Below are 138861 nucleotides of genomic sequence, written 5' to 3' on the forward strand. Positions count from 1 at the left end.
CCCAGAACCCCTGGAAGACCCCGAGACTCTTTATGGGGTGGGGGTGGGGACCAACAGACCAAAACTATTTTCAGAGCAATAGTGAGACATTATTAACCTTTATTGCTCTGCAGTGTTTTCCAGAGACTATATGATGTCTGACATCACAACAGACTGAATACAGAAAATGTATGACTCCATCTGCCTTTGATTAAACTAGACATTAAAGGGAGTTGCAAAAATATAAAAAAGCAAGGTCACTTTTCTCAATAAAGATTTTTCTTATTTGGGAAAATCCAGTTTTTTCACAAAGAATATTATTTTTATTTGCATGTAATGGGTTTGTTATTCTTATTTTTAGTGAATTGCATATTTCAAAATTTCCTCAGTTTTCATTTCTAACACCTTAAGTAGTGATAAATGTTCTAGTCAACTAGAGTCAGTTATTCTGACTTGAGAGTTACTGTGCACATGTCTTCGCATTTCATGTCCCGTGATGTTAGGCTGGAATCTCAAAATGGCCTCAGCGGAAGTCTTTACACCATGGGAATTGGCAAGTGCTACCAATCAGGGGTTTTTCCCCCAGAGAACCAGTTGTTCAACATCACACCACCAGCTATAATCCATAGAAACAAAAGCTCATTGGGGGTCCTCAAAAAATTTTAAGAGTGAGACAAAAAGTTTGGGAACCGCTGAGTTAGCACTTAGAAAATGTTTCAGTTAGGAGTCATCTCCTCTGTGGTGGGTCCTCAGTAATCAATTCTTAGTAGTCAAGCTCCACCAGCTTCCAAATCTCAAGGATTTAACCATTAACAGATGGTCTTTTCATTGTTTCTTATTTTCCAAGGTCCCAGGTGCCCCTTCCCTCCTCCCCACCCATTTACCCTCCATTAACCCTGGCCCTTCTTATCTCCCACTACACGGATTCCCGGCCACAGGACCTTGAGGTACCACCCACCCTCCGAACACAGCTGACCACCGGGGTAGAGACTCACTGCAACCTACTTGGCATAAAGTGTACATTTATGAAATTACCTTCACAACCACCAAGCTAATTGCATCTTGAGCTAACAAGCTAGTGGGTAATGACAGACCCAGTCGTGGCTGGGGACTTGTTCAGAAGTTTCTGGCTTTGAAATCTCCTCAACGGCCTACTTTGGGTTGGGTTATTTCATCGCAGTGTATTTTAAGAGACTGAGCAAGTCTCAGCCAGATTAGGAATATCTGAGTAAGTGTAGGGCATGAGCATCCCCAGCAGGGGCGTCTCCAAATATCTCCAGAGCCAGCAAGGAAAAGAGGCCCCAGGCATCTGGGGAATCCAAATGGAAGAGATTTTCTAAAAGGAAGGCAAATTGCTCACAGTTCATTAAACCACGCGCGCATACACAAACACACAGAGAACTTTGTGACTGGAAACTCAGTGAAATCGAAGCAAATGATAAATGACAAATAAATAAACTGCCTGGGAAGAAAGAGACAGAGGCAAGACCCTTTCAACACCAAAAATGAGTGAGGACACAAACATAAACATCTAATACAGCCTGAAGAGCCTCACCTTCTCTCTGTGTTCTGTTTCCATCAGTGATGTCCTCACGCCTGTCATTTGAATATCACCTTCATGGGGTTACCCCTGAATTCCACCTGTGTTATTATTTACTTAACACTCTTCTCAAAGTTGACTCCTCTTTTTTTTTTTTTTTTTCCTTAACTTAGATTCTTTCGAAAGGTACTGGACTACTTTGAAAGGAACCTTCGTCTTTTGACTGTAGACTGAAAACCAGTATCCTTTGCAATGAAAAATAAATCCAATGAAAACCAAACATGGTTATTAAACTCTAGCTAGGCTCTGTGGTCTGCCAAAAACTCTAATCCTTGGACCAGTACTCTGTCTAAAAAGACTAGCAAGTGTTAGAAAAAGGTGTTAAAGATATATTGGCACCAAAGTGAGACTTTCTTCCTGACTTAATTAGAAGGATTGACAGGAAGTATGACCTGCTCCTGGGGATTTCATCCTATGTCTATTCTCCGATATGGAATGGCAGCTCCCTGAGGCAAGCACAAGGGTCTTTGTGTTCTCTGCTTTAAACCCAGTGTCTAGAGCTGGCCTGGTATAAAGTATGTGGTCAGTAAACATTCATTGAATGCATGGATTAATTAATACGTAAAATGAAATACGTATAAGGCAACAATTCTTATCATAGGCGATGGTTGGAAACAGGTAAGTCCACCACTAGGGGACCAAGTAAATTACATGCTACACAATGGTATAGGATGTAGTCTTTAAAAAAGAATAGGCGACTCTTTATGTCCTTCATGGAACTCACTGATATGTACAGTGAAATAAGCAAGGAACAGAGCAGTCATGTATTCCATTAATTTTTTTAAAAGAGGCTATACGGGGGTGGCTGGGTGGCTCAGTTGGTCAAGGGTCCACCACTTGATTTTAACTTGGGTTGTGATCTTGGGGTCATGGGATCGAGCCCTGAGTCAGGCTCTGAGCTCAGTGAGGAGTCTGCTAGTCCCTCTTCCTCTGTTCCTCTCTCTGCTTCCTCTCGTGGTCTCTCTCAAATAAATAAATAAAATCTTTGAAAAATAAAAGAGGCTTTATGTGTTTGTAGATGCGTAAAACAGGTCCAGAAAAATACCCCAGACACTGGTAAGAATGGCTGTTTCAAAAGAGGATAATCCGTGGCCAGAGATGGGAGAAACATCGTCTTCTGAAATTTGTACGAAGTGCCCACATCACACATCAACTCTTCAAGGAATAGACAAATCAAACAAAGAATTGAAGGGCTGCTTGGGTGGCTCAGCTGGTCAAGTGTCTGTCTTTGACCCAGGTCATGATCCCAGGGTCCTGGGATTGAGTGCCGCATTGGGCTCCTTGCTCAGCAGGGAGCCTGCTTCTCCCTCTGCTTGTGCCCTCCTCTCTCTGACAAATAAATAAATAATTAAAATCTTAAAAAATGAATTGGAAAGAGAACAACTTTCTCAGCATGACATCAATGTTACTTAGGGCTCCAAGCCGCTACACAGGGTCCCGTGCACCACTGCGGGACCGGGTACCCCGCTTTGGAAAGCTGTGGTTTATAGGAAAGCTCCATCTGGATGGCAGAGATCTGAGAAAATGGTCTCATCTCCACAGGCTGACATCTGCTCTAATCTCTGAATCTCAACGTCTGGGTTTTCCCTCCAACTTATCTGAGCATCTTTGATCTTAATTAAGTAAAACACATCTTGGTCCCGACTGGCCCATTAGCAGCAGAATCACATAGTCCTCGACTGAAATTTCTGGCATTCTCTCCCTCTTAGCCCATCAAGTTACTTATCTCCTTGCACAGCTTTTGCCAGGAGAGGTTCCCTTTCTTAGAAAATGGGAGTGGCCCTCTCAACTGACCTGGGTTACAGACCCGTCTTCTGTACCACGTCCACGTGGTACATGATCCCTCGTGAGCACAAGCTTATCACATAGGAGGGTTTTTGACACTGTGATCTTATTCTCGGACCATCTTTCATGGTTGGGAATTCTCAAGACGGCTGCATTTTATGAATCTCAGCCTGCAAGTCAGTATTGCATGTAACAGAACCTCCACCGCAGGGGCTTTACCAGGGAGCAGGAGCTGAGCGACAGCAGTTCGGAGGAGGTGGGCAGTCCTGGGTTGCACCGTGGTTCCTGGAGGCCATCGGAGGCTCAATCCGTCCCCCTCTTTGCTCTGCCATCTGAGAATGAGGTTTTCGTTCTTATGGGCAAACACCGGTTGCTCCAACTCCTGGCAGAGGGACCACATTCCACACTGAAGAAGGATAATGAGCCAAAAGACAAAAAACAGCATGTGCCCACTGGATTGGACATTTTTAGCAGGTTTCCCCAGAAGCCCCACCCAGAGACTCGAAGGTACATCTTGCCCGCCAGAGTTGTGTCACAAGAACCCCTAGCTGCAAGGGAGCCTTTAAAAACAGGTTACCCCATGAACAAAATTAGAATTCCAATCTTTTTTTTTTTTTTAATGATTTTATTTATTTATTTATTTATTTAGAGAGAGCACACAAGCAAGGGGAGGGACAGGGGGAGAGGGAGAGAGAGCATCCTCAAGCTGACTGCCGAGCTGAGCACACAGCTGGACATGGGGCTCGATCCCACAACCCCAAGATCATGACCTGAGCTGAAATCAAGAGTCTGAGGTTTAACAGAGCCACCCAGGTGCCCCAGAATTCCAATCTTTAAAAAAAGGAGAGGCAAGAGAACCCGCAAGCAAAAGATACCATTTAAAACTACTATTATAGTAACAAAGTATGCACAGCTTAGCCACCCTGGTAGATTAGGGAAGGCAGAGAGGATGTCTTTTCGTCATTTTTGTGTTTTAATTTTTCACACTTTGAGCAGAGAATGGAAATTAAATGTGGGACATATTTTTGGGGAGCGGGGGTGGTGGAGCGAGGTTAGATCCCTAAAATGGAACCTGGGAAGTCACTAGGAGAAACAGGCTTCTGAAGGTGTTGGCAATAAGGAGCCACAGAAGGTTCTAGATCTGAGGAAAGGTTGTGAGCCAATTCAGTTCAAAATACATTTACTTATGGATATTGGGGAGGGTATGTGATATGGAGAGTGCTGTGAAATGTGTAAGCCTGATGATTCACAGACCTGTACCCCTGGGGCAAATAATACATTCTATGTTAATTTAAAAATTAATTTAAAAAAGAAATAAACTGAACAGATGTAATCATGAGGGAAAAAAAACACATTTACTGAATACCAACTCACCAGGTGGTGATAACAATGACGTGATGCCTCAAGGCACTTGCTGTCTGTGAAGAAGGTGAGGCAGGCAATCAGCTGGGAAATGCCGTACTTAGAGAGGAAGCATTTCAAGGGGGCCTTGAGAGATGGGTGTGATTGGACAGACAGAAGCAGACAGGTACAGGTACGCCTGCACCACCCATGGGGTGGTTTGGGACAACAGTAAGCAGTACAGAAGGGGCTACGGAGGCTCCTGGGGTGCAAGGCGAAGTCATTAACAGAGAGCGATGGGCAGAGAGCAGGTTTGGGGCACGTCTGGATGGAGCTGGAGTTGCCAGGTGGCTAGAAGTTGAAATACTTCACAGGCCCCTGGAAATTCCAGTTGGGAGCTCAAGATCAAGGTCAGAGATGAAGGTGTTAATTGGGAAGTCTGATATATTATGTCCAAAGCTGGCACACCTCTTCTTCCCAGAACCTCTCTCCTATGGCTCCTGAGCAACAGTGGCATCCCAGACTTGGCCCTCCCAGCCTCCAGGCACGCCCAATCATCTGATTTATTTTCTCGGTTCTGAGTCTCTCTCTATTTTGCTAATCTCTCCTGGTTCTCCATCCCCTTGCATTGCCCTAGTCCCCCCCCACCATCTCTCACCTGGTCGACCACAAGGCCCTCCAACTGGCCTTGAATCTAGAGCCTATCCCCCACCCCACCCCCAAACCTTTCACACTGCAGACAGAAATGTCTCTACAGTTTTGTCCTGGAAATGTTCTTTGTCTCTCCTCTGGCCCAGACTACGAAATCTGGCCTACAAGGCCCTCTGCAATCGAGATCGCAGCCAGAAGGACCAGCCTGAGAAGCTTGCTCTCCTCTTACTTGTACCCCACACCCAACCCCTCATTGTGTCTTGACATGTTCCTTGTCTCCATGCCTTATCCCTTTGCCAGAATGCTCTTTCCACCTCCATCACCTGGCTTACTGCTTCTATACTTGGCAGCAATAGGTTCAAGCATCACCTCCTCCAGGAAGCCTTCTTTGATCTCTTCTATGTGTTCTTGTCTTACCAGGGCTTCCTTCCACCCTCTACATTGTATGGCAACCTTCTCTCTCCTCTAGTGTAGGCTTCATGACTTATTCAACTCTCTCTGTCACCAGGGCTTAATCAAGGGTCTGGCACATAACAGGTACTCAATTAATGTTTGTTGAATGATTAAATGAAGTCAGGAGTGGAAGAGAACTCCCAGGGAGAAAGTTTAGAGAACTGGGGTGCTTAGGCCTAAAACCTGGGAGTGCTTCAGTCTTTAAGAGTAGAAGGAGGAGGGGTGCCTGGGTGGCTCGGTCGGTTAAGCGTCTGCCTTCAGCTCAGGTCATGATCCTGGAGGCCCGGAATGGAGCCCTGAGCCCCACATCTGGCTCTGTGCTCGCTCAGCAGGGAGCTTGCTTCTCCTTCTCCCCCTCCCCATTCGTGCTTTCTCTCTTTCTCACTCTCTCTCAAATAAATAAATAAAATCTTTTTAAAAAAAAAAAAGAAGAAGAAGAAACGTGGGAGAAAGAGGGATGCCTGGGTGGCTCGGTCAGTCGAGTGTCCAACTCTTGATTTCAGCTCAGGTGATGATCTCAGGGTCATGAGATCCCCCCGCTCCGTGGAGCCTGCTTGGGGTTCTCTCTCTCCTTCTCCCTCTGCCCCTCCCCACCCTCTGTCTCTCCCTGTCTTAAAAAAAAAAAAAAAGAAAAAAATTGGGGAGGGAGGAGTGGGGGAAGGAAAAGGAGCACGTACAGCATCTCCAAAGCCCAGCAAGAGAATTGGCCCCAAATGCCCGTTATCTCTTCACGGTTGCCATCATCTTGCCTTTTCCAGAACAATATGCACTTGAAATCACAAAGTCTGTCGCCTTTTCAGATTGGCTTTTCTCACTTAGTAAGAAGCATTTAAGTTCCCTGCATGTCTTTTCATGGCTTCATAGCTCATTTCTTTTTAGTGCTGAATAATATTTCATTGTCTGGATAGATCACGATTTATTTATTTATTGCTATGGAGACGGTACAAAGATCAGTGGTTGCCAGGGGCTGAGGCAGAAGGAAGGAATGAATAGACAGAACACAGAGGATTTTTAGGGCAGTGAAAATACTCGGTATGATACCATAGTGATAGATACTTGTCAATGCACATTTTTCAAATCCATAGATTATACAGCTGCTGGAGTGAACTCTAATGTAAACTACTTACTTTGGGTGATTACAGGTCAATGTTGGTTCATTGGTTGTTTAAAAAATTCCCCTCGGGTGGGGGTTGTTGATACTGTGGGCGACTGTACATGGGGGACATCTCAGCACCTTCTGCTTAATCTTGCTGTGAATCTAAAACAGCTCTTAAAAATGTTAAGTCTTGGGGGCACCCGGGTGGCTCCATGGGTTAAGTGTCTGCCTTTGGCTCAGGTCTCAGGGTCCCGGTCTCGGGAGGCCGCTTCTCCCTCTCTCTCTGACACTTTCTTGCTCTATGTCAAATAAATAAATCAAATCTTTCAAAAAAAAAAAAAAAGTTAAGTCTTTTTGGGGTACCTTGGGGACTTAGTGGGTTAAGTGTCTGCCTTCAGCTCATGTCATGGTTTCAGGGTTCTGGGATCGAGTCCCACATCGGGCTCCCTGCTCAGCAGAGTCTGCTTTTCCTTCTCCTTCTGCCCTGAACACCACCCTTCCACCCCCATTCATATGCATGCATCCTCTCTCTCTCTCTCTCTCTCTCAGATAAATAAATAAAATCTTTTTTAAAAAATGTTGTCTTTTAAAAAAAAATTCCAGTGATATCTGGAAATAGTTTCTCCTCTCCACATTTCAGGTCCTAGCTTGGTTCCTCAAGGAAGTCTTCTCTGACCCTCTCCTCTCTGTCGGTCCCCCCTCCACACACACCGATTATCCTCTCCCATCCCATACCTGTTCTGGTCCTGGGCTATGTGCCCTCCTATCTGGTGCTCACCTTCTCTTCTCTGCACTGATGACTGATCCCTGCAACCTCCCAGGTTAATGAGAGGCCCTGGTAGAAGGCCATTGGGTATAATGTGGAAGGAAAGGAGATTCTTCGTCCCTCTTGGTTTTGAGTAATGTCTACGGAAGGAGCTGTGTCTCCTTGCTGGTTCCAGCTTCTTCCAAGAGACCCTGGTCCCCAGGCACTGATTATGCTGCTTCCCCCTCAAGAACCTCCAGCCCAGGAATAGCAGTGGATTCCTGATTACCTTGTCATCTCCTCTGGGCTTCTCAGCAATTCCATCCCTTTTGTAACCAACTCCTTGCATTAATTCCTCGCATGTTTAAAAGCTCAGAGTGACTTCTGCCTCTTAGTTGGGCCCTGCCAGGTACACTACATTCTGTCCTCCCTCTAGTTGCCTTCATCACCTAGAATGACTCAAGTCCTCATTTGGAGTCACTTGGTCAAGGTTAGTCCACCCACTAGACTGGGAAGCTCCTGAAGGGCAGGGACAGGTCTGGAGGTTTTGCACTCCCCAGGACCTGAAACAGCAGGTACACAGAGCACCACATCTGTGGTGTCTGCAGATGGGATCTGGGACGAGGTCATCTGACAGGGGGCAACTCGTGGGGGTCCATGGAGATAAGGGATGATGGGCCAGAAACCAGACAGCAAGGGGTATATGCAAGTGGGAGCGGAAGCAGACACCCAGCGTGCCAAGAAGTTTGGGAGTTGGGAGGGGAGAGAAGACTGGGCCAACAGTGTAGGGGAAAGCCAGGACAGAAAGGTTTTTCGGTTATAATTTGTCTGGCTTTTGGCTGGGGTGACTTGATCGCATTAGGAGTTTGAGAGGAAGAAGCTAAAGGCAGGGAGGTCAAGGGCAGGAGAAGCTGGGACACAGTGGGGTGGAACCCATGACCACAGTGGTGTCTTAGGAGGATTAAAGCCACCAGAAGGGTTGGGGGAGACTGGAGGGGAGACTGGAGGCAGGAACGGGGGTTAAGAGGGGTAACCAGTTAGGAAGTAAGAAGAATTTGTGTCAAGCCTTAACCCAGGGCTCCCTAAAAGGGCTCCCAAGTTGGGAGGGGTATCAGAAGGGATGTCTGGGACCTACTCTTGGCAAGGTCATTTTTGCCCAGCGCCCCACAGAGAGCCCCCCAACCTTCCTTCCATCCTTTGCGGAGATGGGCACCTCTTCTTACCCACATCACCATGGCTCCTCCTCTTCCCCAATAATTCCATGGTTCGCCATGCCCCTTTCCAGCTCCTATGTGTGGCAGAATTGGGTGGAGGCAGCCAGGGTCCAGCACTTGCATGCAGTGGTGTGCGGATAAGTATTTAATAACCGGCTTGGGGGTGGGTAACACTGCTTAAACCATTTGCCAATCCCCACAATGTAAATACTCTCTTCTCATCCAGTGTTCAGCTACCAACATGAGGTCACTGGAGGCAGAGTAGGAACAGAGCTCTAGCACACCACTGCCTGCATCCATTCCCTCTCCTGTTTCCCTAGCCCCCCATACACCTCTAGACTGGGTGTCCACCATGGTATGTCCAAGCAAGGGAGGGCTGTGATGGCACCACGCTTGTGGCCCTGGGCACGCTCCGATCAGGAAGATACAACTGCCCCTCCTCCGGGAACATCCACCCCTGGCCCCCAATCATCTCTGATCTCAGCCTCACATCTGAGTTCTTCTCAAGTATAGCTCCAGGATCTCACAGGAATTTGGGGCCTGAGACCCACAGATACTCAGATGATTCATTAGCCACTTTCTCACCAGACATGGCTGGACACCATGAACCATGCTGACTAAGGCAATAAAACCCATAATATAATTTCCTTTTTTTCCAAAGCAAACAGAAGAGGAGAAATGATCAAAGGAATTCCAAGCATTGTCTCTTTGAGGCACGAAAGGCAGTCTTCTACAGAACTCGTGGGCAAACGGCTACTTGAAACCCAAAGGCTCCTTGCAGAGTCCTGCACACAGAGGGGAAGGGCTCTGGGGCTGCACAGGTTTGAATCCCAGCTCTCTCTCTCTCTCTCTCTCTCTCTTTTTTTTAAAGATGTATTTATTTATTTTAGGGAGAGAGAGAGAGCATACACATGCACAGGGAGGATGGGAGAGGAGCAGAGGGGAAAAAAAATCTCAAGCAGACTCCCTGCTGAGCACAGAGCCCCCAAACAGGGCTCCATCTCCTAACCCCGAGATCACAAACTGAGCCAAAAACCAAGAGTCGGATCCTTAACCAACTGAGGCACCCAGGTGCCCCCCAGCTCATCTGTTATGGCAAAGTGACCTTATGAAAGTCACAACTTTCTGAGCCTCAGTTTGCTCATCTATGAAATGGGGGTGATAATAGTACTTACTCTGTGGGATTTGACTGTAAGTGTTCTCAACTGGGAAGGGGGCAATTTTGCTTCCTTGGTGACATTTGGCAATGTCTGGAGACATCTTTTGTTGTCTCAACTGGGTGTAGAGGGTGGTGTTACTGGAGATTAGTGAGCAGAGGTGTTCTTTAACATCCTACAATGCGGATGACAGCCCTCCACAACAAACAATTACCCAGCCCCAAACATCCACAGTGCCAGGCTGAGGAGGCCCATACTAGAGTGAATATTCAGGGAGGTCGCACACACATGAAGCACTCAGAAGGGTCTGCTAACACTTTTGCAAGGTCTCAAAAAACAGACGCTGCTGTTCGTTTGAGGAAGAGCACAGGTTACCCCTTTTCTAAACCTGAATGATTGGGGCAGGATGTGGAAATCCTTAAACGCTGAGAACCTGGCTCACTTCTCCAGGTGTGAGTCACTCCGCAAATGTCAATTTCTTTTATTTAAAGCAGAGCCAGGGCTGCGCAAGTGACTCAAGGCTAGAAGCCTTTCCAGGTTATCGTGACTTAACTAGCTAGACCGGGAGGAAGTAATTTTGCCCTGGAGCTCTCCTTCCAGGAGTGCAGCCATCTCAAGGCTCAAAGATTCCGCAGTGCTCACCGGGGAGTGGGAATTGTGTTATTACCTCACCCCACACACATCGGGGCTTGGAAAGGCCTGAGAAAGGTAGCCGAAACCACGAAGCACCCCCTTGTCCCAAATGCCTTCCTCACCCGTAGGGATTTGTCCCTTTGCTGCAACCGGATTCGAAATTCCTTCTTGGGAGTTGCAGCTCTGGGCCAACAAGTAACTCTCTCCCACTAATACACATGAGTGTATTTAAAGATTTAAAGTCAGATCACCTACCTGTACCCTTGGGGCTAATAATACATTACATGTTAATTTAAAAAAATTTTAAAATATAAGGTCAGATCATCTGGATGGGGTACTGGATGCATGCAGGGAACCGGGACCCAAAGAAGTGTCAGGGGAATCTGGGTAAAGTATGTGGGCGTGGGGTGTCTTAAATGAATGATGGCAAGCCAGGGAGCGTCTGCAGACTCTGGCTTGTGCCCACGTCTTTCCTGAGAAGTGTTGTGCCCAGAGGCGAACAGGTGGTGGGAGAGGCGAGCTGAGGATCGAGGCTTACTGATACCGACCTGTAAACCACCATCTGCCCAAGCTCCACCTCTCCCGGAGTGACTGATGTCAACAACCCTGGGGCTGGAAGGAGTTTTAGGGACCCCCCAGCTTCCTTCTTGCCCACCCGCTCCAGGTCAGAGATAGAGCCGGTCAGGCACCAGACACTATCCAGCTCCAAAGCCTGGGCATTTTGAGGACCACAACCTCAAATGCTTCAGGGGCCAGAAGGATGACATAAGCTAAGTGGTTGGGTATAAGATAACACAGGCAGAGGCTGGGAGGAACTGCAGGCTGTGCTCTAAGGCATTCAAATTAAACACACACACACACACACACGCACACACAGAAAAAACACAAAAACCAGCGTTCAGCCAGCCAAACAAAACATATCTGTGGCCTGAGTGTGTGGGTGAGGCCCTTAGGTTGTAAGTTTTCGACCCCTGACTAAATAAATGGTCTTCCCTACCCGCCAATAACTTAGATCTCCAAAAATAAGCTTTGAGCTACCACCGACTGTCTGAAAATGAGAACTCCTAAACAGGTCTTCGCTCTAAAACTTCCAGGAATGGGATGATCCTTACTTCCCAAGACCACCTGGGAATGGGACCTGCCTACCCCTACCCCTGGAGCCAGTTACCAGACCTACCTGCCATGGACCACTGAAGGGGATGGGGTGCCCAGGTCCCTACAAACTGTTTCTTAAAAGTTTGTAATTGTTTATTACAAATAAAACAGAAGCTCACCGTGGTACAGAGACGCAAAAGTTAGAAAAGAAAAACTACCCACAGCTCCCTAACACTACCCACCCACCCACCCTGCCCCCGTCAGAAGGAACCCCTGGTGACACCCTGGAGCATAGTCATAGTCCAAGCCCCTTTTCTTGCATAGATTAAGTCCCAGTCTACTCTCTGGCCCTGTGACAAGTAAACCCAGCTGGCAGATGCTTCGTGCTGCGCTCCCACCACGTTGCTCCTCCAGCTGTAGAAAGAGGTTGCACCAAGCCATCCGCAAGCTCTCTCATCAGACCTGGGTTTCAACATACAAGTCTGACCCATCAGACTTGGGGCTCCCCAAGCTTCTCAAGGAAAGGCACTTGAACCTGTCTTACTCGTCCTCGGGAATTCTACAGAGCCAGGCATACAGTAAGTGCTCAATAAAAGTGTTTCTAACCTTCTCTCCGCTACCCACCACCCCCCCGCAACGCCACACCTTCCTCAGCAGCCCAGGCTAAGTAGAGAGTGGAAGCAGAACCAGACCCAGGAGAGAGCGCCTCGCCGTCTCCAAGGTAACCTGAGTCCCTAGCTTGGGGAGCCCACGCATGCGCACACTCGCCCTTCCTCCAGAAGCACGCAACCCGTAAAAAGACTGCCAGAAGCCCAATGCGCATGTGTGGTTCCACCAACACCCCGGCCGCCTCCGCCTCTGTCAGTCCGTCCGCCTAGCAATCTCTGCTCTATAAACACTGTCCGGAAATAATGCCCATTTCTGGAAACGAGGCCTTCCTAGCCAATCTTTGCTAGGGGCCGTACGACGGGACCAGCCGGGACGCGCCGACTCATTGGTCAGACTGGAGGAGTGGGCGGGGCCAAGGGTCGAGGTGCGGCCAGAGCAAGGAGGCGCGAAGAGTGGCAAATCTGCAGCCGCCGGGGGAGGCGTGGCCCCGAGGGCGGCCGGGAAGGCGGTGAGGGGGCGGGGCTCGAGGCCGGGGCGGGGCGACCGTAGTCCGGGAGCCCAGCGGTCGGCGGCCGGCGGCGGGAGAAGGCGCGAGGGGAGCGCGAGACACTCGCTGGTTGGGGAGATCGGCGCTCAGCCGGTAGGTGACTGGGCGGGACCCCGGGGTCCGGAGCGGAGCGTCGAGGGAGCGGCTGGGATGAGTCGCCCCTCCGCTTGGGGCCAGGCCGCGGCCTGGCCCGCCGCCCGGAGTGGTGGGGGTCGGCGGCGCGGCCGGTCAGATCCGCTGGCGCGGGGGCCCTCGGCGGCAGGCCGCGAGCGCTCGCTTGACACCACGCTGCCAGGGCCAAGGTCGCACGCCTTGCTCGCCTCGCACCCCCGCAGGCCGCACACGCGCCCAGAGTGTGCCAAGGGGCGCCCTGCTTCCCCTTCCCCAGCACCCCCTTTAGCCCCGCGCTCTCCTGCCCCGTCGCGAAGCCCGCCCCTCCTGCTCCTCTCCCTTGGTGCCTCCAGGGTGGGAACTCGCCTCCGTCGGGGACGGAAGGTGGCCAATGCACAAGCGCTCCTGTCCTGCGCCGTCCCACCTGCCCTGGCAGTGAAACCCTCGGCCTTCCCTTGGGAAGTTCTCTGGTCACACCCCGAGGCGGGGAGAAGGAGCAGAGCCTGCCCTTGACACCAGAGGGCCGGTGCTGGCCACTCTCAGCATCCTCTTTCTTACCCTGACCCTTTGTAATCCTCTCCGCTCCACTCGGGACTTCATCCGTGGGCTCCGGTATAATATTCCCATCTTGGAAGCCCGTGGGGCACCAGGCAGAAAGAGGCCCCTTGTCCAGTGCAGAGTCCCACCTGCTCAGAAGCCTCCCTGGTACTGGGTAACTTGGAAAAAAGCGCTTCCTTCCTAATTGGAGTTTTAAATGTTGCGTCAGGTCTTAAATGGATGGGGGAAGTACTGTGGGGAGAAGAGAATGAATGGAGAAAATGTGCAGAAATCTGTGGTGTAAATGGCAGAATTATTTTTGTCCACTGGAGACAGTGAGCACCAGTGACTTGATTAAGGAATCTAAAAGCAAGTCAAATTAAATGTTGAGAAGTGGGGCCCAGTACAGAATAGCAGTCTGAAGTTCATTCCAGGAAAAATGTTGAAAACCCCTTGACTAGAAACATGGTCTGTCTGAAAGATTAGAGGGAGATAATATCTTAACATTAGTGATGTGTTAGTGATGTGTTTTTTTTTTTTTTTACTCTGTATCTTCCTACCTGTAACCTCCTTTTTCCTTGAGATGTCTGGGTGAAAACATAGACCGTATTGTCCTGTTTTATAGGTGAGGTACCTGAGGCAGGGTGGGGGGGTGCTTGGTATACATCATAGCTGGGACTCAGGGTGAAGAGCCTGGGCCACTGGAGTCTTACCCAGATTCCTTCCCCTGGACCAGGACCACGTGATGGGACTTAGTTGCAAGAAGAAGGGAGACGTTTGGTGTGGTGTTTTTGCCCTCACCATGAGAGGACAGCTGCTTGTCATGCCGCGATGTGTTTGAATTTACTCTTGGTGTTTTTTAAGTGATGTCAAAATCGGTTCCTGGGGTGCAGTGATGCCAGACCTCTGACACCTTGAAGACATCCTCATTTATTTTGAAGGGTGTGGTGAACTTCTCAGAAGGTCTCAAAATAAAAGTTAGAGTCTCAGACTTTAATTTTAGAGATATGTACCCAGGTGTGTGTTCCAACACCTTTGTAAAATCAGACAGCAATCAGCTACTAAGCTTTAGATCACCTTCTGTCTGTTTCCAGATTATAAGCTTTAGGTCACCTTCTGCCTGTTTCCAGATTATAAGGAGCAGTTCTGAAGGGGGTTTTTTTTGGCCCCTGGTATTGTCTGTTAGGGTTTGTGGGAGTGGCACCACAGACGGAGACCCTGCCAAATGAGCCTTTATCTATTAAACAAAAATGTCTGGTTGGCCGTTTCGCCTCAACAGATGGAGGTTTGGTTCCTCATTTTGGTTCTCCTGTTGAACACTGACTCCTTTGTGATCTGCTTGGAGTGTTTGTATATCATTTAATGTTGAGAAGCAGGCTTGCCCTGATTGGTTGCCCAACTCCAGGCAACTGTTGTGATTTTTTTTTTTTTTTTTTTTTTTGGTTTATGGTAACAGTTCATTGCAGCCAAGGCCTGGTGAGAGATCTGTAGAGATGGGAAAGGCAAAGCCTCATCCAGGGCTGTTTTCTTCGTTGTTGGCACCCTCTTAAGAGCCCTCTATCACTTTGGCCCGTGAAATCACTTTGAATTTCCTATTTTTTTTCCTGTCTCAGTGGACAGTACATGAGCTTTTCTAGCAGGTCTGCCTGCCTTGATGAAGAGCTGACAGATTCATATTGGTTGGCCTGACAGATGCTCTTTCTGGGACAATAGTTAAGAAAATGATAGAGCCAAACTCAGTCCTAAATTAAAGTATAAGTCAGCCTGATACTCGTCTAGGCAGCGTATTTGTACCGATGGCTTCCATCACCTCAAAGCTGTTTTTTTTTTTTTCCTGGCAAAAGGTTAAAATGCAACTAAAATTCTGCTTTCGTGATTAATAAGTCACTACCGCAGTTGTGTCTGATGCTTCCTGTTTGCCCCATTTTAGTATTTCAGTTAAACTGGAAACATCTGAGCCTTATGGGCACTTTTGATGGCACCGGTGTAAAATTGGCGGGAAGGGAGACCATTCCATGTCGGTGGATTTGGGAAACCGTCCGGATAAGCCAGGCCCTCTGGCCTCTGTGCACGATGGGAGGAAGGGAAGGGAGTGGGGGCTGAGCATTTGAAGTGAGCCTTTGAAGTGATGCACGTGTGAAGGCTTTGCATGCTCTTGGTGATGCTGACTGAAATGCTGAAACAGTAGATTAGAAATAGAAGGCTAAACTTAGGGCAGTTTGGTTAGTAGAGCATTTCAGTTGAGCTGAGTGAGATGTTCCAGTATGTTGGGTATGGAGCCTTTAGTTCTGGGCTTGTCTTATTTACCTGAGTGACACTACAGAGAAAAGTCATTTTTCCTCAGTGGCCGGTGTGCCCTTCTTAGTCTTAAAAGATCCTCTTCCTGGCTTGCTGGTTTCCGTCCTTTAACCCCTTATCATCCTGATAGAAATCCCTTAAGATTACATGGCATCAAGAGTCATGGTACTCTGTAACCATTTTGGGGAGGTACTGGTGTAAAGGAAGGCAGGACCAAAGATCAGGAGAGGGAATCCTCATTAGGAGGAATAAAGTAGATGAGATTATTCAGGACATCACTATCATACCCAGAATCTAAGCCCACATTTCTGGACCTCTAGTTCATTGCTTTGTCTACTAACCCACTCATGAAAGGATAAATTGTTTTGTTTTGTTTTGTTTCCCCCAAAACATGTCAATTGTGAATGTAACTAAACCAGGGTGGCTGCCTTATTTATCTATTTATGCTAACAAGTATTAATATTCATAAGTATTGCTGATGATTATTAAGGGCCATCGGTTACTCATAATTACTTATGAATAAAAGGCTGAAAGGTGAAGAACACCCCCACACACACAAGTCTGCTTCTTTTTGTTTGACAGATGCAGAAATTAACGTGGAGGGGTCAGGTGATCGGGCGGAATTGATAGGGCAAGTCCACAGTGTCTCCAATTTCAGATGCTGGGGTTTTCGGCTGTCAAGTCAGACAGACCTGGGTCAGGTCCAGGTCTGCCACTATCTACCTGTGTGACTCAGGCAAATCACTTCACTTCCCTCGGCACTGGGTGCCGCATCTGTAAATGGGATCAGAAATACTTCATGGGATTGTTTTGAGTAGAAAATGAGAGAATAGATGTCAAGTGCTGAGCTCAGTGCCTGGCACCTAATAAGCCCCAGGACATGACACCTACAAATGGTGGTGGTGGTCGTGGTGGTAATAGCAGTAGTCCTGGTTGCCTTTGCTCTGTAAGGGGCAGACCACCTGACAGGGGAGAGTCATTCTCTCAGGAGGACCTCCGGAGGACATTTCTTCGGGGCTGGGGTTTCGCTGTCACGTTCTCCCTGTCGTGTACTAAACACTGCTCTCACCACCCTCCAGAGGAGCCAACAGAGGCCCGGGCTGTGCCCGATCAGAGCTGGTGAACCTACACCCAGGGCACCCTAGGTGTTCCCAGGACTCTGAGCCAGGAGCTGGGCCGAGCCTTCCTAGGACTCCCTTCTGCCCACCTCCCACCCTCATACGGGGAAGCAGATCCCAGAGCTAAAGCTCTGGAGATGAAAAATGGGAAAATACTGTATAGAATATAAGTCAGCAAGGACTTGTTCTTTGAGGGACTCAGAGGAAGATTTTGGTTCCGTGGGGTGAGGTTCTTGCCACTGCGTGGCACCCCCCAGCTTACTGCCCTTTCCCCCTTACATATACAGCTTTGTCAGCTTATTACTACTCCTGGATCTGGGGGTCCTAGATCTATAGTCAGGGGCTTGCAGATCTTCCTTTAAATCACCCAAAGAATTGGTAACTTTGTTTTTCCCAAAGGGAAAAAAAAGTCTCACACTACATTTTAAATTCCTTTTTCCTCTTCTTAATACAAAACAAAAATACCGGCTCCCATCAGGCTGACGTTCCCTTTAAATAACATTTTGTTTTCTCTTGGGGAAGCTGTCTTCATGGCCAGAGAGTCATTTCTAAAGTGAACCTAGTTTTTAGAAAAAATAGATCACCGGATGTCAAGCCTCATGTGGAGCTCGGTTCAGATGAAAATGAAACCAGCAGGCCTGGAGTGGCAGCCTCACACTTGACTTCAGGATGGAGGTGAGAGGCAGAGCGTCTGAGCCCGGCTCACTAACTGCTTGGCCTCACGGAGTGCATTTGATAGCTGCCTTAGTCATTTTCCAGGCAGCTTTGCTTAGGTGAGCAGAGCACTTTCTCTAGAAGGTGAGTCACCCATGCAGGGGTGTAGGTGACAGGCGACTTATTCCCCAGCACAACTGCAGAGGAAGTCTTAACCAGACCTTGTCCAGAAGCCCTCTGCCGCGGGGCGCCTGGCTGGCTCAGTTGGAAGAGCATGCAACTCTAGAGCTGGGGGGCATGAGTTCGAGCCCCATGGTAGGGTTAGAAATTACTGACAAAATAATAAATAAACTTTAAAAAAAAAAAAAAGCCCTCTACCAAAGATCACTTTCATTTCAGTGGAAGGGCTTTGGAGGCAGGGATAAAGAAACAAATGGGAGGCTCCCAAGGCTTGCCAGCCAACAGAGAGATGGATCCCCTGGCTGGGGGAGGGGGTCATGTGGACGAGGCACAGAGCCCAGATCAGCGGTGTCACTGCGCTCCTGAGCCCAGCCACCTTGAGGGTGGGAAATGGCCCCATTCCAGTGACAGTCAGCAAAGAAGCAGGAGGGGAGCTTTGGCTCCGGGGAGCTGGGAAACCCCTTGGCAAAGAGCAGAGAGTGCAAACCATGCTTTGGTGTGAAAGACCTTTTAGGGAGCCCTTTTCTACCTGCTGCCTTGCTTTTTGCCACTTGAGTTGGAAGGCTCTGAAGCGCTCCAATGATTGAAAAGGCTAGATGAAACCCTGGACTTCGAGAAACTGTCATTTTACTGTCATTCCAAGCCTGTCACCATTTCAGTTGTCTACGCATCCAGTGCTGGTGTTTGGACTCAGAAAGAAGCAGCAGAGGAAAGTCCTGAGCCATCCCTGCCCCCCTAGTTTCTGGTTGCTATGGCTTCTGGCCACCCTCTTCCCACTAAGGCCATGACCAGGCATCCACCAAGACAAAGATCTGTTCAAAACTCTCTGTTCTGGACCCATGTAATTGGTGTTGAACTTGACAGCTAATGGTCAGGGACATCTATAGGCAATGTCCAGGGTTACCCACAAAGTGGGCTTGACTTTATTGAAGCCTCAGGGAAAGAACTACTAGAACGAGAACTACTAGAACTAGAACTACTACTAATAGAAAGTATTACTAGACCCCCCCCCACCCCGCCCAGCCCCAGAGCCACAGCCTGTCAATCCAAACTAGCCAGCCATCATTTCCAGGCAAGCATGGCTAAGCAACCTTTAGGCCCTAACCACTCTGTCAAGAAAAAGCTGTTAGAATTACAGCCTTGAAATGACCATTACCATTCACATTCTCTACTACTTTACAGAAGAGAAAATGATGGCCCAAGAAGCTGAATGGGTTGCCCAAGGTTACATGGCTAGCTCATGGCAGAATCTGAACTAAAGTCCAGATCTCTTCACCATGCTATGCTGCCACTGAGCAGAGGAACTACTCTTGGAGTAGGAATTGGATTTTTTAACTAGTTCCTCCTTTATTCCCCTCCCTTGACCCCATCACTGTCAGTCTTGCTGCAAGCTCTGCCAGATCTGGGAAGGGTGGAACCAGAGCAGCTGCTCTAAGCCTAAGAAAAAGTCAACAGAAAGCTATTCACTTGACACTCTCTTATACCATGAGTTTGTGTAACCAAAAGGAGGTCAAGGTTGATAAGAAAAAACAATTCTGGGCAGGGTTACCCGGAAGTCTCAAAGGTTGCCTGCACCTTTAGGGCACCATCCTACCTCCCTAAGCAATGTCTTACCCAGAGTGGGCATTCAGATCCTATTTATGATTGACCGTGATGGTGCAAACCCACTGGGCACCAAGAAGCTCCTCTGCATCTTTCCACTGTGAAGAAAGGACATGTTGCCCATGGGATGTAGGTGACCAGAAAAGCCAGAGTCAGGGGTCATTCCAACTGGATTCAGCCAGCAATTCTCAGTGAAGAAGCTCTTCCCTGTGGGCAAAGCATGATGTCCCATCTGAATGATGGCCCCTATACATGCAAAGAACTGTTGTATCTGAGACTCACCACCCACTGTCTGCTGATATTGACATTTCCTTTCACTGGGCCAGAATTAGTCAATACTGGTCTCCTGGTCAATACTAAGGATGACTGGGAGATTTAGGAGGAAAGGGGGCCTTAGCCAAACTCAGATGAAGATGCTCTTAAAAGTTAAGATTAGAAATACTTTGGCCCAAGAAGTTAGTTGGATGAACCAGGCTCCTTGACTACTTGTGCCCAGTAGTCCCAGCCTACTGTTGGGACTGTAGTGTTGGCAGATGTACTTTGGGAGGCAGGAATAGCTTTCTAGAGATAAATAGATAAATGTAAAAGCTGGAGATTTGCGTACCACCTCCTGTCGAGGATATTTGTGCACATTGGAGCCCAGATGGATGCTATCTGGCACAGGAAGGTCTTCTTCTCAAAGAATTGGAAGTAATTGGGTCTCAAGGTCAGCATTTAGGAAAGGGGATGAGGGCGGCTCGGTTGCCAGCTTGAGTGACACCTTCTTGCTGGGGTGCAGTCAGAGTACAGCCACCCCTGGTCACCAGGCTCTGCCTGCTTCTGCTCGCCAGGTGAACGGGACAGTCTGGACACTCAGATGCCAGACCAGACAGGCTCTTAGAGCCGGGACCCTAGTGTGTTCTTTAGGAGTGTATCAGTCATCCTTTCAGTGAGCCTTTGCCAGGAATGTCACATATGGCAGGCTCTGGCAGGTGCTAGAATATGAAAGAATAACGGAGATGCTTCTCTCAGGGAGCTTGCTGTGGCCGCAGGGCGGGGGGGAGGGGATAGACATTGAAGGTGCTAAATCGTGAACCACGACTCTGGGAGCTGGAGAGGAGCCAGTAAGGCATCGCGGCCTGGTGGTCCTCCTGGTCCAGCTTGACCCAGCACTGTCACACACATAGTTCCTTGGAGGGCAGGAGCCCCAACTCCCATTCTACGGGGACCTGGGTGGGATCTATCAGCTTGGAAAAGGAGCTTGAGAACAATCAGGAAACTTCGGCAGTCTGGGAGGAAGGCAATGTATTTGCAGAGGTGAAGCCGCTGTCGGGAGAAATGTGTGCTCACATAGTTCAGAGCAGAAGCAGACAACAGGTTGCCAGCTGTTGAAGATAGGGCTGACTTAGCCCACCCTTCCCGGCTGCAGTAGAGAAGGCGGTGACACGATCCCATGTGCTTGGCGCCGCTCTGACACAGGTCCGCAGGCAAATGATTCAAAGCCTGACCCATGACTGTGCTTCTTCGTAACTAAGTTCAGCGTTCCAAAAAAGCCTTTCCAGGGTTATGATGGTGACAGCCTCATGAAGGCAAGGACCTTGTCTGTCTTGGTTACCGTGGCATCTGGCATCTGCTGCCAGAGCACAGCACCTGGAGCGTGGGATCCACTGGCCAAGGATTTGTGGTCCAGGGAAAGTACAAGACTGGCATCCACATTCCTCCTGCTGGGCCCTCCTGGCCCAAAAGAGGCTGAAGGAGCCACAGGCTGTTCATGGTTTCCCCTCCTTGACCAGGGAATACTCTGAGAGCCTCTGAATTCTCCCTGTTATAGCACAGGCCCCAGGCCTTTCTTCCCTTCTTAAAGGAGGACAAGAGTGTGACCCTGTATTATAAAGGGACATGTCAAAGTCACCTTTGTTGCTCATGTCCTCCAGTTGTCGGCCAATCTGTCAAAGGTTGTGTAGGGCAGCGTCTGAAATGAGGCCATGGTCAGGGTTCCACTGCCAAAAAGCAGAGCTGGACCGTGTGCTTCCTTCCAATTACCCCTATGCGTTGGAAGTCTTCTGTGGAAAACCGAGTTGTTTGGGTTTCTTGTTTATTCTGAAGTTCCTCAAACTAGTTCCTCAATTTCAAAACCAGTCACCAGTGACTACAATGAACTTGAAGCCTCCTCCCTCACAGGGAGGCTGAACCTGTCTTTCTCCGTCTGCTCTGAGTACAGGTAGACCCTGCTTGAAGCCAGTTCCACCTGGGAAAACAGAGTTCCTTACCAAGCGAGAGAGGAAGGCAGTGGTTGTATTTCCGTGAGATTCACCTTAGCCCAGGGAACTGCTCCTTGCTCAGAATCCAGTTCAGAAGGGGACGCCTGGGTGGCTCGGTTGGTTAAGCAGCTGCCTTCGGCTCAGGTCATGATCCCAGCGTCCTGGGATCGAGTCCCATATCGGGCTCCTTGCTCTGCAGGGAGCCTGCTTCTCCCTCTGACTCTGCTTTCCACTCTGTCTGCCTGTGCTCGCTCTCACTCTCTCTCTCACAAATAAATAAATAAAATCTTTATAAAAAAAAAAAAAAAAAAAAAAAAAAGAATCCAGTTCAGAAGGTTAAATAAGAAGAACTGTTTTTCACAACCAAATGATGCTTGTAATGATGACCTCAAGGCTTGACAAGATCCAGAAGTACATTTTGACTCATCAAAAGAAAGCTGATTGGGTTTGGTGTGATTTTTGTGTCTGGGGCAGTTCATGGCGCTGTAATCTTTGGAAATTGATCATTACCAAATGGTATATACTGCAGCCCCGCTTAATCAAGATGTGTAATGACACAAAATACCCCACAGAACACACTTGCAATTTTTTTTGACTTAACATACATTAAAAATTCCCTGCTGCTTATTGTATAAAATGAGACACGCATATGATTGTTTTGGTTTTTTGTTTTGTTTTCTTTTCCTCACTACTACTCCTCCACACCCCTCTCCATTCTCCTGCCTACCAATTCCATAATCGCCTGTGTGGATCAGTGATGCCCCGTGGCATGTTCTGTATACTGTTGGATTCAAAAGTTAAATTGCAAAGGATTTAAAAGTTGAATTGAAAATGCTTTTGTAACACTTTTCTTTTAGAGCTTATGCCATGCCCTTTATCAGGGCCCTGGAGACAAAGTACCGACCATATTTGAGGAGATACTAGCTGATGCTCAAGGCTTTGCTATTAGACAAACAAACAGCAACAAAAACCACAGAAGGCCTGGAGTCAGGCCTTCTAAAATGCAGGGCACATTTGAACTTTGTTGTAGAGTTCATCCTTGCAACAGACCTGCGTGTGCCTGACCTGATACCCACGCCGGGCATGGGGAGACTAAGGAATATGGGGCTGCCCCGTGTCCAGCTTGAAGTCTTTGCTTCCCATTGCCATTTTAAAGTTGCTTTGCTGCAGAACATAGGCTGGCTGCGTTTATACTGCCTAATGGAGATGCTCCCTCCTGGGTCAGTCCCTAGGTTTCTCACTAACAAACCTTTGACTTGTGGCAGCTTCTGTGTTTGGGTCTCAATTTTTTAAAGTTTTAGATCATGTGAAAACAGAATGTTAATGTTAAGAGTCCGTACTTTGACAAAAGAGCCCCTGGGCACAAATCTGGCGTCTGCCAATTCCTTGCAGAGTAGCATCAGACTTTTTTTTAGCGTCAGACTAATTTACTTGAGCTCCTGAGCCTCAGTTTCTTCCTCTGTATAAAGGGAACAACATTAGTGCCCTGCTCACGGAATTCTTGAGAGGGTTCAAGAGACAGTGCATGCATTACCTAATATGTAGCAAACCGTAATAGCTACCGTTATTTCTATTATTATTGACACTGGCACGTAATTAGCATGTATACACATAGTAGCAGACTCTTGCTGTCCACAGGACAAAGATGTCCACGGGACAGCTAATTTCAACTTGAGCTGTCAAGGAGTTCTGGGTCCTGGTTCCTCATGCACCGGCAGCTCGTTCCTCAGTCCCTTAGGAGCTGGGCACTGCCAACAGAGGGAGAAGGTAGACGGCACACGCAGAATGCACTTCAAAGAACATCTCCCTCGTAGGCTAACCTTGCCTTGCTTAATGCTTCTACCCTTCTGATTTGGGGACTCTCCCTTCCTCCTCTGACGGCATCTATTCCAGACCTTCCTCCTGATGCTAGGGCTGCTGGCTAGAGGCTTTGCAAGGCAGATTTCAGCTCTACAGAAGCAAGGACTTTCAAACAAATGGTACTTCCAGTCCCGGAAAGGACTGCTCATCTTGTATCAGCTTCCTTCTCGTTGGAGGTTTTGCTAATGTTTACCAGAGCACCCACTATGTTCCAGGTACAGTACTTGGCATTTAAAGATTGCTTCTTGCATTCAGCTGTCCTGTAAAATCCTGTTGTTTCCGTTTGAGCATCCCTGTTTTACAAATGAGACAGCTGTGTCTCCAGAGTAAGTGATCTTCACCTATCACCCCCCAGAGTGTGAGAGACTCCACAGCTCCAGCTCAGACCTTTGGACTCCAAGGCCATCCTGCTATGTAGCTGGGTGGCCATCCTTGGGATTATTAAGTGATATGTTGGAATAAATGACTTCCAAAGGCCCTTCTGATCCCAAGATCATTTTGTGATTCCTTTATTCATCCAGCCAGCCACTCTCCCCTACTAGATTATGGGCATCTGGAAGGCAAGGATCGCATCTTTCTAGCAAATGACATATAATGTTTGGGAACCACCTGTCATGGACTAATCAATGCTTCCCACTTTCCTAACTCCTAGAAATGAGAAAAGAGTGACTATGCGAAGGGTCACCCAGAAATTCCGGTTCTAGGTGTTTACCATCTAGAATTTACCTATAGAAGTACACAAAAAAGTGAATAAAGAGTTTTTGGGTTTTGTTTTGTTTTGTTTTTGCAGTAATACTTGTAAGACTGAAAAATTGGGAATAATTTGCAAGAAAATCCATAGGAGAGGGGCGCCTGGGTGGCTCAGTGGATTAAGCCGCTGCCTTCGGCTCAGGTCATGATCTCAGGGTCCTGGGATCGAGTCCCGCATCGGGCTCTCTGCTCGGTGGGGAGCCTGCTTCCTCCTCTCTCTGTCTGCCTCTCTGCCTGCTTGTGATCTCTCTCTGTCAAATAAATAAATAAAATCTTTAAAAAAAAAAAAAAAAAAAAAAAAAAAAAAGAAAATCCATAGGAGAATAGGAGGAGAAATGATTGGACAGGGGCACCTAGCTGGCTCAGTGGGTTAAGCCTCTGCCTTTGGCTCAGGTCATGATCTCAGGGTCCTGAGATCAGGTCCCGCATCGGGCTTTCTACTCAGTGGAGAGCCTGCTTCCCTTCCTCTCTCTCTGCCTGCCTCTCTGTCTACTTCTGATCTCTGTCTGTCAAATAAATAAATAAAATCTTTAAAAAAAAAAAAAAAGAAATGATTGGACATTTATACCATGGAAGACTTTTCTTTTCTTTTTTTTTTTTTTAAGATTTATTTATTTATTTGAGAGAGAGAGAAAGAGCAAGTCTGGGGATGGGTAGAGAAGGACAGGCAGACTCCACAGGCAGACTCCACATAGAGCACAAAGCCCACATAGGGCTTGATCCCAGGATCCTGAGGTCATGACCTGAGCCAAAGGCAGATGCTTAACTGACTGAGCCACCTAGGCGCCCCTCTACCATGGAATCTTACAGAGCCATGAGAAAAAAATGAAAGAGATCTCCATACAATTGAAGTAGGACAGTGTCCATAATCCACTGTGGGTTTTTTGTTGTATTTTAGGGTTTTTAAATTTTGTTTCTAGAGAGGGAATGGAGGGGTGGGGCAGAAGGAGAAGGAAAGAGAGAATCCTTAGCAGACTCCAACGCCCAGCATGGAGGCCGAGTCGGGGCTCGATCTCACAACCATGAAATGACCACCTGAACTGAAATCAACGGCTGGATGGATGCTTAACTGACTGAGTCACCCAGATGCTCTCCATAATCTATTGTTAAGTCAAAGATATAACTTGTAGAATATTAGCTATCTATAAGCCCATGTTTCTTTTAAAAATAGTCCCAAATATTTTATATTTATATATAAATATATATATATTATATATATAGTCCCAAATATTTTATATTTATATATAAATATATATATATTTATATATAAATATGCTAGTGGAACTAGAAGGATTTACACCAAAATTCATTGTAGGAAGGAGGGAATGAGGCCAAGTTCTCTCTCTTTTTTTTTTTTGTTGGTCCCTCTAAGTACTTTGTATGGTTGACATTTTTACAGTGAACAAATACTACTTTTGTAGTTGAAAACAAAATACAAATCAAAAAAAGAAACAGGGTTCCAGGGTGGCTCAGTCATTAAACATCTGCCTTCAACTCAGGTCATGATCCCAGGTTCCTGGTATGGAGCCCTGCATCAGGCTCCCTGCTCAGCGGGAGGCCTGCTTCTCCCTCTCCCACTCCCCCTGCTTGTATTCCTTCTCTCGCTGTCTCTCTCTCTCTCTCTGTCAAATAAATAAGCAAAATCTTTTTTTTTAATTCTCTAATTTAAAGGAAAAAAGAAACAGGGTCAGATATTATATAAAGAAGGTAGGAGAGATTTCACCAGCACAGCTTGCCGCCTTCGGGTTTTCCAGATTCAAAACCAACCCTCAGGTCCCACCCTCGACGACATCAGCAGGGAAGGAGGGGCTGGTGGCTTTGTCTCGGGGCCAGTTCTGCTGTGTGTCCTGCTCTTTATGGGGCCTCTTGTGCCCACAGGCATTTCTTATATTTAGCCCTAGCGCGGGCCTTCACCGCTGTACACACTTGGCCTCGGTGATTATACATAAAAGCAAGGAAGCCATGGCCTTCAGAGTTGAGGACGGCTGACAGGGCCATCTTTGAGCACCTTCCTACTTCTTGAGTCATAACAGCCCCCAGTGGGAAACAAGAAAGAGACAGAAATAAAAACCAAAACCAGGAGGGATGGGCTTGCCATCTCCAGCGCTCTGTTTCGGTAGCGCTGCCGCCCGAACTCGCTGACCAGCCATAGTGATTTTGACGCCTCCGGGAGGCTGTGGGTTGGGAGTATTTATTATCACGTATTTATTAAGACCCACTCACGCTGTGAACCAGATGCCTCTTCAATTCCCATACCATGAGACCCTTTTTTGAGTGATCGCTTGTTTCCATTATCAAAGTAATACTCCCCCAAAGACATCTCTGGGGGGACACATAAGAAACCGGTAACTGAGATCCCCTCGGAGGGATGGAGCAAGGACGAGAAGGCCATACACTTTTCACTGTATAGCCTTTCTGTATTTTTTTAAACACTCGGAAACATGATCTGTTACAAAATGAAAACTGGGAAAAATAATACCTGCTGTCTGGAAAAAACGTGGAAAAACCAGAAAAGTATAAAAAAATTGAAACACCGTTGCGTGTCTGTGCTAGGTGTCTGCATTTTTATTTATTTTTATTTCTTTAAATATTTTGAGATTTTATTTATTTGAGAGACAGAGAATGAGCAGGGAGAGGGGAGGGACAGAGGGGGAGAGAGACAGACTCCCCACTGAGCGGGGAGCCCAATGTGGGGCTCGATTCCAGAACCCTAAGATCATGACCTGAGCTGAAGGCAGATGCTTAACTAGCTGAGTCATGTTAGTGTCCCTTTTAAAATATTTCATTTATTTATTAATTTTGGATAGAGAGCATGCACACAGGGTGGGGGCAGACAGAGGAGGAAGGAGAGGGACAAGCAGACTCGTGCTAATTGCTGAGCCTGACGTGAGCTCGCTCCCAGGTCCCTGAGATCATGACCCCACCCAAAATCAAGAGTCAGAAGCTCAACAGACTGAGCCATCCACGAGCCCTGGTTACATTTTTATAAAGGTTGATGTAGTATACAGACACAGGCTAGGTGGGATCATACTCTAGATATACTTCTTAATCTTTTCTCTATTAATACTGTGTCCCATCAGCATTTCCATATAATTAAAAATTATTTGTAAACATCATTAATGGATGTACCATGATTTAATTAATAATTATCCTCCCTCTGTAATCAGACATTTTTATTCCAGCTTTTATTATTATAAAATACACTAAGCATCTCTGATGAGGCATCTTTTTCCATAATCCTGTTTGCTACATTATCTAGACACAGTTCTCTGAGCTGTGCACACAAGAAATGACTCTCTCCTCTTGGTGTAATGCGTCTTGTTTCCAGAGTTCTTTCGTCTCCGTTATTTCATTTGAGGAGTAGGGGAGGGTGATGGTGTGGGGGCCTGGGTGAGGCTAAGTTGAGTGAGGAGAGCCAGTGCCACAGGCAGTCAGAAAAGGAGGTGACAGTTCGGTGAAGCTATTGGGAGGGACTTCCTGGAGACCTAAGTCCAGCTTGGGGGTGAAGGACAGACTGGGTGTGTAGGGCGGCCCCCACAAGACATGGGACACACAGAGACCTATAGATTTGAGCAGCAAGCGAGTCTGATGTGGAGAGATCAGACTGGCCACAGCCAGACCCTGTATTTTTAGGGAAATAGTGGTCAGACAGATTATGGACCACAGAGTTGATACTGGGCCCATAAGTAATGCAGAGCTACCAGATGTCTTTGAACTTGAGGTTATCTTAAAGACAGGATATTTTCAGATTAGCTTGGGATGGGAGGGGGTCCAGGAGAAGCTGGAAGTGGGTGAGGCCTGTGCTAATAGAATAGACAGACATGATTGCCTAGAACATTTGAAGGGGCCTGTAGACACCAGGGTCTCTGTATGCGTGTGGGGCTAGCCAGCGTGGACGGGCATGTGGTGGCAGCCGGAGGACAGTCAGAAATTTTGTTCTGTACATTTCATTCACCAAGCAGTTTGACCTGTGGAATTGGCAAGACTGAGTTTCTGTGGGCATGACAGGTCTTTATTTTAAAATTGATCGGCAAGATTTTAATGATTGAGGTGCATTCGCGTTTCCTATCCTCAATGATCCTTAATGGGAAACACTAAACCAGAAATTGCTCTCCTGGGATGCAGGCCTCAAGCTGGCGTGCCAGGCTGGTTTGGAGATGCCTCCAGCCTCACTCGGCCTCTCCACCTGGCGAGAAAAATTCAGCAAGGCTCCCAGAGCGTGGAGTATTGTTAGCGCAGGCTAGAGATACGGGGTGAGAGTTCTGTCCCAAGGGCATAGTTTACAAGTCAGTACCCACGTCCCCATCTGCCCCTACCCTGTAGGTTCCTCCCTCTGGAACTCTGCCTCCGAATTCTACCCCTCTTCCTAAGAATTTGACCCCCGCGTGACCCAAGCTTTGCCCACCAGCAACTTGGAGCTGTTTGATTCTTCCAGACTCACCTCTCTGTGCCTTAACTTTTGCCATTCCCTCCACTTAGAATACCTTCTCCTTTTTCTTGGGTAGTTTTTGCTCACCCCTTGAGACTTAGTCTGAGGACTTTAGGAAGCCTTTTCTGACACCCACCAGGCTGAGCTAGATGTCCCTCCAAGTGTTCCCATTGTGTCTGCTGCATGTCTGTGTCTGTTGCTGTGTGACCATACTGTACTGTAATTTTCTAGCTCTATGTCTCTCCCTTGGTAGACTATGAGCTCCTTAAGGGACTGGGTCTTCTTCCTCGGTATACACCCAGTACTCAGCACAGAGCCCAGTCTCCAGCAGACCCAACCCATGCTCGAAGAAGGCTGTGTTATTAAGATCCTGCAGCTCTGGGCACCTGGGTGGGTCAGTTGGTTAAGCAACTGCCTTCATTCAGCTCAGGTCCCGGGATCAAGTCCCGCATCAGGCTTCCAGCTCCACGGGGAGTCTGCTTCTCCCTCTGACCTTCTCCTCACTCATGCTCTCTTACTGTCTCTCTCTCAAATAAATAAATAAATAAATATCCTGCAGCTCTCTTCGACAGGACACTCAAAGCAGAGGCCTCACTCATCCATAAAGCCTCAACTTGCTTCCGTCCTTAGGATTTTGAGGCTCTTTATTGGTTGCGTATAAGTTATAGCCTTTCATCTTAAATATTTTGTCTGATATGAATATTACATATCTTTGGTTAGTATTGGTCTGGCATATCTCTTTTCATCCTTTATTTTCAGTCTTTCTTTTTTCTTTTTTTTTAAGATTTTATTTATTTATTTATTTGACAGGGCGATCACAAGTAGGTAGAGGGAGAGGCAGAGAGAGAGGAGGAAGCCGGCTCCCCACTGAGCAGAGAGCCCGATGCAGGGCTTGATCCCAGGATCATGACCTGAGGTGAAGGCAGAGGCTTTAACCCACTGAGCCACCCAGGCGCCCCTATTTTCAGTCTTTCTATATAATTTTATTTTGTCTCTTTTAGTAAGCATCTAGCTGGATCTTTTAAAATCTTATCTGATTGTCTGTCTTTTAATAGCTGGGCTTAATCTATTTGTGATTAATCCTGCCTTAATACTTCAACTTACTTTTGCCCCCTTCATTTCTGTTCTCATTTTATACTTAGTATCCTTTTCCTTTGCTCCTTTTTTCCTTCTTTCCTTGCCTTTTGTTAGAGTGATCAAGGTTTCTGGTTTTTTTTGCCCTCTGGTTTAGAAACCCTGCATGAGTGCCTTATATGTGGGCGGGGGGGGGGGGGAGGGCGGTGGTGGTGGTGGTGTTTGTTGTTGTTTTAAGAAAGTGGAATGACCTGTTAAAACTAATCAAGTCAAACATTCTAACATCTCAGGAACATGTGGTGGTAACCCACCTAGAAGTCTGACCAGTTTATCACTGATTCGGCTTTTACAGGAGATCCCTCATTTTTAGTTCTTGTGTTTCCTGCCTATACAGGCCAAGCAGTTAACTACGAAGAGTGAGCAGATCCTGTGGGCAAAATGGGAGCAGTAATAGCCACATGGTAGTAATACTGCTCGGGCCCTTGATGTTCCAGGGGCCTTTGGCAACAAGCTTTTCTTCTAGAATGGAACTGGGAATCTTTGGGTCCCCGAGGAAAGGGCCAGGAAGCTTTAGCTCTAATCCCATGGTTGTTGCTCTAGTTGTATAAATTGGCACTCGTTTTTTCCTGCAGGAAGTTCATCTCCTAGAGCCTTAATTTCTTCATCTGTAAAATGGAAATAATATCACCCACCCTGCAAGGTTTCTGTGAGTTATCGAAATGGATAAAGCATATTACGCATGCCCAACGCACAGATGACATCAAATGAATGATCCCGGTTAGTACAGGCCCTGGCACTTAGGGGACCCTCCCTGAACACTTGTGCAGTGAATGCAGGAGCTTCGTTGAGGGGCTAGGTGATAAAGGATGGATAGTAATAAAGGAAGGAGGCATTCTCTACCAGAGCAAGAAGGTGACCAAAGTAAAAGAATCTGAGGCTTACCCATTGCTGCTGTGCTCAGGCAAGTGAGAGGAGCAGACTGGCCAGAACAGAGGCCGGGGTGGGGGAGTCTGGGGAGAGTAGGCAGGTCAGAAAGGGGAGCCAGCGCTGAGCGTGTACGAGGATCTCTGGGTCTGCTGGGCCGGATGGCTGTGTTTGCCAGGCCAGCTCACTCTGCCTGCAATTGACCTTGGTTCCTCTCCTGCTCAGCCCCTCATTCTTGATAGGCAGAAGCCAGCCCAGTGTGGCCTAGTGGCCAGGCAAGCTCACGGCTTAAAAGAGGAAGCATCAGAATAAGATTGGTTTTCAACTAATATCTTATTAAGGAAGTTGAGTCATTCTACTTCTGCTATTTGTCCCCTCTGGGCATTCAGAGGAGGACAAGTTTTTACTTCCAGATGAAATAGTCATGGTCTGCCCTAGTCTCTCGGTGGACATTTCCAAAATGAGCCTGTAAAACAGAGATTTTTATTTGCCTTTTATATACAGAGACCCGAGGCTCAGTGTGTTGAATGCTTTAGCTATAGCTGAACACCTCGACTCTGTCGCGCCCACACTGCGAAGTCCCATTGTCTCAATGATGGCATTTATGAGGCAGATGAAGGGCAAGAGAATGAACTTTTATTCAACATCTTCTGTGGGCCAGGCAGACCGACTGGCATTTCGCATAATCTGCCTCTTCCAGTCCTCAGAACAAGTCGGAAGCAGCTGAGAGAAGAATTCTCAGCGGCTTGCTCAAGGTTGAGTGTGCGGGCTTGGGGACAGCCACGTAGGTCCAGACCCACCTCTGCAACTAGTAACCGTGTGGCTGGTCTGGCAGGCCCCTGGCCTTTTCCGAGCCTCAGTCTTCACATCTGAAAATGAGGGCAGTAATGGTAGGGGCTTAGTGAATATCAAGAGTGATCGTTCTGAATTGGTCATCCTGCCCTCAAATGATCCTGACAAATCGGTTATATTTGGGGAACTAGAAGAGACCTCAGAAGGTTTCCTAGGCCACTGGTTTTCAAACTCTTCCTCGGAAGAGGACCTAGCGTTCCACAGAAATCCTTGGTGGATGAAGGGAAGCTGAGGATGTGAGGCTCCTGCCCACCTTCTCTGGCAGAGCAGCTGGTTCTCACATGAGTTACATGTCATTTGCGTGCTTCTAGCTCTTTTATATATTGGGCGTTGAGCTATGATTTCATTTGACAGAAACGGTCCCACTGCCTTTTTTTTTTTAAAGTTGCCAAGGCTAGAACCCAGATCTTCTGGTTCCTAGTCTGGTGTTTTTGCTGCACTTACTAAAAAAGGGAACTGAAATATGAAGGTTATCATCACTGAAGATCAAAATAAAACATATTTTTGTAGCTTCCAGTTAATCGGCAATTCATTTAGCCTAAATTCCAGTCCTGTCACAGAATCCTAGGAACAGAAATTTCGCTGTCAGAGAAAACGTTACTGTCATAGCCTTAAACAAGAACTGTCTCATCAAACTTCTTGTAGTGATGGAAACGTTCTCTATCTGCACTAATACAGTAACTAGTATAATGGAGGAACTGATTTTTAAGTATTATTTAATTTTATCAATTTTTTTTGAAGATTTTATTTGTTTATTTGACAGAGATCACAAGTAGGCAGAGAGGCAGGCAGAGAGAGAGGGGGAAGCAGGCTCCCTGCTGAGCAGACAGCCCGATGCGGAACTCGATCTCAGGACCCTGAGATCATGACCTGAGCCGAAGGCAGAGGCTCAACCCACTGAGCCACCCAGGTGCTCCTAATTTTAATCGATTTAAATGTAAATAGTCACATGTGGCTAATGGCTGCCATATTGGACAGCATGGCCTTACAGTATAGACCAGGGATCAGATGGTAGTCTCTGACCCCTTGGCACAGAATCACCCAGAGAACTTGTCGAAAGTACAGATTCTGGGCCTACTGCCTAGCAACTGTTTCAGGAGGTCTAGGGCAAGTGCATTTTAGAATCATCTGGTTATTTTGACTTGCAGTCAGGTGGGAAACTGCTACATTATTCAGCTCTTCTTTGTCATGGTAGAGCAGTGCCAGAATCATGGCCTTGATCTTCTGAAGAGACTGTAGCAACTTTCTGGGGAATGTCAGACCCTTGGAAAATGTGATGGAAGCTGTGGACCTCTTCCCTGTAAAAATACAAACTGTATATAGTTTCTGTGAGTCACAGACCATCCTGAAGCTGTCCTTGAACCCACATGAAGAACTCCCCAACTTGGTGGTGCCCAGATGGCTCAGTTGGTTAAGCATCTGACTCTTGATCTCAGCTCAGGTCTTGATCTCAGGGTTGTAAATTCAAGCCCTACACTGGGCTCCATGCTGGGCATGGAGCCTACTTTAAAAAAAAAAAAAAAAAAAAGTCCCAACACAGACAACAGAGGTTTACTAGCTGGTGAGGGAGCCAAGTTTGTCTCAGGCCCAGGAGCCTTGCCCACAGCAGGCATGTCATACAGATAAGCCCAAAGATCACAGATATGCCCAGACTTCTCCAGGGGATCATCGAGGCCCCAGAGAAAACAGACAAGCAGTGTACATGCCCTAAAAGAATACTGAACCAGTAACACGCCTTTCCTTTCCCATTTGGTTTCCATGGCCTTGTAAGTGAACTCAGCGGGCTTGGCTATTACCAGTGCCCACATCTTCAGCTCTGACAGCGAGCAAAGGAGCAGGATGCATTTGAGGCCAGAGTGGAGCCAGGGCGAGCGTCCAGACTGAGTAATGGATTGGGATTTGAACTCACCTTCAAAGGCAGAGACACAACTGGCTCAGTCTTCACACCCCACAGGCTATAGGAGAATGAAGGGGCAGAGCTGCAGGGAAGTGGTCTGGGGCAACAAGCCCCAGAAAACAAGCCAGGGGCAAAGACCCGGCCTAGGAAGGCCGCCTGGCCAGCAGTCCCAGGCTCAATGCAGAACCCTATTTTTTGTAGGCCAGCCCCCTTGTAGAAGTGGGGAAGGAGGGACGGAGCAGACGTGTGTATGTGTAGGAGAGCTGCTGTCAGGCCAGAGTATCCTTAGAATAGCTTCTTGAACTTGGAGACTATCAGGGAGGGTCTGAGTCATGGTCATGTGGCACTGGAGAAGCTGTACAGCTCCCAGGCTGTGATTTTGTGCCCCTGGGAGGTGAGGATCAGCCTGTTTTCCCGTGCCCTTCACAGGTTCAGCTGCCAGCTGCTGGGTTAGCCTCTCAGCGGCCTGCCTGTTCCTCTGTATGCCTGCCAGCCTCTTGGGTGAGTCATCCGGCCACTGCAGAGGGGGCCCCGGGAGCCCGGCATGCTCTTGGAGACAAGGATCAGGGCCCCTGGCCAGCAGCCCAGCTCACTGCCGAGGCAACATGATGGCTCCTGGGGGGTGAGGGGCAGCCCCGCAGCCTCTCCGGAGGGCCATAGCTCAGGATGAGCCCTGTCCAACCGAGACAGGCCGTGTGAACCGCACAACAGCTGGGTTTCAGACCAGCTTGGTGCCCTCGAAGCAAGCCCTGACGGCTTGGCCTCATTTCTCTCGCTCCTCACTTGGGACTTTCTCTTCATCCCTGGTGCTCAGGGTCATCCTGTCCCTGAAGGTCATCCTGGGATACCCGCATCCAGCCAACATTGATCATCTCATCCGTGCCCTGCTAGGAGGGCACCACCCCCGCCCTCAGGAGCCTTCTGACCAAACAGGGCATGAGCTTCCCCCTGGGGTTTGCCTGGAGCCCAGGAGACTCTGGGAGGGGGCGCCACAGCCTGAAGCTAGGGCTTCTGCGTCCTGGGCCTGCAGTGCCACACAAGACTGGCTGACCTTGAGCAAGTTTCCACTTAATTAGCTTCAGTTTGTTTGAGTGAAAATGAGATTAAAGCACTCCTGAGGTCCTTCTCGGCCCATCTTTAATAGTGTTAGGTTCTGAGGGCTTGGGGTTTTTTCTTAAGACCCATTTTCCCCTGGCAAAGAGGCTGAGACAGGACGCCAGGGTGGCACGGTTGGTTATGCGACCGAGTGTTGATTTCAGTCAGGTCCTGATCTCAGGGTGCTAGGATTGAGCCCCATGTCTGGTTCCACACCCAGCCAGGAGTCTGCTTGAGGGTTCTCTCTCCCTCTGCCTCACTACCTCTCTCTTTCTCTCTCTTAAATAAATAAATTTTTAAAAAGAAAAAAAAATAAGAGGCTGGAGACAGCTGGGCACTTGGAAGCCAGAGCACCCCTTAGACTTCTCAAGGTCATCAGGTGACGTTGAGGCTGCCCATGCCCCTTCCCAGCATCCAGCATTCAGGGCGAAGCCTGGACATCTATGCTGAAAGCTGGTGCTGCTCTGAGTTCCGAATCAGCAGACCCTTGAAGGCAGAGCTGGAAGGATCAAATTAGTAGTGACCAGCCAGCCCTCTCCTACCCCCCTACCCACCGCTCCCCAGTCGGGCTGGTTCAGTGCCTCGTGGCTGTTGCAGGGCCGTGGACTCCGTAGGAAAAGGGCTTCAGCCTAGCGAGGCCCAGCACCCCACCGTCCCAGGTCAGCTCCTAGCCTCCCAGGGCAAAGGGCCAGTGGTGGATGGTTTGCCTTCACGCGGCCTGCCTTTCTGCCCCGAGAGCGAATAGAGCTGTGTTCTGGGCTGAGTGCCCGGCCAGCAGGGGACACTCCATCTGTTAGCCACAGCTTTAGACCAGCCTGCCAGCAGAGAGCACTTATTAAAATCCTCTCCGAATGTGGTGCCTTCTCAGGCTTGGCGGAAAGCAAGCCCCGACCTGGAGGGACCTACACTTCGGGAGCGCGCAGGCCCAGCATTTCAAAAGGTTCCCACATGGTAGCGATCCCAGATTGGTGCAGATCTCTTTCATGACAGCTCAAGTCTGCGTGCTGTTTGCACAAGGTTGTCTCAGCCCTGGGCTTACTCTCCCCCAGGGCTTCCGGGGAACGCATAGGACTGCTGGACATAGAACCCAGGGAGACGAGAAGCCCTGTGCTTTGTCTTCAGAGTCCTAGAGGTGTAGGTTGGCATTGGGCGCGCTAGTTAATTATTAAGCTCCACTACCAATATGATACCTGGGAGGGGTTTTCAGCAAATGAGCGTGGACGTTACAGAAGGAAGCCTGTCAGTTCCTTCTGGAAGGCCACAGACAGATGTGTCCTGGGAGAGGAGCTGAGTGCAGGCACTGCCATTTGCATGATGATTTCTACAAATCTTTCTACAAATATTCTACAAATTTTCTACAAATCCTCTTAATATGTCACATATGTGAAATGTATAAAATGTATATATCCACATGTAAATCTCTATACACACACACATACGTTTATCTACCTCCTGCTACGCAACAAAAACTTGATTTTCCCCATTTGGAGAAAAGCCACCATGGCCGGTGTAGACATGTCCTCTAGGAAGGCAAGGTCTGTGCAGAGTCCCTGAGGTCACTGGCAGTCTTGGAGTATGGATTCTACCACCGCGTTCCAGGGGAGCAAAACGCAGCATTAAAAAACAACAGAAAGAGATTCGGCCGTTATTTATAAAAACAAGAAAGAACAAACCCAGATGTCCGCGCCGTGGCCGTCCTGGAGGAAGTGGGCTGGAACCCGCCTCGCTGGGTGGAGTGGAGGAGTCTGCTTGTGGCAGTGTGGCTAGTAGGAAGAGGAGCCGGGGTGCAGAATCATGCCAAGGGTTGACTCCTTGGCCACTTGGGATGTTTGGAAGATCAGTATATGAGGCAGAAAGAGGCTGAAAGCCTCTACCCTGCTTTTCTCCTCCAACCTAGTCTGTTCTGGTCCCTCAGGGTGAGCGTGAGCCTGGGAGATGGCAGTGATGGAAATGGCCTGCCCGGGCGCCCCTGGTTCGGCTGCCGGACAGCAGAAGGAGCTTGCCAAAGCGAAGGAGAAGACACAGGCAATGGGGAAGAAGCAAGGCCCTGTCACCAAGCTCGAGGTTGTGGAGAAGAGCCCTGTGTTCTGCGGGAAGTGGGACATCCTGAACGACGTGATTACCAAAGGCACCGCCAAGGAAGGCTCTGAGGGAGGACTGGCCGCCATCTCCATCATTGCCCAGGCCGAATGTAAGGGCCGGGGCTGGTGACAGAGGGCAGGCGGGCTTGCGGGGGCATTGGGGGGGGTGGGGTGGAGCAGTCCTTGTGCCAAGGTGGCAGGGCACAGGGGCGGGAGGTCAGGGTGACCGCTATCAGAGATTTTCACAAGACACAGCTGGGGTGGGGGGTATGCTAAGAATGAGTCGAAGTGGGAGCTGTCACCGCGCTGGGGACTGCGTGGAGGCCTTTGTCCATCATGACCATAGCAGGGAAGGAGAGCCGGGAGACTTCACTGGTCCCGGGGCTCTTGGCAGGATCGTCAAGCAGGCCATCGGCCTTGTGCTGTGACCTTGGACAGCCCGAGCATCTCTGGAGAAGCCCCAGACAGGAAAGGCCAGGTCTTCTGGAAAGCCCCTCTGGGGCCTCTAGGCCCTTCACTACCTTCCACGTTGAGGTGGCCCCGCCCCAGAGAATGAACACCTGCTCTTCGGCCTGCAGGGCCCAGCACGGGGACATAGGCCAGTGCAGGGTGGGGCCTGTCGGGTCGTCTCTGCTTCCACTCCCAGTACTTCTGCATGACTTGGCATGGTGGCTGCCACCAGAGCCTGTGACTCCCGGGTGCCTGGCTGAGGCCGGAAGTGCTCCTTGCTACCCCCTGCCCTCCAAGGAGCTTTCTTGGGGTACAGCCTGGGGAGACGGTGGCATTTTCCCACATATCCACGTCCTTCCCCTGTCTTCCACTCCTGTCTGGCCGGCTTTTGAGGAGAAATGAGAGAATACAAATTAAAATCCTGGGGGACGTGATGGTCCTAGTACACATATACACATACGTTGATGGATACGACAGTTGACGTTTATTGAGCCGATATTATGTGCCGGCTGCCGCGTTGGGTGTGTTCCATGGATCTCACTTAAGCAGCACGGATAGTGAAGCAAGGAGGGCACCCCTCAGCACCCCCTCTGCTCCTGTTCATTGGGAAGGTGGGGCGAGGGAAGCTGGCGCTGGCAGGGGGCAGGCCGGCAGGCAGGTGGTCTGAGAAGGTATCCGCGAGACGCGTCTCTCCTCAGCGCCCAGTTCCTGTTCTTCCTCTCCTTCCTGCTCATCTAACCTCTTGTCCTTCACTCGCAAGGTGAGAACAGCCAAGAGTTCAGCCCCACCTTTTCAGAGCGGATCTTCATCGCTGGGTCCAAACAGTACAGGTGAGGAGGCCAGCCCGCGTGGGACCCAGGGAACCGAAACCGCGGCCTCCCTCCCCAGCTGCTCTCCCCAGTGACCCCTGGCTCCCTCCTCCAGCACCTGTGGTTCGGCTCTTGGAACCTGCCCAGGTTTTCCTGGCTGAACTGCTCTGTCAGCCAAAGGAGCTTTTCAAAAGCTTTTCACGGCGTGCGGATGACTGCCTCTGGGTCCTATCAGCTTGACATTTTATTTTTATTTTCCTCAGAGTCCCTGCTGCTCCCCCTTGTTTCCCATCAGCAGGGAGGGTGCTGGGAACAGGAGTGACTTTCCTGCTGGTGCGTGACCGCGAATGCAGGCGCCCGGGGGCCCGCTCCAACTGTGGGAGAAACCTGCTGGGGCCCTTTCTCCTGCGAGACACATCCAAGGAGGGATGAGGGTTTGGAAACAGGAGGGGGGACCGACAGATTCGCAGCTGGGTAGCCCCACGGAAAGGAAGCCAGAGTGAGGCTCAGTCTGTTCCCAGGCTCCCCATCCCCAAAGATGATTTTTTTGGCCAGCTGCAGGTTGAACTCGGAGACAGTTCCTGCCTCTACCAACAGGCAGACTTTTTTATCATTGGGATTTGGAAAGTGCTAGTGATGGAAAAAGGTTGTAGGGAAGGCTGCTGCCCTTGAACCAAGAATTGCTCAGTGTTTGATGGGAAGCCTTGTGCTGTCCCCAATGCCTTTTGGCCCAGGGTCGAGGGTTTCTGAGGGGCCTGAGCCGAAAGACCAGCTGCCTGAGAGCCCCTAGGCCTTTGGCAGCCCCTTAGGACTGGTGTGACTCTGCCTCCTTTGTGGGGGGCAGCAGTGAGGCCACAGGAGGGCAGCTGAGGCTGTGGTCTGCTGCACGGCCGTTCAGCATGGCTTTTTCAGACACTTATCTGTGGCTGGTGGCTTAATACCAAGAGCCTTGTGTCCATGGTGCTAGGCAATCTCTAGGCCATCTGAGGAGGGAAGGCTCCCCGCTACTGGGCATCAGCCCAGACTTGAGTTGTTGGGATTTTTTTTTTTTTTAAGATTTTATTTATTTCAGAGAGAGGGAGAGAGAGGGGGCACAAGCATGATGGGGGCATAAGGGCGGAGAGAGAAGCAGCCTCCCCACGGAGCAGGGACCCTGGGATCCTGACCTGAGCTGAAGGCAGACGCTTAACCGACTGAGCCACCCAGGTGCCCCCATAGTGTCTGTGTTTATGCAGCAACTTACATTCCCAGAAACCAGGTATCTCCAGGAACCAATGGGGGTGGAGGTGCCCAAACTCCCTGTCCCCCACCCAGAGACTATGGAAACAAGCCCTTGTCAGAGCTGAGAATGCCCGGTGTGGAGTGTGGCCCTCCAAGTCCTGTGTGCGCCCCCACAGCCCCCCAGGACCTCTCCAGGGACAGCCCACCCTGGAGAGCAGTGAGGGAACCCTCTACCCACCCATTCCCGCCCAAGAGCGGTGTGTGCCCCATCATGGCCGTGCGCCCCATTACGGTGGTAATAACCATTGTGTGTTGGAAGCTTGCTTGGGGATTAGGCGCTGAGGTAGGCTTTTTAAATGAGCATTTTCCTTTAAACCCCAGCTTTGTCCGCATGGCAGGAAATCCTATGCCCATTTTACAAATGAGAAAACTGAGGTTCCTTGGGCTTTAGGCACCTTCCCACATTCACACAAGCACTCGCCAAGCAGGGATCTGACCTCTGGGTCTTGAGGACTCTGACCGCAGTTACCTGAGCCGTCACACCCCCCTGCCTCCTCACACTGTCAACATGCGTACCTGTCCCTTCTGACAGCCAGTCCGAGAGCCTTGATCAGATCCCCAACAATGTGGCCCATGCGACGGAGGGCAAAATGGCCCGTGTGTGTTGGAAAGGGAAGCGCCGCAGCAAAGCCCAGAAGAAACGCAGGAAGAAGAGCTCCAAGTCCCTGGCTCAGGCCGGAGTGGCCTTGGCCAAACCGCTTCCCAGAACCCCGGAGCAAGAGAGCTGCACAGTCCCCGTACAGGTGAGAGCCATCGCCACAGCCCAGATGTCAGTCTCACAGGGCCTTCAGCTTGGTGCCCGGGCCTCGGCTCTGGCCCTGTGTCCTAACACCTGTGTTTTCCCCACAGGAGGATGAATCCCCCCTAGGCCCTCTGTATGTTAGAAACGCCCTCCAGTTCACCAAGCCTCTGAAGGAGCCAGGCCTCGGCCAACTATGCTTTAAGAAACTCGAGGAGGGCCTACGGCCAGCCCTGCCTCGCTCAGAACTCCACAAACTCATCAGCCCCTTGCAATGTCTGAATCATGTGTGGAAACTCCACCACCCCCAGGATCTCGGCCCCCTGCCCCAGCCCGCTCCCCCCTTCCCCTACAGCAGACTGCCCCATCCCTTCCCATTCCACCCTCTCCAGCCCTGGAAACCTCACCCCTTGGAGTCCTTCCTAGACAAACTGACCTGTGTAGATAACCAGCAGCCCCTGTCTGGCCCTCACCTGGGCAAACTGGCCTGTGCGGACAGTCAGAAGCCGGTGCCTGGCCCCCGCCTGGAGCCCAGCTGCCCAGCCCGCGAGAAGTTTTCCGTGGAGGAGTACCTTGTGCATGCTCTGCAGGGCAGCGTGAGCTCCGGGCGGGCCCACAGCCTGGCCAGCCTGGCCAAGACCTGGTCGGCAGGGGGTTCCAAGCCCCGGAAGCCCAGCCCCGAGACGGAAGACAGCGAGGGGGTCCTGCTGACCGAGGTAAGGGAGCGCCCACGCACCTGCCCCATGGAACACCCACTCTGGGGCCAAGAGCAGCGGCTGGCAGTCAAGTGGGACCCACTGGGGGGGGAAAGGAGCCTCGCTGGAAACCTGCCAGATCCACTCTCCTCGGTGGGGGGAGGGTCTTCACTCTCAATGGAAGTCACTCGTGCGCGTGACAACACATCTGACAGTAGGAAAATGCGAGGCTTTGGCAAGAGGCAGTATCCCCCACCCCACCTCCAGGTCGCGCTCAGGCCTTCTAGATGTTTCTATCTTGAGTTCTTCTGGTTGGTTAGCTCATTGTTGCTGTCGCTCTCATGTATGTGTCCATGCACACACGTGTGCGTGTGTGTGTTGTATCAGTGATGCGTATTCTGAGAAACAGGAATTAGCTCTGTCAACCTCAGACATTCACTCCCCACCCCCGCTATGAAAGACAAGGATTTTGCGCATCTGCGCTAACCCCGAAACCTGCCTTCTCCCCCCACCCCAGTTCTCTGCTGGAGAGCTTTGTTAATCTTAAGTCATTTCAGCAGACTTAAGTTTGGGGGCCTTCTTCCATCCATCTGTGACATGATCATTTGCCCCCTAACCCTCTTCACAGTCCTTCTCCTTCCTTTACCTTATAGCTCCTGAGCTGTATTTTTTCAATGTCAAGGTTGTTGACAGTTCCGTTTCTGTCCCACAACCACAAAGCCTGGGGAGAAGGATCTTTCATCACAAGGATCAGCTAGACTTGGGCCACCCACGAAGCTCTCCTTTGCCTTCACCTTATGCCTGTGACCCCCGCTGGTCCTGCCCCTCCAGAGCCCTGCCTCAGACCTGGTGATGTTTTTGGTTATGAGGGCCCCACCCCTGCAGCCTGGCAAGGACTGCCGCCCAGAGAGCCTTCCTCACTGTAACCCTTCGTCCCTCTGCTGCCCTGGCCACTGACACGGGCCTCTCTCTCCTGCCAACCCCAGAAACTCAAGCCGGTGGATTATGAGTACCGAGAGGAGGTCCACTGGGTCACGCGCCAGCCCTGCCTGGGCAGAGGCTCCTTCGGAGAAGTGCACAGGATGGAAGACAAGCAGACCGGCTTCCAGTGTGCCGTCAAAAAGGTACGCGGAAAAGAAAAAGCTATGGCCAGGCTCTGGGAGCTGCAGAGCAGCCTTTCTTGCAAGGGCAATCCGCGGGCAGCCATAGTTTGACTTGTTAACGGAGGCTGGCTGTTGCTGGGCACCCTGGGGTCAGCTGGCCCTGGAAGGGAGCAGTGTCAGCCACATGTCCCAGCCTGGGAACCGCATTTGGTGTGCGTGTGTGTCGGGAGTCTGCAAATGCACCCACGTCCTGGGCCACTCCTGTTGCCAGGGCCTTCAGGGACAAGTCCAGACCCGGAAGGCAGTTGGCATTGTGGGATTCATGTTGAGCTGAAACCCCTAAACTGCACAGTGGGGGTGCTCGCACCTGGGCCAGAAAGTAATGACCAGAGCAGTAGCCTGTACCTAACAGGTGCCTCTTGCGTGAAGCTGAGCACTGGGGAGTCAGATCTGATTTGGGTCCGGGCTCTGCCTCCCATTGGCAGGAATAAGAGGTCTTGGGAGGTGGACATTATGAGGAAATGCGACCTACATCGAGAGACCCAGGCTTGTCTGTCTCCAGAGTTCAGCTGTGAACCAGTCTTTAGGAAGGGGCTGGGGGAGAAGGCTCGTGGTTCTAGGATTCGATGCAGAGGCATGAATCACCTCTCCAGCTCCCTCATTTCCCCAGTGATAGACCTTGAGACCAGAGAGCATCGTGTGCCTGGCTTCAAGCCACACAGCGAGGCCTGGCACTGAGGCCTCCTTTGGTCAGGGGACCCTGTCCGGGCCCTGCGGCAGAATGCAGACCTTGCTGTCGGGCCTACTCTCCTTCAGATGTCTTTTATCCTACCCTGGCTCTCAGCTCCCTTGACCTTGTCCTCGGCCCAAACTCAGCCTCAGAGCTAGTGCCCAGGGCCACAGGAGGCAGAAATGAGAAACCCTTCCCTGGGACACGTTCTTGGCTCACAATAAAGGGACATAAGCTAGTGTAGTGATGGATCTGGTTTTCAAGTAGGTTTTGTCAGGGACACTCTGCTCTCCAAGAGGAAAGAAGAACCAAGTAGCCAGACCAGGCTGAGCCCGCCCGCCCACTCAGGCCCTGTGCACAGGGGACACCACTGCTGTGGCTCTCGGCGCTGAGGACACACGTGGGGATGTGAATCACCTGCCTTCCTTGGCTTGTGTGTGGGGCCAGGATGTTCAAGTCTGGGGGTTTGGGTCGCTGGGTAACAGGCCGAGAGGGGACTATCCGTAGGTATTACCCCAAACTTCAGACATACCCTGTCAAACAAGCAGGCTCCGCCCTGGGCCAGAGCACAGTCTGGCGGTGCACGGGTCAGCCTCCTCCCCTGGAAGCCAGGGCTCCGTGCCTGACCTCCTCAGCCACAGCCCCACCCCACACACAGGCCATCAGAGAAGGCTCAGCTGTCCCTCCTGAGGGGCGGGTGGCAGGACAGTGAGAGTGTGAAGCGTCCTGGAAACCTAGGCCCAGTGCTGGGGAGAGCTTAGTCACTGGGCTGCTCAGCTGTTGCCCTGCTGAGGTTCTCGGAGTCCAGGCAACGAGGTAAACAACCCTGATATAGTAGAAGAGGAGAGATACTCCGTTTCTCACCTCCTCAAGGCAGGCGGAAAAGCTCCAACCACACCAAGTGGGCTCCCAATGCTGGACTGTCCACCCCCCCTGTCCCCTACCCTGCCCCACGACCTCAAGTGGGATGGCTCTTTGACGGCCCGCACAGCTGCCAACAAGGCGGTCAGCGGGGGCTTGAGGGGAGCAGTGGGGCAGGCACGGGCGTCCTTTAGCATTTTCAGCTGGAAGATTTGAAAAACAGTTTCCGGCTAAGAGGGTAGGGTTGGGGGAGGGGGCAGGGATCGGAGGTCAGGGGGCACAGGGGGTCAGAAAAGTCTGCGCACCCTCCTCCGGTGTTCCTTGAGGAGGACCCAGCACGTGGTACAACAGCACTTCCTTGGTCCTCCTTCTAGAACATTAGTGGCCTCAGGTCAGATGCCAGTTGGCCCTGAGTACAGGGTTTAATGTAGGCGGTTTTATTAAGGTTTTGCTTGATCTTTTAATCGCAAATAAACATAGGCCCATTATAAAATAATCCAGAGGATATCCCAAAAGTCTCCCTGTTCCCCAATCCATTCGCAAAGGTACCTGCCCTTTGACTTTTTAGACTTGATTTTATATATGTATATATATTTATATTTATATGAACATATAATTTATTTTTGAAAGATTTTATTTGAGAGAGAGCAGGGGGAGTGGGAGACACAGATGGAGAGTAGTAGACCTCCTGCTGAGCAGGGAGCGCAGTGCAGGGCTCGATCCCAGGAGCCTGAGACCATGACCTCAGGGGAAGGCAGATACCCAACCGACTGAGCCACCCAGGCACCCCATAAACATGTAGTTTCTTTTATTAAAATGAGATTATACTCTAGAGGCCGTGCCATGTTTTTCATGTAATAGTAGATCATGGTCACATTTCCTTTTTTTGGTACAAAGACAGCTCTCTAGTGCTTTTCCTGAATGCAGAAGTCAGTGGCTGAAGCTACAGAACGCATGAGCTCCTGGAACTCTATTCTGTGGCGTACTTGTATGTGGTGTGTGTGTACACACACATCTGGCTCAAGTGTGGAGTTCTGGCTCCTTTTGGCTCTGCCACTGATCTGGGTTAGTGTGGCCTTGGTCAAATCCAGCCAGCTGTTAACAAAGCCCACCGTGCCAGGGGCTGGACACAGAAGGGCAGAATCCATGCACCTGCCCCAAAGGAGCTGGGGGTGTAATGGGGCAGGGACATTTCCGTGGCCTAAAGATGGTAGAAGCCGCCATCAGCAAGGTACGTGAGTGAGGGCAGCCCGGACACATGTTGAGGAAGCAGAGCCAGGACTAAGGGGAGAATAGCTCCATGGTGAAGAATAAGAGGGGAGCCCTGTGTTCACTGGACTTCTGTTCATTGGGCCCCGTATTGTGTTTTCACCTATTTTATGTTCCTGAGATCTTTAAAAGAATATACAGAATCGTGATTATACAGATACAATATACAGATGAAATAAAATGGATACAAATACTTTTTTTATGGATGAAATAAAATGGATACAGATACTAAAGAGGGGAGACTCTCAAGAAGGAGAAATCAATGCCCAAGGTCAGCATGCAGGCCGCTAAGCCGAGGGAGGTGGCTTGTGGATTTGGCAGCTAGGTAATGGCTGACCACACTTCCCCCCACCCCCGGGGTATGCTCGCTCCTGAATGGATGTGGGGGAGAAAAAAAAACAAAACAGTCTGGATATAAAAGCTTAGACTCCTGGAAAGGGCTTCAGTGGAGCAGGGTAGCTGGCAGGTCTGGAGTCAGGCTTCCATAACCAAAACTCCCACCTCTGAGACTGCCAGTGACCTTGGGCAAGTCACTTGTCTGGACTTCAGTTTCCTTGCCCCACAGGCTGCTGTAAGATGCAAACACTGATGCTTACAAAGCACTTAGAACCGGACCCGGCGTGTGTGAAGTGGGCAGTAAATACTAGTTTGGGGGGGAGGGGTATTTATTGATTTATTTTAGGGAGAGCACATGCACGCACGCGTACAGACGCACGCGCATACACACATACCACACAGGTGTGGGGGGGTGGGGCAGAAGGCGAGGGAGAGAGACTCCCAAGCAGACTTCCCACTGAGTGCAGGCTCCATCCCAGGACCCCAATGAGGGCACTGAAGTCCAGGGATGAGCAGGAAGGCCAGGTACATTCTCCCCACCCCCTCAGGGCTGTCCTTTCTGCTTCCTCTCCCTAATGCACATTATATTTTGAAGTGTCCCCTCTGACCCCCTTGTATCTGGGTTTGTTTGGTAGTTTTTTTTTTTTTTCAGAGATTTCTATTTTTAAGTAATCTCTGCGCCCCACATTGGGACTTGAATTTACAACCCTGAGATTAAGGGTCGCACACTCTATCCACTGAACCAGCCGAGTGCCCCTGGGTGAGAATGCTTTTAACATTGTTTTAACATTACTGGGACACTCCCAAGGACTTAGGGATGTCTTCCTAGTTAAAGCAGAGGTTCTCAAATGTTCTTCACAACTTTTAGTGTCAGTCATCTTTCATGGCATCCCAGGTCAAAACAAGTACCTAAAAGTTCCGTTTACTGAGTAATTAGGTCACACAGAAGTGTTTAGCCTGACGACTTGGTGGTCATTTGAATAACAGTGCAAAAGTGGAAAGAAAATTTTTCTTCTGTTCATAACCTTATTTACTTATGGAATGTATGCCTCAGTGGGCACTGCACAATTCTCAAATTTGAAATCTGATTAGACACCCTCACCTTCCTCTCCTGCTCCACGTTATCCCCCCTGAAGTACTTAGGTCACAGCAGCCTCCAGAAACCCAGCTCCCTAAAGACTGGAGCACAAGCTGATGCCGAAACCGAACCGTCTGGAGCTAGTAGTTTGCATGATGCCCCACGGCCAGCCATCACCACTGTTTCCCTCCAATGCCAAACACTGCAGTGCCCGGCGGAGTCCTCTGGGGTGCCCCAGACTGCCCCTACTCGCGCTGCGGGAGCCAGAGAGTTAAAGACATCACCTAATCCAAGTCCTGTAGGGTGAATTCTTTCTAGCTCAGGTTCAGAGCTGGAAACACTGACAAAGAGTCAAAGTTTATGCGAGTTGATGAACCAAACCAGATACTCTGTAACCAGAAGACTTTTTCCACTGATAGGCGAAAGTCCAAAAGCCCAAAAGCCCCACCTCGGCAGATCTCCTGCCAAGTCAGCAGGTCTCCCAGCCAAGCCCGGCCAGGTCCTGACTGATTTCTTCCAGGCTGGTTTGGTTGCCACGGGCGCCCCCTGGTGGTGCCTCTCAAGGCTAACACGAGAACCAGCACCAGCCAGAAAGGAGGACACGGCACTGTTAGGAATACTAAGTGTTTAATAAGCTGCTCTTATCTGAGCTGGAAGGAAGGGGGTGCCTTACATTTCCTGAGCACCTACGGGTTGTCAGGCCTGGTGCTGAATATCATCCTTCCAAATCCTCACTCTACGCGGGAGCGGATACCACTGTCACCACTGTTTGCCTGTGCAAAGAGAGTTTAGGGGAAGTGATCTACCTTTGGAAACGGCCAAGCCAGAGTCTCTCCCAGGCCTATTTCTTCCTGCCATACTATGCTGGCCCCTACACAGAGGAGTTTGTGGTCCCTGCAGGAGGGGCCTTGGCCAAACCCCTCCCCCTAAGAAGCCTCATCTTAGGCCCAGATCCTGGGGAAACAGCTGCAAACAGAATAAACAAGGATTGCTCCGTCTACATGGACATTTTCGTCCTCAGGGGAAAAGACAAATAATTCGGAGCTGAGAAAAGCGCTGAGAAGGGTGCTGACAAGAGCCAGGATCTTGGCTACATCAGCTCTGGCTGCAGATACGATGGAAACCCGGCCTCTGGGGAAAATAGATGTGGATGTTGATAAACAAAAGGTCCCACGTCCTAGAAATGGCCCAGCCATTTGGGCTGGGTGTGGGGGGGGAAGTTCTGTGTTTGGCAGATTTGAGCGTGGGCAGCATGCCAGGGGCCTGGATAAGGGTTGTGGTTTTTTGTGTGATTCTAAGTGTTTCCACACACATCCGCAGTGCAGAACCTTAACCAACTACTAGAAGTTGAACATGACCCCCAGGGTGCACAGTTTAGCCTCTGAGGGTCCAGTGGGCCCACCAGGGCCCTGCCTGGCCTCAGAATCGACACGGGGGATTGGGAGTCTCCCTGCAGGGAGTCTCCCTGCCAGGATGCTAGGGAAACAGCCTGGGCACGCACCCTGACTCACAGCTACCTCTGGGCCCCGCCAGGTGCGCATTGAAGTGTTTCGGGCAGAGGAGTTGGTGGCATGTGCAGGATTGACTTCCCCCAGAATCGTCCCTTTGTATGGAGCTGTGAAGGAAGGTCCTTGGGTCAACATCTTCATGGAACTGCTGGAAGGTACGGAGCCAGGCGCCACTCTTTCCCCCTCGCAGCTCAGAGCCAAGACTTGGGGTTTTCCCGGGTCTTGGCCAGGTTGACCTTGGTCCCCACTTACTTCATTTTTAACCTCTTGACCCTGTGACGTGGGCAGAAAAGGCCTACTTTCCGACCACCTGCCCTTGGAAGCCCTTTGTCCTTGGCCTGCCTACAGGCCTGGAAATGCCCCATGTAGAGACTGGCCATTGGTCTCCTAGGTGGCTCGCTGGGCCAGCTCATAAAGCAGAAGGGCTGTCTGCCGGAGGACCGGGCCCTTTACTACCTGGGCCAGGCTCTGGAAGGGCTGGAATACCTCCACACCCGAAGAATTCTGCACGGAGATATCAAAGGTGAGGCTCACACCCCAACCACTCTGGTCCCCAGTGGGCTCCTTCCTTACCTTACCCTTCCCGATCCTTCTGGGCCTGCCTCGCCATTCCCCGTGGCAGGGCCTGTGTCAGGCTGGGAAGGGCAAGTATGTTTCCCAAGCCCTCAGCCTGACACCGTAGTCGCCAGTGGGCAGCGCTGCCCACACAGCTCCTCCGTCCTGGTGACCACTGGGGGAGGGTGGGGACACCAGAGCTGAATGGCAGCGTCCCAGGAGTAAACTCTGTCCCTGTACCCCAGACAGCCGCCTGCTGCCTGCCTCTAAGCCGGAACCGATAACACTCTTGCCTTCCTCATGAGTAAGGACACTCAGCAGAAACAGCAGCTGCCACTTGGGGTCAGCCAGCAGTGGCCTCGCTGGAGGTCCTGATTGGGCTGGGGCCGGAAGGGACTCACCTGTTCCTCTTCTTCTCTGGGGTGGCCTGGCAGCTGACAACGTACTCCTGTCTAGCGACGGGAGCCGTGCCGCCCTCTGCGACTTCGGCCATGCTGTGTGCCTTCAACCTGATGGCCTGGGGAAGTCACTGGTCACGGGTAAGCCCCGCCCCCCACCACCCTCCCCACCCTTGACTCCGCATTGGCCCCATATCTTCTCCCGTGCTTTCCCTAAGAGCAGTCAGAGACAGGAGCACATTTTGTCCTCCATTATATTTCAGCCCCTCGACAACAGATCTTCTCCTTAGAGCCCCATGGTTCCAACCCACTTGTACCGCCTATATGGGGAGCTGTGCTCCCAGCCTGTGGCCTCAGCCCTCCTGGGCCTCTGAGCACAGTTTCTGGAAGCACAGCAGGATGGCTGACCGAGGGGCCTAGGCTCTGTAGCTGGAGAAATGCTTGTTTTTAACACACATTTTTCTGATTTTTTTTTAATTTTTATTTATTTATTTGACAGACAGAGATCACAAGTAGGCAGAGAGGCAGGCAGAGAGACAGGAGGAAGCAGGCTCCCCGCTGAGCAGAGAGCCCGATGCTGGGGTCGATCCTGGGACCCTGGGATCATGACCTGGGCTGAAGGCAGAGGCTTTAACCCACTGAGCCACCCAGGCGCCCCCAGTTTTCTGATTATTAAAATAATCCACATCCACTGTAAAATTTTTGGCAATTATAGAGTTACGTGCTATAGAAGAGGAGGAGAAAAGGAGCCTCCACACTCCCCTTGCCCAGAGAGACAATCATGAACATTTTAAGTAATTCCTTCCAGGCCAACTTTTTTCTTTTTTAACCCTGTACGTAGTTAAGGCCGATATAACCCAGTTTTGTGCCCTGCTTTTTTCATTTATAGCATTAAGCATAAAATTATTTCCTCTTGACCAAAAGAAAAAGTCTTTTAGAAGTGATTCGGTTATTAAAGGACTGTCTTGGTAATTCTGAAGAAACAGACTGAAGACGGACCCCCGCCTGTCACTTTAAAATAACTAGTGGAGTTTTTTAATTTTATATTTCTATTTTAGAAATTATTATAAGAATAATTTCTATTCTAAAAATCTTTTGCAGAAAGTAGAACTAAGCAAAAATAAAAAATACAAATCACCAGAGGGGGAAAAAAATCTTCACATCTGGTATTGATCCATCTAGTTTTCTATGCATTTAAGTTTTCTTTTTTTTTTCCTCTTCACTCACTAAAATTTCAGAAACATCAAACCATTAATTAGTCTCCTACAACCTAATTTTCAATGCCCAGGGCCCTCCCCATTTTTTAAAAAAAATATTCTAAGGATGGGGTCCATAGGGTCGAGTCCCTGTTTTGAGTGATACAGCCTTTGCACCAGTTCCCAGTGGGGCCCCTGACTTAGCTTACCCTCTGGCAAGTTTGGTCTAGAAGCTTCCTTTCTATTCAAGGTACTTGAACAGAGACAAATTCCAGGTATTTCAGGAATGGGCTGGGGGCCCGGGGTGGGGGTCACTGCCGAGGCTCTTGCCCACCCGAGTTCACAGTTGGCTTTCTGGTCTCCCACCGCCTTCCCAGGGGACTACATCCCTGGCACGGAGACCCACATGGCCCCGGAGGTGGTGATGGGCCAGCCCTGTGATGCCAAGGTGGACGTCTGGAGCAGCTGTTGCATGATGCTGCACATGCTCAATGGCTACCACCCGTGGACCCAGTACTTCAGGGGGCCGCTCTGCCTCAAGGTCAGTGCCAGCACCTGGGAGGTGAGGACGGACACCCAGCCTCCGGCTTGCGGTGGCCTCGCTCTGGGCTGCTCTTTGGCAGCAGATGGGAACAGGAAGAGGCCTCATCCTAAATGTGGGGTCCTGACTCAAATACTTGCCACCCAAGTCTGCGGGCTCCAGGGGAGAGCCTGAGGGAGGGATCCCCTCAAGTTCATGGCAGGTCGGGCCTTGCCACCTGACCCTGTCCCGGTCTGCCCAGCCCCCTTCTTCCCTTTCCTTGGCAAAGTCCCAGCCCTCTCCAGTCTTTGTGACCAACTCCAGCCCCACAGGGTAGGGGAGAGTGGAGAAGAGCCAGAACTGGAAGCTGGGTGCTGGGAGTGAGGGGAGACAGGCCGCCCATGTCGCCTTCTGACCCACAGATCGCCAGCGAGCCCCCGCCTGTGAGGGAGATCCCGCCCTCCTGCACCCCGCTCACTGCCCAGGTCATCCAGGAGGGGCTGAGGAAAGAGCCTGGCCGCCGGGCCTCTGCGGTGGAGCTGGGGGGAAAGGTCAGCCAGGCGCTGCACCACGGTAAGAGTCCACCCCTGGCTGCAGCGGCGGGGAGAGGCGACAGTGGGGTGTCGTGGTTAGGGGCAAGGTACTTGACCTCTGAGCACCTTGGTGGCCTGGTTGTCTCCATCTAAAGCATGGGAATGACACCCACCGTGGGCTTGTTGGAAGACCAGTGATGGAGAGAAGTGCTCTGTGCTGTGCCTCGATGCTCGGCCGAAGGGGGCCAGAGACTACAACATGGAGAGGGGGGCTTGATCTGATGAGGAATCAGTGACTGTGAGATAAAGCCAGGTGGCACTTCCCAGCCAGTCAGTGAGAAAAGGCAGAAAGTCAGTAGCACCCAGTGGCAGGGAGGGTGTGGGGCAGGGGCCCTTAGCTCTGCTGGCGGACACCTCACAGCACGTTGTCGACATCTGCACACAGGTGACCTGTGAGTCGTTTATGGGAGGGGAGGAGGGTGCAGGGGCACATCCCTTCCTGGGAGCTCGGAGGGGCCAAGGGCAAGGGGTGGCGCACAGGGTGTGTCCCGTGGAACTCCAAAGGGCAGTGAAAGCAAGACAGTGTTCTCGGAGGAGCCTGGCGGGATTTTCAAACTGCGGTGCCAGGAAAATGGACAGAACGAGGCCCTTTTTTGTAAACAGAACAATCCCTTTTTTGTAAACTAAATACTGATAAATAAAAACAACATACACTTTGCAGAAACATAATTAGACCCTAAGGGACACATCAAACATAATAGAATGTCACTGGGAGGCGGGCAAGGGAAAGGCAGTGGTTATGGGGATCACGGGAATAAACAAAACAGGAGAGAGACCTCACACGCCCCCCCCAACACAGACGAGCTGCCGCCCCCACCCGCACTCTAGAGCAACAGTTCCCCCGGAGAGACTGACTGTCGGGGGTGGGGGGTGAGAGAGACGAGGGGGGCAGGAGGAGGTCGAGGAGGCCAGTTTACATGGGAATTTGAAGTTGCTGTGACCTCAGGGCTGTTTTTTTATTTTTTAAAGCTCTTATTTATTTCACAGAGAGAGATCACAAGTAGGCAGAGAGGCAGGCAGAGGCGGGCGGGGGGGGGGGGGGCGGGGAACAGGCTCCCCGCTGAGCAGAGAGCCCTATGCGGGGGCTTGATCCCAGGACTCTGGGATCATGTCCTGAGCCGAAGGCAGAGGCTTTAACCCACTGAGCCATCCAGGTGCCCTAGGGCTGTTTTTTAAATCTTCTCTTTACTAGTGACAGAGTAAAGCCATTTCCTGCAGCCATTGCTGTCATTTTTAAATTTATGATTGTTACCTAGAAGGAAGATGGAATAGGTAGAAATATTGTCGTATTCCCATCGTGGAAGGCCATCCTATGGAAGAGGCCTCCTTCAAGACCACACAGCGCCCTCCTAAATTGTGTCCCTTAGTGGGACCAGAGTTCTCCCTCGCTGCTTGCTCCCAGCCCTCTGCTCAGGAAGGGCCACCCGGTCTGGCCCAGAGTCCGGGTTGGCCTGTTTTCCCCCTCACCAAGCGTGCTCTGTTTTGCAGTGGGAGGTCTGAGGAGCCCTTGGAGGGGAGAGTGCAAAGAGCCGAGAGATCCGCCGCCACTCCCAGCCCAGGCACTGCCCAGCCAAGGCCACTCTCCCCGGACCCCGGAGACCCCGCACGCCCAGCCAAGGGAGCTCTCGCCTGGGACTCCGGGGCCCCAGCCAACTGAGGACACGACAGGCGGGGCCCCTCAGCTCCAACCTCCACTGCCCCCAGAGCCCCCAGAGCGGAACAAGTCTCCGAGCCTGACCTGGGGCAAGGAGGAGTCTGGGGCCTGGGAGCCGATGCCTCTGTCCTCCCTGGACCCGGCCCCTGTGAAAAACCCCAGCTCAGCGGAGCGGAAGGCTACGCTCCCTGAACAGGAGCTGCAGCAGCTGGAAATGGGTACGGGCAAGCCATGGCTACGGCCCCCGGGTCCCTGGGCGCAGGCCCGGACCTCCCCCAGGGCCTGTGCACCTGCCCCCGGAGGTCCACTCCTGCAGTCCAAGCGGCCAGACACCCAGACAGGCCATCCGCTCCCGGTTGACAGCCATCCTCTACGTCTCTCTGCAGAACTATTTCTGAACAGCCTGTCCCAGCCCTTTTCGCTGGAGGAGCAGGAGCAAATTCTCTCGTGCCTCAGCATCGACAGCCTCTCTCTGTCCGACGACAGTGAGAAGGTAAGCTGGCCGCAGACCCTTTGTGTCCCGCTGGGGAGTGGGCTGCGTGCGAGCAGTGGTAAAGGGAGGCTGAAGGGAATCACCCCTTCCTTTCGGAAGGGCTCCCCACCAGGGCAGGGGTTCATGGTGTCTCAGAAGGAGACAATCCATCTTCAGCCCACCTGGGAATTGGGGAATGGTTGGCTAGTAAGGATGGCGGGAAGAAGATTTGGGCTTGGGTTCTTCTAGAAATATTCCTCAGCTCAGCCCCCTGTTTACCCCCAAAAGTACCCAGTAGAGTCACACTCCAGCCCAGGACGTGAGCAGTTCCTCACCCCCAGGAGAGGGCCCATAGCCCCTGCGCCCCCAATCCAACCAAAGGCCGGAGACAGCCCCCTGAGCCCAGGGGCCTGAGTCGTACCCACTGTTGTTTCAGAACCCATCAAAGGCCTCCCAGAGCTCACGGGACACCCTGAGTTCCGGCGTGCACTCATGGAACAGCCAGGCCGAGGCGCGCAGCTCCAGCTGGAACATGGTGCTGGCCCGGGGGCGGCCCACTGACACGCCGAGCTATTTCAATGGTACAGCCCAGCTCTCGCCTGCTCAGCCGCTCCACGAGACCTGAGCCACCTGGGGCTGGCGAGTCCAAGGGAGTTTAGGTCTCCCTTCCCCTGGCGGGCGAGGGGGGGAGGAAGGCTCCTGGTGCCCAGACTGGAGTGGCCATTAGGTCGGTTTAGAGCAAAGGCCCTCTCTGGCCAAGAACCTTTCCTGGTCAGGCAGTGAAGGCCCATTGCCTCCACGGGCTGCTGATGGAGTTCCAGAAGGCCCCTCGCTTGGGGCACAAAGCAGTCTCTCCTGGCCTGGAGTCAAGAAATAATGTCTTCGGAAGGGAAACAAGGAACAAGATAAGAATCAGCAGCAAGCAAGTTTGCTGGGATCCTCCTCTGGAATTTCAAGTCCTAAGACGAAATATTTTCCAGCGTGGCTGCATAAGTTGCGCTGTGATTTGGATAAAATGAGGGTTTCAGCAGCTCCCCGTTCCCCGGCTCTTCCCAGCACCGGTGTGACATGGAGCCTCAGGCCCCCATGGCCTCCCCGATGGCCTCTCCAACTCAGAGAACGTTACAGCCTGAGTTGACCACAAGCTAATTTAAGAGTCTGCGTCTCCACTTCCGTTCTGCTTTGTGTGCAATTTGGAATACTAGTTCCCCAAAAGAGCCAACCTTAGCTCTTTGTGTTGTGCAAGCCTAGTTCTAGAGTTGACAGAAAATTACCAGGAGGAGCCAGCAGGTGTGTGACATTAGGGCCACTCCAGCCTAAATGTTATGTCAGCTTCCTCAAGGCTGGCCTGTGTCCCTCTGCCTGGGGCTTCATAGGGAGCCACCGGCCACTCTGCTGACTGTCACCTTGCCTGCCTTCTAGGTGTGAAAATCCAGATACAGTCTCTCAATGGCGAACACCTGCACATCCGGGAGTTTCACCGGGTCAAGGTGGGGGACATCGCGACTGGCATCAGCAGCCAGGTAAGGGGGCAGGTACACGCTGACTTCGAGCCCGTGTACCTGGCCGAGCCCCCTGGGAGGAAGGCTTTTGAATAAGGAGAACTGGCATGTAGGGAGTGGCTGGCTTCAGATCTCCCCCGAGGTGCCAGGGCAGGCCGGGCAGTGGCAATGGAGGTCCTCAGGACCTACACTTGGGCCGGATGAAGATGAACGTCTCTGAGTCCTCTAGGCCTTCAGGACTGCCTGCTTAACTGGCGGGAGACCTCAGCAGGCACCTCTAGGCACCCTCTGAGCCTGGTGCCACGGTCTCAGACTCACTGGTCTGCTCTGCCCCCAGATCCCGGCCTCAGCCTTCAGCTTGGTGACCAAGGACGGGCAGCCTGTGCGCTATGACATGGAGGTGCCGGATTCGGGCATTGACCTACACTGCACCCTGGCCCCTGACGGCAGCTTTGCCTGGAGCTGGAGGGTCAAGCACGGCCAGCTGGAGAACAGGCCCTGAGCTAGCCTCCCACCTCTGACTCCACTCCGAGGGAGGCAGCCGCCTCATCGGTGCTCGGCTCTGCCCCTGGCACCCGGGCTCAGCCTGCTCCCAGGGACCTGCCACCCCCTGGCTCAGTAGGGGGACAAGGTTGTCCCGTGCCCTGCCTGACCCCGCCAGGAGAGCACCCTGTGCCCACATGGGGAGGAGGAGGGCAGCAGGAGACCACTTCTTGTAAGTGGGGAATGAAAAGGGTCTGCTCTGCCCTGGTCCCATGAGCTGGCCTGACCTATTAGTGGCCCCTTGCTGGCTGTCAGGGGAGCGTAGCTTCCGGCCTGGATCAGGAAGGAGTGGGCAAGTCCCTCAGCCTCCGAGCAGATGGGAGGCTGTCGAGTGTCTGAGGACCCACACCCAGGTCTGGTACAGGAGCGGACCAGCATCTGTACCTACCGTGGGGTGAACGGGGAGCCCTCTGACCCCCTTGTGTGGCCATCGAAGCCCCTTTTTGATCTAGGAACTTTCCCGACAGAGTCAGGGACTCATGACGCTGGGAAGTCTTCCTGGGAAACCACAGCACAGCATCAGGGCATAGCAGCACAGGTCCGAAGCCGGACTCCGCTTCCGCCAGGACCACAGGTGTCTAAGTGAAATGGTTCTCAGTCCCCAAGCACGTGTCCCGTCGCTGCTAGCCACCAGTCTCTCCCAGAGCAGCAGGCCTTGAGCCGTGGCTACAGACCCGGCATGGCCCATGGCTCACTGGCCCTCTGCCCTCTCGGTCTGTCCGAATGAAGGGTGGCAGGAGCCCAGCCCGCTAGGAGCTGGGCCTACAGAATGGGCCTACAAGTGGGCTGTGATCCGTGTGCAAGAAAGTGGCAGGCGCCGGCCCTCCTGTCCCCGCCCGGCAGTGGCTTTAGACATCATGCACCCCAGTTTCCTGAGACACAGACCGGGCCTCACACTCACTCTGGCCCTGCCGTGCCCCTCTCTTTGGGGGGCATTGCCTACCGCACTTTGCACTCTAATGACCTCAAAGCACTTTCACAGCTGCCCTCCAGGAGGGCAGGTCGGTGGCTCTGCACACACATCAGCAGGCTGGGAGATGGGGTGAAGGGATTCGAATCTTGACCTGTCTCTCCATGCACATGACCCCTCAAACCTCCAGATTTCTTTAAGATGAGCCCCACCACACCATACCCCATTACCCCAGCCCAGTCTCTTCGACGATGGCAGGGCTGATCAGGACTCATGTAGCATTAATCAACTGTGAATCCTTGTGTGGGGGCGGCTGGCTAGCCTCTCCTCCTGGAGGTGAGGGGTGTCCCCTGGGAGTTCTCCTCGGGAGAAGCTCATCCCGGTTTCTTGCCAAAGTGGCCTCTGTCCAGCTATCCACATCAAGCCATTTTGCTCCCCAGGGAGAGACCCCCCCCACCAGCCCCCAGCACGTGAAGAGCTGCAGCCTTTCCGTACTGCAGAGTTTGGGTGGTACTCTTTGTAAGCAATAAAGTTTGGGGTGATGACAAATGTGTTAGGCCATGGCTGTTCCCCACTCTCGCCTTCCTGCTTTCAGAACCTCAGATCCTAACAGCTGCCTCCCTTTGCCTTCTGGGTGGCATCTTCTCACTTCTGCCATTTGTTTTGGGCAAGGACTGTTTACAACCCTTGAATGAGGTCACTTTTCCCTCCACCCTTCCCAGTGGGCGCTTCCAATCCCACTTTTGGCCTATCGATTCAGACCAGTTAGGCAAGATAGCCCATCCAGTGGCAGCAGGGAAGTCCCAGGCCAAACACTGCCAGGCTGAGGAGGACAGGGCGCCAAGAGCCGGGCAATGGCCGGCCGTGGAGAGGTGGGGGTGTACCAGGAGCCTGGAATGAATACGGCCCCATCCTCTCCTGTCCCTGAGGCCTGGCTTCCAAGGAGCAGAACTGGGAGCCAGCTGAGACTCAGACCCCTAAGCTAGCAGAGAGGACTTTCCAGGACAGGCGCCCTTCTGAGGATGGAAGCTATTTGGGGGGGAGTGGGGAGCGTGTGTCACGTCTGGCTCCACACCCCCTGAAGCCTTGCTCAGGTAGCTGTGTGCACGTGGGCACATGGAGACCTTGGGGTGCAGGCTGCAGGTTCGAGTTCAGCGGCTTCCTGGAGGGGTCCTGCCCCCCAGGAAGGGGCAGGTGCTAAGGCCATCCAAGCTTACCGGTGGCGGCTCCCGCTCCCTCTGGGCCTGCGGGGGCGGAAGAGCAGAGCAGCCCAACTTCTGGAAAGTGCGCTTCGGGTGGCTCAGCCTGCTCAGGACACCCCACAGCGGCTGCCCCGCCCACACACCCCGAATCCTGAGCGGGTTTTGTTTTTGTTTTTGTTTTTGTTTTTTTTACCTCTCCGTCCTTGGGGTAGGGGGCAGGGACGTCACAGAGGCGGCGACATCACAGGCGCAGGCGCCCACAGCCTCTCCAGCGCCCCCCACAGCCCCCAACCAAAGAGCGCACTGGAGGCGGAGGGGCAGCAGCCACCAGCCCGCTCCCCGCCTCCCCGACAGAGCCTCGATCAGCATGGGGGTGACAGGTGGGAGCGGGCTGGCGCGTGCCCCGAGGGGCGGGGGCGGGCGGGGCGGGGATAGTGAAAGTCGGGGGGCGGGGCGGGGAATCTGCCCGGGGCCCCAACCCCCCCACCCCCCCACCCCCCCACCCCCCCACCCCCGCTCCCGGGTGCGGGGAAGGTAGGTCGACCCCAGACGTCCATGGCCTCGTCCCCAGACTGCCGCGGCCAGCCTCGGCCCTGCGCGGTGCACAGGCTTGTGCCCTGCACACGGAGTATGCTTTGGAGTAAAGGCTGCAGATTCAGCCCACTCTTGTAGGGGTTCTCGGCACACGGAAAGAATCGTGGCCTTATGCCCAGGAAACGACTCACAAATTGTCCCAAACGACTGATAACCCCAAAATCACGTTCAGTTGTTCCTGGTTGATTGGAGCCTTTGCAGAAGGAAGCAGTTGGCTTCCACAAATACTGAGATTCTTCTTCCTCCCTTGCAATCTGATCTGTAACATTGAGCAAAGCTGTTTGCCCCTTAGATTTCCCCTGAAGTGGGGGTTTTCTTCTCGGGACCTTCTCACCCAGGAGGACATGGGCCAGCATTTAAATTGTGCCAAGAACCAACAACCGGAGAGCAGCTTTTCCTTTCCCAAACCCGTTGGGTGACCCACTGATGCAGATGCCTTAAATCACCCCTGTGACATTTGGTGCATCTCTTTCAGCTTTTACTCTTGTGCTGGGCCCTGAGTTTGAGGAGTTAACAAAAAATTAAATATGGCTAGGACAGCTAGCTGTGTTACACAGATGATGACATTGGAGAGGTGGGTTGGCCTGTCAGGGATTAGTGTTTTGCCAGAGGAGAGACTTCCTAAGTAACTGAAGTGTAGGCAGGTGCAAAGGCCCCGAGGCACAAAAGGATCTGCTGTGCTCTGGGGAAGCTTGGGCTTAGAGCAAAGAGGGAGCTGGATGCCAGGAACTGCAATAAGAGGGCAGAGGTCAGACCATACAGGATCTCTGAAGCCACTCTACTGTCTGGATATGACCAAAGGCAGGTCACTCCAGGGTCATTAAGTAACCCAAGTTGGAGGGAAATATGGTTGCAGTGGTCCAGCTAGAAGCCTAACGAAATTTCAAACAACACAGTGGTTAGCATCATGGGGTTCAGAGCCAGTCAGACCTGGGTTCCTGTCATGGCACTGCTCTTAGCCCATGTGAGTCCTGGGCAGTTTCCCCATCCATGAGAGCAGAGTCCTGACTGTTTGGGCATAAAGTGGCGAAGAGGATAGGATGTATGGGAACCACTCAGCATGGAGTGCCGGCAGGTGATCAGTCCTAGGTTTGTGTTGAGTTTGGTGTTAGGAGATGAGTAGGAGTGGGGGTGGGGAAAGAGACCTGCGCAAGGTCAATATCAGAGGTAGGGAGGTCAGAAGCTGGGGAAGTGAGAGGGTTCACAAATAAACAGGTTTCTAATTTGGGTGATAGAATGAAGGATTATCGGGGAGGGGGCGATTACCAGGGGAGAGGGGGTAATCACGATCCTAGTGATTAGGAAGGAAAATGGATCGGGCATACAGGCGAGTTGGCCACACTCGAGTCTAGACACACAGGATATGAACTTGAGGTTAAAAATGGAGAACAAGCCACGTGGCTTGGCAGGGTGAGAGGGATGAAGAGTTCGTTTCTTTGCACAGGCTTTTGCTGAGAATCCACCTTGCAGACTCTTATTTGCAGGGGATCAGAGATTCAAAGTGGCAGCCCATTGGGGACGCCTGGGTGGCTCAGTCAGTTAAGCCGATGCCTTCGGCTCAGGTCATGATCCCAGGGTCCTAGGATCGAGTCCCGAATCGGGCTCCTTGCTCAGCGGGGGAGCCTGCTTCTCTCTCTGACTCTGCCTGCCACTCTGCCTGCTTGTGCACTCGCTCTCTCTGACAAATAAAATCTTTAAAAAAAAAAAAAAAGTGGGCAGCCCATACAGTCTGCCCGCCTCTGATAAGGAATCAACAAGAGTCCTGCACTCAAAGGTCTGCAGGGACCAGGTCTGGGTGGCGGCAACTGGAGGAGATGCCACGGGGTAGAGTCCTGAAGGTCTTTGGGAAGAAGTGAGCACTGAGCATCTTCCCAATAGAAAACAAGGGACATTTCAGGAATAGGAGACATCCAAGTCTCTGACAAGGGAGAGACCCACCCCTTTAGGGAGAAATGTGCTATCAGTGACTGGAGTTCGATCTAGAGCTTTGGAGAAGTGGGAATAAGAAATAGAGATTGGAAGGGGGTGCCTGGGTGGCTCAGTGGGTTAAACCTCTGCTTTGTCTCAGATCATGATCTCTCTCTTTCTCTCTCTCTGTCAAATAAATAAAATCTTTTTTTAAAATCTTAAAAAGAATAAGAAATAGAGATTGGAGGATCTTCTATGGTCCCAGCCACAGGCTTGGAAGTCCCAAGAGGGCACAAACTGTGTGTGTGCCCTAGCACTGTGTCTGGCCCTTAGTCAGGGGTTCAATATTTAATTTTTTTTTAAGATTTTATTTATTTATTTGACAGAGATCACAAGTAGGCAGAGAGGCAGGCAGAGAGAGAGAGGAGGAAGCAGGCTCCCTGCCAAGCAGAGAGCCCAATGTGGGACTCGATCCCATGACCCTGAGATCATGACCTGATCGGAAGGCAGAGGCTTAACACACTGAGCCACCCAGGTGCCCCAATATTTAATTTTTTTAAAGATTTTTATTTATTTATTTTGAGAGAGAGACAGAGTGAGAGAGAGCATGAGAGGGGAGGTCAGAAGGAGAAGCAGACTCCCCATGGAGCTGGGAGCCCGATGTGGGACTCGATCCCAGGACTCTGGGACCATGACCTGAGCCAAAGGCAGTTGCTCAACCAACTGAGCCACTCAGGCGCCCTCAATATTTAATTTTATCAAAGAAATAGATGCATATGATTAAAGAGCCTGAAAAGCTTGATATTCAGTGATGAAAAGCAAGTATCCCCTATAACACACTCCCAATCTCACTCCTCAGAGCAGCCACGATTGTTTCATTAGAACCATTTTCTGCCTGATTACCTTCTTATCTTTCTGCAAGCTCATGGACTCTTTCTTGGTTTATCAGTTTTAGACATTATCACCTTCCTGCTCTAATGGCGCCATCCTCCTCCATTCTCCCAACATCATTTTTAGATCTGCTGGTGCCTTTGTAAGTTTAATATACTTACGTCTTAATTTTTCATCACTTTAGATAATATCTTTTCATACCACACATAGTAAGATGAAGTTTTTAGTGCCCTTGACACTTCCCTTCAGCTCTACTCCCTCCCGCCTCCCAAGGATGCTAACCTGTATTTTTTTTTTTTGTATTTTTATTTTTTAAATTTCAAGGTTGGTAACATTTACATTGTCCTAAAGCCACAAATATATCTTCCAATTGATATTTATCTGTTGATTCTGAACGTTGAAAACTGGACTTAACATTATTGTGACTCCTAACTACTGTTCACAGCAGAACCGGGAAAGGTACCACAGTTACCTTCTCTTTCTCATACAGCTTTTTGTTTTTCCTGGAGTTTCTCGTTGCCTTTTCCTTATGTTCTTTGGTTTTATCATAGTCTTAGTTTTCTCCACCCTCTCCATCTAATCAATTGTTCTGTCAGGTTTTGTTTCAGAAATCTACTGTCCGGAACCCTTCATCATCTTGCCTCTATACAGTTAAAATCCCAGAACTTTGTTGATTTCCTGGGGTGGACCCCTATTTCCTTCCTGGCTCTCTTGTTTTATACCTTTATTTTGTTTTAGCACATCCTCAAATAACTTCCTTTAAAAAAGAGGAAGTAAATTTCCTGAGTCCCTCCATGTCTGAAATGATAGTTTGGCTGGATATAAACCTATAGGTTAAAAAACTTTTTCCTCAGAATTTTAAAGACAGACATTGTTGCTAACATTGCTGCCAGTGTAATTGACCCCCCTCCGCTCGTAGGTGACTGGTTTCCACTTTAGAAACATTTAAGAATTCTTTGTTCCTGGGGCAATGAACTTTGACAGAGGATCTTTTGACATCTATCGTGCAGGGCTTTCGGTGAACCCTCTTAAGCCAATGACATATCATTCAGCTCATGAAAATTTTTCTCTTTCCTTTTCCATGTTCTCTATTCTTTCTAGATCCCCTTTCTATAACTCAGAACTGACTGCCTCTTAATCATTTTCTCTCACATTGTCTTGATATTTTGGTCCTACTTCCTGAGAAAATTTTCTGCTATATTTTCCAAGTCTTTTTGTCAAAAGTTCTTTCTTTTCTTAATTTTTTTAAGAGCATCCTATTCTTGCTTTTTGGATGTAATACCTATTGCTGAATATCTACATCTCAGAATCTCAATATTTTAGAGTATATTTAAAGCTCCTTTTTGTTTCCCAAATAACCTCTGGTATTATAGTCATCTTTTCTCTTGGTCTGTCAATTGCATATGCGCAGTTTCCTCAAATGTGTGGTCATGCTTAGCTGTTCATATTTAAGAGTGAAATCATAAAAAGCTGATTTGGGAGTCGCCAGGGTGGCTCAGTGGGTTAGGCCTTTGCCTTCGGCTCAGGTCATGATCTCAGGGTCGTGGGATCGAACCCCGCATAGGGCTCTCTGCTCAGCAGGGAGCCTGCTTCCCCCTCCCCACTTCTGCCTACTTATCTGCCTACTGTCAAATAAAATCTTTAAAAAAAAAAAACTGATTTGGAACCTGTAACTGCAGGACTCATTCCCTGGCAGATGTCACTTTATGATGATCAGGCGAGAAACAGACATATCTCTGTCTGGTTCAAGAAGATCAACAAAATTGACAAATCTCTAGCCAAACTGAACAGGACAAAAAGAAAGAAGACAGAAATTACCAATATGAGAAATGAAAAAGGAGGCATCATTACAGAATCTACAGATATGAAAAGGATAACAAAGAATACTATAAACACCTTATGCCAATAAATTCGCCAACTTAGATGACATGGATAAGGAAACTCCAGGCCCAGGTTCACAAGCTTCATCTATGAATTCTGCCAAACATAAGGAAGAAATTATATCAATTTTATGCAAACTCTTTCAGAAAACTGAAGAGAGAATACTTCCCAACTCATTCTATAAACCAACATTATTCTGGTATCAAAACCTGATGAAGACAATGTAAGAAGAATATGCACCAATATACTTTATGAACCTCATGTGAGATTTCTTTCAAAAAAAGTTAACAAATCAGGGGCACCCAGATGGCTCAGTTGTTAAGCATCTTCCTTAAGCCCAGGTCATGATCCCAGGTTCCTGGGATCGAACCCTACATCAGGCTTCCTGCTCTGTGGGAAGCCTGCTTCTCCCTCTCCCATTCCCTCTGCTTGTGTTCCAGCTCTTGTTATCTCTCCCTCCGTCAAATAAATAAAATCTTTAAAAAGATTTTATTTATTTGACGGAGGGAGAGCATGAGAGGAGAAAGGTCAGAGGGAGAAGCAGGCTCCCCACTGAGCAGGGACCCCCAATACGGGACTCCATCCTGGGACTCCAGGATCATGGCCTAAGCCGAGGGCAGTCATTTAACCAACTGAGTCACCCAGACACCCCAAATAAATAAATTCTTTTAAAAAAATAGTTAGCAAATCAAATTCAATAATGTATAAAATGATAATACATTATGACCAGATGAAATTTATCTCAGGGATGTAAGATTGATTTTAACATTCAAAAATTAATTTATTTCACCATAAACAGAATATAAGAGAATTGTTAACAGAATAATATATAACATTGTTTGTGTTATAGCATATTATATATATCATATAATATATTAACAGGACATAAAAGAAAAACAAGAGCACCTGCCTGGCTCAGTTGGGAGAGCATACGACTCTTCCTCTGAAGGTCATGAGCTCAAGCCCCACAATGGGTGAAGAGATACTAAAAAACAAAAGAAAAATAAAAGAATATAAAAGAAAAAATGTATAGTCATCTCAATAAATGCAGAAAAAGCATCAGACAAAACCTAACATCTCTTCCTAACGAAAAACTAAGTGAACTAAAGGGCCCCAGGGTAGCTCAGTTGATTAAGTGTCCAACTCAATTTCAGGTCAGGTCTTGATCTCAGGGTCTTGGGATCGAGCGCCATGTTGGGTTCCGCGCTGAACGTGGAGTCTTCTTAGGATTCTCTCCTTCCTCTAGCTCTCCCCTGCCTTGTTGGCATACATGTGCACTCTCTTTCTCTCCAAAAAAGAAATCTGTAAAAACTAAGTGAACTAGGAATAGAAGAGAACTACCCTCAACGTAATAAAGGGCATCTTTGAGGGAAAACTACAGCTAACATCATATTTAGTGGTGAAATACTGAATGCTTCTTCCCTAAGATTAGGAACAAAACAACACGTCCACTCTCAATTCAGTTCAACATTGTACTGAACACTGTTCTCAGCACACTAAAGCAGAATAAGGAAATAAGAGACATCCAATTTGGAAAGGAAGAAGTAAAACTGTCTCTTGAGTCACACACATACTTTATTTCTAAGTAATCTCTACACCCAACACAGGGCTTGGACCCACAACCCTGAGATCAACAGTCACGTGCTCTAGCAACTGATTGAGCCAGGCGCCTGAGTCACACACATTATTGTTTTTGTAGAGAACCTTATGGGATCTACAACACTAAACCAAAACAAAAAACTAGCACTGATAGGATTTTAGGATGGTTACAGGATATACATTTCTATACACTAGCATCCAGCGGTTGGAAACAAATCATTTCACATGCTATAGAATGTCACCTGAGTCCCTGACACAACATTCCCAAGTTGGGCACAGAGGTCCCAAGCTGAGTCAACCTCAGACTTTTGCTTCCACCCCTCCAGTGCCACGATGAGGCTCACACTTAATATTTTCTCTTCCTATCCACACCCCGTTCTGTTCATGGAAGGGTTTAGGCAATGGGTGTCGATTCGATTGTCGAGGGAACATTTGCAAACGAGCAGAGGAAGGCACTGAGGCGAGAGGCCTGGAGAAAAGCAGCCCTGGGGGCAGATGGAGCTAGAAATGAAGAGAGACATGAAGGAAGCCAATGGAACATGGCAGTCAAGTTGGTGGAAGGGTCCAGAGATCACTGAGCTAGCTCTTAGGAGCCTGACCGTGGTAGTAAGCTCCTAGCCCGGCCATGCGGCTGATCCAAGAGGCCCAGGCCCAGGAGGAACACAGATGTCGTAAATCCCAGACACAAACAGCCTCTACATCTCTAGGAGGAGGCCAGGGCACACTGATCCTCTGGATATAATCCTGGGAGCGATTCTTCTCAGCCAGAGCCAAGGCCATCATTTCCTGCCACACTCCAGGTCAGGAGGATCTGGCTTTCCCACTGCCATGACCAATCCACCATCGACCCCCATCTACCACCCTGGGGAGCATGGGAGAATGGAACGGCCCGGTGCCCCACCCCCCACCCCCAAATGATGAAAAAGAAGCATCTTCAGCAAAAGATACAAGCTCCAGGGAGGCGACTGGGGTGCAGAAACCTTCCCCAAGGCTATGCTCAACCTCTTCTTCAGAGAGTGATGGGAACACTGCAGTCAGCATCCCCACAGATCAAATGCCTGGGGTGAAAATTCCCCGGGTGGGTGACCCTAGGATGAGAAGCCTGGAGGAGAGGAAGGACTTCAGGGCAGGAGGGGCCAGGATTAGGGGGAGTGTCAGATCTGAAGCCTGGCCAGAGAAGAGAGAGGAGAGGGGGCCAAGGACCAGGTTCTTAGGGGTCCCCACCCAGTTACAGACGCCTCATAAGGTAGCACGTGGGGCAGGGGAGTGAAGAGTTTTTCTTCGGGTCAAATCTGCATCCAGCTCCTGGTATTGGCAACCCTCGGTTGAGGGACCTTGGATAAATGAACTTCTTGTCATTTTTTGTGTTGAATCGATGAGATAAAGCATAGAATGTGCCCAACCCGTTGCCTGGGCTAGCAGCCCTCAAGAAACAGCAGTGAAACCTGTTAGCATCCATCCTCGGGGAGAAGGGTGATGCATTGGGGAGAGGGAAAGGAAAGGCCAATTCTAGCGCCTGCGGAGGGGAGCAGATGTGGAGGGCAGGGCTGGTGATGCTGGAGAGCGGAGGGAGCAAGGGGCAGGATGGGAGAGGCGGTGGTGAATGGGCTGAGATGCAGGACCGGGAGGGAGGGAGTGGGTAACTGGAGCAGTACCACCTGCCCAGGGTTCCAGAATGCCCCAGGGACGCGTCCCCCTGCAGCTCCCCAGCCCTCACCTCCTTCTCCCTGCCAGGTGCCAGTGGATTCCCCTGCTGTGGCAAGGAGTCAGTGGACATTGTGGAGACGCAGTGAGAGCCAGTCCCCCACCCTCCAGGACCACCAACCCTTACCCCCTGCCACCACTGCCAAGTTTCACATACCACCACCCCCAACCCAAGATCTCCCTCCATCTTGCTTCTTTCCAATATCTCCTCAAGGGCAGTGTTGGGGGGGAGGGGAGTCCTACCACCCCCCCCTTCTGCTTCTGTGTCCAGCCTCTGACGTTAATAGGACTGAGGGGTGGTGGGGTACACTCGGGGACATGGATGGGAACTGATCCCTTCTGGTTGCCTTGCTCTGAGTAGAGTGGCCCGAGGTGAGGGGGGACCCGAAGCCTGAGGAAGGAGAGGGAGTCGCAGGGGCTGAGCACTGAGGGGAAGGGCCGCGCTAGCAGCACATGGCCAGCAAGAGCTGAGGGGAGCCTTCACACACACCCCTGCCTTTGAGATTTGCCAGGCTGGGGTTGGGCAGCTCAGGAGAAGGGCGTCGCCCTGGGCTTCTCCCTCTGTTCGGAGCCGCCTTCTGGGTACCAGTCCTCCCTGGGGAGCTCACTGGCTCATGGGAATACTTGATCAGAAGGAAGAATCCTGGGCCTCACCTCCAGCTGACTGGATCCCTCTTTGGGGTAGGGGCTCTCCAGACACCTCCCAAACTCACTAAAGATAGAGAGTGTTGCTCCAGAATTCTTGGTAGATGTAGGGACCGTGAAGGGAGTGGATGCGCTGCGGGGGGGTCTTGCCAGCCTCTGCACAGGGGAGGGAATCTTGAGGGCCCCAGAGACCTCCATTCCCCCCTAAAACCACCCCACCCACCCTCCAGAAGCCTGTCATTCATTCTGCCCTCTTCTGTCATAACAGTGACCTAAACCAACAGCAGCCATTCGAAGAGGAAGAGGAGATGGAGGTAACCGTGGGCAGGAGTGCCTCTTCGGGGGGAGGTGGGAGGTAAGGGGCTGGACTCCTTAAGGCCCGTCTTCTCGAAACCCTTGCCAATCCCGGGAACCTGCACCAGGCCATGCTGGCTCCCTTGTTCCCACCTACCCTCGCCAGTGCCCCACACTGTCTCCCTGCCCCAGGTGAGTCTCTGCAAGAGGGCTCAGGAGAGGGGTACAGAGACTTGGTCCCAGAAGGACCTCAGGGCCAGGGGCCTCTTCAGCTTCACTTGAAACTTTTCAGCTGGAGAAAGAATTGCTGGAACTGGAGCGCTCTCACAAAGTGGACCTGGACATAGAGCACGAACTAGAGCAGGAACTAGAGCGGGAACTAGAGCTGGAGACTGGGCTCGAGCCGGAGCCGGAGCTGGAGTCAGAGCCGGAACTGGAACTGGAGCCAGAGCCGGAACCGGAGCCAGAGCTGGAGCCGGAACTGGAACCGGAGCCAGATCCGGAGCTGGAACTGGAGCCAGAGCCTGAGCCCAGGGACCCTGAGCAGCCGGAGTCTAGGACAGAGTCCCTCCAGCCCCACACGCCGCGGTACACCAGCCTCTGGAGTGTGAGGTCTCATTCTAGCTACCTGAGTTTGCCAGAGGAGGACCAGGTGTCCACCAACCATCGCTCTATCCGCGTGCAGACCTCTAACCATCTCTTCTGGGCAGACAAACACATCCAGGCCTCAGAACGCAGCCTGCGACGGGCGATCAGCAATAACATAGGTAAGCCCACTAGCTGCCAGGACCAGAAGTCTGACCTCGAGGATGCCTGTGTGTGCTGCATAAAGCAAATCGAAAACCCCAGTGCCCAGCCAGCGCCGCCCACCGCTGACTCCCAGCAGCTATCAAACCCCCCACCGCCCTCCTCCAGTCCCTCACCGGGCATCGACCTGGCTGATCTGGTCAACTTTGCCTCTTCCTTGGCCGTGGCCTCCTCCAGCAAAATGGACTTGCCCAACTTGGAGCACATGATCAAAGCTCTGCCTCAGAAGGCCGAGGCACCTTCTACAGATCCCACCCCCCAGCTGGTGATGGACCAGCCAGAGAAGGAAAATCTCACTAAGGACTTGATGGAGAAAACTCTGGAAACTGAGGAGTCACAGAAAGCTTGGAAACAGGAAGACAAGAACGTCTTCCGCCCTTACCTGGATTTCAGCAAGCCGGGGATCAAGAGGGCCACCATAAAAGGAGAAGTGCAGCTTCTCCAGCAGCCGGCCAGGTCCCCTCCTCCTAAAGGAGCCGTGAAGGGGTAAGTGAGTCTGGCCCCCAGCTTCCTGCAAAGGGGGTATGCTGGGATGTGTGGGTGGGCCCACTCCTCACGCAGCTGGGTAGGGGTGAGGAAATGGAACGAGGGGCTGGGGACGGGACGGGTACGGGGTGGGCTGTGATGTCTCAAACTCAGTGACCTCATAAAGGCCGCTGGAAACAAGGTTCCGGTGGACTGAGGGGCAGAGCCAAGGCCAGGCCTGGAGGCGGCCCGGGACCATGGAGGGTGAGCACTTCTGGGCCCAGGCAAGGATCCTGGGTTCGGCCCTGGGAAGGGCCATTTTAGCATTAGGAAGCTCAGTCCCCGAGAAGGCAGGTCGCCTCACCTTCATGGGCCATGCTCAGGCTAGCATCTGCCCCGCTGAGGACTCAATGGCCCAGGGCCCAGGATGCCTCCTTGGAGCAGAATATGAGGGGAACAGTGCTCTCCAGCACCCCTGGCTTCCTGGTGATGAATGGACACAACAGAGGGCCAGCTGCCCAACCGTGTGCCGCAGGAAGCGGCTCTCTTCCCCCCCCACCCCTGGGCCCTCCTCGAGGAGGCGTCTGGGTTCAGCCCCCTCCCCGCCCCTGCCACTGGGGCCCAAGTGACACTCTCTCTTTTGCGTTGCAGCTCGGTGCCGGGAACCAGGAAAGGGAGTCCATTATTGCTGAAAATCCATTTTAAGGTGTCGTCCCCCACTTCCCCAGTGAAATGACTAGACAAAACCAGTAAAAGCCTCCAGTGCTGGCCCTCGGCTCAGACTTTTTGTGCAAATGCTCCCGGACTAGTGAGCTCACGTGGCTGCGGCGTCCTGATCTTGATTTCTTAGGGATGCCGCCCTCCATGGGTTTTTTTCTCTTTCAAGACTTTATTTAAATTCTAGTTGTATTAGTTTCCTGTAGTATTCGTTTCAACCCACCCCTATTTTTTAGCTGCCCCAGCCCACCTGCCCGCCCTGTCCCTGAGGGCTCTGCCAGCCCTATTTGGCCCCTCCTCACTCCCTTCCAGAACTCTCAGCCAGTGACAGAGACTCATGACCCTGTCTGAGGCTTCAGGTGTCTTTTCTTTTCTTTCTTTTTTTTTTTAAGATTTTATTTATTTATTTGATGGACAAAAATCACAAGTAGGCAGAGAAGCAGGCAGAAGAGAAAGGGGGACACAGGCTCCCTGCTGAGCAGAGAGCCCGATGCAGGGCTCGATCCCAGGACCCTGGGATAATGACCTGAGCCAAAAGCAGAGGCTTTAACCCACTGAGCCACCCAGGCACTCATCTTTTCTTTTTTTCTTTTTTTTTTTTTTTAAAGGTTTTCTTTATTTATTTGACAGACAGAGATCACAAGTAGGCAGAGAGGCAGATGGGGGAGGCATGGGAGCAGGTTCCCTGCTGAGCAGAGAGCCCAATGCTGGGCTCAATCCCAGAGCCCTGAGACCATGAGCCGAAGACAGAGGCTTAACCCACTGAGGCCCCGAGGCTCCCCAAGTCTTCCGGTGTGTTAGGTCGTGAAGTGGGTCTTCCTCTTGGCCTGAAGTCAGGGACGTGTTGAGATCATCTTTGGAGAGGGCCTCTGGGGGCTGGGCTGGCCAGGTGAGGAGGCAAGTCTGAAAGGAATTCTTCCCACTTCTGTCCACAGCAAGGGCCTGGTATGGGGAATGGACAGTGCCCAGGGCCTCAAAGGAGGGCAAGAGAGAAGCCAAAGGACGGCCCCTCCAGGGGCCACACAGCCTTGAGCTACAAGTATCTCAAAATGTAGGGGCGAGCCTGAATGTAATGGTGTACTTCCCGGTGCAACCCAGACACACTTACACACGTACACACCTACCCTCCGCTGACTCGCGCACCACGAGGGCACGCACAGACACACATTCACTCACAAGACAGTTCCACACTGGCCGTGTGCACAAGCACACCTCAACACACTTGCCTGTGCGCCAGACACGTGTCCTAAACATGCACACGCATGCACAAGCCTTCCCACGCTGAGGGAGGACAGGCCATGTGGGAGAGAGCTGGCATCAAAGGGGGGAAGGGAATTCAGAATGGGGGGAGGGACACGGGTGTGAAAAGGGAAGAAGGGGAAGGGGGAGCCTCCCTTGGGCCCTGTCAGCCTCCGACCCACCAGCACTAAGGCTCCAGCTGAAAACCCAGCCTTGCTGATCCTTAGAAGCCGGCCTGCCCAGGCCCTGGGAGGGTAGGATTAGGAAGGGATGAACAGCTGGGAATGGGCCAGGGCCAATGGGGTGGGGGGCCGCGTGGGGGGGCGGAGACTGGAAAGAGGAAGGAGGAGGAGCTACGGAGGTGAGTATCTGGGGAGCGGCTGGGCTGTTGGAAGCATCATCTTGGAGTATTTTGTGAACTGTGGTTTGTAAATGTGCATGGTTTGGAAGAGGAGACCCTTCCCCGCCAGGAGACCTGGGGTAAGGTGGGAGCGGGCCACAACCGGCTGTACCGCTCCTTCCCATGCCCTCACTTCCAGACTCTAAGGCCTGCTTCTCCCTGGGCCTCTGCCAGCCTGGGTTAGCACCTGGAGTGCAGTCGCCAATTCAGATGCCTTAAGGGAAGCAGAAACTCAAGTGTAAGGCAGCAGGTCCCCACCCCCTGCCAGAAGAATCAGGCCTGTGGCGAGGGACAGAGTGCCCCGCTGCCAACAGCTGCTAAAACAAACCTAGGGGCTGCGGGCCCGGGACACTGAACCAGCCTCGAGTCTGCAACTCTGCCTTTCAGGCAGCCGAAGGCAGAAGACCAAGAGATCCCCTACATTGGCACAGGGAACGTACAGGTAACCGGGCTGGCAAAGGGTCTGCTGGAACAAGCTGCTGTCCGCAGAATCCCGCTGTGGGTACAGGCTGGTGTGGGGATCTGGGGAGAAGGTCGAGCTGAGCCTGAGCCGCCACACGCCTGGTCCCAGGGCCCTCCTCTTCCCCTCCTAGTCTGAGCACTCAGGCAGGCCGGCCCCTTACCCCTGTCTTCTTCTGCCTCCAAGGTCCCCACGGCAGCCTCGAAGACTGCCCACACAGGACCCAGGAGGGGAGCAGGGCTGCAGGACACAGAAGGGGAGGCCTCAGCAGCCCGCTCCCCCGCTGAGCCCAAGGGAGCCAGTATCCATCAAAGGCATAGGGGCCCAGCAGTCCTCCCAAAGACCCAGGCAGTTCAAGCGCCTTGCAGCTGCCAGCTTGGTGCGGTCAGGCTCTGGGTCTCAGCGGTAAGGGCAGGGACCAGAGACCAGGTCCAAGGTGTGGGGTTTGGGGTAAGGCCTGCCAGGCCCCGGCATCTTTCTGCAGCAGATGCAAAGTCCTCTCCACCCTCTTCCTCCTGAATCAGCTCTGCAGAGGAGAGCCTGCTGCCCCTGACAGCCCGGCTACTGGCAGGTGAGGCCCCAGGGGCTGGGAGCGGAGGAGAAGAGGGGGGTGCTCCCCGCAGAACGGCAAGGGGTGTCCTCCCCAGAGACCGGGGTTGTTGTGAGAAGTTGGCGATCATGTAACTGTCCCTCAATGCCAGTCTAACTGGCTAATCTTTACAATTCCAGGGCTCACTGATGTGTGTGTGTGTGTCTGTGTGTGTGTGTGTGTGTGATGGGTGGATGGACTGCACAAATGGAAGATGAAAGAGGGCGGAAGGAAATTGGGAGAGAGGGTGGGGAAAAATAATCTGAGTTCCCTGCTCCCCCCCAGAGTCTGGAGCTGTGGGGTCTACTTTGGGGGCCCCAAAGCCACAGTACCGCTGGCGGGGGCCCCTTGAAGCAGTCATTTCACCCACCACCAGCGATCTTCAGCTCCTGCTCCCTGCCAGGTGCCGGCCGGGCTCCATGAGCCTCGGAGCACTGAGCCCCAGAGCCGGAGTCCGAAGCCCAGCACTGCCCAGTCTACTGGTGGTGTGACCTTGACCTAAATGTTCAATGTCCAGACATGAGTCTTGGACCTGAGACTTTAATGGAGACTTGACAAGGGCCAACACAGCAGCCACTGCTGTTTTTAAATGTTCTCATGCCCCCGCGGTGGGAATGACCCAAGTCGTTAGTCCCGTTGTGAGCTGGAGTGAGCGGACGTCCCGGCCCCTGCGTGCCGACCCCTGGCTGCCTGCCTCCCTCCCCGCCCGCAGCGTTCCAGGAGATCTTCAAACTGTTCAGCTCCGGCCCGACAGGCTCTGTGGATATGCGCAGCATGAAAGCCACCCTGCGCGATGTGGGCATCCAGCTGAGCCCACAGGAGATGTGCAAGGCCCTGCAGCAGGCAGACTTGGATGGTGGGCGCCTCCCGTCCCTGGCCTTTGGTCCTCCCTCCCTTCTAGCCCTGGACAAGGTCTCCTTTGCCATAGAATCCCCAGCCCCGTCCTGTTTTAGAGTTCCCTCTTCCAAGAAGCCTGCTCTGATGAACACACCTATCCCATAGCCTTAAACCTTTCTGCTGTGTTAATCCTTGTGACTGGGGGATCCTCTAGGGCCAGGGCTATTTCTCCCCCATTCCACCTGGGTTGACATTTGCCTGGAGGTGGGACTGGATTCTCTAGTGTCTGGAAGGAGCTGCAGACACACCCCTAAAGCACATGCAGAGTGAGTCTTCTGCGGCAGTGGGGAAGGCACCGCCAGCGCCCCTTCCTCTCTTCCCAGGTGATGGAACCGTAAGCTTCAAAGACTTTCTGGGTGTCCTCACTGACAGCTACCGCCTGGCTCAGTGCTTGGGTGAGGGGCTAGGCTGGTTGGGGTGGGAAGGGTCTGGACCGGGGGGAAGCTCCTCCTCACACGCTCCCCACCCCCAACCCCGATCTCTGCCCCCAGGCCAGGTGAGGAACCCCTGGGACCCCCAGGGCCTGCAAACCCTGTTCTTAGAGATGCTGTTCAAGCTGATGAACCAGGGCTTCCTGCCTCACAGGGTGGTGCAGGAAGTGATGAGGTAGGCCCATGTCCCCAGCTTCAGGACCCAGGATGGGGGAGCACTTGCTGCCCCCTGCAGGGGTCCCCTGAGGGAGACGGGAGCCCTGAATGCCGGGTCAGGCCTCCTGTCCTGAGGTGGTTTCTCCACCTGTGAGATGGAGAAGACTGAGGGAGACGGTATTTAATACGGCTGCCCCCCACTTGTCCCCTCAAGCTACTACACCAAGAAGCAGCGGGCTCTGCAGCTGAACCCCGGCTGGAAGGGCCGGTCCCGAGGGCGCAGCAGCGCTGGGCGCCCTCACATGGGCCTCACCTTCTTCTGCCAGGCCGCGCGTCTCAGTGGCCTCTCCAGCACCGAGCTGGAGCGCTCCCTGCACAGACTGCACAAAGCGGGTGCGCCCTGGGCCGGGCGGGGACCCGCCGGGGTGGGGGTGGGGGTGGGTCTACTCTCCCTCGGGGACCTGCTGTCAGGAATAAGCCTCTCCTTTTCCTCCCACCGGCTTCCTCGGCTTCCTCGGGCCAGGTGTGCACAGCCCCTACTCTCAGATACCTAACTTGGCCGTGTGGACACCCCCGGAAGACAGGATGTGGCACCGAGCCCCACGCCCCAAAGTCCGACTTCCCAAGTCCTGCCACTCCAGCCGCCACAAGCTCGTGCCCACCCAGAGATCGCTCAGCCCAGGTGAGAGCAGGGGTGGGGGGGACAGGGCAGACAGGGGAGGGGCAGGTACCGCGTGTGAGCCAACTCCCGGAAACCAGGAAGAGGCCAGGGAAGTGACCTGGGATCATGCAGGGGCTTGACCAAGGCTGGGACCAAGTCTCAGAAAAAGGGGCAGGGTACCCAGATAGGAGGCGGAGACAGGGCACAGGGCGTAGACAGGAGGACTGAGGTGGGGCTAATCCGGAGTCTCAGAAGGGGAGCAGCCGGCTTGATCCTCCCCACAACCCCTCTGCCCTCCCACAGAGTTCATGGGCCAGCCACTAGACTATCTGCGAACCTCGAAGATGACTCCCTCCCCCCCAACTCTAGTGCAGAAGCAGCCCTACTCCCCTTCGCCAGCCTGTTTGCAGAAACCTGCTATGAAAAAGTAAAGCATTTGCGGAGCAGAACAGCCTGCGTGTGGTGGGGCGGGCACAGAGCGGACACAGATCTTTTGCAAACATCTTTATTAATCTTGTATAAAAATAAGGTCCGTGGAGAGTTTCCGGAGCTGGGGATAGAGCGCGAGGTTGCACTTTATAAGTTACAGGCCAGGCTCCGGCTGAGGCTAAGTATGGCTATTAGGGAGAGAGGGGTGCTGCAAGCAGCATTTGGGGGAGGGGCTGGCGATGCTGTCCCCCCCATGCCCCTGCACCCGACCACTTGAGGTGGGACCACCGCGGAGAATGGCAGCAGCAGCAGAGGGGGCTGCCCGGCCCAGCCGAGCTAAGGACCACCTTCCTTGGGCCCCCCTGCTTGCCATCCCCCATTCCCCACTGAGTCCTTGTGCAGAAACAGCAGTTACAGCGAGAGATCCGAGGTGACCTGCAGGGGGGGTCCTGGGGGGCGCCGGCGAGCGCTTCTGCGGCCTGTGTCTGAGCGGATGTAGGGCTGGTTCCGCAGATCTGGCAGGCAAGAAGAGAGACACTCACCCTTCCAAAGTCTGCCCCGGGGTTAGGACGCTAACTCCAGGCCACAAGCCTCACCCTTGTAGTGACCCCGGCTGTGTGCACGTGGGAAGGGACCTGTTCATGTTTACCAAACCCCGCTCAAACACACCCCAGCCACGTGTGGCTCCAGGGAGGGCAGCATGACCCAGTCCCCCGAGGGCCCCCAGGGTTGTGGGCAGCTTCTGGGCTCAGAGGCCAGGCTACCCAGGTACCTGGGGGCTAGAGAGGGATCTCTTCTCCCAGGCTGGCCTCACAGAGGAGCCTGGACGTCCGCTTGCCGGTGCGGGCCGTGAAGGGCACCGTCTTGAGCACTGAGGGTTGGGAGGGAGGAGGGAGGAAAGAAAGGAACAAAGATAGGAAAAGTAGCAAGAAGCAGTGAGGCAGCCAGACCCCTAGGGTAGGGTTGGGGGGAGAACAGCATTAGAAGGACAGACAGGATAGAACAGGCCCAGCCAAAGCCTCACCTGTGATGATATCTTCAATGGCCCCATCGCGGTCACTCTCGTAGATGAGTGGCTCCTTCTGCTGCTTCCGCTTCAGCTCAGAGATGAGGTCCATCTGCTGCCGCCGGGCCTTGGGTGGTGATGAGGGAGTGGGGGTGGTCATGCAAGGTGTATAGCTGCAGCTCCAGAATCCCCTCTCCCCAGGCCACCAAACCCTAGACTATCTGCTGGCCTGGTCCCCCACAGCAGGCTGGAGCAGAAGGAAGCCATTCCTGTCTCAGGCTGCTGGGACAGGGTCTGTTCCCAGAAATGAGGGTACGGAAGAGGCCTGGGTCTTTGGGATGGGTATCCCTGCAAAGCGCCGAGCTCAGGCACAGCTGCCTACCTTCGGTGCTGGGGCTTCCTCTTTGCTGGGGGCGTCAGCGCCTGCCTCCTGGGCTACTGCTTCCTTCTTCCACTGTTCCACCTCCTGCTCGGCTTTCTGAGGGGCCGAGGTAGGTCTCCGTGAGGGGAGTCTTATCCCGCCCTGGGGCAGAAGCATGCCCCACCCTTCACTCGGGCCAGGTGGAGAGGCCAGAAGGCCCCACAGGGGTCCCAGCCTGCCCACCAGACACACATACCTTGTAGGCCTTGATGAAGCGGCTAAAGAGGGAGAAGAACATGGAGGGGGACGTGGTCTTGGGGTTCTCTCCGAAGTACTCCACCACGGACTCGTAGGCCTCCTGTGGGCACAGCCCGTCAGGCCCGCCAGCACCGACCCCTAGGAGCTCCGGGTGCCTTTAAGACACTGGCCGCTTCATCTCTGCTCCCCCAGGCCCCCTGCCACCTCTCCCCACTGCGGCCCTGACCCAGGCCTTCATCCCCCGCCTCCCCACCTCCAGGACCCAACCAGCCCTGGCCCACCTGAGCGGTCTTGCTGTCTGCCAGCAGCTTGTCCATGGTGGGCGAGTTGGCCCTCAGGAATTCCTTGAGCACTGTGCAGTCGTCCTGCCGCACAAACTCTCGCTGGGTCAACTCCAGGCCTCGCTGCAGGGAGCGCACATCCCCCAGGACGCTGTCCAAGGACACTGGGTGGGGAATGGGGCAGCACAGAAGTAGGGAATCAGAGAGGCGGCCAGTGACACCCTGTGGGCCCCTCACTCCTCCTCAAACCCCCATCAGTCCCCGGGGCTGAGCCCCTCTCCCCACCCGAGGAGGGGGGACCGGCACCCATACCTGAGCCCGCCTTGTCCAAGAAGTGCAGGTCACTGTGGAAGCCCGTGAGCTGTGGGTACTTCTCGGCAATGACCTTCACCAGGTAGTGCAGCAGTGTCTGCTTGCGGTCAGTCGACTTCATCTCCAGCAGCTGCGTGCAGGCCTGTCATCAGCCACAGGCCACCAGCTGCTCCCCAACCCCATCCCCCAGGCCAGGGAACCCCTCCTCGTGCCCCTCACCACATCCAGACTTTGGAGCCGGAAGCCATAGGCTGCCCCACGCTTGCTGCTGTTCATATAGTTGCCAAAGGCCAGGACAATCTGGAGAGGGGGGGAAAGGGGGATGTTCAGCAGGGCGCCGGGGCTGAGGAAACCCCCTCATGTATGCACTGCACAAGAAGACGTGGCAAAAAGCCAGCCCCACACGCTCAGCCCACACTGCACTCGTGCATGCACCCCTCAGGCTCATGATCCACGTACTAGCCTGTGCACCTGTCTGTCCTATGTGCCTGGCATACCCAATGTTTTTTAAGATCTGATTTTTAAGTAATCTCTATACCCAACGTTGGGGCTCAAACCCAACATCAAGAGTCACATGCTTGGGGTGCCTGGCTGGCTCGGTTGGAGGAGTATGTCCCTCTTGACCTTGGAGACATGAGTTCGAGCTCCACGTTCAATGTAGAAATTTCTTCAATAAATAATTATAAATAAACTTTTTTAAAAATGTCCCATAATACTCAACTGACTGAGCCAGCCAGGGGCCCCTCAGCGTACCCAATTTTGTCCTCTGCTATTCCGACCCGGAGGTGCGCTGCTCACATCCCTTCAGTGTGTCACCATCTAACAGCCATTTCTACTGGCTCCCAGAGACTTTGCTAGACTCCACTGAGCAGCTGTGGGTGCTCTGCTAATCACACAGTGATCCCCAGAGAGGACTTGGCCCTCAGGAGGAGTCTAAGGTACGCTGCTGTAGACATGACCGCCCCCCCTGCCTTAGCTCTTTCTACATGAGAATTGGGAACATAACTGTTGCATGCTAGTAATGCAGGGCAAGGCCGGGGTTTCCCTCTCGCAGCACCCGGAACAGGCAAGAAGTCATGGGTGGGCCCCACTTCCCAGGCCCTCGAGCTGGGCACTCACCTCCAGGATCTGGCGGAGCTTGTCAGAGGACTTGATGGACATTGAGGCTGCGATTATTGCATTCAGTTGCTAGGGGTGCAATGGGAGAGGCGAGATAAGTTGGACAGGGTCGGGGGCAAGGCCATGGGAAGTTCAAGTACTCCTAAATACCCCTCGGGGAGCGGAGGCTGCCAGCTGCCTCGCATCCACCCAGAACACACCATCCACCCAGAACACATGCCCTGCCAGCCCCGCCCACACCGTTCTGCCTGCCCCGCCCATACCACCCTGCCCCGCCCACACCACCCTGCCCCGCCCACAAAGCTCTGCCTGCCCCGCCCACACCGGCATGAGCAGCTGGACAGTGTCCGGAAAGTTGCCCAGGAAGGTGAGCGTGGCCATGCGCTCGGGCAGGCGTGGGATGCGGCTGAAGCGTAGCATGAAGCGGTCCTCCTCTGACAGCTCCTCCATGGGTCGCTGCTCCTGCTCAAAGCGGACGATCAGGCTCCGCTCGTACTCCGTGGGCAGAAAGCGGGTCAGCAGCTCCAGGAAGTCCAGGCCAAGGGCCTGTAGGTCATACCTGGTGGAAGATGGGGTAGTTATCGCCCTATACCCACCAGTTCTTGAGGACAGGACTAACCACCACCCCCCCACTTTCTCGACTGAATAAATGAACTTCAGTATTTGCGATTTGCCAATAACTTCAGGGACCAAGAGGTAGCAGTTAGGTCAGTTGGGAGCTGGGAAAACACAGGTCCCTATCATACAGTAGCGACAGATGCCCAGCTATAAATGCCAGGGCCTGAATGCCCACAGCTGGGCAAGGAGGCAGAGAGGAAACGGGAATGTCTCGGTCCAGGTGTGGACTCCCATTATTGACTGTCTACCAAACTGTCTGCCGCGCCCAGTGGACTCAGTTTTCTCTACCTGAAAATAGGAACAAGGTTCCCAGCCCTACTTCCTGACCAGGGTTAGCATGAAGTTTGATGGGCTCTGCCCCACAGCTGGGACTCTTTTACTGATAGCCTGATGGCCCCTGCCTAGTAGAGGGGCTGGGTTACTCACAAGCACAGGGCAGAGGTACTCACGTCTCGATGGCCTGGCAGATGCGGTCAGCCCCCAGGTTGCCCTTGCGCAAGGTGATCGCCAGGTTCTTGGCCCGGTTGGCCTCAATGAGGGTGGCCTTGCTGGGGGCCTTCTGGGCTGCCTTACTCTTGAGAGCACTGAGATCTAGGCTGGGACCTTGGGACTTAGTCTTGAACTGTTCCTCAAAGTCACTCATGTCTAGCTCCTGAGGACACAGGGAGAGGAGGTGAGGCTGGGCCAGCTGGGGTCTGCTACATTCCTAGCTGAACCAGCCATCCAGCCCTGACCACACCACCAGCAGAGAAACAAACCAGTAACCCAGCTTGACCTTGATGGGGGAGACAGGGGGAGAACAAACAGCATCGAGGAGGAAGAAGAGCACCCAACCCTGGGGACCCGCACTCCAAGCCCTTATAGCTTAAGGAAGAGCTGAACTGGCCAGGGGTAAAAAGGGGAAAGGGAAGGGCATTCCAGGCAGAAGGAACAGCATGAGCAATGGCCTGGAAGCAAGAGAACACAACCCTTCTGGAAAACTAAAAGTAGAATTAGAAGGGCTAGAGGTGCCTGGGTGGCTCCATTGGTTAAGCATCTGACTCTTTATTTTGGCTCAGGTCATGATCTCAGGGCTGTGAGACTGAGCCCCATGTTGAGCTCCTCACTGAGCCTGGAGCCTGCTTGGAACTCTCTCTCTCTCCCCCACTGCCCCACTCCTGCACTCCACCCTGCTCTCTCTCTCTTAAAAAAAAAAAAAAAAAAAAAAAATGTTGAAACCCTGGTTGCCTGTGGGAGTGGTGGGAAAGAAGCTTAAAAGGAGAAAAGAGAGGGACCCTGCAGTCATTAAGCATCTGCCTTCATCTCAGGCCATGATCCCAGGGTCCTAGGATTCAGCCCCACGTCAGGTTTCATGCTTGTGGGGAAGCCTGCTTCTCCCTCTTCCCACTCCCCCTGCTTGTGTTCCTTCTCTCACTGTATCTCTTTCTGTCAAATAAATAAAATCTTAAAAAATTTAAATTAAAAAAGGAGGAAAGAGACCAGACTGGAAGCCAGATGTGCCCTCTGTAGTGAAGGAAGGGAAAGCCTCCAGGAGAGTCAGGACACACTGCCTATCAGATGCACTAACCCTGTTTAGTTTAACCCCCATCCCTGGGCCTCCACGCCCTCCTCTATACAATGGGGTGCTGGAGATGACCAAGCACAGTCCAGGCCGAGTCTCCTCCTCCCCTGGCGCCCACACTGGAAGCTAGGAAGGGTCACACTTACCTGTAGCACCTTCTCATCATTGAGCTCAGTGAACACAGTGCCCGTGATCTGGTTGGGTTTCAGTGCCACCCAGTTCAAGAGTGGCATTCTGAACTTGGTCTGTATGGGTTTCTTGGTCTTCACTCCTGGGACGGGGAGAGAGTGGTTGAGCACCGGGGAGGTAAGGTGGGGTGGCTGGTGGGACAGAGGGTCCAGAATGACCTGACAGGACAGGCAGAAGGCAATAGGAGGCACCCCCATACAGCAGGTCGTGGAGGACACTGAGGTCTAGGCACCTCCATATCTCCCCCGGCCCCTGGTGGTCCACTCACCTGAGGCCATCTCAGGACCCGACTCTCCAGAGGGACCTCCTGGAGGCGGGGGAGGTGGTGGAGGCACTGGTCCATCTGCGCCAGGAGGCAGCGGTGGCGGCGGGGGTGGGGGTGGCAAGTCTCCCGGCAGCGGCGGTGGGGGTGGGGGCTCGGAGCCTCCAGGGAGGGGTGAGACCAGTGGGGGTGCCGAATGCGGGACTTCCTGCTGGTGGGGGAGGCTGGGAAGTGGGGGAGGTGGCGGTGGAGGTGGCGGTGGGGGTGCTCCTCCGGGAACCGGCTCTGCCGCAAGTGGGAGATCTGAGCCTGGAGAGAACCGAGAACCCAAAATGGGGGAGTATAGGGGAAGCGGAATCAAATTCTGGGCCTAGGTGGTCTCGCCTCTGCCTCCCCTGCCTACGCATGCGCCCTGGATCCAGGTCTACCATCCCCGCATCCACCTGAGCCACGCCCACAACCCTGAACCTACCTCTCCTACTCTCCTGGCGGGAGATGTCCCCAGGCTCCCCCTCCAGACCCTGGTTCCCCCCCACCCCACGCGGACCCCATCTTGCCGGAAGCTCCTGCTTACCTGGGCTGGGCGAGCGGGTGGGCACTCCCGGAGGAGTCGGAGGAGTTGGGCCATCACTGCCGCTGGGAGTTGCCACAGCGACCGGAAGGATCTCGATGGAGACAGCATCCCCGGGCCCCCGCACGATACGGATTAACCCCTTCTCCTCCAGCTCCTCCACCTTCAGCTCTAGGGCGGAGGGCCGCGCCGGGACGGAGGTAGGCACTTTCTCAGGCTCAGGGGGACGCCTGGAGGCGCCCATGGAGGTCGCCTGGCTGAAGCGCTCCTGTGAGCCCCGGAGGAGAGAGGTCAGTGCCTCCGAGCAGGCCCGGGAGAGGAAGTGTCAAACCTAGAAGCCCCAACCGGTGAGTTCTTGGGAGGCTGGCCCGCCCCTGGCCCGGCCCCCTCTGCCCCCAGCCTCACCCGCAGGGTCTCCAACTCCTTTCGAGCCTGGCTTAGCTGCTTTTCCAGCTCGGCAATCTTGGCCATGGATTCGTTCTCCGCGTCCCGAAGCTTCTCTGTCAGCTGTGGCACAGCACATGGTGAGCTCCCACCCTCCGCTGGGCACTGGCACCGCCGGTGAGGGGGCGGCAGCAGGCACGCCAGCCTGCAGGGCTGGGGGAGGCTTCCGGATGTGCTTAGCACCGGGTGCCTGGCGGGTGGGCCGAGCCTGGCACTTGAACCCAAGTAGGTAAGATCCTGAGGGCACTGACGTTCTCTCGGGAGGAGGAACCCAGGCACCACTGAGGAGGGAGGTGGGTGGAGAGGAAACTGGGCTAGGACCACAGACAGGCACCTAGTTCCACCCAAGCCAGGGTGCCTGAGCGCAGGGAGAGAGGGGGTACCTGCCTACCTCAGAGGTCCCGCAGGGTAGGAACCCAGCGAAGGCTCATTGAGAAAGACACCACAGGATTCAAGATTTGGATTCGGGTCAAAGTCAGGGGCCAGGCAGCCAGCCACCCCCTACTCACACCTAAAACCAAAGCCAAGTTCAGGAGCAGCTCTCACCAGGGCCACCTGCTCCTGCAGCTCCTCCATGTGTTCCAGCACAGCATTCTTGGTCTCTGTGTCCTCCAGCAGCGCACCCACATCAAAAACATTGTCCAAGTACGCTTGGATCTGCACCTGCAGCTTGTCGCTCTCTGTAAGCCGCAGCCTCTGTCCCCGAGATGGAAAGAGCGGGGTGAGGCCCGAGGTGAGAAGTCTTCCCCCCCTCGGCCCGAAAGCCTGGAGGAAAGGGCCTGAGCCCCAGCCGGCTTTTTTTTTTTTTTTTCTTATTGAGATATAATTCACATTCCATAAAATGCAGTATTTTAAAGCATGCAATTCAGTTTTTCGGTTTTTCGTATATTCACAGGGTTTTGCCATCATCACCACTGTCTCATTCCAGAACATTTTCATCCCCCCAGAAGAAACCCTGCTGTTAGCAGGCAGTCCTTACTCTCCCCTCCCCCCACCATTGGCGACTGCCAGCAGACCTTCTGCCTCTTCTGGACATTCACATAAAGGAATCATCCAGTACTTGGGCTTTTGTGTCTGGCTGCTTTCACTTAGCTTAATGCTTTCAAGGTTCATCCATGCGATGGTGTGTATCAGAACTTCAGCCCCTTACATGGCTGAATAATATCCCCTCGTATGGTTAAATCTTCTCCTCTAGCTTTACACCTTTTGGCTTTTAGAAAAATCGAAATCCCAATCCAATCCCAAAGGCCTCCCGAAGGAATCGGGGTACCTGCAGCTTCTCTGCTCAGGCTGGACCAGGAAGCACCAAGGCCCTCTGCCCACCTTCTCCAGGGCAAGGAACTCCTCTAGGCCCTGGGCCCGTCCGACATGAGCCTGCTCCCACTTCTGCCCAGTATTTCCATGCTTCCCATTATGCTGTTGAGGCAGAACCTGTCTGAGGCTGATCCTCCCAAAGCCAGACAGGCCCAGGGCCACCCAGAGCCTGTTCCGGTGCCTGACATAACAGCTCCACAGACCGCGTGGCTAGAAGGTGGCAGAAAATGTTCTACCTCGTTTCTATTTAGAGTCATCATTACCTTTCTGATTCCCTCCTTGTACAGATGGGAAAAGTGAGACTCCCAGAGAAGAGACCCGTCCCGAGTCACATGGGCTTGGAAGTGGCAGACTCGGGATTTGAACCAGATCTGCCAACCTCAGCACCCATGCCGCTGAGCCCAGAGCCACACTCCGCAGCTGCCTAGTGGTTAAATCCCAGTTGGTGGGGGGGGGGGGGGGGATGCAGGGCTCACCTCCAAGTACAAGTCCAGGCCCAGGTGGGTGAACTCATATTGCAGGAAGACACGGAAGTTCATGTTCTCCACTGAGTGTACCACGATGTTGATGAACTGCATACAAGCCACCTGGGGAGCAGGCCCACAAGCAGGTCTGTGACCCTCCGGATGGGGGTGCCCCAAGCCTTCTGTTCCCCATTTACTCCCAAGTCTCTCCTTCTCCCCATTTCTCATTCCACTAACCCAGCTTTGCCCCTACCCACATTTCTTTTCCAGGTCCTCTACTTCCAGCTTCCGTCTCCCACCAGTCACTCAGGAGCAGAGTCCAGAAGCTGGAGACCTGGGCCCCCTGACTCCTCCTTACACCGAGGATAGCCAGACCCTCCCGAGCTCACCATGAAGTCAATGTTGCTGTCCTCTTTCTGGAAATATTCCATCAGCTTTTCAAAGCGGTGCTGCTCTCCACACACCTGCATGGGGGAAATGGCTGTCACGAGGGCCCCAGCAACACAGCTCCCAAACCATTTCCAGCCACCACCTCGTGCTTCTACAGGCGCCTCCCCACTAAATCAAAGTCAGGCCACTGCTCAAAACCTCCCCTCCCTCTCCATTCCCCCCCAACCCTCCCTTCACATATTGCACTGGCCACACTGCTGTCCTGGCACCTTCCCACCTCAGGACCTTTGCACCTACTGTTCCGTCGGCCTGGTGTGCTCTTACTTGAGATCCCCACCACACCCAGCCTCTCACTTCCCTCACAGCTTTGCTCAAACTTCACCATCTCCACGAGGCCTCCCTGCCCACCCTGTGACCCGTTCTTCCTGCCCTTCCAGCAACCTGGACTTATTCCTCAGAGCGTCCACTATTCTCAGACATATTATGTAATCTGCTCATTTAGTGTATTGTTCATTATCTGTCCTCCCCTGCCTTCTTTGTTTCTTTTGCTCACTGATGCAACCCAAAGGCCCACTCTGTGCCTGACACATAGTAGGCACTCAACAAATATTATTAAGGGCATGAATGACCAAATCCCACCTTATGCATCATATTCTCGTCCATCTACTTAACCAGAGTCCGCAGAGGTGTATTCAAGGAACTCTGAGATGCATGGGCCAAGTCCAGTCTGGATCCGGCCAGGCTGAGAGTCAGAGGTTCAGCAGATCCCCATAGTTGTCCCTGTCGCCCCAGGCAGTGCCCCTGCGTGACCTGGTACCTGCCCTTGAAAGCTTCCCCCTTCCAGCTTATCCCCACCCTGCGCTCCCCAAATGCCCACCGAGCCCTCCCGGCTGCCCCCAGCAGAGGCCACAACTGCCAACCACAGGACTCCAAGGGGCCCCAGAGAGCAAGCACCCTTTGGGGGTGGGGGGTCTCAGTACCTCCTTGAAGTTGTCAAAGGCCGCCAGGATGATGTCATGCCCTCCTCGCACCAGACACACGGCCGCCAGCAGCTCCAACACCAGAGCCTTGGTCCTGGGGACAAGGGGGCCAGTTTATCCCTTGAAAGTGGGCCCCACAGTAAGGGGAGGGGGTGGGCCAGACTGGGGGAGGACAGTGAGGGCAGCTGATGGGAAGTAGGGCTGGGATGAGCCTGGCCAGTAGTTCTGAGAACTGGGGAGCAGAGTAGGCAAGGGGTCAAGTGGCAGGAGACTCTAGATGTGGAGAAAGGTGAGGGGCCCAGGCCTCACCTGGGGTTCTTGTTGTTGAGGCTCAGAGCAATCTCATTGACACAGGCCGGGTGGGTCATGACGAGGCTGAAGCCAGACTGGGGAGAGAGGAAAGGTCAGCTCCTCCAGGCAGACCCCCAGGACTGCCAGCACTGTCGCATCCAGAGCCTCAGGCACTGGCAGGGTTCCTGCCTTCTGGTCTCACTGCCTTCCGGCCTGGGAAGTTCTTTATAGCCTTTTCTGTGGCTGCCAAAGCCTGGTCCCTCTTTTGAAATAACTTTGTTCAAAAGCCAGTGTCAGGATTCAGCACCCCAGAAACAGGGAGCCCTCAAAGGCCTGCTAAGTAAAGGAGGGCAGGCCGCACCAATCACTCCTCCAGACAAAATCACCCAGAGCAGCCATCCCTGAGTTCGCTGTGCTCAGCCTTCTCTGGTGGCTGTGCTTAGGTCCCTGCCGAGGCATGTCCATGACCCCAGTCATGTCCAGTGCAGTCCAGAGGGCCCGGCCAGGAGGGGACAGAAATCTGGGCTTCCCCTCAAGCCTCAAGAAGCTCAACAGCCCCCATCCCCAGGGCTCTCCAGTGGGGAACAGGGGCGGGGGGCGGGACAGTGAGTCCCTGAACCTCGGCAGCTGAGGCAGCCCCAGGTGAGGACAGACCCAACTCCCAGGTACCCTGGTGCCTCACGCCCTCTGACCAACCTGGTAGTTCATGATGGCACGCAAACACATGATACACACGTGGACGTCATCCTTCTGACTGACGATCCGAGAATTCCGCAGGGCCTTCCTGCTGTGGGTAGGGGTCAGCCTGGGTCGGGTAGGGGGGAGGCAGCAGGGGTCAGAGTCCTACACCAGGCTTCCCACAACTACCCGCCCACCCCAGGCACATCTGGAACATTCGGCAACTGATTCCCATCCACCCAACCAAACAGGCCACTGGAGGGCAGGAAGGTTCCCTCGGTCCCTAGGACTCGGGCCTGGCATGCTGCAAGGGGGGCAGAGGGAGTGAGGAAGGCAAAGACCCTTAACAGCAACTTGGCATCAATAAGCGTTGTTATGGGGTGCCGGGGTGGCTCAGTAGGTTAAGCCTCTGCCTTTGGCTCAGGTCATGATCCCAGGGTCCTAGGATTGAGCCCCACATCGGGCTCTCTGCTCAGCGGGGAGCCTGCTTCCCCCCTCTCTGCCTACTTGTGATCTCTGTCTGTCAAATAAATAGATAAAATCTTAAAAAAAGAAAGAAAGTACAAAAAGTGTTGCTGTGCTGTGGGGGTAGACAGCCTAGAGAGGGAAGACAGCCAACGCTTGGAAACCACCATGGAAATGCTCTCCACAAGGTGGCGCTCCCAGCGTCCTGGGCTTATGTGCCATCTCCAAAGGCCAACTCTGAATTCAGATGGTCTGGGTTCCAATCGCAGGTCTCCACTTATACTTGGTGAGTTTACTTGATCACCCTGTGCCTCTGTTTCCTCATTTGTAAAATAGGAATGGTAATAATAGTACCTTCCTGATAGGGTTTGGGGGACTATGAAATAAGCCTGGAACAGTGCCTGATACATAGTAAATGCTATGAGTGTCCTCGATTATTCTTTACTAAGAAATATGTGATTTGTGATTCTTTTTCATTGTTGCAGAACTGCCAATCATGACTTCCACATCAGTGTGTCTTGACAATTCTATCACATTTCCAACAACACCAGGAAGCCCCACCTCCTCCCTCCAACTGCCACATTGTCCTTCTGTCATTACTCAGATAGGCCTGAGTCTTTGCTTAGGCTGTTCCTCCCACCTGGAATGCCCCTCCCTGTCCCCACCACTGCCCGTAGAGCCCGTATCCATCTGCGAGACATTATTCTAGAGCTATCTCCCAGTAGCCACCTCCCCTCTCAGAACTCCTGCTCACACCTCCATGAGAGCCTGTCAAATACTGTCCCCTTCTAGACCAAGGGCTCCCAAGGGCAGGGTGATCTGTTTCCTGAGCACCTGACACCATGCCTAATACATAGCAAAGGCTAAAAAATATTTGTTGAATGAATGAGCAAACAAAGAAACATATTGTGAGGGTTTGGGGCTTAATGTGAAATTGGGCCCATAGACCAATGTTGGAAGGATAGAAACTGGGGGTCCACATGAGGCTCCTGGGCTGTCTCCTTCCCTCTCCCTGCCTCCCAGCAGGATGTCCTACATTAGGGTGGGGAGGCTAGCCAGAACAGGTGAACCCAGGGGTGTCAGCTGAACACCCAACCCCACCCCCACCCAGGGAGCCAACCAGGCATGCACCTGCCCCCAGGTGGCTACGTACCGGGGAGAGGGGGGGCACCTGGAGGCCACACAGGAAAGAAGAAGGGGTTAGAAGGGTACAAGGCAGGTCTCACCAACCCAGAAACACCTTCCTTATCCCAGACCCACCCAGATTCCAGTTTCTAGGTGCCCACCCCTGGAAGGCTTCATAACACGCCCATCTCTCAAGCCCTGCTTGAGGTCCTTACTGGGACCCCCAATGCCAGGCTGCTGCTCCCACCACCCCCAAGGGCCTGGGGTGGGGCTGGCAGGGTACAGCAGTCTAGGGGTGAAGCCTCTCTTCCCCCCACCATCCTGCAAGGGGCCCCACATACTTGATGGTCAGGTGGCGGCTCTTGGACTGGGGAGGCAAGGCCGAGGGCGGCCCCTTGCTGAGATCTTCCACAGACTGCTCCAGGGGCTTGCTCCTCTCCGAGGCGGGGACCCCATTGTCTGCGCTCTCCATGTCATACCTGCAGGGGTTGGATGGGGTTGGGTGGCCCGCGGCTCAGTGGCCCTTGAGAGCAGGGCAAGGGATGCTGAGGGGAGAGATGGACGGACATGCAGGGGAGATCAGGGGCTGTTCTCGGCACTCTGCTGGGCAGAGGAGGGGGCCGAGGAAGTCCCAGGTCCCAGCTGGCCACCCCAGGCCATGTCCCTCCCTATCCACGCGGGCCCTGAGGAAGTGGCATCACCCACCATAGGGGTGTGGTGCACGTGAGCTCCAGGGCAGCACTGCTTGGATGCGGCCAGAAGCATGGACAAGGGACAAGAAAGCACAGACCCGGGCTCTGAGGAGTCGTGTGAGGGCAGGTGCAGGGGGCTTACGTGACGGAGCACTGGGCAAAGGCCAGGTACTCGAGGAGCACATCCAGGCCGCGGTTCTCCTCGTTAAGGAACTCCTCCACCCACCTGCAGGGCACAGGGCTCCCTGAGCTCCAGCCAGGAGAGAGGTCCTGCCCAGGCTGGGCATGGAACAGGCGCGGCCAGGGCCCATCCCCGATAGTAAGGGGAGCAGCAACGGGAAGCCCCAGGAGCCCGCCTGGGGGCAGCGCTGTCCCAGGCCCTGAAGAGGGAAATCTGAGCCCTTGCATACCCAATATGGTTTGTCCTCAGGGAGATCTCCAGCTCCCGCAGAACCTGTGTGGACTCCTGAACTCGCCTCTTAAACTGGGGACCAAGAACAAGAGAGTCTGGTGGGTGAAGCCCAGGGCCTCCCACAGGCCCGCTGAGCGTGGAGGCAGCAGCCAGCAGCCCCTGCCCGCCCCCCACGACTGGCCTTTCACGCTCAGCCTCCCACACCACCTCCACACACCTGCCTGGCAGATCAAGCATCTCAGGCTACACATGGCCCCGTACACGGATGAACACGGTGCACACACAGACCTCCACACACACAGACACAAGGCACACGCGCGCACACACGCACATCCATACACAAGCACCGTGGGTACAGATATGACACCAGTGCATCCACACATGGACACACGGGGTGCACACACCACTATATACGGACCCAAGGGTACACACTCACAACCATATGTGGACACAAAAGCATGCACATAGTACACACACACCCACGCACGGCCACATGGTACACACACACACACTGGAGCGCACACACGAGTGGACCCACGTAAGCATCCGCAGCTGGGCCAAGCAGACTGCCCCGAGCCCCCTCCAGCCTCTAAAAATAAACACCCACACTCACACACATACCCACAAAGTCCACCAAAATCTGATTCACACAGTTAACTCCAGCTGCCCAGAGCTTGGCAGGTGCAAGGGAAAAGGGACAGAGGAAAAGGGGGAGACATATACCCCCAGGTTAGACATCCAGTCCGTCGCTACCTTGCGGCCAACCCCACCAGTTTCCAGGTAGCTCTTCAGCTTCTGGATATAGGCGGTGGGAGGGTTCTTGACTTGAAACCGCTCCTGGGGAGATGGAGTGGGGTGAACAGGAAACCAGCCACAGCTACCCCAGCCCTTGCCCCAGAATCCCATCCTCAGCTCTGACCCCAGGCCCCAGGCTCTCCAGGCTCTGAAATAACAAAGGTCTAACTAAGCCACCCACCAGGGCACGTTAGAAGACCCCAGTTCTGAACCTTCCCCACCCAGATCCCCCAGATAACGCCCAGCCACCCCCCTCAGCCTCCCACTTCTCCCAGGCCTCTGAGTCCCCAGCCTGAGATGCCAGGCCAAGTGGCAGGGACCCCAAACACAGCCCCCTCCAAAGCAGCTCCCTGCCCTCCCTCCATGGCCCAGCCCTTACCCCCCAGACTCCATCACGGCCCGCTCATCCCATTCCAGTCCATTAGCAGGAGCCGAAGGCCCAGCCCTCGCTCCCAGGGGAGGCTCCTTGCTCCCCAGCTCCCCACCCCCTGCCTCCCTCCCTCCCCGAAGGACTGCAGCAGCCAGGCCCCACCCTGGCCCAGCCAAGGGAGAGGGGCCTTCCCTGGTACCACGGACAGCAGCCCTAGAAGCCAGAGAGGCAAGGGAAGCCAGGGAGCCACGGAGGTGGCAAAGCCAGGTGCCCGAGCACCAGGAGACGGAGCGTCTCATTCTCACTCTGCCACTTGGGAACGGCTGCCTTTGGGTTGTTGCTTGGTTGACAGTAGCTCCTCTGGCCCCCAGGAAAGGAGGGACAGGGATCCTGCCCCTTCCTCCTCACCTCCCATGGGGTCAAAGAGGCCCAGCCCTGGGGTTGCCCCCTCTCCTCCCCAGCCCTGAGCTGGAGGGTCAACAGAGGCTGCTCCAAGAAGCTCCGCAAGGAGGACGGTGACGTGGCTGGACTGGATGCACCGGCGGCCCGCACTACCCCTGCCAGCCCTTCAGAAGGCAGACCCAGCCCTGCTAGGGACTCATAAGGTCCCTGAGGAGACGCATGTCCGAGGGAAGGAGACCCCAGAGTCTTGAAGACACCCCCAGCACACTCTGGAGATGCTACGCAGGCCTCTGGGCAGGGTCTTGGCCCCCTGGGCAATGTGGCAGTGCCCCCCTCTCCTGCCAGCCCCAGCCTGGCCAGGGCAATGTACCCCGCTGCCAGAAGGGGCCTGGGACCCACCTGGTCACAGATGAGCTCCCACTTCTTCTCGTTGTCATACTGGCTCAGCAGCTGCACCTTGTCCGGCGGCAAGTTCATGCAGTTCTGGGGTGGGGGAAGAGACAAGGGAATGACCTTGAGCCTGGGCCCCCAGTGGGAGGGACAAGGTATGGGCATTTTCAGAGGAGCCATGAGGGGTCAGGTCCCTAGGACATCTGTCATCCACGTGAATCCCCGTCACCCTCTCTCCCTGGGATATAAGCAGCATTAGTCAATGAGAAAACCGAGGCCCAAAGGCAGAGCACCTTCCCCTTGGCCCAAAGCTAGAAAGCGACACTGGGATTTGGCCCTGAGTCTGCCTGATCCCAGAGCCTGGGCTCTGTCAGCCATACCCCACCTCCCCGGAGTGTCTGCCGTGACACTCGGCGCATGGGTTCTCAGCCTAACTTCTGGGACCTCCGGCAGCCCCAGACTCACTTCCCCATGTGCCATAAGGGGGTACCATCTCTTCTCCCACTTGGGCAGGCTCCGTCTCCAGCCACAGGAGCTGTGGCCCACTCCTGCGTGCCACCAGAAACCACGGGGACTGCATGCGGTCCCGGCCCAGGGCACCAGTGTCTCACACACACCGGGAAATCTCTTGCCAGGATGGCATCGGACGTCTCCTGCTCAACCCTCTCCAGCCCCCTCCGTCCTCATCACTTCTGGAAGGCGGAGACTGACACGAACCAAGGGAGCTAGTCAGACAGGCAGGGAATTCCAAGCAGGCTCATCACAGCTGCACGGGCAGGGGGATTCCTGGGGAAGGCCACCCCGCCACAGGAACTGGGGCCAGCGGCCGACACGCTGGGTCCGTGGGGCTGGTGGCCCAGGCTGGGACTCCCCTCAGGAGCTACGAAAGGTCAGCCTTGCTCTGCCTGGTCCTCCTCCCCCAGCCACACACGTGCCTGGCCAGCTTCTCCTTCCCAGGGCAGACACAGGGTCCTGTCCCCTGCCACCAGCTCCAGGGGGTCCCTGGCCCCCTTGAACTTGGTGTGTCTTCCTAATAGACACAGAAGATGGCCCCGGTTGACCCCAATTCCATAATCCCCAGGCTAAAAAAACAGTCTCCTGTGAGTCAGGCCCTAAAAACAGTTCTTGCCCTCAAGGAGTTCTGTCCCACTGGGGCTGTGGGAGTCCCCAGGAATCCCCAGCCCAGAGTCAAGAGGCCCCTGTCACCAGCTCTGGTGGCTCAGGACGCATCCTCAGTCACGTGGGCCTGAGAGGAGGCCCAGCTGGAGCACAGAGGGGGCCACACCCACCCGAGGCTCCGTAGCCAGCTTCCTCTCTGGGGTGCCGGGCCCAGTTCTGGCACTCTGGCCAGACCTCACCCCCCCAAAACAATCACTGCCTTGGGTCAGTCCCAGACAACAGGAAGCTGGGTGCTCTCAGCCCTCATTGCCCAAGCTTTCCGGCCGGGGCCCCACTTGAGAGGTGAAACTGCCTACCCACCGGGCCCCCCAGGCCAGCTGGGGATGGGGATACGTCATTCTTCTCCCCATTGCGAAAGTGAGCCCCTGGATGAGGGAAACCGCTGCTGCCTCATCTGCTGCCCTCCCACAAGGCGCCAGTGGCCAGAACAGCTCCTGCCACCACAGCACCAACTGCCCACGAAAGGCCCTTGGAGGAGGGGGAAGGCCTCCCAGGACCACTCTCCATCTCCGTCTCTCTCTCTCCTTGGTCTCTCCTGATCCATCCCCACCCCACGGAGATCCACAGTGGGGCAGGGCAGAGCAGGGCAAGGCTTAGGGGGAAGGAGGCAGCCAGGGGGCCACCAGTGTCAGGGAAAATGGAACAGTGGCCGACTCGGAGAGGGGGGTGGCAGGGAAGGGGGGTGAGCAGGAGCGAGAAGGGTGAATAAGCTCCAGCAACAGAGCCTTACAGGGACAGCTGCTTCCCAACAGGGGTCTTTCCAAGCCATCCCCCACCCCAGGGATCTGTCTGGTTCCTGGAATGGCCCCAGTGGCCCTTTTAGAGGCCACAACTAATGCTAATAATGTCCCTAATAAATGTGGTAGCCAGCTCTGCCTGGATGCTTATCATGCCTGGCACTGCTCTGAGCCCCACCCCCCACGCAGGGGACACCCTCGCCACCATCGGCAGCATTGGTCCCATCTTACAAGTACAAGGACAGATTAGTTTAATGACCTGCCCAAGGTTACAAAGCCAGGAAGCGGGCAGCCAGGCCAGCTTTGAGCTCAGAGCTGACTATGAACCAGTGCCCTGGCCCTCTTCCTTGGGGTCTCTTCCCGGGGTTATTCCTGGGGAGGGGGAGGCCTCTGCGGCAGGGTCCACCTGTCTCTGACCACGGTGGCGGGCAGGGCACTCCTTTGCCCCTTCCCCACCTGGGCATGCTCAAGCCCCCGAGGCTACTTGCCCGCCTGCCAGACGGGCTAAATTTAGGCTCGGAAATCAGAAATAGCCATGACAGCGTGGAGAGCTAATGAGCAGCTGTTCCTCACTGGGCCCACCGAGGAGACAGGGACCCTGAGGAGCATGACAGGAACCAGAGGGTGCCACTCGCTCAGGGAGGAGCGAAACCCTCCTAGAAAATCAAGCCCTAGACCCCAGACTCAGGGCCCTCGGCAAGGAGGCAGTCCATGGGGTGGGGGGCTGCGAGAGGAGCCGAGGGTTGGCTGACGCGCTCCCATGGGACAGGAAAGGACAGGGAAGGCCAGGTGTGGTGGGGGGACACTTGCCTCCTGTGAGGGGACAGGGGGTGGAGGAAGAACCTGGGCCGGATTCAGAAGATCCAGCTTCTGGGCCCACCTAGCCTGCCGACTTCTCTGTCTCCTTGAGCCTCAGCTTTCCCCTCCATAAAATAGGCACACTTCCCTTCTGCCTCATGGCGCCCCGAGCTCCTGGAAATACTCAGGGAGAAGCTGTGTTTTGATGTAATAATACTTTCCAGTGAGCACACTGTGAAAGAGGCGTCTCCCAGACTGGGGGGTGTGGGGGGGGGCACTGAAGACCCCGAGGGAGGGCCGGTGGGATGAGCAGAAGTCTGTGAATACATCCAGACCCAACAGACCTCCCTCCGAGGCTTGGCTTGAACTGACCCTCCAGGCCCCCTTTCCCTGCTGCCCTTGAGGCTTTGGGTCAGAGGAAGAGGGAGAAATGACCCATCTCTGAGGGCGTGGACAGGAAAAGGAGCTGATTCCCCAAACTTTCTGTTAGAATGTGTGGGGCCTGTCCTGCCTCCCTGCCCCTCCGTCCTGAGGGCCAAGAGGGGCCTCCAGCCTCGCTACTCCAAGACCTGCCCCTGGCAAGCTCTGCCTCGACCCACTGTCCCCCGCCAAGTGCTGACATCTGGAGGGGTCTCCCTGGAGACTGAGCAGCTCTGTCTGCCTCGGGACACAGCCACACCCTCCGGTTTCACTTTCAGCTTGGGCTCAGACTCTGCCCCGGCCTACCTGCCCACCCTCTCCTCATGACGTCTGGCCCTTTGAGTCCCAGAATGCCCTTGAACTTGGCAACTAGGCCCAGTCTCAGACCAGCCCTCCAGGGCCTCCATAACCTGATGGGCCCAGAAGCCAGGAAGTGCCCCCCCCAGCCCCCATTTCCCCATGCATCTCCCCTCGGCCCTCCTCTCCATGGCCTCGATCTTGGTTTTTAGAGCTCTCAGTGCGTCTCCAAAACCAATCCATCTTGTCCAAGTTTTTAAATCCCAGTATATAGATTTTCTGGGGCAGTTAGAGGCAATCCCAGACTTAGAAGAGAGCTCTGGGCCGATTGGCCCCAGGATTAGGTACTGAGAACCCCAAAATGTTCACAGCTTCTCCCATCAGGGTTGAAGGGTCCCCATGGCGGGGACAAGGGCAAGTTAGATGGGAGCCAGGATGGCAGGCACTGCCCAGACGATCCAGGCCCTGGGGGGAGAATTACAGCAACAACAGTAAATATTCCCCAAATGTCCATGCTGGGTTAAGGGCCATTCCAAGTGCTTTCTATCTACCTATCACTTAAACCTCCAAAAGAAGCTTACACAGCAAATATCCTGATGATCCCCATTCCACAAAGGGAAAACTGAGGCACAGAGCGATGATCCCCATTTCACAAAGGGGAAACTGAGGCACCGAGCAATGAAGTCGCTTGCCCAAGCTGAATTGATTGGCAAGCTGGTTCAAGAACACTCGGTTCCCTTCTCACTGAGGGCAGCAAGAAATGTTGAGTCCCAAGCCCCCAGGGTCTCCTGCAGACAGCCTGGCCCCGGCCCCCCCACCGTCTGAGGAACCAAGAACAGCCAGCCCCACTTCCTGCCACCCAGCACCCTACGCTTCCTGTTGTTGCCCACACTGAGCTCTTACTCACTGGGGAACCCCCCCCCAACCCAAGCACACCGTCTCTCAGAGGGAAGTGGAGGCCTCCCCACCCCCTCCCCATGTGCACACAGCTACCGTTAGCACCAGCACTGCCCCACCCTTCAGGAGAGGTGGGCCCTCCCTCTCGTGGTTTCCGGCCGCCAGGCAGTCTTCGGTCTAGGCCCCAGTGTTGCGGACCTGCATGATGGCAGCGAGGGCAGCCTGGCCTGTGATGGCTGAAGTTGGCAGCCTTGGTGGATGTCGGTCATGGAGGTGGGAAGCGGAGCAAGGCACAGTCTAGAAGGGTCTAGAAGGCCTCCAGTTTGGAGAGGGCCCTACCCTCTCCCATGTCATCCCCTTCCTCAGCGTCAGGGAGAGTTTCTGGAGCACCTGCTCTGTATCTGGCAAACTCCACTTAATCGTTCAACGGTCGGTCCTCAAAGGCCAGCCTCTTTCTACCCATGGGGATAACTGAAGCCCAGAGAGGTCAAGTAACTTGCTCAAGGTCACCCAGGTAGTAAGTGGCAAAGAGAAAACCCAACCCCCCAGCCTAATAACTCAAAGCTCAGGAAGTTACTCTGCCTTTCCCTCGAGTGACCTTTGGCCTTCTCAGGGGCGAGGAGGCCTGAGCCACCTTCCGGGGCCCCATGAGCCTGGGAAAAATGCAGAGGTAGCCCCCAGAACAGCTCCACCTGCTCCTGCCCGTCTCACCCAGCTCTTTGCCAACTGGACCCAGATGTCCCCATGAATCATGCCTACCACATCCCTGGGTTTCCAGGGTCAGCGTGTGCCAGCCAGGCCCGCTAAGAATGTCACCCACCAGCGCCTGCCCAGCCCAGCATGTGCCCACTTGCCCACAGCCCCACTGGGGTTCTCCGTGTAAGGCACCTCAGAGAAGAGAGGTCCAGGGCCTGATCACCCCTATCTACAGCTACATGTCCCCAAACTTCATCTGCCTCACGCCAGAGAAGTGCACTGGCCAACACAGTGTAGGCCAGGGAGTTCAGGGAAAGGGTCCCGCTGAAAGCAGGACCTTCAGGATCCACACCGTGCGTGGGGCCATCCTGACCTCCCCACACAGCCTCCCTCAATGTCTATACCCCTGGACACATGCTAAGGGCATGTCAGGGGGCTAAGCCCCAGCAGGAAAACTCATCTCTGAATGGTTCAGCCTCCATGTCGGTCAGCATCACCCTTGACCTCCAGCCCAACATCCGGGGCACCTTCCCTTGGTCCCTTGGCCCCAAGGTCACAGGCTCCTCCCTGACCAGACAGATCAGGGGTATCCTATGCCTGGCCAGAAGCATGAACTTCTGGAAGGCCTGGAAAGAGTGCCTTGTCATCCCAAACCCCAACCCTTACAGGGGAAGGTGTGCAAGGAAGACACGAGCCTTGGGCACAGTGTAGGAGAGGCGAGAGCCTGGCGTCTGGCGGGCTGGTTTTCCCACCATTACAGCAGGCCCATGTCTCTGGGCAGCCATCGCTCCTCCACTGTTGCTAAGGCAGCAGCCGGAAAACCCTGGCTCAACCTGCTCTTCCTCCCCACCCCCTTTTTAAGCAGGGGCACCCCTCTCTCTCACAGCCTCCTTAGAAAATTAGCCCGCCCTCCTGCTTGGGAGAAAGGCCACGGCAGGGAAAGGGAGAGAGAGCTCCATCTCCTGTCTGGCGTAGGCCTTGGTGGGAGCACCCTTCACCCACAGCCAGGAGCCAAGGCATGGTTTGGGGTCTAAGGATCCTACTCCCCACCAGGGACCAAAGGGCTGCCATTAAGCTAAAGGAAGAGCTCCCCTGGGGGTATGTGACAATATGCAAAGGGGCTATGCTTTTGCTGTCAAGACTCGGGGATTCCTGGCGGGCAGTGGGCCCATCACTCAGCTGTCTGAGGCTCTCCTCCTCCTCTCAGACAGTCAGTAAGGACAGGACTCCTCTCTGGCCATGGAGGCAGAGCTCTGATGGAGACGCGCCCTGCAATACTGCTTGCCAGGCTCGTGGTTTCAGCCAAATATTTAGCCCAGGCAGCTGCAGGCAGGGGCCAAGGCCGTCAGCCCAGGGCGGGGCTCATGCCCCTGTCGGTGGGGAGTGAGGGGAGCCAGGTTCTTAGCCAAGCGACCTTGGGTGGGGTGTGTTCTGCTCACACAAGACAAGGGACAGACTGATCCCTCCCCAGAAAGAAGGCCAAGTGTAAACACAGTGGGGTTCCTGCAGGCTGGGGTGGAAAGCTGAGCCCCAATGGGTGCTGCTGCCCTAGATTTCTACCCAGCCACCGCTGCTTTCTCCACCAAGACACCCTCTCAGACCCGGCCCTGGGCCTCCGCCCTCCATGCCCTGGTACTCAGGGACTCCCAAAGGCGGTTAGCATCAGACTCAGTCAATCAGAGCTAAGGCCAAAACACCGAGCAGGGCAATCAAGAACTACACATGCATCAGAAACTCACCATTTGACTTTTGGATTTCCCACTGGTCTGAATTATTCACACCGCTCCTGCCCACTAATGTGTACCTAACAGAGAGTGGACAGGGGCCGGAACCTCACTCTGACAGCCTGGCCCACCCCTGTCCACAGACACACACTTAAGGGGGAAGGACAGACCTATACCCCCCCCCTCCACGTCAGGCTGGCAGGGGTCCAGGGATCCACCACCAACTCAGGCTCCCCAGATGGTCCCCCAGAGACTGTCTCTCCTCATTCTCCCCCCTCCCCCATCTGCTCAGCTCAGCTCAGCTTTGCCAGGCCATGGGTTTGGGGAAAGGAAAACGGGTGGAGAGATGGGGTAATCAGGGCCTGACCCGGTGTGAGGTGTCCCTCCGGGTCCCTCCCTCTCCCCAAGCAAGCAAGGTGCCTTCACAAGGATGAACCAGATCCCACTCTACGCGATAGCTCCTCCTAGCCTTCCTTCTGGGAGGGGGGTGGCCAAGATTTCTAGAAACTCTGATGAGGGGCCACGCGGAGAATCTGGCAAGTACTGCCCAGTGACGGGCCAAGGGAGGGGAAATGATGTCAAGGAGGTGGAGGGACAAAGGACTGAGCACTGCCACACACCAGCTTTGCTCCACTGCCTAAGTCTCCCTTGGGCTCCCACGCTCAGACCTTCAATGCCAGCCTGCTTAGGCTGCGAAGTGCCCCTGGGAAAAAGCACGGCCTCATTCGCCTGTCACCCAGAGTCCAGCAAGGGAGCTGACAGCAGACAGGCCACCAGGCAATTAGTTAGAGAAGGGAGCCTGGGCCAGGGCTGAGGTAGGGAGAGGGAAGTGAGAATGAGTGGCCCTTCCCCCTCCCTACTTCTGCCTCCCACCAGGTCTTAGGGAGCCCTGATTTTGCTCTGAAGCCCCTCCCCAAACACATCCTGACTGCTTCCAGGCTCAGCCCCAGCTGATGGCTCTCTCCCCAGGGGCTTAGTGTCCGAGCCCCCCAATTCCTCCAGCTGGCCATAGTGGGGAAGGTGAGTCGACAGGGGTTTCCAGAATTCTGAACCACCCCAAACCAGAGTGGTCAACCCATCCTGACCCCACCCCTCCTGACCTTAATCCCTTCAGTGGGCAGGAGGAAATGCCCAAGATAAGGACCCACAGGCAATCTCTCCTGCACAGGTCGAGGGTGAGAAACACAGACGCTCCCTCTGCATGATCTGAGGACCCAGCTCCCAGCTGCCCAGGCACGAACGAATCAGGACCAAACACCTGAACTCGGTCTCCAGCTCCCAGCACGTTAAGATGTGACCCGTCCATCTTTAGCCCTGAGACACCAGCAGATGCTCCAGACCTGCGCCCGGTGGCCCGGCATGCGTGCAGTGCGGAAGGGGATCCCCCCGGGGACCCCCTTGCGTGCTAGGCTCCCAACTTCCTCGCAGGACATTTTTGTTTAGACCTTTAGACCCAGGAGCGCCAGGGAAGGGGGTGTCTTGGGGAGGCAGACTGGGCGACTGCAGAAGAAAGTTTTTGGGGGGAGAGTGCTAAGTCACTCTGAAAGCACCCACGGTCACTCCCACCCCCTGTAGGGGCAGCCACTGGGCCAGGGATCTCCAAGCGGTACCTGAGCCCCCGGCGGCGGGGAAGCGTGCCGAGCTCCCGCCGCCCCCCGCCCGCGCCCAGCGCGCGGCGGGTCACACTCACCAGAACCCGGTTAAACCTCTCCTCCAGCTCTTGCGCCGCGGGCATCGGCTGCTTGGGCGCCGCGGGCTGCTTGGGGGACGGCGCGGCGGGGCCCGCTGGCTGCTCCGCGCTGCCTGCCGCGTTGCCCATGGTGGTCCCCACCCAGTCGGCCAGGCGCCTCCAGCCTCGGAAATCCAGCTTTCCGGGGGACCGGGGACGCGGCTGAGGGCCTAGGGGTGAAGGGGGGGTGAGCAGGGCAGCGGCGGGCAGCTGCGGCGCGGGCTCGGCTCGGGGCGCTCGGCTCAGCGGCGCGCAAGGGCCGGGGCGCGGCGTCCCATCGGGGCGGCCCCGTCCGAGGAGCCGGGCGGCGAGCTGCGGGGTGGGGGGAGGAAGTCAGGCTGCAGGCCGCCGGGGCCAGAGGGCTGGGCCGGGGGCAGGAAGCTGCGGCGCGGGCTCCCCCCTCGGCGATTTTCTAACTTCTGCTGTCGCTCCCCGAGCGCGCAAACCGCATTTCGCCGCCGCCGCCGCTACGCACCCGGCCCCCGGGGGGCGGGCTGCAGGGAGGGGGCGGGCGCGGGGCGCGGGCCGGGGGTCCGCCGCAGCCATGGCGCGGCGGGGAGGGGGCGGCCGACCCGCTTCACCTGCCGCAGAGGGGGCGGCGGGCGCCGCTTCACCTGCCGGAGCGGGAGGCGGCCGAGGCCAGGCAGAGGCGGCGGCGCGCGCGGCGGCGCCTCCGGGTCCTAGAACCGCATGCTCCCGCTCGCTCGGAGCCGGGGATCTGCGGGGTCTGGGTGAGGGGAGGAGGTGGGGGTCACGGTCTGGGAGTCAGGCGGGGCAGACCTCCTGGTCGAGGATTGCCAGCAGCTGCGAGCGCGGCTTGGAGACCCATGATGGTGCGGCGTTGGGACGCAAGGGATGGGTCCCCCTCTCGGTTCCCGACTGAGAAGGTGGAAACCCCCCCCACCCCTTGTTTCTGTCCTCTGTTTAGTCCGGAGAGGAGCTGAGGACCGGAGGGAACCATCTGCAAATGAGAACCCCAAAGCAGGGCGGGGGCGCGGATTCAGGCCAGCGGAGACCCCCACAACCTGTCTCACCCTGGACCAGCTCGGCGCGCATGCCCACACCCCCAGGATCGTAGAATGGGGGCGCCTATGGAAAAAGGCAAGGTGTGAGAGAATCTGGAGACCACCAGAGTGGTCTCAAGGAGAAGCGCGGGGGCTGGGGAACAGAGGATTAAAGCCAGCATCCAGACTGAGAAAGGAGCAGGCACCGCAGAGGAGGAAAAAAAAAAAAAAAAAAAAATCTCCTGACGCTGTCACCTCCAGGGACCTAAGGTGGCCTCTCACCTTGGAGAATAATAATCCCTGAATTCTAGCAATTACAGAAATGCTTCCAGACGTCTCCTTTCATTCATCCCGACAATGACCAGGGAAGGTAGGTGTTGATATCTTCATTTAGAGATGGGAAGACTGAGGCTTGTTGTGGTTAAGTCACTTGCCCAAAGGCACACAACTACTAAGAGAGGAGGACTCTCTCTGCCTACCTTCAAAATCCACACTGCCTTGGGGCTGCTGTCCTAGCCCCCACTGCCTCTCTCCTCCAGGGTGGACCAGAAAGGTGAGGGAGTACTGGGGGGCTGTAGAACCCCAGGTCTTAGACATAATCTCCAAGCTGTATTCGAGGTCCTTCTCTCTCAGTTGCTCCTTGTGTTCCCCATTATCCCCAGTTGCCCCTCCCTGCACTTCCAAGACATTAAGGAGGGAGGGCCCACTAAAGGAGCCCTGGATTTCCTCCAGGCCATGCCAGAGGCCATAAGTGTCCCTTCCCTTTAGAGCTTCCTCTCCCCCCACACACACACACCCATCCAGAACCACTGACAGGAGTTAAGCAGGAGCTAGGAAATTTATCTAATTTTAAGGAAGGCCCTGAGATGAAACAGCCCCTTCTACCACACCGACCTGATTTAAGCGCTTCTTCTGCCAAGGTCACCAGCACCTCTAGTGGGTAAGATAGATGTGGTTTCTGATTTCATGTCCAGCCAGGGACCCAGAAGGTAAGACAAAGCAGGATTTTCCTTGGGCATGCCAAGAAGGTGACCCGTGCTGTGCCTACGACCCCTAACTTCAGACAAGGATGGTCCCATCTTGTCATTGGCTTCTTGCCCTTGAGATTAACTAGGACCTCCTTTTTTTTTTTTTTTAAGAATTTAGTCTCTAGTCCCCTCGATGGTTGTCTCTTTCCATTTAACAACAACAAACTTTTAATTTACACCAGCTGTATGCCCAGCACTGCACTCACCCCTGGAGAATCTGGGGCAGATGAAAAGAGTCCCCATTGCTCACCCCTAGCAAGGGACAGACTCCAGACACATCTGGGGAAGTGACTGCCACCAGTCCGCCTAGGTGCCCAGTGTTCATGAGTCTTCTTGTCAAAGAGCTACTTCTTTGAATGGGTAGGAGAAGGGTAGGAGTTGGGCCCCACAGCTGAAGATCCGAGCAGGGTCTGCCTCTAATGAAGCAGTTGCCAGCCTGAGCCCCCAATCCCTGGGGATGCTCTGGCTAACCACCGCCACCCAAGGCCTGGTGGGAACAAGGCTGGGCTAAGTAGAACCTCTTACAGGGAAAATGATGAGCTCACCAAGGCTACACTCTGTTATGTGCACCCTGACCAGAAATGTGGGGTACCAAAATGGAGAGAATTTAATCAGTTATTGCCTAATAAATTTGGTTGGTTTGGCAGGAAATATCTTTCCAATCAGGGTCCACAGAGGAGGAAATCCTAGAAGGGATGCTTGGTGAAGTTTGGAACCAATGCTTTGGTGGGTCTGTGCTTCCCCCTGCTGGGCACAAGAAGTATGACAGCCAAGACAGGGCGAGGCCTCGGGAGGTGATGGAGATGGAGTCACAGCATGGGTGACATTTCTGGACGTCGTGCCCTTGTCACCTCATATGGAGGAATTGTGCAGTCACTGGGGACACTCAAAGCTCAGGTGACTGATCAGGTCTCCCCAGGAATTTCTCTCCCTCTGCCTGCTCACCATTACTCAGCGGGTACCTCTTAAAATTTAAAAAAAAAAATTTTTTTTTAAGGTAACACATTTATGTTCTCAATTTATTTATTTTTTAAAAGATTTTATTTATTTATTTGACAGACAGAGATCACAAGTAGGCAGACAGGCAGGCAGAGAGAGAGAGGGGAAGCAGGCTCCCTACTGAGCAGAGAGCCCGATGTGGGGCTCGATCCCAGGACCCTGGGATCATGACCTGAGCTGAAGGCAGAGGCTTTAACCCACTGAGCCACCCAGGTGCCCCCATGTCCTCTGTTTAAAAGAACAACAGTTTTAATGCATCTTTCCAGAGACGCTTCAGGCATATAGAAGCAGTGGTGGGGGGAGTTTAACACAGATGGTAGCATACGCTCCACAATTTATCACCTTGCTATTTTCACTTAGTAACATATCTGCCTCTACAAAATCTGCATAGTCCTCCGCCACAATCTATTTCACTATTCCCCTCCTAGTGGGTATTCAGGTTGTGTCTGTCTTTTCTTGTCACAGACAATGGTGCCTTCAGGAAATCTCGATACATATCCTTGTCGGTACTTATTTGTGTTTCCATAGGACAAATTTATAAAGATGACAGTGCTGCATCAAAGGTTATGCACTTTGGGGTAGATTTTTGTAATCTGGGTAGATTTGGAATTGCCCTCAAAAAGTTTCCACCACAGGGCATCTGGGTGGCTCAGTGGTTTAAGCCTCTGCCTTCGGCTCGGGTCATGATCTTGGAGTCCTGGGATCGAGCCCCACATCAGACTCTCTGTTCAGCTGGGGGCCTGCTTCCTCCTCCCCCTCTGCCTGTCTCTTTGCCCACTTGTGATCTCTCCGTCTGTCAAATAAATAAATAAAATCTTAAAAAAAAAAAAAAAAGTTTGCACAAATTTGCAACCCCCGACAATGGATGCCTATTTTTCCAAACCCTCACTCTGCTATATTATAGGTATTACAAAGCCTCCTGATGTTTGGTGAGGCCTAGTTGAAAGTGTCACAAGAGGGGCGCCTGGGATCATGAACTGAGCCAAAGGCAGACACTTAACCAACTGAGCCACCCTTGTGCCCCCCCCCCCACATAGCCCCTCTCTTGCAGGAGCCTCCCAGATTTTGAAATCTGAGGTTGAAGGCCCAGCACTTCCAAAGTAGCTCTCACTCAGCAATCCTGCATCCCAGGTATGGCTGGCATCACCACTGAACACCACTGAACCGCCTGAAGACTGGGAATGAGCCAGGTGTCCCGCTACGGGGGATCCGTGAAAGCAGCAATCCACTAGAACTTTCTGCAGCGATGGGTATGCTCCATTCTGTCTGTGCTGTGCAACATGACAACCACTGGCCACAGGTAGCTGTACTGAGCTCTTGAGATGTTGCTAGGGTTGCCGAGGAAATGAATTTCAAATTTGATTTAATTGAAAATAAGTTTAATGTAAATAGCCACATGTGGCTACTATACTGGACAATGAAGGGTTAAATAAACTATAGTCCATCTCTACAATGAAAAAATAGGCAGCTGAAAAAAAAAAAATGAACCTGTCGGTATTGATATGGAAAGATCTCCAGGATATATTTGGAAGCAAAAAAAGATAACATATATGCTATGTTATCTTTTGTGTAAGAAAGGGAGGTGGATATAAGAATAAATGTATTTGCTTAAATATATGTCAGCAAGGGCGCCTGGGTGGCTCAGTGGGTCAAAGCCTCTGCCTTCAGCTCAGGGCATGATCCCAGGGTCCTGGGATTGAGCCCCTCATCGGGCTCTCTGCTCAGCAGGGAGCCTGCTTCCCCGCTCCCTCTGCCTTCCTCTCTGTCTGTTTGTGATCTCTGTCAAATAAATAAATAAAATCTTTAAACATATATATGCATAAATATATGCCAGCAAAGTAACAAAAGTAGTCACCTATAAGGAGCGACGAAACAGGGTAGACAAGGCAGAAGTGGGAGTAAGTCTTCTCCATGCATTTCTTTCTAAACTGTTCAGATTTTGAACCATATGTATTTATTCCCTATTCAGAAAGTGAATGTAACATAAAGGCAAGTTGCTTGCTAACCAAGGAGAGCTGTCCCTCTTACTGGCAACTTGTGGCAGCTAAGGGAAGTAAGCCCATTGTCCTGTCTGTGTGACCTACCAGAGAACAGCCCAGGGGAAGGAGAGGGACAAGCCCTCGTGAGCCATAACCCATGGGACACATGTGCCCACACCCAGGAGTGCATCCGAATCAGAATCTCCACATATGTGTTTTCTCTGGTCCACCAGGGAACTCTCCAGCAGGTGCTGAACTATCCTTGTCCACATCTCCCAGTGAAGAGAGGACAAGCTCCTAGTACCAGACACCTGTCCCTGCCCTATGGACAGCCAGGCCTAGACACTGGAAAGTAGCCAGGGGATCACTAGTTAAATGGTCACAGATGTCTTCCGAGCATCGATGCCATAGTGGGGGCTTTCCGCGTGTCATTCGGAGCTGGACAGCCACCTTGCAGTCAGGCCCGACCGCTGTACTCTCTGAGCTCAGTGTCCTCTGAAATGACGGATTTATATCCAAGGCCACCCAGCTGGTAAATGTCAGAGCTAGGATCTGAACCCAATCCAAAAACCACTGAGCCTCAGTTTTCTCATTACAAAAAAATGGTGATAGGATTTTATGCATAGAATTTTTCTTATAGATTTGATTTATTTATTTGACAGAGAGAGAGAAACCACACAAGCAGGGGGAGCGGGAGGCAGAGGGAGAGGGAGAAATGGGCTCCGCATGGAGCAGGAAGCCTGATTGGAGGCTAGATCCCTGGACCCTGGGATTATGACCTGAGCCAAGGGCAAACACTTCACCAACTGAGCCACTCAGGTACCCCTCATAGAACTGATTTAAATAGTAAATAAAAATCTCAAGTTAAGAGCTAGCAGAGACTTTTATTTTCAGCAATAAGGTTGACTATAGGTCCAGAGAAACCCTTCTGGTACAAAACAAACTAGAAGTGCTAAATAAAGTGTGTGCGTGTGTGTGGGCGTGCGCACACGCATGTGTGTCTGTGTCTGTGCACATGCGTGCACATGATATTTTCAATACAAGGCCAAGCTTGCAAGAAAAGAAAATCCCCCAAATCACAAATCCAAAATGGAACGTGACAAAATCTGGGGCCTGGTAAGGTAGGAGGAGCAGACACAAATCTGCTCCTCTCCAAAGTCAAGGGACCCAAAAGGTAACATCGTTGGGTAAACATGAAAGAAAAAACCCACCTTGCTGAGAGAGAGAATGAGATACTTGCTTGCCTCAATTTATTAAGAACGTATAACTATGCTGCAGTTATATGCACCTAATAACATAGCTTCAAAATCATAAAGAGAAATAATGGGAAACACAGACAAGTCCAGCAATATAAAAGAAGATTTAAATCACTTCTCTCTGGAATCGGTAGTTTAAGCAGGCAAACAAACAAACAAACAACAATAACAAAAAAAATCAGTAAGTGTGTAGAAGATTTGAACAATATAACTGACAGGCTTAATTTGATTGAATACTTGGATTTCTCCAGTCAACAACTGGCAAACACACTTCTGCTTTCAGGCACACACTTACCAAAGTGACCACATATTAGATCACAAGGCAAGTTCCGACCAATTCAAAACAATCCAGCAGACCTCATTATCTGACAACAATATAATTAAATTAGAAATCAATAATCAAGGGGTGCCTGGCTGGCTCAGTGAGAGGAGCATGTGACTCTTAATCTTGAGAGTTATGAGTTTGAGCCCCACGTCAGGTGCAGAGATTACTTAAAAATAAAATCTATTGGGGATGCCTGAGTGGCTCAGTCAATTATGCGGCTGCTTTCAGGTCATGATCCCAGGGTCCTGGAATTGAGTCCCACAAAGGGCTCCCTGATCAGCAGGGAGCCTGCTTCTCCCTCTCCTTCTGCCTGAGGCCTGCTGCTCCCTCTGCTTGTGGTCTCTCTTCCTCTCTGTCAAATAAATAAACAAATAAATAAAATCTTTTTTTTTTTAAGATTTAAGATTTTATTTGTTTATTTGGCAGAGAGAAAGATCACAAGTAGGCAGAGAGGCAGGCAGAGAGAGGGGGAAGCAGGCTCCCCACTGAGCAGAGAGGCCGATGCAGGGCTCGATCCCAGGACCCTGGCATCATGACCTGAGCCAAAGGTAGAGGCTTTAACCCTCTGAGCCACCCAGGCACCCCAAATAAATAAAATCTTTTAAAAAATAAAAAAAAATTTAAAAGATCTTATTTATTTATTTGCGAAAGAGTGATCAAGAGAGAGAGAACACAAGCAGGGCAAGTGGCAGGCAGAGAGAAAGGCCGCTGAGCAGGCAGCCTGATGAGGGGCTCCATCCCAGGACCCTGGGATCATCACCAGAGCCAAAGGCAGACAATGGACTGAGCCACCCGGGTGTCCCTAAAAATAAAATCTTAAAAAGAACTCAATAATCAAATAAATAAATAAATAAATAAATAAATAAAATCTTTAAAAAAAAAAAAAAAAAAACCATTATGTAGAAAGCTCTTGGCAGACAGGGCCCTAAAAATGGCAGGATGATGTGACTGTAGTTTGTGGAGGGAGAGGTGTGTGTAAAAAAAACTTGACAGTAGTTAGTTCTAAGGTCAAAGGAGGCGTGAAAACCAAAGGACGGAGTCTGGAGGTAACAAATGAGTCTGGGAAGAGGGGACCCAAAGGACGAGTTACAAACAACAGCCCTGCCAGCGAAAGATTATTCCGGTCCTATTTTCCTAATGAGGCTCCTGAGGCTGTTACCAGTGGGACAACTCAAGCTACCCAGTTAGGAAATGGCACAGCCAGGATTCAAACCCATGTTGGCCGGCTCACTTTTCCTGCGGCCCCTGAGGGAGGAAGGCAGAGACAAGCTTTTTGGCGAACACCAAGAAGGTATTTGGTCCCCTGTCAAGCTTTGGAGTGTGTCTGATCTAAGAGGCCACAGACCACAGCTGTCACCTTCATTGGTCTGTCTGTCTGTCTGTCTGTCCCAGCCAGCTCTGCTAGCCCACCCAAAGTAAAAAATGTTGTTTTGAGGGAAATTTCGTTTTTGAAGTCACGCAAACTAGGTCAGATGAGGCCCCAGCCAGCCAGCGGCCACATGAAAGGTGGTGCCTGTGTGCTCAGAGTTGCTGAGCTAAGACGGAGGCTTAGTGGGCTGAGGGAGCCAGTGGGAGCACCCAGGCCTATCAGGACTAGGGGACACCTACAATAGGGAACGGAGCCTGTACTTGGCATACAGTAATTGCTGATTAAGGGCGCATTTATGGAAGACATAATGAAATACCAGGCATTGGGTCTGTGAGAGGGTCTCATTTATTTTGATCCTCTTGGTAACACACTGTAATTGGTGTTATTAGACCCATTTTTTTTTTTTTTTAATGGAAGGGGAGATGGGGACTCAGAGAGTGACTTGTCCAAGGTCAAGAAAATGGCAGAACAAAGACAGGTCTGGGGGCACAGTGCCCCTGGCTGCTTTCGCTGGAGCAGGGACAGCCAGCTCTGGAAGACCCCCACCCCAGCCCCCACTGCCAACAAGCCTGCTGACCCGCCAGCCAGCCAGCTGACCCCCTGGCCACTGTTATGAAAGCCAAAGCCTTGGGCCAGCAGCTGAGACTCTATACTCATTATCCAATGATGATTTATGGTGGGCCCACAGCGTACCAGGCCCCAGAATTAGTAGAATAGAATTCTCTAATTCGATTAGATTGGAATTAGACCCAGGCCTGCCTGGGAAGAGCCTACAACAGGGTGCATGAGGGGAGGTTCTGTGTGCCAGAGAGCTAGTTAGTGAAGAAACTAAGCTTAAACCCATTTCTGAGGGGCATCTGGGTGGCTCAGTCATTAAGCATCTGCCTTCAGCTCAGGTCATGATCCCAGGGTCCAGGGATAGAGCCCTGCTTCAGGCTCCCTGCTCAGCAGGAGGCCTGCTTCTCCCTCTCCCACTCCCCCAGTTTATGCTCCCTCTCTCTCTGTCTCTTTACCAAATAAATAAAATATTTTTTTAAAAAGAAACTAGGGGCACGTGGGTGGCTCAGTGCGTTTAGCCTCTGCCTTTGGCTCAGGTCATGATCTCAGGGTCTTGGGATTGAGCCCTACATCCAGCTCTCTGCTCAGTGGGGAGCCTGCTTCCTCCTCTCTCTCTGCCTACTTGTGATCTCTCTCTCTCTGTCAAATAAATAAATAAAATCTTAAAAAAGAAAGAAAGAAAGAAAAACTAACCTTAAACCCACTTCTGAAGGGCATCTGGGTGACTCAGTCGGTTAAGCCAACTCTTTGATTTCAGCTCTGGTCATGATATCAGGGTCATGGAATAGAGCCCTCCCCACCTCCACCCACCCACCCACCCTCTGGCTCAGCAGGGAGTCTGCTTGTCCCTCTCACTCTGCCCCTCCCATCCACCCCCACGCACATGCTTTCTCTCTCTAAAATAAATAAGTAAATCGTTTCTAAAATAAATAAATCTTTTTTTAAAAAAGATTTATTGGGGCACCTGGGAGCTTAGTGGGTTTAAGCCTCTGCCTTCGGCTCAGGTCATGATCCCAGGGTCCTGGGATCGAGCCCCGAAATGGGCTCTCTGCTCAGCGGGAAGCCTGCTTCCCCCCCTCTCTCTGCCTGCCTCTCTGCCTACTTGTGATCTCTGTCTGCCAAATAAATAAATAAAATCTAAATATATATATGTGTATATATATACACATATATATGTATATGTATGTATGTATGTATATATATAATTTATTTGAAAGAGAGCACAAGTCGGGGGAAGGAGCATAGGGAAAGGGAGAAGCAGACTTGCCCTATCACAGGACCCTGGGATCATAACCTGAGCTGAAGGTAGACACTTAATGGACTGGGCCACCCAGGCACTCCAATAAATAAATAAATCTTTAAAAAACAAAACAAAACAAAAACCCACTCCTGAAATTTGTGGTTCAAGGGCCAGAAGTCCACTAGAGCCCACTTACAATTCATCTAAAAATTTAAAAGTTATAAACCAAGGCAACACAAATAAATAAGTTTTCTCTTCTTACCCTGGTAAGAAGAATATGCCCGAGGACTTGAAAACCCAAATTCAAATAAAAAATTCTAGGACTGGGACACCTGGCTCTTTCAGTCGGTGGAACCTGTGACTCCTGATCTGGGGGTTCTCCCAGGAACTCCTGATCATGAGTTCAAGTCCCATGGTGGGCATGGGGCCTACTTAAAAAAAAATTCTGTGGTGCCTGGGTGGCTCAGATGGTTAAGCGTCTGCCTTTGGCTCGGGTCATGATCCTAGGGTCCTGGGATTAAGTCCTTCATTGGGCTCCCTGCTCAGTGGGGAGCCTGCTTCTCTCTCTCTCTCCCTCTCTCTCTCTCTTTGTCTCTCAGGAATAAATGAATAAAATCTTTAAAAAAGAAAAATAATAAAATTTAATATAATTTAATAAAAAAAATTTAAAAGCATTCTAGGACTATTCACTGGAACATGATGGTTCCCTTCCCACCCCAGGCGCTGTCCTGCATGAAGAGGAGCCACAATCACACACACACACACACACACACCAGGCCACATATCCAAGCCCCACCCACACCCCCATAAACAGCACCCTTACCCACATACACACACCAACTCTACAGTCTGTCCTTGGAAGAATAAACCTGGGACATAGTCTGTGCAAGCCCTGGAAACAGGGCTAGGGGCCCTCTGGGCAGGGAACCCCAAGACCCCAGGTACCTCAGACATGGTCAAGTTCTATGCTCTCCCAAAACAGTAGCCTCTAGCCACATATGACTACTTAAATTTTGACTTAAATTATTTTAAATGAAATAAAATTTAAAAAGTCAGTTCCGAGGCACGTGGGTGGCTCAGTGGGTTAAGCCTCTGCCTTCGGCTCACGTCATGATCTCAGGGTCCTAGGATCGAGCTCCCCATCGGGCTCTCTGCTCAGTGGGCCTGCTTTCTCCTCTCCTTCTGCCTGCCTCTCTGCCTACTTGTGATCACTCTCTCTCTCTCTCTCAAATAAGTAAAATCTTTTTAATAAATAAATAAATAAAAAGTCAGTTCCGGGGTGCCTGGGTGGCTCAGTGGGTTAAGCCGCTGCCTTCGGCTCAGGTCGTGGTCTCAGGGTCCTGGGATCGAGTCCCGCATCGGGCACTCTGCTCAGCGGGGAGCCCACTTCCTTCTCTCTCTGCCTGCCTCTCTGCCTACTTGTGATCTCTCTCTCTGTCAAATAAATAAATAAAATCTTTAAAAAAAAAAAAAAAAGTCAGTTCTGGGCCCTCTGGGTGGCTCAGTCAGTTGGATGTTTGCCTTTGGCTCAGGTCATAATCCCAGGGTCCAGGGATCAAGTCCCACATCAGGCTTCCTGTTCAGCAGGGAAACTGCTTCTCCCCCTGCCTACTGCTCCCCCTGCTTGTGTTCTCCCTCCCTTTTTCTCTGACAAATAAATAAATCTTTAAAAGAATAAAAATAAATTTAAAGTCAGTTCCTAAGTCACAGTGAGCCACATTCCAAGTGCTCAATAGCCACATGTGGCTAGTGGCTACCATATGCACAGCGCAGAGGGAGAACAATTGCATCATCACAGAAAATGCCATTGGACAGTGCTCCCAGTGGGCTCCTCCCCTTCTGCAGAGGGATAGAGCTGGAGGAGGCCAGAGCTGGACCCCTCTTTCCCAGATACAAGTGTAGAACTACCAGAAGATGTCAGAAAGTCTTCACAGAGAGAGTGACAGTAGAGCATTTGACCAAATTAGTGGGAGGGGTAGAAAAGGGTGGTGAACGGCCCCTCAAATAGAAAAACTCTGTGCAAAAGTCCAGTGGCAATGATAGGCTGGGAGAAACACAACAGACTGGGTATGCCTGGAATGCAGGGCGTGGACCTAGAAGGGGGAGGATGGGAGTCTGGAAGGATCCACTGCCAGACCTCTCAAGGTGTGGGAGCCATGCTAACACGATGAGTCTGAAGCCTCGTCATTGGTGGGATCAGGCGTAGCTTGAGGGACTGGACCAGCTGGGCACATCGGAAAGAAATGGTAAAACTGAAGACCAGTTACAGACTTAAAAACAAAACAAGAGACCAGGAGAGAAGCAGAGGGGAGGGAAGGGAGATATCTTTTAGAGGAAAGATAATGGCTTTGATGTAAGGGTGAAAGCTCATGCATGAAGCTTCAAGCTCCTGCTTGAAGAGCAGGTGACAGAGAGCGAGTGAGTCAGTGGAAGAGAAGTAAACAGTTTCTTAGAAGTGGGATTCTTAGAAGCTGAAGGGCATCCACAGGGCCAGTCCAGACAGAGGAGTGGAGATTCAGGGCTGCACTACTAAGTGGGTGAAGAAGAAAGGGATGTGGAAGCCACTAGAAGCCTGAGCTCTGGGGCACCTGAGTGGTTTCGTGGGTTAAGTGTCTGACTCTCGATTTCAGCTCAGGTCTTGATCTCAGGGTCGTGAGTTCAAGCCCCTCCATGCTGGGTGTGGAGTCTACTTTTAAAAAAAAACAAAGAAGGCAGCAGCGGCCGAGCTCTCCCACGGAGGTAAACAAGCCCCGAGACCCAGCTTTGGATTAAAACTGGGAGGATGCCTCCACTGAGGTTTCAGGAGGCCACAAGAAAAAGCAGGACCTGCAGATTTCCCCAGATAAACCGCCTTCTGCAGGACCAACTCCCAGAGCACCCAGCAGCCACAAGCTACCATTCTGTCATTTGCTGGTCATTTGAGGATGGGTGGAGGCTGAGGCAGCCCAGCTCTGGGAGGTTTCAGGGAGGAAGAAGAGTGAGTCCCAGGCACTGTGAGGCAGTCAAGAGGGTAAGGACTATGAAGACACTGGACAGGGGCGCCTGGGTGGTTCAGCAGGTTAAGCTGCCTTCCTTCCGGTCAGGTCATGATCCCAGGGTCTTGGAACTGAGCCAAGCATGGGCTCCCTGCTCAGCAGGAGGCCTGCTTCTCCTTCTCTCCCTCCACCTGGTTGTGTTCCCTCTCTCCCTTTATTTAAGATAAATAAAATATCTTAAAAAAAAAAAAAGACATTGGACAAGTAGGGTGTACCTAATGGCCTTCAACAAGAATAATGCTTTCAACAGGAACTGCTGAATTTCAAAGGCAGTTTGGAGGCAGAAGGGAGAAAGGGGGAGAAAAGAAGGGGGCAGAGCCTGAGCCTGAGCCTATCATCAACAGAAAGAAAACACACATATAATTAATAGTGTCATTCTTAACCTGTGTTGAAAATCTGATAGGAGTTTTTACAGATAACTCCGGGGGTTAGTCCTTAGAAATTCAGGATTCAGGGGCGCCTTGGGTGGCTCAGTGGGTTAAAGCCTCTGCCTTCGGCTCAGGTCCCCCTCTCTGTGCCTGCCTCTCTACCTACTTGTGAACTCTCTCTCTCTGTGTCAAATAAATAAAGAAAGAAAGAAATTCAGGATTCAGCGGTTCCAAAAACCCCTTAAGGTGGAGATCCCCATCCCCAAGAACATAATATTGCTTACGCAATATTTCCAACAAGAGTGTGGACAAAACCAAACTGAGGAGCACTCAATTAAAAGAAAGCGGGGGAGGGGTGGGGAGAGCTCTACTCTGAAAAATTGTGAAAGATGGAAAAAGATAAGGAATTTCTCCCAATTGAAGAGGCTTCAAGAAATGTAACGTGTGATCCTAGTCTGGATCCTACGGAAAATGCTCTAAGGGACCTTCACTCCATCGATTGATAACGTTGGAATATGCACGGTCAATTAGTTACAAGCATTGGATCAAGGTTAAATTTCCACAAAGTTATGCAAGGGAATGCCCTCGTTCTTAGGAAATAGCCCCTGAAGTATTTTTGAGCAAAGGATAGTAATGGTGGCCACTCTCAGTTTGGGAGGGAAAAAATACACACACACACACACACACACACACACACACACACACAGAGTGAGAGCTGAAGCAAACAGGACAAAATTTTAACAACTGGTGATGGCATACGGGTATTTTGGTATATGGTATATTTTAGCGACTCGGTAAGTGGTATGTGGAGGATTTTTGTCTAGTTCTTGCAACTCTCCTGTAAGCTTGAAATTTTTCCAGATAAGAAGTTTAAAAAAAATTTTTTTTAAAACAAAACAAAACAAAATCCTTCTACCCAAACCGGAGGCTCTGAAGTTAGGGACTTTTATCCCGCTCTTCCCCAGCACTGTCCCTGGATCGGCCCCGTGGCAGATCCTCGGTCGGGATGCTGAGTCTATTCGGCAGAATCAGGGGCACAGGTGGTGACTGGAAGGGCCGAGGCCGCCGCTTGGGGACATTCCTCGCCCCCGACATTTTCTGACCTGACAGCTGACGCCGCCGAGGACTTGAGCCGAGTGACTCACCCGCGGGGCTCCCTGGGCGGAGGGAGAGCCCCGCCCCGCAGGGAGGGCCCCGGCCAGCAGGTGCCGCTGTTGAGCCAGCTCTGGCCGACCCTGGCGGAGGCACCGCCGGGACCTGGAGGTGGTCAGCCCACCGGGTGTCTTCCAGATCTCGGTGCAGGGGTCTGTAAGCCGGCTCGCTCATCCTGGCCGGGGTCTAAATTCACACTCTCAAGCCCTCAGCTTCCCCGCACCCCTTCCCCCACCGTGGATGCCCCAAAACTACTCCCTAGGATGACGCCTGGTGGAGGAAGGGAGAGGATAAGCAGGAAGAGGCTTCAGTCCTTGGCCCTAGAGTCTGAGTAGCAAATTAATCCTCTCTTTTCTTGGCCCCATCTTTTCTTCCTCCTACCCCTCCCCCGTTCACTCCCTCCTCCTCTTTTCCCTCCTCTCCCTCCTCTTCCCCTCCTCCTCCCCGGACTCGAGCAGCACCAGGCTTTCAAAACAAACACACACCCCTCCTCAACCCGTCCCCAGCCCGCCAGGCCCTTTCGCAAGAAGTTGTTGCTCCTGGACTCCAGTTCCTTCTGCTGGTCTGGGAGTCCGGATGGAGCTGGGGAGGGGGTATCAGGGTGCCGAGGCGGGCCGGGAGAGGCCCTGTGGTGGTTCTTCTTCCTGGGTAGAAAGGAGTTGCTCTCCCACTGCCTGGCTGGCTCACTTGATCTCAGGTCGTGAGTTGGAGCCCCACATGGGGCATAGAGATTACTAACATAAATTTAAGAAAAACAAGGACGAGAGGGGGGGAGGGAAGAAGGAAGGGAGGAAGGAAAGGAGGGAGGGGGGAGAGGGAAGGAAGGACTGAAGGAAAGAGTTGCTCTCACACAGCCCCTCCTACAGCAGAGTGGGCTGGGCTGGGGAGGTGGGGTTGTGGGAGTCCTTCCTGCCTGCGGTGGTGGAGGGTTCCTTACTGCCGCTCTCTCCTGGCTTTCCCAGACTCAGGATGAAAGGGGCCTACAGCGGTCGTTTTCTCCATCCCCCTGGTTCCAGGAAGGACCATAACCTTGTGAAACTCTCCCAGTGCTCCATGTTCACTAGTTCCTCAACAACCCTCCACCGAACACCAGCTTTGTACAAGGTCCCAGGAGCTTTCCCTGATGCCAGCGCCTAAACCTCATTAGGACCCCGGGAGGTGGACGCTGTGTGGCTGCACTGACTTGTCCAAGGATCCAGTTCAATGCAGGGCTCTGCTGTGGCTCCTTCTGACTCACCCAGTGGGACCGACCTCCTTTAGCTTTGGGGTCACCACGGTACCTCGAACAAGGTACTTCCAGCATGTGTCTCACCGCCTCCCAGAGATGTATTTTGTTGGGTCCACCACCTCTGCCAGACAGGGCTCCAGATCACAGCGGCTGGAGACCATGAAGCTTGGGGGCCCTGCTCTAGCCCTCACTGGGCAGCCTTGAGGAAGTTTCTTAAGACCTTCAAGATCAGTTTTCTGATCTGTAAAACAGAGATAACGGCCATACCCTCCTCATGGGTTGGATGTGATGAGAAAAAAAGAAGAGGCCCTATAAAGTCCGTAGTAGAGTTTAACTTTAAAAAGAGAAGCCCTGGGACTCCTGGGTGGTTCAGTTGGTTGGACGACTGCCTTCCGCTCAGGTCATGATCCTGGAGTCCGGGGATCGAGTCCCGCATCGGACTCCCAGCTCCATGGGGAGTCTGCTTCTCTCTCTGACCTTCTCCTCGCTCATGCTCTCTCTCACTGTCTCTCTCTAAAATAAATAAATAAAATATTAAAAAAAATAATAATAATAAATAATAATAAAAATAAAAATAAAAAGAGAAGCCCTGGGGTGCCAGGGCAGCTCAGTGGGTTGAGCATCTGGCTCTTTCCCCCCCCCCCTTCTTTAAAGATTTTATTTATTTATTTAACAGAGAGAGAGAGATCACAATGGGGGGGGAGCAGGCTCCCCGCTGATCAGAAAGCCTGATGACTTGACCCTTAGGTAAAGGCTTAACCCACTGAGCCACCCAGGCTCCCAGAGAATCTGGCTCTTGATTTCAGGTCAGGTCATGATCTCAGGGTCATGGGATCAAGCCCCACATCAGGCTCTGTGCTCAGAAGGGAATCCGCTTGCAATTCTCTCCCCTCCTCCCTCTGCCCCACACCGCACTCTCTCTCTGCCTGTCAAATAATAAATAAATCTTTTATAAATAAATAAATAAGCCCATCCCCACCATGGATGTGGAGCAAAGGAATTCTCACAGTCAACTGGTAGAGAAATTTAGCAGTTCCCTTTCCAGCTGAATAAATGCATTCGGTAGCACCTGGCAGTTTCGCTCCCAGATACATGGCCAAGAGGTAATCTTTATACCCAACATGGGGGGGGGGCGGAGTTCAAATTCATGACCCCAAGATCAAGAGTCATACACTCCACCAGCTGAGCCAGCTAGGTGCCCCCACAGGAATTTTAAAGTGCCTACCACTCCAGGGGCTCCTGGCTGGCTCAGTCTGTAGAGCATGCCAACTCTTGATTTCAAGGTTGTGAGTTCGAGCCCCACACTGGGTGTAGAGATTACTAAAAAAAAAAAAAATTATTGAACTTACCAAACAAAACTACTTAACCATTACATGTTTTTTACACATACATCCCTAGGGAGTACAAATAGTAGACATACAGGGGGAGATGATAAATACCAAATGCAGAACAGAGGTACCATTTTAGTGGGAGAGAGGGGACTGAGATAGGCACGAAAGATTTCACATGTTTTTCTAGTTTTCTTAAACCAGGTGGTTCTTATCATAGCTCTTCATTTTATTATTCTTATTGCTTTATACTTTTCTGATTGCCCGACATATTTCATAGTTAAAAATACTTCTCGGGGGGCGCCTGGGTGGCTCAGTGGGTTAAAGCCTCTGCCTTCAGCTCAGGTCATGATCCCAGGGTCCTGGGATCGAGCCCCGAATCGGGCTCTCTGCTCAGCGGGGAGCCTGCTTCCTCCTCTCTCTCTCTGCCTGCCTCTCTGCCTATTTGTGATCTCTGTCACATAAATAAAATCTTTTAAAATAAGTAAATAAATAAATGAATAAATAATAACAAAACATAAAAATACTCCTCAGTGTCAAACAAAAAGGGGGAGGGACAGGAGAGGGAAGAAATTGTGTCTGATTCATTTTTGACTCCAGCGCCAGCCTAGTGCTAAGTAGTCCATAAATATTTGGTGAATGAGGACCACTGGGCCAGTAAAAGCCTCAGAGCCAGGGTTCATGTCCAGTCTTTCCACGCCAAATCCCAAGTCCAGGGCATGCCCCACCACACCCCTCCCCCACCCTGCCACAAGTTGGGGGGCACCTGTGGAGGGGCTGCAACAAAGGAGCCCCCAGCCCTACTCAGCGCTCTGCATATCTATACTGAATTACAGGAAACAGAGAAGCAAGGCACAAAACAACTTCACTAATCCGCATTCTGCAAATTCAGAATCACACTGCCCAAGTCCTTTCCTAACCTGCTCTTTATCCGAAACCTTTTAAGACTTATCTGTATGACAGCTTGATGCTTTCGTCTTTTTCATATTAGCCCACTCGTCCCTTCCGTGGGACAGAAAAGGGGGCTTTCTGAGCCAAGGTTTGGTTAAAAGAGGATAGGATAGTGGTGCATACATCCGGCTGGGAAGCGAGAGCAAACAGCCAGCCCCCAGCTCGTGAATTCTTTGCGCACAAAGAGATGCCATTAATTGCAGACGCATTCTATCTGTTTGTTAGGCCCTGTGTGGAATGCAGCCTCTGAGAACAGCACTTCTCACCACTCAAAACCCACCCAAGCATGCCCAGCCCCGAGAGGGGCTTCTAGGAATGCAAACGATGGGCTGCTGGGGTACCAGTAAGCAGACTTAACAGCATAGCGAACACACACAGGGCGGGGACGCGAAGGCTTGGAGGGTTGTTTTTAAGGAAAAGAAATAGGTCCAATCCTGTGGGAGGCTGATTATCTGCTTCCCTCCAACCAGAGCTAAGAGTTTAAAGAGTTTCAAATGACACCGGTGTGGCTGAAGCTGCTGGAAGCCCGTCCATGCGGTCGTCCACATCACCGAACATCGGTCTACACAGCGAATCTTCACCCTTAACTGATTTGCGTTAAGAAGCAAGGCCTCTGGCATGGATGGAGGCAGTGGCGTCCTGCACTTGGTGTAGGAAAATGATAATTCTCTACAAAAACACTCCCGCTCAGACTTCCCATTCTGACTGTCCTCTTGCCACGAGCAGCAGCTCCCCACCCCCGCAGGGCAGGCTGAAATCAATGGAACAGCTCTTCATTCACTCATTTAATCAATTTAATATTTGATTTTTAAAAATTAATCTGTGCCCGCCATTGTGTCAGATGCTAGAATGGCAAAGATGATTAATAGGGTCCCTACCCTTAGGATCTCAGAGTCATGCAAACAAATAATTAGGATTCCGGGTGATTAGGGCAATGGCAGAGGGAAATTCAGAAGAGAAGTCCCCAAGGAGGAGAGGGATGGCTGTTTATCTACCTTCCCAAGCTCCCTACCTCTCCTCCCAAAGTTGCCCAACAGCGGCTTTCTGAACTCATTCCTCGGAGTCTCTGCCCTACTTTTCTCTCTGCTAGTGATGTCCTTTCCCACGCACAGATGACTCTAGGCCCTCGCTTCTCCCCCAAGTTTCAGCTCCAAAGGATAAGCCCCAAATTCAGGTGGCTGGTTCATCAGGAAGGACTCCTGAGCAGGGAGTCCTCTCATTCTATAGGCCTTTCTGTGTCTGAAGTATTTTGGCATAATATACTTGCAAAAGAGATCCGGTTCAAGCTATACCTCCACCTTGATTCCCCACCTCCTGCTATGTTTTCTTGTCAAGAATCAAGCTCACAAATTCCTACTGTCAGTCAAAAGCAACTCTGTGTTTCTACAGATGCATGGAAATGATTGTCACCAATCTAGGATCCTGGGTGCACACCCCCCCCAGGGGGCAGAATGCAAGTGGGGTGTGATAAGATGCTAGGGTTTCGGGGCACCTGGGTGGCTCAGTGGGTTAAAGCCTCTGCCTTCGGCTCAGGTCATGATCCCAGGGTCCTGGGATCTAGCCCCGAATTGGGCTCTCTGCTCAGTAGGGAGCCTGCTTCCCCTGCTCTCTCTGCCTGCCTGTCTGCCTACTTGTGATCTCTGTCAAATAAATAAATAAAATCTTTTTAAAAAAAAAAAAAAGATGCTAGGACTTCAACAGTAATAGTAATGTTGCTATTTCTTAAACTGGGTGGTGCATACATGGGTGTTTGTTTGATGTCTAAAATATTGTATATAGGGACGCCTGGATGACTCGGTCATTAATCGTCTCCCTTCGGCTCAGGTCATGGTCCCAGGGTCCTAGGATCAAGCCCTGCATCAGGCTCCCTGCTCAGCAGGAACCTCGCTTCTCCCTCTCCCACTCCCCCTGTTCATGTTCCCTCTCATGCTGTGTCTCTCTCTGTCAAATAGACAAATAGAAATCTTTTTTTTTTTAATAAAATATTATGTATAATAAATAAGACATTTGAAAAAGCAACTTTGTCTGGAGTGAGAAGAACGGGAGGGAAGAAGAGGAAGAGAGAAGGAGTTCAGAGAACTTGGATAAGGAAGAGCAGAGAGTGGCTCTCTGCTAGGCATGGAGGGTACACGAGTAATCAGGCTTGACTTGCTGGTGTAGAGCAGACAGCAGCAAAAAAGATATAAGGTCATGTCTCACTGTAGAGAACTATATGGTGGTGGCAGAGAGCATGGAAGCAGGCATTGGACCATCTAGGTTCAAATCCCAGTGCAATCTTCTATTAGCCTCACGGCACTGGGCAACTTACTTCAATTCCCTCACCCCCAAAAATGTCTGTGGCAATCAGATGAGATGAAGTGTGTGAGGTCACACTGGCTGGTATTGAGCAAGAGCTGAATTTGATTGTTAACTTGTATTATTACTTGTTAGTCATGTGACCATGAACAGGTCACTTCTGTCCTCCAAGACTCAGTCTCTCCATCCGTGAAATGGGAATCCTATCATATCGCCCAAATACACTCTTGAAAGAAAGCAGCTTGAACACTCCAGGCTACTCAGGGTATTTGTGAGCAAGAGTTATAATTAAGGAGCGCCTAAGTGACTCAGTCAGTTAAGGGTCCAACTTGATTTCTGCTCTGGTCATGAACTCAGGGTCATGGGATCCCGCCAGCCCTGTGTGGGGCTCCACGCTTAGCTGGGAGTCTGCAGGACATTCTCTCTCCCTCTCCCTCTGCTCATCACCCTGCTCTCTCCCTCTCTTAAATAAATAAATACATACATACTTTTTTTTTTTTTGAAGAGTTAGAATTAAATAATGAGCTATAGCTGGAATGATCACCCAGCTTGCTCAGTTGGTATAACGCACATGACTCTTTTTTTCTTCTTTTTAAAGGATTTTTTAAAATTTTATTTATTTGTTTGACAGACAGATTACAAGTAGGCAGAGAGGCACACAGAGAGAGAGAGGAGGAAGCAGGCTCCCTGCTGAGCAAAGAGGGGAGGCTCAATCCCAGGACCCTGGGACCCTGAGCCTAAGGCAGAGGCTTTAAACCACTGAGCCACCCAGGTGCCCCTTTAAAAGATTTTATTTATTGCAGTACCTGGGTGGCTCAGTCTTTTGGGCATCTGCCTTCAGCTCAGGTCATGATCCTCGAGTCCTGGGATTGAGTCCCACATCAGGCTTTCTGCTCAGCAGGGAGCCTGCTTCTTCCTCTGCCCCTCACCCCACTTGTGCTCTCTCTCTCTCTCTCTCAAATTAAAAAAAAAAAAAAAACGTTCGGGGTGCCTGAGTGGCTCAGTGGGTTAAAGCTTCTGCTTTCGGCTCAGGTCATGATCCCGGGGTCCTGGGATCAAGCCCCGAATCAGGCTCTCTGCTCAGCAGGGAGTCTGCGTACCCCTTTCTCTCTCTCTGCCTGCCTCTCTGCCTACTTGTGATCTCTCTCTGTCAATAAATAAAATCTTAAAAAAAATTCAAAAAATGAAAAAAATAAAGATTTTATTTATTTGACACAATGAGAGAGCTAGCGAGAGAGCGAGAACAAGCAGGGTGAGTGGCAGGCAGAGGCAGAGGGAGAAGCAGGCTCCCTGCCCAAAGCAGGACTCAATCCCAGGACTCTGGGATCATGAGCTGAAGGTAGACACAACTGACTGAACCACCCGGGTGCCCCTGAACAGGACTGTTGATCTCTGGGTTGTGAGTTCAAGCCCCACATTTGGTGTGGAGCCTACTTTTTAAAATTAATTAATTAATTAATTAAAAATTCTTTTAAAAAGGAAGAAGAAGCTATAGGTAACACAAGAGAGGATAAGGTCCATGAGGACAGTGAGTATGTCCATCAGGCCTCCTGTAACATCCCCAGTGACCGGCACAGTGTTGGGCACTGCATGGACACCCGGAGTTACCGACTGACTTAAGTCCCCCCACCACCCGCCCACAAAAAAGATATGTTGAAATCCAGATCCCCAATACCTTAGAATACAACCTTTACATAGGAAATCAGGTTGAAAGGAGGAAATTGCGGTGTCCTTCTATTTTACTATATGTGCTGCCAGAGCGAGCACAAGGGTGTTCTCATACAAAGGGGACATTTGGACACAGACAGACATGCAGAGATTGAAGTGATACAGCCATAAACCAAGGGACACTACTGATGGCCAGGCCAGCGAAGCACCAGCAGCTAAGGAGAGGCAGGGAGCGCTTCCTGCCCTGCAGGTTTTGGAGGGAGCCCGGCCCTCCCCACGCCTTGGGTCCGGACTTCTAGACTCCAGAGCCATGTGAAAACACATTTCCATTGCTCCAAACCACCCAGTTCATGGTGCCTTGTTCCCGAGGCCCTAGAACACCAAACAGCCAGTGAGTATCTGTCGGAGGGACGGTACAGCTCCTGGTGTGTCTAGAGAGACATGCCATCTCTTCGCCCACAGAGGAGGGTGTGGGTGCCCAGACAGGCTGTCTGGCCTGTCCTTGCTCTGTGTGGGCAGGGAGCCGCTGTGGGCAGAATAAGGTAGGATTTAAACCTCCTCCTGCCTCCCTCTGCTCTGGGTGAGCACATTTTTCCCAGTAAAAATGGAAGCTAGGATAGCATTTGATTCTGAAAGTCCTGGCAAACACACACACACACACACACACACACTGGCGCGTTTCTTTCTCTTTCTCTCAATCTCTCTCTCTCTCTCTCTCTCTCTCTGCACTTGTTCACAGCTGGATGCCCATAGCAGGAGGCCTGGGTAAACTCCCAGTCTAGAGCGCCCCCCCACCCCACGCCCAGATAGGGCAGAAGTCATCATCACGCACACACGCCGTGGGTGGCTTTGCTCTGGCCGCGGCCGGCCGTGAGGCAACCGATCCTTGCCAGGCGAGATTTCAAAATCTGACTGCTGGAGGGGCCCGCAGCATGTTTTCTGCTCTTACGTCATAAGCCCTGGCACATCCATGAAGGCCAGGAGTCTCAGGAGAGATTGATGGAAATACATCCTTCCTCTTTTTTTCCTCCCCCCCAAGATATAGTTATTTATTTGACAGAGAGAAAGCACAGGTCACAGAGAGAGAGAGAGGAGAAAGCAGGTCACAAACAGACAAAGAGAGGAAGAGAGAATCTCCAGCAGACTTCATGCTGAGCATGGAGCCTGAGGCAGGGCTTCATCTCATGACCTTGACCTTGAGATCATGACCCTGAGATCATGACCTGAGCCAAAACCAAGAGCTGGAGGTTTAACAGACTGTGCTATCCAGGCGCCCTCATACCTCCTCCTTCTTTAATCCGAACTCTGTCTTCCAGGGCTACCCAAACATCCCGCCTCCTTGTCTGGCATATACAAACTGGAGGTCATGACCTAGGAGTCCTCCTGAGGATGTGGGCAAGTGAGAGGTACCCCACACACGGGATATGTGGCCACAGACAGCGGGGCATAGAGAATGTTTGGAGTGCTTAGAACTGTGGTTCTCTGCTCTGGCTGCACAGGAGAATCCCCCTTAAAAACCCTGATGCCTGGACAGCATCACCAGACCACTTATATCAGAATTCCCCGGGGAGGGCAGCACCCAGACATCAGAGCTTTAAAATGTTTTCCCAGGTGATTCCAATGGGCAGTGAGGTTGAAGAGAAATAATTTGTTGGACAAAGGAGCTGGGCAAGGAGAGGGGAGCTGTACTCCAGCTGGATGGAAAGCAGCGGGGAAGCGATCATCTCAAAAGGCTTCTAGAAAAGAAGAATGGTGGTTGCCAGGGGCTGGGGGCGGGTGGGATAGGGAGTTATTGTTGAGTGGATACAGAGTCTCAGTTTGGGCAGATGAAAAGAAAAAAGTTCTGGAAACGGATGGTGGTGATGGATGCGGAACAACGTGAGTGTACTTAATGCCACTGAACTACACCCTTACAAACAGTTACAGAATGCAAGAGACAGAGTTGTGGATTTAGAAAGGAAATCCAGCCTCAAGATTGATGTTGAATTAGGAGATGTCTAGAAATCTCTTGAAGATACCTACATCTATGTCGATATCTGCTTATCTATCTGTATTTTTGTAGATAGATAGATAAGAGACATGCTTTGGGGGGTAAAAAAAGATGTGCTTTGGGGAGGGGATCCGGACAAAATGCCTTTTTTTTTTTTAAGATTTTATTTATTTATTTGACAGATTGAGATGACAAATAGGCAGAAAGGCAGGCAGGGAGAGAGAGGAGAAAGCAGGCTCCCTGCTGAGCAGAGAGCCCAATGTGGGGCTCGATCCCTGGACCCTGGAATCATGACCCGAGCCGAAGGCAGAGACTTTAACCCACTGAGCCACCCAGGCGCCCCAACAAGCTGCTTTTAAATGTACTTAATAATAAAAAAAAAAATCTAAGGATATCCAGGGATCTTTAGTTTAAAAAAAAAAAAAAAAAGTGTAATGAGACAGAATAGAGCTATCAAAGTATATTATGCAGCATAATAAGTTTTTTTAAGATTTTATTTATTTATTTGAGAGAGAGAACGAGCTGTGGAGAGGAGCAGAGGGAGAGAAAGCAGCAGACTCCCCACTGAGCAGGGAGCCCAATGGTCTGGATCCCTGCAGCCAGAGATCGTGAGCTGAGCTGAGAGCAAATGCTTAACCAACTGAGCCACCTAGGCGTCCTGCAGCATAATAATTTTTTTTTAAGATTTTATTTATTTATTTGACAGAATGAGAGAGATCACAAGTTGGTAAGAGGCAGGCAGAGAGAGAGAGGAAGAAGCAGGCTCCTCGCTGAGCAGAGAGGCTCCCCGAGAGCCTGATGCGGGGCTTGATCCCAGGACTCTGAAGGCAGAGGCTTTAACCCACTGAGCCACCCAGGCGCCCCGCATAATAATTTTTTTAAGTGTGGTTAGTTTGTCACTAAATGAGATGGGGGGGCACATGGGTGCCTCAATGGGTCCAAAGTCGGACCTCTGATTTTGGATCAGGTCTCGTAGCCTCAGGGTCCTGCATGGAGCCTGAACTGGGCTCCCAGTTTAGCAGGGAGTCAGCTCCGGGATTCTCTCTCCTGCTGTCCCTCCCTTCCCAGAGCCCGCACATGCATGCATGCTCATGCTCTCTCTCTCTCGCTAACAAATAAATAAATCTTTTTAAGAAAATGAGTTAGAGGGGCACCTGGGTGGCTCAGTGGGTTAAAGCCTCTGCCTTTGTCTTGGGTCATGATCCCAGGGTCCTGGGATCGAGCCCCTCATTGGGCTCTCTGCTCAGCAAAGAGTCTGCTTCCCTTCCTCTCTCTCTGCCTGCCTCTCTGCCTACTTGTGATCTCTGTCTGTCAAATAAATAAATGAAATCTTTAAAAAAAAGAAAATGAGACAAACCATAGGTGACTCTTAATCTTACAAAACAAACTGAGGGTTGCTGGGGGGAGGGGGGTTAGGGGAAGGGGGGATGGGTTTGTGGACATTGGGGAGGGTGTGTGCTTTGGTGAGTGCTGATTCACAGACCTGTACCCCTGGGGATAAAAATTCATGTTTATAAAAAATAAAAAATTTAAAAAAAAAAAAGAAAAAGAAAATGAGTTGGAGAACTAGTAGAATGGAAAACTCACAAATGGACATATGAAAGTAGTTTATGATTAATGTGGCATTTCAAATGGTGGTGAAAAAAATTTTTCGAGGGTGTTAGGACCACACTTGTGTAGACATTTGTGGGGGAAGGGGCAAGGCCCCCAGCACCTGGAGCCTAGGGGAGGGGGGAGGAGAGGCAGCTGAGGAGTGCTGCCCAGGGAGGTCAGGAAGCTAGAGTTGCTCAGGGGGCACTGCCAGTGGGATGAGTCCCAGGAGACATCCCGGGAGATGCCTGTGGCTACAGATACAGCTGATGGGAATTACAAGAGAGGACAGTTGGGCTAGGGGCCCAGAGGAAAAGGATCTTCCTTTTCAAAGGCCCAAGGAGGAACAACTGAGGCTGGGATTGAGAAGCAAAGGAAGGGGGGCGTCTAGGCAGGACAGTGGGGCCTGAAGACTCAGTGGGAAGAGAGGGAGCAGGCCAGACCAGCAGCCACAGGGCTCGGTTTCAGGCACAAAGGTGCGGACCTGTGACCAGATCCTCACGCTGTGGTATAGGAGTCTGAGCGTCTGATAGGGTGTGTGTGGACAGAAGGTGAGCCCAAGGGATGGGGAAGGAAGGCAGAAGGGTAAAATCCAGGGGAATTATGAGCCCATGGAGACCCCTTTCCCTTCCTTTCCTCTGGAATGACAGGCTGTGGCAGAGGCCCGCTCTGGATGCCCCACGTGGCTCATAATGTGTCCCTCATGACTTAGTCTTTCTCGAACCTTCCTCTCGGAGCCCCTGCAGTAAGGACAAAGCAGGACAGGGCACCCATGCCAGTCATCATGAGGGCTGATCTGGGCAGCCCATCTTGGATGGGGTCCAGAGAGGATCTCTGGGTCAGGTGGGCTCTGGAATGTCCGCACCCACAGGCAGCCAGGACACTGCGGCCAACTGGGAACCAGCTGCTTACCCTGTCCCACCGCCAGGCAAGGCCTGTGCAGTCCCCTCCCTTCCCTGGGTCCACAAAGGCCTTTCTGTTTTGGGTCAGCCGTGGAGACATGAGTGAACTGAGTCACAGGTGAAGGCAGCAATGGTATCTTATCTTGGGGAGAGGAAAGCCATGCTTCCCACTCCCACCTGCCCTAAGGGCTCAAAGTCCAGGCAGCCCCCTCTTAGCTCCCCCAACAAAAACTGTCATGGTAAGCAAGCCAGAAGAGAAGGCAAGATGGAAATGATCTCCAAAAGATAAGGGAAGGGGGTGGCCAGAGGAACTCCCAAGAACCATCTTGGAATGGAGCTATTCCCTTCTTGATTACACAATACCCTACAAGTAGTAAACGTTTATGGCCACTTCTATCTGAGAGCATTCCTACACTACTGGTACTTTGCTAAACCTTAACTTGCTTTATCTTTTAGGAAGACAGGAGAACACAGCAGTCAATGGCTCGAACACGGTCAGGCAGGACTGGCTGTGAGCTTCTCAACCTCTCCGAGCCAAAGATGCCTCATCTCATGCATCTGACCCCAAACCGCCCAGTATGAATCACACTGTGCCCCAGACCCACCGGCACTGCCTGGACCCAGCAGGGAGGAGCCAAGAGGATCATGGAGGTGTTCCGTTTTTCAGGCCAAGCAGCTACTCCCAGATACAAGCCCCCTGGCCATGGATAGGCCCTGGAGGGCCAGGATCCTTGACTGGCCTGAAGCATTGCAGCCACCCATCCCCACTATGCCCTTGAACAAAGGAAAGGAGGCCCCCGAGTTAAAAGCAGAACTGGGTTGGATCACAGGTCTGAGCCTCCCGATACAGTGCTCCCTCTACAACATGTCCTCAGGTCCTCTCAGGTCATTTCAAATCCAAGCCCCAGGAGACCAGTCTTTCCCTCTTGGCTTTACCACCAGCATATCCAGAGTAAGTAAGCCCAGAGAAAGAGAAGGCATATTGGTGGTGCCCAGGCTAGAGAAAGGTGGGAGCAGGGAGTAACTAACCGCTTCATGGGGGACAGGGGTTTCCTTTTAGGGTGATAAAGTCGGAACTAGAGAGAGGCAGCAGGTGCACACGTTGTGAACGCACTAAATGCCACTGAATCGTTCACTTTAAAACGGTTAGTTTTCTATTATGTGACTTTTACCTCGATTACAAATAAAGGTACCCAGGGGCCCCTGGGTGGCTCAGTGGGCTAAAGCCTCTGCCTTCGGCTCAGGTCATGATCCCAGGGTCCTGGGATGGAGGCCAGCATCGGGCTCCCTGCTCAACAGGGAGTCTGTTTCTCCCTCATACTCTCCCACTGTGCTCCCTCTCTCTCTCTCAAATAAATAAATAAGATCTTTGAAAAAATAAAATAAAAAGAAATAAGGGACTCTGGAGCTAAGAGATTAAAGGAGGAAGAGAGCAAGTGCCAAAGGGGGGCAGGGAGGTGAAGAAGGGCTGAGGTGTGGGGGGGCATTGCAGGAACAGGGTGGCTTGAGGTGGGGAACAGTAAGAGGGAAGGTGGTCTAGACAATGCAGCCGGTTGAAGCGGCAGAGTTTGAGCCTTGGACTTGGGAAGCCAACTGCCTGTAGGGGAAAGGGAAGAACCTGGGAGGGAGGCAGACAGGCACTAACAGACCTCAAGCTGTTTGCGTCCTCTGAGTGTGGACTGCAAGCTCCAGGGTGGGTGTGGGCAGGGACCTCATCATTTTGGCTGTTTCTAATGTTCAGAGCAGTTTCGTCACAGGTAGATGGTTCTTTTAAAAACGCTGGTGCCAAGGGAATGATATCAAACACATTAAGCACCAGGAAGATTATCTGCCGCCCACACCAGAGAAGTGGGGATGGCACTGGGCTGAGTGTGTGTGTCACTCAGGGCGGCAGGGGGGCTGCCCGACTTTCCAGGGCCCAGAGGGCCTGCCCAGAGTCCCGAGGGGGCAGCACCTTCCCAGGGCCCAGAGTCCAGAGGGGGCAGCACCCACCCGGGCCTGAGGTGGGGGAAAGGATTGGGTGAGGACCATGGGCTCCTTTGTCAGACCCAGGAAGGATAGTGGGGGCAGCTACAGGAAGTGGGGGGGGTGAGGAGTTCCCTCCGGAATCTCTCCCCCCACTTCCCTCCCCTGCGCTTGCACAGCTCCTGCACATGCTCAGTGTGCCCACGAATTGGGTTGGCTGGGGGAGGGCATCGGCTGGCACCCCCACTTAAAGGGCCAGTGCCATCCTTGCTTACACCCAGCAGGAGCAGTGGGAACTGGCCCCCCTCTTCCCGCACCCTGATCACTTCACCTCAGAACCCCCTCTTCACTTCCTGCAGACGCCTCCTGCCCCCTCTCTGGACACAGGAGTTTCCACCTGAGCTGGAAGGAGTCCCTGATGGGGAAGAGAGGAGGAGGTGGGCAAGGGTACGCAGAGGTGGTGGGAAGCTTCGCTCCCGTGGAATGTATCTGCCTCTGTGGGCTTCCCTCTCCTGGCCCAGGTGACCAAGGAGATCCTGGAAAGCAAATGGGCATGAGGGAGGCAGACACTGAACATTTGTTCTAGAAAGGCCTGGAGAGGGAATGGGAATGTGTCTAAGCCCCAATTTCCCCAGCTGAGGAGGTGTGTCTGTTGTGGCAGAGGGGGGGTGTGGGCCGGGGAGGGTGGGTGTTGCTGTAAAGTTGGAGCTTCTGTCACTGCTGTCGGGTAGAGAGAAGCGCAGGCCTCAGGACCAGGCAGCCAGAGAGGGGAAAAGGTGAGAGAAGCAAGAGGGGCCCACACTTGGCCACCACCTGCGGCAGAGCCACCCCCCAACCCCGGTGCTGCTCAGCCCTGGGGCTCCTGGGCACTGAGGTCAGGGAACCAGATCTGGGGAGGAGGGGCCACTGAGTCTCCTTCACCGACCCCTCTCAGTAAAGACACTTTCCTTGCTCACACTCTTTTTTCTTTTCTTGCCCCAGCCTTGGGAATATTAACCCAGCTTGAGAGAGAGAGAGAGAGAGAGAGAGAGACTGACTGACTCGCACCCTCTCTCTCTCTCTCTCTCTCTCTCTCTCTCTCTCTCTCTCTCTCGGGGGTGGGGCGGGGGTGGGGCGGACCAGCAGGAGCGTTGCCGTCTCCAGGCTCCTCGGCTTCTGAGCCAAGAAGGGCGGATCTCCTCACCTGTCCCGCCCAGCAGCTCTTGCCTACTCAGGGACGCGCTGGCCCAAGCCGCCTCCAGGCCACACCCCCAGCACCTCTCCCTCCCGTCACACCCCTCCCCCAACCCTCCTGCAGCCCCCTCTGCAATCTCCTCACTCCTCCTCATCACAGCACACCACCGGGTAAACAACCTTGTCCAACCAGGCCCAACCTCTGCCTCTGGGCTCCCAGGCTCCTCACTGAGGAATGCGGCAGCTAGGAGGCTGCCTGGGGCTGCCAGGGCCTTGGGGGGCGGGGTGGGGGGCGGCCTTCGGATCCCCAGCTGGCACCCCAAGGAGGAGGGCAGGCTAGGACTTCAGAAAGCCTCTCCCACCTGCTCTGCACCTTGGATTTCCCATCTGCAAAGTGGGGACAGTCGTTCCTCTGGTCTTTCCTGAGCTGCTTGGGGATCAAAGAGAGGGGGGCTAAAATCTACAGCAGAACCCCATCCCTACCCCACCCCACCCCCACCAGGGACAGGAGATTCTGCTCTTTTCTTGAAAACTGTCCCTTCCTAGAATCAGTTCTCGCCTCGCTTCCCTAGCTGAAGGCGCTGGCAAGGCCTGGGTGTGGCAGGGCAGAAATGAAAGTTGTCCAGACAACACACAAGGTTCGTCAACATTTCCATCTCAGCAGCTCAGAGGCCGGAGCCCTTCTCTTGCCCAATGTGGCCTGTCAAGATGAGCCTTCCTGGAATGGAAGCTAGGTTGGGCTGGCCAGGTCTCCACCCCTCCCCGCACATGGGGTGTGTGGCTGAGGGACACAGGCTCATGGGTGAGTTGGCTAACTTCCCTCTCCACCACCCCAGCCTGAACTCGGCAACCAATATGGACGCAGGCACAGTGATGGAAGTGACACGGGTGTCTGGGGAAGGGTGGTCTGCGGGGGCGGGATGGGTGGGGGGTGGGGGTGGTGCTGGATGAGCTCATTTCAGAGCCCAGTACTACCTGGCACGTGGCTGGGACCTGCATTGTCCCAGCTAACTCAGCTGTCGATCTAGCAGACAGGTGAGGGGCTCCCCTCGGAGGGAAAGAGGGAATGAGGGAAGGGACCACACAGGTGACTAAGCTAAGAGAAGCAGGAGGCACAGAGCGGAAGTGAGCAGTGGGAAAGCCAGGCCACCAGCTCTGCTAACTCCAGCCCGCCCAGGGCTTTTTTTCCATTAGGAGAAAACCTCCCTTGGGGCACCTGGGTGGCTTAGCTGGCTAAGGGTCCCACCCTTGATTTCGGCTCAGGTCACGGTCTCAGGGTCATGGGAGCCAACCCTGCATCTAGGTCCCCACTCAGAGAGGAGTGTACTTAGTCCTCTCCCTCTGCCCCTCCTGCTTATGCATGCGTGTGCATTCTCTCTCTCAAATCAATAAAATCTTTTTTTTTAAAGATTTTTATTTATTTATTTGACAAGCAGAGATCACAAGTAGGCAGAGAAGCAGGCAGAGAGAGAGGAGGAAGCAGGCTCCCCGCTGAGCAGAGAGCCCGATGTGAGGCTCTATCCCAGGACCCTGGGATCATGACCTGAGCCGAAGGCAGAGGCTTTAACCCACTGAGCCACCCAGGCGCCCCAATAAAATCCTTTTTTTTTAAAGATTTTATTTATTTATTTGAGAAGCAGAGATCACAAGTAGGCAGAGAAGCAGGCAGAGAGAGAGAAGCGAAAGTAGGCTCAGAGAGCGTGATGATGCAGGGCTCGATCCCAGGATCCTCGGATCATGACCTGAGCCTAAGGCAAAGGCTTAACCCACTGAGCCACCCAGGCACCCCTCAAATCAATAAAATCTTAAAAAAAAAAAAAAAAAAAGTAGAAAACGTCCCTTGAGGGCATACTTGTAAGTGCCCTTCCAGGAGGTAAGGGGGCAAAAGTAATGATGAACATCTTGCCCAGCCACTGGCTTCGAGGTATGGGGCCAGGGGGCTGCCAAGGACAAGGAGACGCAAGCTATCCGGCTTGGCCCTCCACGCTATGGGGAGGACAGGGAGAATGCAGGGAGCCTGGGAACAAAGCCTGCCCGAAGCCCTCCTAAGTCCCAGCCCTGTCCCCTCCAGGGACACCCGCAGCTCCTCACAGCAATCTGGCATCTTAAGTCAAGTTCTGGCCCAACCCGGTGGTTCCTGAGCGCCCCCCCTCCCCTTGCTTCATCCTCTGTAATACCTTCAGAGCAGCCTGATTGCTCCCGGACACACAGAGCAGAATTCAGGCATCCTGGAGGTCTCGGTGGTTCCCAAGTACAGAGGTGTGCTGGCCTCCCAGGCTTGGGGAAAGGCAGGGATTGGGACCACAGGCCCAAACCTCTCTAGGACACAGTATGCTCTAATTCTCAGAGCAGCCCCAGTGAAATCAATCCTAGCCACTCCTATCTGGGCTCGTGAAAATCCTTTAATTTTTTTTTGAAAAATAAGAAGACATCAAAGACCAAATTACAGAAATGACCAGGTGGAAGGCTGAACATACTTTCGCTGTTCTCAGAGGCCACAGAGGGGCCGAAAGTGGTTTTCATCTGTCACCTGCCTCCCGGAGCCCCAGCTGGCCCCAGCGTGTACTGAAACGGGACCTGATCCTGGCGCGGGGGTGGGGGGGATGTCCCCCCACTAGGTGCCTGGCCCCCCACCGGGGCCGCCGCCCTCTCGGTTCCACCTGGCGTTCTCCTGCCGAAGCCGCTGGTTCTCTGTCCGGAGCCTCTGGACCTCGGCAGCCAGCTCCTCCACCTGGCGGCAGGGCTGCCGGCCGGAGCACCCCTGCAGCTGCTGCAGCCTCCGGGTCTCCTCCTCGGCCTGAGACAGCCGCCTCTCCAGATCTAGGTAGTCTCGAACCAGCTCCTGCTTGCTGCGACCCTGCAAGCTCTCCGTGTGGTAGCGCTCATAGGCCTCGGAGAAATCCCTCTGCTGGAACTCGCCGTGAGCGCGGCCCCGGCCGTCGCCTTCCCCGGCCTCGCTCTCCCCGCTGGAGCCTGGGTGGGAGGCCCCGTGGGGCACCTCCAAGTCTGGCTCCTCAGGGTCGCGGTCGTTCATCAGAAACTGGGTGGTGTTGTAGGGCGCCACGGGCTGGCCTTTGGCAAACATCTCCTCGCGCACCCGGGAGGCCCTCTGGCTCTGCCTCTCATCCCGCTGCTGCTTCTCGGCCCAGCTCAACTCCAGGTAGGGCCGCCAGTGGCGTTTGCGCTTGGAAGGCCTCCGGCGGTGCTTCTTCCGGCCCAGCACGGCTTCCACCGAGCTGCCCCCGGGGTTCTGGGTCCGGGAGCCCCTGCTGATCCAGCCCAGGCCACTGCCAGCCCCGGTGGGATCTTCCTCCTCTGAGTGGCTCTCTATCCGGGGCGTCAGGGGCAGGGCACTGCCAGGGTCATGAGGCTCAGGGGGTGTTGGGGGGCTCCCAGGAGCACCAGGGGTCTAAACAGAGAGGACAAGGAAGAGCGAATCACAGACAACCTGTCCCTGGCGCCGGAAGCCTTCTGCAACCACCCGGCCTGAAACTGACCTTCCCACAGTTGAAGTGGGGTCCCTCTCTAGCCTCTTGCCCTCTGCAACTCTTTGTTGGTTTATGGGCTCCTGTCTGCCCCCCGCCCCTCACCCAACCCTCCTCAAGGGAACTCATGAAAAGAGCGGGCATTCTGCCTGTGTGCCTCACTCCGGAATGGCAGTGCCTCTAACAGCAGCCATACCGGGCCTCACAGAGGAGGCCTACCATAAATACGGTGGGGATGAAGACAGAGAAGGAGGAGACAGGATGGGCAGCGGCTCCTGCTGCACTTGCTTGATGAGCCCTCTTTCTAGAAAGACTGTCTTTCCAACGGACTTGGTTTTGTGGGTAAGCAACCTCAGGGCCCCTCACCCCCCCATTCCGCTTGGAAAGGCCCTGTGCTTTGCTTTATGCTCTGGTTTAAGTTCTTGTCTTGAACTTCTTAACAGTTTTTGAGTAAAGAACACTTTACACTGAGCCCGACAAATTACGTCACCGATCTTGCTTCGAGCTATGTGCATGGCTGACTCTTCAGGGCTTGGTGCCAAGGTCACCTCTTCAGAGGGCCACGCCCCCCCCCCAACCACCCTATCTAAAGATCCCATCTCCCCTTCCCAGGGACACTGCCGTGTGACCCAGTTAACATCCCACATAGCATCTACCACAATACCATTTACCATCTGTCTTCTTCCTATAAGAATGTGTCTTGTCTGTCCAGTCCACCACTGTGTCCCTCTGCATGGCCCAAGGTGAGAGCTCGATGAACAGGTTAAGGACATAAAGCTCATAAGAGAGGGAGATTCAAAAGACACCGGACAGAAAAAAAAAAAAAAAAGACACTGGGACACCAGACACTCCTTTCCGTTGGTCTAGGGTCAAGAAGATGGAATGTATTTTTTCCAAGCAGAAGCTGGTATCAGTTCTTGAAATAGGCAGCAGGAAAGAGGCCCTCGATAGGGAGAGGAAGGGTGAACCTCCAGTCTGCAGCAGAGAGCATTCTAGAACTTATCTAGGAGGTGGAAAGGATTCTCTCAAGACAGTGTGTGTGCAAAGCATCTGTTTATCTCCGTCGTGGTAAGGGTGGGAGCACTAGGGGTGGGGGATGGGGAATGAATTGCTCTCTGTCTGTGGTTTGGGAATTCTAATAATAACCGCTACCATTGGCATGCTGATTTACGATGCACACCACGGGTTAGACACACCCGAGCACAGGTCCAGACACTGTGGGGGGGGGGGAGGGTGCAGCCCTGTAGGAGCTGGAGGGGTGTTGTGTGTGTTTGGGAGGCCCTGAGGTTCTCGTCTTCATCTGGGATGGGGTATGTCAGAGTGTGTGAGGCGTTGGTGTGTATGTTGTCTGTGTTGTACTATTACTTCACCTACAGGGAGATCGTCAATTGGGAACAGTCCTTGGCTCCACCAGTGTCTTGAGCCAAGCGAGACAGAGCTTTTGGCCCACACCAGAAGGGGCAAGGCCCCTGGCAGTGCCAAGACAAGGTGGCTTGTGTGTGCACAATCATTCACCTACCCCCAGCCCTCAGCACGTGTCACCTAATGATCCTTCCCCTTACCCAAACCACCCCTGCCCCTCAGCCCCAAGTGCCACCTCCCTCCTGAAGGCTTGTCCCTTCATCGCCATTCCCACTACTGCAGATAAACTATGTGATCTGGGTGAGTCACCTGCCCTCTCTGAACCTCTAACCCCAACATGTCATGAACTCCAAGTTAAACAACTCCAGAAAACACTGGAAGGGGCTACATAAGGTGGGTTAGAGGAGCTGAGTCCCCTCCTCACATACGGGGACTTGTAAACTCTGGGAGAATAGGCAGAGTGGGGAGCAGGAAGAGAGCATGGGCAGAGGTGGTCTGGGTTGCTGTTGCCAGATCAGAAGGTGACCATTCCCGATACAACCCGCCTGTCACTGTCTCCTGGATGCTCTGTGAATCCCAACCCCCACCCTAAATTATGAACCAACCACTCAAACTCTTTTCCCTGTGTCAGACTTGGTTCTCTGCCTTAACAAAATACAAGGCAGGGTTCCCGTGTCAGAAGGCCCTAAGTTTAAACCGTGGATCTTTTGTTCGTTGGCTGCATGAATCTAGAAAAAGGTATTTCAGCTCTGTTAACCTTAGCTTCTTTGAAATGGATACAGTAATTCCTATCTTGAAGGGTTGCTAAGGATTTCATGAGACTGCACAGATTTGGCATCCTGGCATACTGCCAGCACACAGTAGGAACTCAGAAATACTGGTTTTCCAGATTGGCCAACACATCTGAGACAAGCGACCAGGATCCCAGTGGGCAGGATCCACGTCGGGGCACTCAGGCGGTTGGGAAGGTGGGGCTTACCTTGGCCTCCTCCAGGGCGGCTGTTGACTCTGTGTTACAGTTGGTCTGGCTCGGAGTAGACACCTTCTTCTGCTCCCAATCTTTCAGCAGATGCTTCTAACTAATGACACCAGCCTTAAATAACAGAAAGCTAAGTCTTAAAGGAGAATTTTCAGGAAGGCTGGCTGCTCAGGAATTTTCACCAAGGCAGAAGCGGCCATTTTGTAGCACCAGACCCGCACAACTTCATTATGAAATGCAGGCCCTCAGGCCTCCACTCCAGGGATTTTCACACCTCTAGCCAGCAAGGGGCCATCCTCCCAGTCCTGTCCCTCAGGCCCCAGGCCAGGGCTTACATCCTAGGCTGTTCTTCCGGAAGTCACTGAGACTCAGGCTGGCAGTTAGGACGCTAGTCCTGAGCTTTGCTCCCCCAGCAACCAAAGGGGTAAGGGGAGGCAAAGATACAGCAATGACCTGCAGAGGCTGGTAGTGGAGGGCGGTCAGTGGCTGGAACAAGAAAATATGTAGCAGGCTTTACAAGGGGTTCTTTCCTCAAGTGCCTCCAGAGGTCGCAATCCTGACAGCACCCCGCCCACCCCCCTTAGGCTGGGGCTCTCCAAGCCAGCACCTCGAGAAACACAGACGTGGTCTGGGCCGGGCCGGGGGCTGAAGCCTTATCATCTCCTGGGCCTGGCCTCTCTCCCCCTCCTTCCTCTCAGGACGGGAAACAGAGGAAAGGGGAAAAAGTCTTCACACTACATGCGGCTGGAAGGGAAGCCCAACTGGAATAAGGATGGACTCCTTGGATGAGGGAAAGTGGTCCGAGAAAGGAGATTTTGCAAAGGCGGAACTGACCTATTTGCTGCCAAGGACTATGCACACGACTATCTATATCTGTGTGTCTTTCTGTGCGACCGACGGCCTGTCGGTGCAGCTCCCAATGCCTCAGCCCTACTTCTTGCTGCAGTTGCAGCAGCTCTGGTCAAGCCGCTCGGGGAAGAAGGCGGGGAGAGGGGGGGAGACAGCCTGGCAGCGCGGCGCCTGCTGGGGATTGTAGTTCTTCTAGTTTGGGAAGCCGGATGAAGAGCCTGTCACGACCACAGTCAGATCGAGAACTACAAAACCCATCTGCTCTTGCGCGAGCAGCGTCCCGCGCTCACCGATGCCTTCTTTGATTGGTCAAATCGCCTGCCAATATTTTCACTTTCATCAACGATTAGCTGTGCGGAAGCACAACAAAACCCGCCTTCCGAGATCAATTAAAGAGTTCATTGATGGCGTTAATCTTTACGGGGCAGAAAATAGATCCGGCTGAGAGGGGCGGGGCTGTGGGTGCGGAGGGATCCTCGGCCTAGAGGAAGGCGACGAGAAGGATCGGTGGCCGCCGCCGCCATTTTGGGCTGGGAGGAGGCAGCGGAGGGACTCGCTGCGCAGTGAGAGCACCCCATGGGGGGTGGTCCGGGCGCGGGGAGAGGCCGGGCCAAGTGCGCTGCTTGAAGTGGTGGCGCCGGGTGACGGCGGGGAGTGGGACCGGGAACCGGGGGTGGGTGAAGGTTGGAGTCTTCCCGGCCGGGCCCTACCCTCAAACCGTCCCGGCAGCCCCGCAGCCTTTCCTCGCACAGACGGCGGGGTTTGGGGCAATTACCGCGTATTCCCCGAGACCCCAGTTGGGTAGAGACCAGGTGAAACGACTCCCCTTTGCTCTTTACACGGGGGGCGCAGATCCTGAGGCCGAGCTTTGCCAACTTCTTTCCCCACCCCCATGCGGCCTGGGTATGGCGGCGGGGCCCAGCGTTGCGGGGTCTCCGCTTCGACGGGCGAGGTGGGGGCGACGCCAGATTCCAAAGAGTGTCGCCGCGGGGGAGGGCGGAGGGCCCAGCTCCGGCCCCGCGTCCTTCTGGCGTGGCAAACAGCAGGAGGCCCCGAGGGCAGAGAGCCGGGTGCGCCCCCCCCCCCCTTTCCCACATCCTCCCGTTTACACCAGGGCCGTCCCGCGGCCCGGGCTTCGAGAAGGAACAGCCTCCTTCCTACAGTAGCAACCACTAATTCCCCCTGGAACTAGGTAGATAAGAGGCTCGTGGAAACCTTCAGAAGCCCAAAGCTTGGAAATCTCTGAGGGCTCTTGCCCTCAAGATTTCTTTCCAGCCCTGATTCTCCGAACGACCTGACCTGGCACGTCCCCAGCCCGTTTGGGAAACTCCAAAAATGTGCTGTTGACACTTCTCTTGAAAGTTTACACCAAAGAGGGGTTGAGTTTTTGCCCTTTACAGGGTGGGGGAGGGGGTGGCCACAAAATAACCGAGGGGTCGTGGCTCTGGGAATAAAAATGGAGTGGCCCATTTCGGATGCTTCAGGAACATCTGTGTGCGTTTTGAAATCTGAGCCATGACTTTTACCAAAACTTTTGGAGAAATGGCTGCTCTCCCTAGAGGAAAAAACGAACTAATTTTAACGTAATCTTTATAAGACTACAAATTCTTTCCAGTTTAAAGAACTTTTCTCCCACAAACTAAACAAAATGGGGAGACTTGGCCACCGGTGCATTGTTACTAGGGAACCTCTATTTTGAATTTCCAAGTAATTGAAAAATCACTTCTGTGGATCCCAGATGTTACCAAGATGGAAATTGCAGTTTTGAGCTACTTCATATTTATAGTGTTTCGGAGGTGAGGGAGACATGCTTTGAAAAAAAATAAACACTCAACCTTATATTAACAGCTGTAGCAGCTTAAGGATTGAAGTTTGATGTGAAATTATTTTCTTGAATTACAGATTAAACCATCTTGTTTTCTGCTCAAAATCTAACTTCAGAGAGCTTTACATACAGTTTAGGGATATCTTAATTATTTCATTGCTAAAATGTCAGTAAAATTACGCTCAGGTAGGCAGAGTGGACTGAGTAGTGAACTTTACCTTTGAGGGTACCTCGTGATGAATCTCATTGCCAGGCACACATGGTCACATTCCTGAGCCTTTGGCTTTATTAGCAAGAACCTTGAAAGGTTTTTGAGAACGGAAGCTGCCCTCCTCCTATTAATAATTTTTTTCAAGTTGTAAATGACAATTCCATAACCTTATGTATAGTCTCCCCCTACTTCAGATGGTCTCAGAAAAAGTCTTGCAACTGGATTGTGAAAATATGGTCACCATTGACTTGGTTTCTTTCTTTCTTTCTTTCTTTCTTTCTTTTTTTTTTTGAGATTTTATTTATTTATTTGACAGAGATCACAAGTAGGCAGAGAGAGGAAGGGAAACAGGCTCCCTGCTGAGCAGACAGCCAGACACGGGGCTATATCCCAGGACCCTGGGATCATGACCTGAGCGGAAGGCAGAGGCTTTAACCCACTGAGCTACCCAGGTGCCCCTTGACTTGATTTCTTAATCCAAAACTTGAACCACAAGATGCAGTACACTTGATTCATACTGTAGGTTGACTTTTGGCTTATGTCATGTTAATTTTACACTTATTCAGATCAAGAGAAGATGAGTTAGGAGAAGCTGACATTAGCTTGGTGGGAGTTAAGTTAAACAGTATTAGGAGCTGAAAGGCGTTTTAAAGATTTGTGGTTCTTCTGTTTAATGGAGGAGGATCCCAGACTCTTGTGAAGTAATGTAGTTAAACCTTTGGATGCTACTAGGTGAATACCGTGCCAGATGCAGAAATGTGTTGCTCATTTATAAAGATGAAAGGTTGAGCCTCAGCCTTTTCCAGTCCTTGATAAGGAAAGCTGGGAATAAACCCAGGTTATGAATGCTCCCTTGGTTTTCTTCTGAGCAAAACACAGGCCTGGAAGTTAGGAACTCCCAAGTTCTGTTTCTTTGTGTGCTACCACTGACTTGATTGGCTTGGCCAGGGCCCAAATCCTGAAGATGAGTCCAAACTGGTCATTTTGTTGCTGAGTCTGTTGTTTATCTAATGTTCAACCAGACCTTCAACTTTCTTCTGAGCTATCTCCTTTCAGATGAGTTCCTTTGGGGTTTATGACAGTCTGCAGACTTTGCCTTAGTTCCCTGATTTGAAAATAATATCAATGCTACCCTCCACATAAACACCTTGAGAGGTAACTGCTTTTCAGTAGCTGTGTAAACATTTAGTTAACAGAACTTCATTATTTGGGAAGCTAGAACTTCTGCTTCAGAGATTATTTTGGGGGCATTTGAGAAGGCCTGCCTTACTGAAAGATGGCTTTGGTTGCCCTTGGCAGCACAAAGGGTGGCCATCCAACTGGACAGTTTCTTAGGGTACCAAGCAGTTGTTGCTACGAAGTCCTGGATGTTTGACCCTGATGGCCAACTCCTGGGGCCTGGGGCCTCTGTGAGAACAGGATTCATTGACTGGTAGGATTGATTCTTTGCAGCAGCCCTCTTCAGGATGAAGATCTTGCTTCTTGATTTGATTTCCATAGTTAACCAGTTTTTTTTTTTTTTTTTTTTATTGTGTTTAGCTCTCACCATCTTTCTCTTTGAATTTTCTTTTAAATTACTCACATTTGCCATTTTGTTAAGAACACTTTTAGGAATAACTAGAGAGGACAGTAGAACTAACTAACTTCTTAGATGTTCCTTTCCATCCTCCAGTTTGGTTTCCTGCCTTTGCCTACCAGTTGTACTGGAGTTACCCAGGTCTACAGAATGCTGTGTTTAAACAGGCTTCAGACATAAGATTGATGTCCTCCTCCTCTCTCTGGAGGCTAGCACAAGTTCTACTGAATATGTCACAAGAGTAGTGATGCTGTCCTTTTCTCAGATACACTTGTGCATGGGCCACTGGAGTTCCTACATTTTCCTTCAGGAATAACCTTTTTGCTCACTGGAAACCCAGGGCTTTTTAACACTTCAAACAAAGTCAGTGGATGTGTGAAATAGAATATGAAGAATGAAAGTACAATTTCTTTCTGAATTTTCCTCTTAAAAAAACTTTTAGGCCAAATGTAACTGCTCCTGGTGCAGTGTTAAGATTAAGAGATCACACCAGCAGTTTCAAAAAACTTACCAGCAGCTCAACCATTTGAAAGAATTGTGTGGGTGTGCGAGAGGTTTATCAGTAAACTAGTAGGATTATTTCTGCCCTTGACCTTGTTGATACATCATTTGTCGTAATTGAACCACCTCTAAAGAAAACTCAAGAAGTTTATTCAGGAGGATTTGTGAGAGCTTAAGTATTGATCTGTCTAAACTCCTTTGTTTTTTTCAACAAGAAGTGGAATGAGGTGGTAAGCTTTCCAGTGTTCAAAGACAACTGGCTCAAGATCGAATCTTTGCCTCCTAGACTATATATTCTGTCACTCTTGCAAATTATAATTTTTACCCTTCTGGTCAGCAGATCCACTGTGTTCAGGGCCTGAATTTGACATTTTCTTTAATTTAAAAATTCTTCATTTTTAGCATCAACCATCTACACCTTATGTGAGAAAGAATAGTAAAGTAGAATTTTATTTCAGTGTTCTTGTCAAATTTGAAAAATAATTTCAAAAAACAAACCTCATAAACGCAAGTGTACTTGGGTACAAGTACTATCTCAGCTCGAGCCAATTTTGCCATCACAATGTCATGAATATTTGTTGCTACCTGTTCTGGATGTGAGTAGCCAGGGGGAATCCTGTGGTGCGTTACCTGATGTTTCACTAAATACAGCCAGCGCTTGATTT

At 52.5% G+C, this 138861-nt stretch overlaps 5 protein-coding genes across 15 annotated transcripts; 3 read left to right on the forward strand and 2 right to left on the reverse strand.

Moving 5' to 3' along the window:
* The first annotated feature begins 12881 nt into the window (after positions 1 to 12881).
* On the forward strand, positions 12882 to 56358 carry MAP3K14 (mitogen-activated protein kinase kinase kinase 14). Its single transcript, XM_059150519.1, has 16 exons — positions 12882 to 12998; positions 36442 to 36717; positions 37818 to 37887; positions 39680 to 39890; positions 39997 to 40602; positions 41568 to 41705; positions 47492 to 47621; positions 47858 to 47989; positions 48456 to 48560; positions 49993 to 50156; positions 50558 to 50708; positions 52217 to 52600; positions 52769 to 52875; positions 53291 to 53435; positions 54277 to 54377; positions 54694 to 56358. Exons 2-16 carry the CDS (start codon positions 36462 to 36464, stop codon positions 54856 to 54858), a joined length of 2865 nt encoding a protein of 954 aa, XP_059006502.1. The 5' UTR covers positions 12882 to 12998; positions 36442 to 36461; the 3' UTR covers positions 54859 to 56358.
* Positions 56359 to 56477: 119 nt separating this feature from the next.
* SPATA32 (spermatogenesis associated 32) lies at positions 56478 to 68569 on the forward strand. Its single transcript, XM_059150520.1, has 5 exons — positions 56478 to 57391; positions 65619 to 65673; positions 66502 to 66547; positions 66820 to 67820; positions 68451 to 68569. Exons 1-5 carry the CDS (start codon positions 56926 to 56928, stop codon positions 68533 to 68535), a joined length of 1653 nt encoding a protein of 550 aa, XP_059006503.1. The 5' UTR covers positions 56478 to 56925; the 3' UTR covers positions 68536 to 68569.
* Positions 68570 to 68926: 357 nt separating this feature from the next.
* Positions 68927 to 73813, forward strand: LOC131817099 (spermatogenesis-associated protein 21-like). Its single transcript, XM_059150521.1, has 9 exons — positions 68927 to 70597; positions 70802 to 71020; positions 71140 to 71186; positions 71917 to 72060; positions 72425 to 72496; positions 72593 to 72707; positions 72903 to 73081; positions 73212 to 73370; positions 73653 to 73813. Exons 4-9 carry the CDS (start codon positions 71970 to 71972, stop codon positions 73778 to 73780), a joined length of 744 nt encoding a protein of 247 aa, XP_059006504.1. The 5' UTR covers positions 68927 to 70597; positions 70802 to 71020; positions 71140 to 71186; positions 71917 to 71969; the 3' UTR covers positions 73781 to 73813.
* A 27-nt stretch (positions 73814 to 73840) lies between these two features.
* On the reverse strand, positions 73841 to 98506 carry FMNL1 (formin like 1). 7 transcript variants are annotated; one of them, XM_059150518.1, is made up of 28 exons: positions 97967 to 98506; positions 89538 to 89621; positions 88325 to 88408; positions 87570 to 87643; positions 87302 to 87385; positions 86809 to 86946; positions 86496 to 86513; positions 84896 to 85004; positions 84218 to 84294; positions 83909 to 84002; positions 82928 to 83002; positions 82551 to 82661; positions 81307 to 81456; positions 80722 to 80823; positions 80320 to 80584; positions 79752 to 80054; positions 79441 to 79565; positions 78183 to 78385; positions 77440 to 77674; positions 77116 to 77184; positions 76216 to 76296; positions 75997 to 76126; positions 75685 to 75848; positions 75402 to 75503; positions 75167 to 75262; positions 74803 to 74911; positions 74551 to 74649; positions 73841 to 74293 (listed from the first exon to the last, which is right to left on the reverse strand). In XM_059150518.1, the coding sequence occupies exons 1-27, from the start codon at positions 98093 to 98095 to the stop codon at positions 74558 to 74560; spliced, it is 3303 nt and encodes a 1100-aa protein (XP_059006501.1). In that variant the 5' UTR covers positions 98096 to 98506; the 3' UTR covers positions 73841 to 74293; positions 74551 to 74557. The 7 variants fall into 7 exon arrangements, with proteins under 7 accessions (XP_059006501.1, XP_059006496.1, XP_059006500.1 ...); XM_059150513.1 differs by having other exon boundaries at positions 88295 to 88408; positions 97967 to 98505; XM_059150517.1 differs by lacking the exon at positions 86496 to 86513 and having other exon boundaries at positions 88295 to 88408; positions 97967 to 98504.
* Positions 98507 to 129792: 31286 nt separating this feature from the next.
* HEXIM2 (HEXIM P-TEFb complex subunit 2) lies at positions 129793 to 134322 on the reverse strand. Of its 5 annotated transcripts, none has more exons than XM_059148208.1 (4): positions 134069 to 134289; positions 133235 to 133348; positions 131565 to 131643; positions 129793 to 130817 (listed from the first exon to the last, which is right to left on the reverse strand). In XM_059148208.1, the coding sequence occupies exons 3-4, from the start codon at positions 131565 to 131567 to the stop codon at positions 130023 to 130025; spliced, it is 798 nt and encodes a 265-aa protein (XP_059004191.1). In that variant the 5' UTR covers positions 131568 to 131643; positions 133235 to 133348; positions 134069 to 134289; the 3' UTR covers positions 129793 to 130022. The 5 variants fall into 5 exon arrangements, 4 of the variants coding, with proteins under 4 accessions (XP_059004191.1, XP_059004190.1, XP_059004192.1 ...); XM_059148207.1 differs by having other exon boundaries at positions 131558 to 131643; XM_059148209.1 differs by lacking the exon at positions 134069 to 134289 and adding an exon at positions 133570 to 134037 and having other exon boundaries at positions 131558 to 131643.
* Positions 134323 to 138861: the final 4539 nt, after the last annotated feature.

The sequence above is a fragment of the Mustela lutreola genome, chromosome 15, assembly GCF_030435805.1.
Source record: "Mustela lutreola isolate mMusLut2 chromosome 15, mMusLut2.pri, whole genome shotgun sequence".
Taxonomy (NCBI): Eukaryota; Metazoa; Chordata; class Mammalia; order Carnivora; family Mustelidae; genus Mustela; species Mustela lutreola.

Coding starts and splice junctions, on each gene's coding strand:
- MAP3K14 (XM_059150519.1), top strand. CDS start 36,462: ATGGCAGTGATGGAAATGGCCTGCCCGGGCGCCCCTGGTTCGGCTGCC. Junction 48,561..49,992: donor GGGGAAGTCACTGGTCACGG/GTAAGCCCCGCC, acceptor CCGCCTTCCCAG/GGGACTACATCCCTGGCACG. Junction 53,436..54,276: donor CACGCCGAGCTATTTCAATG/GTACAGCCCAGC, acceptor CCTGCCTTCTAG/GTGTGAAAATCCAGATACAG.
- SPATA32 (XM_059150520.1), top strand. CDS start 56,926: ATGGAGACCTTGGGGTGCAGGCTGCAGGTTCGAGTTCAGCGGCTTCCT. Junction 65,674..66,501: donor GTGGACATTGTGGAGACGCA/GTGAGAGCCAGT, acceptor CTGTCATAACAG/TGACCTAAACCAACAGCAGC. Junction 67,821..68,450: donor CCTAAAGGAGCCGTGAAGGG/GTAAGTGAGTCT, acceptor TTTGCGTTGCAG/CTCGGTGCCGGGAACCAGGA.
- LOC131817099 (XM_059150521.1), top strand. CDS start 71,970: ATGCGCAGCATGAAAGCCACCCTGCGCGATGTGGGCATCCAGCTGAGC. Junction 72,061..72,424: donor GCAGCAGGCAGACTTGGATG/GTGGGCGCCTCC, acceptor CTCTCTTCCCAG/GTGATGGAACCGTAAGCTTC. Junction 72,497..72,592: donor CCGCCTGGCTCAGTGCTTGG/GTGAGGGGCTAG, acceptor CTCTGCCCCCAG/GCCAGGTGAGGAACCCCTGG.
- FMNL1 (XM_059150512.1), bottom strand. CDS start 98,095: ATGGGCAACGCGGCAGGCAGCGCGGAGCAGCCAGCGGGCCCCGCCGCG. Junction 81,457..82,550: donor GCCTGGACTTGTACTTGGAG/GTGAGCCCTGCA, acceptor TCTCGGGGACAG/AGGCTGCGGCTTACAGAGAG. Junction 78,386..79,440: donor ATGATGAGAAGGTGCTACAG/GTAAGTGTGACC, acceptor CTGTGTCCTCAG/GAGCTAGACATGAGTGACTT.